This window comes from Oncorhynchus masou, chromosome 32, assembly GCF_036934945.1.
Source record: "Oncorhynchus masou masou isolate Uvic2021 chromosome 32, UVic_Omas_1.1, whole genome shotgun sequence".
NCBI lineage: Eukaryota > Metazoa > Chordata > Actinopteri > Salmoniformes > Salmonidae > Oncorhynchus > Oncorhynchus masou.
In genome coordinates this window covers 14,560,509-14,704,687 of record NC_088243.1, presented here as the reverse complement: position 1 = coordinate 14,704,687, position 144,179 = coordinate 14,560,509, and the positions used below count along the sequence as shown (strand labels likewise).

General features: G+C 42.4%; 2 protein-coding genes across 4 annotated transcripts in view; both read right to left on the bottom strand.

Annotated features, from left to right (window-relative positions):
- Nucleotides 1-35,601: 35,601 nt before the first annotated feature.
- On the bottom strand, nt 35,602-103,939 carry LOC135525623 (endoribonuclease Dicer-like). 2 transcript variants are annotated; one of them, XM_064953353.1, is made up of 35 exons: nt 103,794-103,939; nt 84,151-84,208; nt 83,943-84,010; nt 83,085-83,288; nt 82,641-82,803; nt 82,200-82,330; nt 81,635-81,769; nt 81,123-81,283; nt 80,642-80,810; nt 79,622-79,780; nt 75,327-75,640; nt 74,984-75,116; nt 74,649-74,770; nt 74,339-74,459; nt 73,913-74,067; nt 73,624-73,756; nt 73,229-73,304; nt 72,774-72,913; nt 70,458-70,637; nt 68,577-68,790; nt 67,758-67,911; nt 67,235-67,417; nt 66,379-66,484; nt 66,008-66,183; nt 62,603-64,007; nt 62,101-62,253; nt 61,591-61,743; nt 55,870-56,019; nt 53,619-53,869; nt 45,693-45,948; nt 45,112-45,364; nt 44,620-44,888; nt 42,656-42,818; nt 42,380-42,455; nt 35,602-41,568 (listed from the first exon to the last, which is right to left on the bottom strand). In XM_064953353.1, the coding sequence occupies exons 4-35, from the start codon at nt 83,196-83,198 to the stop codon at nt 41,403-41,405; spliced, it is 6,534 nt and encodes a 2,177-aa protein (XP_064809425.1). In that variant the 5' UTR covers nt 83,199-83,288; nt 83,943-84,010; nt 84,151-84,208; nt 103,794-103,939; the 3' UTR covers nt 35,602-41,402. The 2 variants fall into 2 exon arrangements, with proteins under 2 accessions (XP_064809425.1, XP_064809427.1); XM_064953355.1 differs by lacking the exons at nt 80,642-80,810; nt 81,123-81,283; nt 81,635-81,769; ... (4 more) ...; nt 84,151-84,208; nt 103,794-103,939 and adding an exon at nt 80,277-80,291.
- Nucleotides 103,940-112,412: 8,473 nt separating this feature from the next.
- The window catches only part of LOC135525622 (uncharacterized), a 64,431-nt gene continuing 32,664 nt past the window's right edge, over nt 112,413-144,179 (bottom strand). The window contains exons 2-13 of one of the 2 annotated variants that reach the window (XM_064953351.1): nt 139,780-139,841; nt 125,029-125,124; nt 124,770-124,853; nt 124,124-124,216; nt 123,796-123,989; nt 123,302-123,495; nt 122,940-123,019; nt 119,779-122,337; nt 118,797-118,999; nt 118,188-118,311; nt 118,018-118,076; nt 112,413-115,126 (exon numbers count right to left, since the gene is read on the bottom strand). In XM_064953351.1, the coding sequence (XP_064809423.1) occupies nt 114,985-115,126; nt 118,018-118,076; nt 118,188-118,311; nt 118,797-118,999; nt 119,779-122,337; nt 122,940-123,019; nt 123,302-123,495; nt 123,796-123,989; nt 124,124-124,216; nt 124,770-124,853; nt 125,029-125,124; nt 139,780-139,841 (3,890 nt within the window). In that variant the 3' untranslated portion in view covers nt 112,413-114,984. The remainder of the gene's footprint in view (nt 115,127-118,017; nt 118,077-118,187; nt 118,312-118,796; nt 119,000-119,778; nt 122,338-122,939; nt 123,020-123,301; nt 123,496-123,795; nt 123,990-124,123; nt 124,217-124,769; nt 124,854-125,028; nt 125,125-139,779; nt 139,842-144,179) is intronic. The other variant, XM_064953352.1, reaches the window with a different exon arrangement.

Here is a 144,179-nt window from a genome sequence, read left to right as displayed (position 1 = left end):
TTCTGATTGATTTGGAGGCTTTGCTTTCCAAACATCCTCTGTTGTGACAGTGCAGGACAAGCCTCATCCTAGACATGCAGACACTGTTACCCCTAAATGACATCTCCTAAGATGTCTTCAGCTGAGTTTTAGAGAGCACCGCACCCTTGACTTGAATATCAATCCAACAGCTATGGAACGCAGATCCACATTGCCCCTCTTCCTCCCTCCATCCGTCCGTCCATCCTTCCCCCTGCTGTTTGGTTGAAGGAATTATCTATAACCTGAGATGGGGAGATGACTTAAAATGAAAAAATGCTGGGGCCCCTACTCACTATATATTTACTCTGGTGTCGGGGCCCCCAACTCACTATATATTTACTCTGGTGCCGGGGCCCCCAACTCACCATATATTTACTCTGGTGCCGGGGCCCCCAACTCACCATATATTTACTCTGGTGCCGGTGCCCCCAACTCACTATATATTTACTCTGGTGTCGGGGCCCCAACTCACTATATATTTACTCTGGTGTCGGGGCCCCCAACTCACTATATATTTACTCTGGTGTCGGGGCCCCCAACTCACTATATATTTACTCTGGTGTCGGGGCCCCCAACTCACTTTTATATTTACTCTGGTGTCGGGGTCCCCAACTCACTATATATTTACTCTGGTGTCGGGGTCCCCACTCACAATATATTTACTCTGCATTTGCCCCTAATAGGGAAACAAACACACATATCGCTGCTTCTTATTTTAGGACAATTGTTACAACAGGGAGGAAATGGTGCTCGCTCGAAGCTCTCTAGACCCACGAGGAGGCTGGAGCGAGGCTCCTGGGTAAAGCTTGAATAACAAATGAGTGTTGCTGTAGATTTGGCTAATCATCCCGGCGGGGCCCTGCCTGCCTAGGCTGCAGCCCCCCGCACATTACTCGACTTATCGCAGAGCAGAGTCCGAGCACTTGAACTGCAGACCCCTGTCCCTAATTAACGACGGCCGCAAATGAAAAGCAGCTGGCTGTAATTACATAATTAAAGTGCCTTTGGGGGGAAAGAGGCATAATTTCTGCAGCCATCGCCATAAATCTTGTGCTGTCCAAACCTATACTTTAACATGAACTTTTCCCCAGCAGGTTAATGCATTACTCACAGAAAAAACAGTATCCCTTTGTGTTTTGGTTGGACCTGCTTAATAACAAAGAGTAGGTTGGGCAGGCGGGCGGCGGGCTGGAGAGGGAGCTCTCTTTACCCGTGAACGAATCAGAGGTTCTAACGCACGGTGCTCTGACACCTTCACTTAGCTCCATGTGTGAACTTTTTTTTCTTCTGTTTTTTAACACAACTCAGGTCTGCTGTTTGACTGGGTGCGCCATGTGCACCAGAGAAAAACTCACTTCTGATAATACTGAGTTGTCTGGATAAAGCATGTTCCAAAGCTGGAACATCAGCTTCATAAAACACACATTTTATTACAGTATGCTAAGAGGAATTGTAGACATTTTATATAAGAGTGGATAAATGGATAAAACATTTTAATGTTCATAATGTTCACAAATAATGATAACTACAGCAACCATGTGTTTATAAATGTGGATATCGACTATCACTTCAGCATGGTTTTGTTGCACAGTTGATGCCATGCAGGGCTAACGGGCCTGAAGGTTAAGGGTTCACTGACCACCACGGACAAGCTCACTCTCCGTGCCTGTCTCATTGCACTACAATCAGAGCCGGCTGCAGACAATGATTAGCCAGGGTGAAATTTAACATTTTGGTGCTATATCTATATCTATATCTATATCTATATATATATATCTATGCAACATTTTCCATCAGCAGGTTTCTACACCAATACACCACACACAACCATTAAGCAACACAACTGATAACCGATTACTGACTTTGAGCACTAATCATCATTGTTTGTGTTTAACACATCAAGTACAGTATATCAATCTTGACGAACAGAAAATAGATCCCTCCCTATTTAGTAGAGAAGGCTTGGTTTGACAATATCCAAATGTCATTAAACTTGAGTGTTTTGTAACAGATGTCTCTTTCCATGAATCGAACAGCAGTTGCGTAGTTTGAATGCTGGAATTACTGTATATTAGAGTGGAGCAGGTCAGCAGGTAGCCTACAGGAGACTATTGAAGGAGCCTAATCAGATTAAAACATTGCGACTAGATGTGTTTATGCTGCACATAAAAGGTAATACATTTTAAAACTTAAATGACAAATATTTAGGCTATATTGAAGCGTTAGGAGGTTCTAGGTCGAGGAATGGTCGCTCTGATCGGAAAGGAGGCAGAATGTGTTAAGCTTTCCTGAATAACTGGGCCTGCTGGGAGCACAGACCTATGTGGCTGCACTATATAGGACGACTTGGAAGAATGAGGATCAACAGACAGCGCATCAGTATCAGAAGCAAAACTACAGCCAGGCTGGCCTGCTACTGTGCCTTTCTGTAATCTGTCCAGAGTACACCCATAACAGCCTAGAGTAGAATTGTACTCAATTGTACTTACTTGAAAACGATAATGCAAATATTCATTGGATTGCTGTGCCGTAGGCTAATCTAGGTAGGATAATTGTATTGTCCCTAAAGGGGGGACAATACAAGGGGAGCTTTTTGAGCTGTGTCTTCACTGTTCTTTAATGTGTAATGACACACCTGGACTCTCATGAGTGTATGTATGATTGCTAGTTAACCTATTGCAGACCTGGACAAACATGCATAAGGGAAGCACCAAAACACCTCGATAGGGGAGGAGCCTGCAATCAGATATGGAAGACATATATACTGAACAAAAATACAAAACAATTTTAAAGATTTTACTGAGTTACACTTCATAGAAGAAAATCAGTCAATTTAAATAAATCCATTAGGCCTAATCTATTGGTTTCACATGACTTGGTAGGGGTGCAGCCATGGGCGGGGGCCTTGGAGGACATACAGTGCATTTGGAAAGTATTCAGACCCTTGACTTTTTCCACATTTTGTTACGTTACAGCCTTATTCTAAAGTGTATTAAAATGTTTTCCCCTCATCTACACACAATACCCCATAATGAAAAAAACAGTTTTTTTTAGAAATGTTAGCAAATGTATTAATAACAAAAAAATATGTAATTTACATAAGTATACAGATCCTTTACTCAGTACTTTGTTGATGCACCTTTGGCAGTGACTTCAGCCTCAAGTCTTCTTGGGTATGACACTACAATCTTGGCACACCTGTATTGGCACACCTGCACACCGATTTTCTCCCATTCTTCTCTGCAGATCCTCTCAAGCTCTGTCAAGTTGGATGGGGAGCATCGCTGCACAGCTATTTTCAAGTCTCTCCGGAGACGTTTGATCAGGTTCAAGTCCAGGCTCTGGCTGAGACACTCAAGGAATTTCAGAGACTTGTCCCGTAGCAACTCCTGCGTTGTCTTAGGCTCGTTGTCCTGTTGGAAGGTGAACCCTCGTCCCAGTCAGAGGTCCTGAGGGCTATGGAGCACATTTTCATCAAGGATCTCTCTGTACTTTGCTCTATTCGTCTTTACCTCTATCCTGACTAGTCTCCCAGTCCCTGCCGCTGAAAAACATCCCCACAGCATGATGCCGCCCCCACCATGCTTCACTATAGGGATGGTGCCAGGTTTACTCCAGACGGAACACTTGGCATTCAGAGCAAAAAGTTACATCTTGATTTCACCAGAGAAGAGAAACTTGTTTGACATGGTCTGAGAGTTCTTTGGGTGGTTTTGGCAAACTCCAAGCAGGCCTTTTATTGAGGAGTGGCTTCTGACGGGCCACTCTACCATAAGGTCCTGATTGGTGGAGTGCTACAGAGATGGTTGTCCTTCTGGAAGGTTCTCCCATCTCCACAGAGGAACTCTGGAGCTCTGTCAGAGTGACCGTCGGGTTCTTGTTCACCTCCCTGCAATTTAGAGTCTCATAGCAAAGGGTATGAATACTCATCTCAACAAGGTATTTTTGTTTTAAATTTGTATAAATAAAAAGATTGCGCATATTTTCAAAGCGCGCATTGGAATTCGGTAAGAAGGACCACACATCGTTGCATCCTCGACTTGCATGTTCTGTTAATATGAATTACCATAATCGAAATGGGATTTCCTTTATTGTGAGCACCGTTGGTGGACACCCTAATCAGGTTATGCACCCAATGCATATGGGTAATTAAAATGTCTAGTGCCACATTTTCCTAACAGAAACCCTAGTAGCTAGCTATGTTGTGCTAGCTAGCGAATATGCTAACGTTAGCTAGATAAACATGGTAGTATGACTGAAGAAAAGGACCAACATTTGTTATGAAATTGATACGACTGAAGAAAGTAAGGACCCAAAAATTAGCAAAAATAAAATAGAAACCTCTTTTTGCTTTGTCATTATGGGGTATTATATGTAGATTGATGACGACATTTATTTGTTAATCAATTTTAGAATAAGGCTGTAACGTTACAAAATGTGGAAAAGGGGAGGGGTCTGAATACATTCCTGATGCACTGTAAGTCCACCCACTGGACCAGCCAATCAGAATGAGTTTTTACCCACTAAAGGGCTTTATTACATACAGAAATACTCTTCAGCACCCACTCAGACAATTCCGCAGTTGAAGAAGCAGGATGTGGAGGTCTTGGGCTGGCGTGGTTACATATGGTCTGCGGTTGGAGGCCGGTTGGACGTACTGCCAAATTCTCTAAAAACAACATTGGAGGCAGCTTATGGTAGAGAAATGAAAATTCAATTCTCTGGCAACAGCTCTGGTGGACATTCCTGCATTCAGCATGTCAATTGCACACTCCCTCAAAACTTGAGACATCTGTGGCATTGTGTTGTGTGATAAAAACTGCACATTTTAAAGTGGCCTTTTATTGTACCCAACACAAGGTGCACCTGTGTAATCACCATGCTGTTTAATAAGCTTTTTGATATGTCACACCTGTCAGGTGGATAGATTATCTTGGCAAAGGAGAAATAAGGGATGTAAACAAATTTGTGCAGAACATTTTAGAGAAATAAACTTTTTGTGCATATGGTACATTTCGGGGATCGCACGAAACAACACTTTGCAAGTAGCATTTTGTTCAGTGTAGTTAATCCTGCAAAATGGCAAATATAAAATCAGGGAAAAAATGAATTACCCTCCCCAAAGCAAAACAAACTTGTTAGACAACTCTCCCGTATTTTGGACCATTTCTACGTTTTGGAGAAAAAAAGATTAAAAGTTCTACCTGATGCCATTATCAAAAGTTAAAACATTTTAAAAACAGTGATTTGAAAATTCACAAAGGCACTCGCACATCTGAGCTATTTTTTTTGCAGGTGCATGGTTACAGTTGAATAACATGAGAAAAACAGTGATTTTCAAATAATATGAGATTCATCATGACGTGGGAAGCCAAAATATCTTCCCTTGCGTTGGAAACTTGCTGCATGTTTTGAAGATCACTGCTTCTCCCTGTGATGTCATGAGAGAAGCATTTAAAGACCTTATCTTTTTAAAACAGATGATAGAAACGCTCTGTTTTCACATCCTGTGTATATACACACACAGGTTTGGTGCTGGAGATGATGAATAAGACACAGCCCCAACGCACAATATTTTGTCAGCCTGTGTCCTGAATGATTCATACTTATTTTTTCCAAAATTATTTTTGCGCCCCATATAATTTTATACAATGAGGGGCTACTATCTTGTAATGGACCCGTTACCATGAAAGCATTCATTTGTTTTCTGAACACTTAAAGGGTTAGAAAAGTCACTCCGCTCCCCATCAATCATTTGTCACTGAACAGAAGTGTTATATTATGGGCGTAATGAAAATATGCTCGACTTTAAATGGATCCAGTTGGACAGGCTCTGAATCCCTGCTTACTGTTTTCAGTGTTAAGACAATTACAAGTAGTCCTCTGGTACATGACTTGTCCAGTCAGACATGAAGGATATTATTAGCACCAAGCACAACAGTTATTATGCTAGTTCTCAGACGTATGTAATTGAAAAGGACAGTGTCATTTCAAAAAAGAAAAACTTCTGATTTATGGTGGTTCTTATTGCTTATGTTGTGATTAGCCAAGAAGTCTGAGAAGGTCCACAAATTAGACAATGCCTTTCCTCTTTTTTTTTACGAGTAAAGAAAAATCTGAAAATCTATCTGGACAATATGTTTAAGGAGCAGAGTGGATAACAAAACAAATGCGCAAATATTTCTGAACAATGGTATTCCATGCAGAAAAATAAATACAGCGGGGTGTGAAATGATTCACACCCTTTATAAAGATGAGCAAAAACTATTGTATATAAATGTAAACACTTTACACATTATGACATGGTCATAACCAGCAACCTGCTGACAAGTTGTCAGAACCTGTTATAATATGGTCATAACACTGCCATGACATATATTTAGACTTGTGAAATATAATTTAGTTATTTATTGACTGGTTACGACACCTACATCACAGTGTAAAACTGGGAAAAAAATATCCTGTTTTCAATATCGCAACCTTGTCATACATGTCGATTCAGACCATCCCAAACGTGCTCAATGGGTGACATGTCTAGTGAGTATGCAGGCCATGGAAGAAATGGGACATTTTCAGCTTCCAGGAATTGTGTGCAGATCCTTGCGACGGGGTTGTGAATTATCATGCTGAAACATGAGGTGATGGTGGCGGATAAATGGCACAACAATGGGCATCAGGATCTCGTCACGGTATCTGTGCATTCAAATTGCCATCATTAAAATGCAAGTTTGTTCATTGTCCATAGCTTACGCCTGCCCATACCATAACCCTGGCACTCTGTTCACAACGCTGACATCAGCAAACCCACGTCATACATGTGGTCTGCCATCTGCCCGGTACAGTTGAAACCAGGATTCATCCGTGAAGAGCACACATGCCAGTTAACATCGAAGGTGAGCATTTGCCCACGGAAGTTGGTTACAACGCCAAACTGCAGTCAGGTCAAGACCCTGGTGAGGACGATGAGCACACGGATGAGCTTCACGGAGACGGTTTCTGACAGTTTGTGCAGAAATTCTTTGGTTGTGCAAACCCACAGTTTCATCAGCTGTCCGGGTGGCTCGTCTCAGACTATGTGGAGGTCCTGGGCTGGCGTGCGTAAACGTGGTCTGCGGTTGTAAGGCCTGTTGGACACACTGCCAAATTCTCTAAAATGACGTTGGAGGAGGCTTATGGTAGAGAAATGAACATTCAACCATTCCTGCAGTTAGCATACCAATTGCATGCTCTCTCAAAACTGAAAGACATCTGTGTGTTGTGTGACATCTGTGTGTTGTGTGACAAAACTACACATTTTAGAGTGGCCTTTTATTGTCCCAGCACAAGGTGCACCTGTGTGGTGATCATAATGTTTACATTTGTACATGCAAGTCATTTACAGCCACATATCACAGGCATAGAAAATACATTTTTCCTCAACGTAGCTATCAGTAGAGTCAGAATTAGATGGCGGGGAGGTCAAGTGCAAGTGCTGGTTAATTATTCTATTTTTCGGGGGGGGGGGGGGTTGAGGTGAGGAGGAAGATTATTTACTATACTTTTTGAAGGTAGGGTTTCAGATGTGTTCGGGAAGATGGGCAGGGACTCTGCTGTCCTAGCATCAGGTTGTAGCTGGTTCCACCATTGAGGTGTCAGGACAGAAAAGAGCTTGGACTGGGCTGAGCGGGAGCTTTTCATGTAGGGGTGGGAGGGCCATGAGACTGGAGGTGGCAGAACGGAGTGCTCGGGTTGGGGTGTAGGGTTTGAGCATAGCCTGAAGGTAGGATGGGGCAGTTCCTCTTTATGCTCTGTAGGTAAGCACCATGGTCTTATAGTGGATATGAGCTTCGACTGGAAGCCAGTGGAGTGTGCGATGGAGCGGGGCGACATGAGAGAAAACCAGTCAGACTGCAGCTTTCTGGATAAGTTGTAGGGGTTTGATGGCAAAAGCGTGGAGCCCAGCCAACAGCGAGTTGCAGTAGTCCAGACGGCAGATGGCTTTAGCAGTCGATACAAAGGGAGAGAAGGTAGAGAGGAGTGAGTGAAAGGATGATAGGTCCTTCAGAAGTACATTTTTTCCTCCATTTTCACACAGCTGGTGGCCGGGAGGAAAGAGGACAGTGTGAGTCATAGGATGCAGAAAGGGAGGAGAGTAGGGTCAAAGAGACATAATCAGGAGGGAGAAGGATTTTGCAGAAAGGAGAGATGATAGGATAGAAGAGGAGAGTAGTGGGAGGGTTGGAGGAAAGGGAGACAGAAAATAAAAGTTACCAGAGACCTGGACAGGGGTTGCAGTTTAATCAGCTTCTTGATATGTCACATCTGTCAGGTGGATTGATTATATTATTGATATATTATATTATAAGGAGAAATGCTAAGTAACAGGGATTCAGTATAATTCCATTTTATATTATTTCTCTCTCTACTTACAATTTTAAGTTATTGCAAAAACTTGCTACATGGCTCCCTTTTTAGAGGATTGTGGGTAATGTTAAGCAGTTTGTTGTGCCAAGAGGTGTAATGGATCATGAACAGATATCAAAATAGTCAGGCAAATTTATGTTCAATGATGATACCATCCATTCCCACCATCACCCCTCTTAATGACAGAGGTAAATGCAGCACCATGCAATACTTGCAGTTTGTCTCCAGTTACTGCGGGTGGATTAAGCACTGTGCTCAACAAAGTGGGCTTAAATGGAAAATTATGAAATACATTACACAATGTCATGATACACTATTTTGCATTTAAAAAATATTTGTGATACATTAACTCATATTATCCGTAAATTCAAATAACTTATTCAAGTTTTATTTTTCTAAAAAACATAGGACATTACATCTGCTTAATAATATTGTGTGTACATTTGTTGCCTTCATTTTTTTAAAGTAGATTCAACACTTCCTTTTTTACAGTGCAGATTCGAAATGCTTGTCAGTTGACTTTGAGCCAATCAGTGAGCATGAACCCCCAAATGGAGAGCCAACAGGAGTGACAACTAAAAAGGAATAAAGAGAGAGCATTTTCTCCGTCAATCCACGGTTAAATGCCATGTGTCAGTCACACTTCATATATGCTATGATGGCAGCTAGCTAAGTGCACAGATGCAATGCACAGAACACTAAATAATTGCTCCAAGCTAGCCAACCACTGTAGCTAGTATTGACATTATAATTAAACCACAATGGATTAGTAGTGTTGGATGTCCTTAACTAGCTAGCAGGGTTTCCGTTAGCCGGCAATAGCCGGCAATTGGCCCATAACATTTTTTTAAAGACGATAAATACAATTGGCGCTGGCCATTTGTCAGAGAGAATAAGAAAAAAAATATCCCATTGCGAAATAATACTTTTTAGCCTATTCATTGATGGAAATACCAGTCGATGTAAATACATGACTGGTCAACGTTATCAGTCTATTAGTCAATTTGCATAATTTTATGGAATTAAATTAGCTCGTGTATATTTGTTAAGTATCTTATTTATCACACACATACAGATACAGGAGCTTTGAGCGGAAAACCTGTCAGACAGCCGCTTTGCAATGAGCTGGAGGCTGTAAGCATTTTGAAAACATATACTTAATTGTTTGAAACCTGAACGTTTTACTATATATGATGCATGTCTTATCTTGCTTCAAAGTAGCCGAGCCAAAATCAGACCATTGTCACGCCTGCTCCCGCTCTCCCTACCTGGCTCGCGAGGGTGCCAGGCTGCCCTGCATTATGCACTCCTGACACCATCATTACGCACACCTGCTTCCCTCGTCACGGGCATCAGCGATTCATTGCACTCACCTGGACTCAATCACTTGTCTTATTTCCTCCCCGATATATGTCTGTTCTCCAGCTCTGTTCTCGGCTTCAGCATTAATTGTCATGTGTCGTTGTATTACCCAGTTCTGACGCTGTTCCTGTCCTGTTCCATGTCTGTGTAAATTAAATGTTCACTCTCTGTACCTGCTTCTAATCTCCAGTGTCGGTTCTTACAAACATATCCTTGGGAGGTAATTATTTTATATGGACTTTCTTTCATTGTCCAGTAGCCAAAGGCACAATCCTAGTCATATTAGCAACCCATGTCCCAGAGTCTGTTTGGAATAGGCCATTTCTTTTAAAACAAGCTGACCAATAGAATAGGTAAACTTCTTAACAATGGGGGATAGTAAATTGACAAAATGTAGGGTCGTGGTTTTGTTGTTTGTTACTCGTCTTGTTGGCTGAGGAAAAGTAAATTGTTGGCAGTTATTCTAATATTTTCAAAGAGCGCATTGGAATTCGGTAAGAAGGACCACACATCGTTGCATCCTCGACTTGCATGTTCTGTTAATATGAATTACCATAATCGAAATGTGATTTCCTTCATTCTGAGCACCGTTGGTGGACGCCCTAATTAGGTTATGCACCCAATGCATATGGGTAAATTAAAATGTCTAGTGCCACATTTTCCTAACAGAAACCCTAGTAGCTAGCTAGCGAATATGCTAACGTTAGCTAGCGAGAAAAGTAAGGACCCACATTTGTATTGAAATTGATACAACTGGAGAAAAGGACCCACTTTTATGAAATTGATACGACTGAAGAAAAGGACCCACTTTTATGAAATTGATACGACTGAAGAAAAGTTGGCTACTTTTGAGGTGTGGTGTGGTGACTCCAGAATCATCCAAATCGCCATGTATTGATTTTTTTCTAATATTGAAAATGGCCCCATTAGCCATTTCTAAACACACAGATAAATAGGCTGAACATATTCAGAAGGAAAGTACATCTCTGGGAAAAGACGTGAGATAAACGGTGTGCAGTTCAGGGGACTATGAGAATCGTAGCTGTTCAAGGTTTTAACTCTGCTCTCATCTATGACCAAAACAAGGGCAAATGGTGGTCCAATTTTTTTGTAATTTAGGAGGCGCTCTTATCCAGAGCGACTTACATGAGCGATTAGGGTAAAGTGCCCCGGCAGATTTTACACCTAGTCGGTTAGGGGATTCGAGCCAGCGACCTTTCAGTTACTGTGCCCAGGAATAGAGTACCTTCTGGGACAACGTCACTGATTTCTTTTGGCTCTTCGTTGAACTGTTCTCTGTGTTTTCTTTCCCCTCATCAGTCATACCCACAATTCTAGGTGATGTTATTTCTATTGGAAGCAGTTCAAAAAGGTGGCTCAGTCAAGTACAATGCTATGAGGGGATCCTACATAACGGTATCCATGGTGGCAAGGGCCAAATGTGAAGCAGATTTCCACTTATTTATGTTACGTTACTTTGTGACTTTAAACAGCGCCAGCCCAATTACAAGCCCAGTGCACGTTCTCCCGTATGGAACGGTTCGGTGCTGCGCCTGAACGCCGCCCGCTCGGGTCTCTATCTCCTGGACTGACGGTGTATTGTAAATGTGTTTTCTCTGGTTAAGGTAGAGCTGTTTTTGTAACCACGCTTGTTGACACATCAGCGTGCTGCTATGCGGAGGACCTGATTGGGACCATGAGTGTTCCATCGACGGCGGTCGTTTCAGAGGCCTGAGAGACTTCAGGGAAGATGTTCTGAATTAGATTTGAATTACAACCACTAAATGCCCCTGTCACAGCTCGTTATGGTTGACACTGCCCATGTGCATTTAGCTGACTCGGGTCTTATAGGAAGGCCCACAGCTTAAACAAATTCCTACTCCAAAGGCATAGCCCCTGAAATTGTCACTGTGTAAAAGGGTAATAGAGGTATTTCTCAGCTCACAATCCTAATCCTCACACAGCTTTATCTTGGAAAACAGGCCCTACAATCCTGGTGGAACATATTTTTGATTTTGACAAAATAAAATCTGTTTTGATTTTAAAGGACAGTATTTTTATATATATTTTTTTAAACATTTGAATGTTCTTTTCCATTGAATACGAGACGGGTACTTTTCTTTTGATCTTAGTACACAAAAGAGGGGAAGAGGGAAATAACATGTCTTTAGTATAATCAAAAACATGTTAGTCGATTTAATGAAAACTACACACACAAGAAAACAAAACAAAATGGCCTTCATTTGACCGATATCAACAAAGTTAAACAATTATTTAAATTATAGATTAAATAATAACAAAAAACAGAACCATAATTTTGCCAGACTGGGACAACTTGTCCCCTTCATCTTCCTGTCCTGACATGACGAGAAACTACCTCGCTCTGTGACACGGAGCAACACACAACTCTCTCAAAGCGAAGATCTTTCAAGATGGAGCTAAATCAGTCTGCCTCGGCTCTACTCAGCATCTAGCTACAAATGTTTAATCTCCAGCTCCATGACAACTTAATTGACCCAGGGCTATACACTATGGGGGAAGAAGCAGGTATCCTAAACAGTCAAAGTCTCCCAGAAAAATGAAAGGTCAAAGAAATACATTAAAATTCTTGTGTGAAATGGGGAAAATAAACAATGTGCCTGAGCAGGGATCAACAATCCCAGAGCGGACTGCAGATTATCAGGCCTCTGGACAACAGAGACACAGTTTAGACCCGTTCTCGCTCTCATGTTCCCTCCATCGCTAGTGATAGCCCAGGTGTTAAAGGTTCCTCTTTGGCAAGAAGACATCTGCTCTCTCTCCCCCACCGCTTTTCTGTGTTGGAATGATGTGGGCGTACCCAAACAACAGAATGATGTGGGCGTACCCAAACAACAGAATGATGTGGGCGTACCCAAACAACAGAATGATGTGGGCGTACCCAAACAACAGAATGATGTGGGTGTACCCAAACAACAGAATGATGTGGGCGTACCCAAACAACAGAATGATGTGGGCGTACCCAAACAACAGAATGATGTGGGCGTACCCAAACAACAGAATGATGTGGGCGTACCCAAACAACAGAATGATGTGGGCGTACCCAAACAACAGAATGATGTGGGCGTACCCAAACAACAGAATGATGTGGGCGTACCCAAACAACAGAATGATGTGGGCGTACCCAAACAACAGAATGATGTGGGCGTACCCAAACAACAGAATGATGTGGGCGTACCCAAACAACAGAATGATGTGGGCGTACCCAAACAACAGAATGATGTGGGCGTACCCAAACAACAGAATGATGTGGGCGTACCAAAAAAACAGAATGATGTGGGCGTACCCAAACAACAGAATGATGTGGGCGTACCCAAACAACAGAATGATGTGGGCGTACCCAAACAACAGAATGATGTGGGCGTACCCAAACAACAGAATGATGTGGGCGTACCCAAAAAACAGAATGATGTGGGTGTACCCAAACAACAGAATGATGTGGGCGTACCCAAACAACAGAATGATGTGGGCGTACCCAAACAACAGAATGATGTGGGCGTACCCAAACAACAGAATGATGTGGGCGTACCAAAAAACAGAATGATGTGGGCGTACCCAAACAACAGAATGATGTGGGCGTACCCAAACAACAGAATGATGTGGGCGTACCCAAACAACAGAATGATGTGGGCGTACCCAAACAACAGAATGATGTGGGCGTACCCAAACAACAGAATGATGTGGGCGTACCCAAACAACAGAATGATGTGGGCGTACCCAAACAACAGAATGATGTGGGCGTACCCAAACAACAGAATGATGTGGGCGTACCCAAACAACAGAATGATGTGGGCGTACCCAAACAACAGAATGATGTGGGCGTACCCAAACAACAGAATGATGTGGGCGTACCCAAACAACAGAATGATGTGGGCGTACCCAAACAACAGAATGATGTGGGCGTACCCAAACAACAGAATGATGTGGGCGTACCTAAACAACAGAATGATGTGGGCGTACCCAAACAACAGAATGATGTGGGCGTACCCAAACAACAGAATGATGTGGGCGTACCCAAACAACAGAATGATGTGGGCGTACCCAAACAACAGAATGATGTGGGCGTACCCAAACAACAGAATGATGTGGGCGTACCCAAACAACAGAATGATGTGGGCGTACCCAAACAACAGAATGATGTGGGCGTACCCAAACAACAGAATGATGTGGGCGTACCCAAACAACAGAATGATGTGGGCGTACCCAAACAACAGAATGATGTGGGCGTACCCAAACAACAGAATGATGTGGGCGTACCCAAACAACAGAATGATGTGGGCGTACCCAAACAACAGAATGATGTGGGCGTACCCAAACAACAGAATGATGTGGGCGTACCCAAACAACAGAATGATGTGGGCGTACCCAAACAACAGAATGATGTGGGCGTACCCAAACAACAGAATGATGTGGGCGTACCCAAACAACAGAATGATGTGGGCGTACCCAAACAACAGAATGATGTGGGCGTACCCAAACAACAGAATGATGTGGGCGTACCCAAACAACAGAATGATGTGGGCGTACCCAAACAACAGAATGATGTGGGCGTACCCAAACAACAGAATGATGTGGGCGTACCCAAACAACAGAATGATGTGGGCGTACCCAAACAACAGAATGATGTGGGCGTACCCAAACAACAGAATGATGTGGGCGTACCCAAACAACAGAATGATGTGGGCGTACCCAAACAACAGAATGATGTGGGCGTATACCGGTCATTACAAATATTCATGTGCGTCAACCACTGATTGGCCTGCTCATCCTCCTCAGGAGGATGATATCCTCTATGAGGAAATAGGAAGCACTTTTGAAATGTCAGAGTTTGAGGAGGGTGGCTTTTGAAGGGTTCCCCCCCCCCCCCCTCCAATTTATGCTTTGGCCACAAATAAGATAATAGGATGTGTCAACATTATTTTTACAATGTTAACAGAATATGAACTTCTAAAAGTTTTCACTGGACAGTTACTTTAAAGTATGCCTTTTAAAGGGGGACTGCACTTCACTGGAAAGTTACTTTAAAGTATGCCTTTTAAAGGGGGACTGCACTTCACTGGACAGTTTCTTTAAAGTATGCCTTTTAAAGGGGGACTGCACTTCACTGGACAGTTACTTTAAAGTATGCCTTTTAAAGGGGGACTGCACTTCACTGGACAGTTACTTTAAAGTATGCCTTTTAAAGGGGGACTGCACTTCACTGGACAGTTTCTTTAAAGTATGCCTTTTAAAGGGGGACTGCACTTCACTGGACAGTTACTTTAAAGTATGCCTTTTAAAGGGGGACTGCACTTCACTGGACAGTTACTTTAAAGTATGCCTTTTAAAGGGGGACTGCACTTCACTGGACAGTTACTTTAAAGTATGCCTTTTAAAGGGGGACTGCACTTCACTGGACAGTTACTTTAAAGTATGCCTTTTAAAGGGGGACTGCACTTCACTGGACAGTTACTTTAAAGTATGCCTTTTAAAGGGGGACTGCACTTCCTGATTTGGCCATGACTGATGCGAAGAGAGAGTTGTCTTGGGGTTGTGGTTTGATGTGGGTGTTATGTTCGCTTATCGTACCCTGGCAGGTGCTGTTTTTCCCTCTTGAGTCACCATAGCAACAACATAGCCACTTCCTCAAAATAGTCACTTCCTTAAAGTCAGAATGAATCTAAGATAAATTAAGAAATCTGTAATATTTTTTTAGTTTTTTGGCTGCTCGCTCAGGACTGATTTCTGAGAACAATAATGTCTACATCAGCGGTACTCAACTCCTACGCTATGTGGTCCGGAGCCTGCTGGTTTTTTGTTCGACCTGATAATTAATTGCACACACCTGGGATCCCAGGCCTAAATCAGATTAGATGGGGACGATGAAAAAATGCAGGGAAACTGTCTTCAAGGTCCAGAGTTGAGTTTGAGTGGTCTATTATGTCATCATCTGCAAGCTGTCAAACTATCGTAAAACAAGCAGAAGTTAAACGCTGTTTATCAGTGCCCAAAATCATTCGCTAGCTAGCGGAGATCCAACTCTGTGTTTGTCAATGAAGCTAGCTAGCAGGCACATTGAGCAGCCAGGGCACAATTAGCTTATCAAGTCACTGGGTGGGACACAAGATGCCTGTGAAAGGGTTTTGGAATATTGACAAGTTGCAGTTGGGATACAAGTGTGCTCTGATTGCCACTTTTTTAGACAAAATGAGAATTGAGACAGATTTGAGTGATTGACAGCATCAAACACACCAGTAGGTTGTCACTCCATAAAGGGCTTAGGGCCAAGGGATTGCCGTAACAAATAAAATTTGTACAAAATTATTAGCGGACCGATATAGCCGCCTGCAGCGTTGGGAAAGTAGTGCACTGGGCCTTTACTACTCCTGTATTAGCGGACCGATACGGCTGGCAATGAAAAATTCGCAACACCTACAAACAAGTTCCACATGGCTATGGGCCAAGGGTTATTCAACATAACACTGGCAACATGTTGTCTTATCTAAACTAGTCTGAGGCGCTGCGTAATTGGCAGGTCTGTCTCACTGTCGGGAGGTTATGGATGCTGTGATTGGATACAGAATGCACAACTGATAGAACGCAATCAGCACTGCTGCTTCTCTCATGTTAGTGAGCACTGGGATCGTAATCCATACCCAACTTTCCAGTAAATCGTGACAAACTCACTCACAAATCAAAATTATCCTATTTACACTTTGTAGCACAATGTTTCTATCGATGCCACATAGGCCATTTAAAACCAGAGAAGTTGGTTCTAAGGAGCAGTTGACCTTTAAAGCATCTGTCCTACTGGGTCACCAGCTCAGAAACAGAGGAGTTCTATACACACTAAAGGAGAGCCAATGTTACTGTAGCCGAATTACCGGTTGGGAATAAGAACTGCAATAACATAATTATGTGCTTTCCTTGTTTGATTGGCGTTGCGTGGCAAGAATACGACTAAAATGTTCCTTATCATTGCCAATAGGACAGTAAAAGTGGGTATGAAATAGACAGTGTATATATGCAGTTTCATAATGCTTTATAAGAGATATTGGGTTTCCATAATTCAGTTTATTGTGTTTATAACAGCTCTCAAGAGTTCTGATGTAATTCAAGTCTAAAATACGGCTCCAGCAACACCTCTTTACTACCTCAGGTAACCCTCAGTTTAAACCTGCACCCCCTAAAACTAACCCTACCCCCGAACCCTGACCCAAAACCTTGTAACTATCTCAGGTAACCCTCCCTTTAACCTTCTCTAAACCTAAACTCCTCTAACCCTAAACTCCTCTAAACCCAAACCTCCACTAACCCAAACCTCCACTAACCCTAACCTCCACTAACCCTAACCTCCACTAACCCTAACCTCCACTAACCCTAACCTCCTCTAACCCTAACCTTCTCTAACCCTAAACTCCTCTAACCCTAAACTCCTCTAACCCTAAACTCCTCTAACCCAAACCTCCGCTAACCCTAAACTCTTCTAACCCTAAACCTAACACTAACCTTCTATAAATCTAACCTACTCTAACCCTAAACTCCTCTAACCCTAAACTCATCTAACCCAAACCTCCACTAACCCTAAACTCTTCTAAACCTAACACTAACCTTCTATAAATCTAACCTACTCTAACCCTAAACTCCTCTAACCCAAACCTCCACTAACCCTAAACTCTTCTAACCCTAAACCTAACACTAACCTTCTATAAATCTAACCTACTCTAACCCTAAACTCCTCTAACCCTAAACTCCTCTAACCCAAACCTCCACTAACCCTAAACTCTTCTAAACCTAACACTAACCTTCTATAAATCTAACCTACTCTAACCCTAAACTCCTCTAACCCAAACCTCCACTAACCCTAAACTCTTCTAACCCTAAACCTAACACTAACCTTCTATAAATCTAACCTACTCTAACCCTAAATTCCTCTAACCCAAACCTCCACTAACCCTAAACTCTTCTAACCTTCTATAAATCTGACCTACTCTAACCCTAAACTCCTCTAACCCTAAACTCCTCTAACCCAAACCTCCACTAACCCTAAACTCTTCTAAACCTAACACTAACCTTCTATAAATCTAACCTACTCTAACCCTAAACTCCTCTAACCCAAACCTCCACTAACCCTAACCTCTTCTAACCCTAACCTCCACTAACCCTAACCTCCACTAACCCTAACCTCCTCTAACCTAATCTCCTCTAACCCTAACCTCTTCTAACCCTAACCTCCTCTAACACTAAACTCCTCGAAAACCTAACACCAATCTCTGTCCATAACTTCCTCTAACACTAACCTCCTCTAACACTAACCTGCTCTCACTCTAACCTCCTCTCACCCCAACCTCTTCTAACCCTAACCTCCTCTAACCCTAACCTCCTCTAACCCTAACCTCCTCTAACCCTAACCTCCTCTAACACTAACCTCCTCTAACCCAATCTCCTCTAACCCTAACCTCTTCTATCCGTAACCTCCTCTAACCCTAACCTCCTCGAAAACCTAACACCAATCTCTGTCCATAACTTCCTCTAACACTAACCTCCTCTAACACTAACCTCCTCTCACCCTAACCTCCTCTAACACTAACCTCCTCTAACACTAACCTCCTCTAACACTAACCTCCTCTAACACTAACCTCCTCTAACACTAACCTCCTCTAACACTAACCTCCTCTAACACTAACCTCTTCTAACCCAAACTCCTCTAACACTAACCTCTTCTAACCTAATCTCCTCTAACCCTAACCTCCTCTAACCCTAACCTCCTCTATCCCTAACATTGTCTAACACTAACCTCCTCCATCCCTTAACCTCATCCAACCATTAACCTAATCTCCACAAAAACCTAACCTCCTCTAACACTAACCCCTTTAATCCTAGTCTCCTCTATCCCTACACCTTACCTCCTCTAACCCTAACCTCCATTTAGCCAAACCTCCTCTAACCCTAACCTGCCATAATCCTAAACTCTTCTAACCCAAACCTCCTTTAATACGAGCCTCCTCTTCACCTAAACCTAACCTCCTCTAACCCTAACCTCTTCTAACGAGAACCTCCTCTAACCCTTACCTCCTATAACACTAATCTCTAACCTTAATCTCCTCAAACTGTAATCCTTATCCCTAACCTCCTCTAAATCCAACCTCCTCTATCCGTATCATCCTTAAACCCTAACCTCCTCAAACCCTAACCTCCTCAAACCCTAATTTCCTCTAAACCTAACCTCCTCCTACCTTAACCTTCTCTAAACCTAACCTCCTCTAACCCTAACACTATACTCCTCTAACCATATCCTTCTCTGACCTTAATCTCCTCAAACTGTAACTCTATACCTAATCTCCTTTAAATCTAACCTCGTCTAACCCTAACCTCTTCAAGCCCCAACTTCGCCTAAACCTAACCTCCTCTAAGCTAAACCTCTGCTAAACCTAACATCCACTAACCCTAAACCTAACCTTCTCTAAACCTAACCTCCTCTAAACCTAACACTAACCTCCTCAGTTCATAACTTCCACTAACCATAATCTCCTCTAACCCTAACCTCCTACAACACTAACACTATACTCATCTAACCATAAACTTCTCTAACCCTAACCGTAATCTCCTCAAACTGTAATCTCTAACCCTAATCTCCTCTAAACCTAACCTCCTCTAACCCTAACCATTTCTAACCCTAAACTCCTCCAAACCTAACATCCTCTAGCCATAACCCTAACCTCCTTTATCCTAGCCTCCTCTATCCCAAAATCTAATATTCTCTATCCCCCTCTAATACTAACCTCTATCCCTAACCTCCTCTATCCATAACCCTGACCCCCTACAACCTTAATCTCCTTTAATACTAGCCTCCTCTATCCCTAAACCTCACCTCCTCTATCCTTAACCTCCTCTAACCCTGACCTCCCCTATCCCTAACCTCCTTTAATTATAATCTCCTCTGACCTTAACCTCCTCTAACCCTAACTTCATCAAACCATAATCCTAACCTCCTCTAAACCGAACCTCCTCTAAACCTATCCTCTTCTAAACCGAACCCTAAACTTCTCTAAACCTAACCTCCACTAAACCTATCCTCTTCTAAACCGAACCCTAACCTCCTCTAACCCTAACCTCCACTAAACCTAACCTCCACTAAACCTAACCTCCACTAAACCTAACCTCCACTAAACCGAACCCTAAACTTCTCTAAACCTAACCTCCTCTAACCCTAACCTCCACTAAACCTAACCTCTTCTAAACCGAACCCTAAACTTCTCTAAACCTAACCTCCTCTAACCCTAACCTCCACTAAACCTAACCTCTTCTAAACCGAACCCTAAACTTCTCTAAACCTAACCTCCTCTAACCCTTACCTCCTCTAAACCTAACCAGCTCTAACCCTAAACTCATCTAAACCTAACACTAACCTCCTCTGTCCATAACTTCAACTAACCACAATCTCCTCTAACCCTAACCTCCTATAACACTAACAATATACTCCTCTAACCATAACCTTCTCTAACCCTAATCTCCTCAAACTGTAATCTCCATCCCTAAACCTCTAACACTAACATCCTCTAACCCTACCTCCTTTAATTCTAACCTCTATCCCTAACCTCCTCTAACCCTAACCCTTTCTAACCATCATCTCTTCCAAACCTAATATCCTCTATCCGTAACCCTATCCTCATCTAACCCTAAACTCCTCTAACACTAACCTCCTCTAACCCTGAGACAACTACCTCAAATCAAATCAAATTTATTTGTCACATACACATGGTTAGCAGATGTTAATGCGAGTGTAGCGAAATGCTTGTGCTTCTAGTTCCGACAATGCAGTAATAACCAACGAGTAATCTAACTAACAATTCCAAAACTACTACCTTATACAGTGTAAAGGGATAAAGAATATGTACATAAAGATATATGAATGAGTGATGGTACAGAGCGGCATAGGCAAAATGCAGTAGATGGTATCGAGGACAGTATATACATATGAGATGAGTATGTAAACAAAGTGGCATAGTTTAAAGTGGCTAGTAATACATGTATTCCATAAAGATGCAGTAGATGATATAGAGTACAGTATATACGTATACATATGAGATGAATAATGTAGGGTATGTAAACATTATATTAAGTAGCATTGTTTAAAGTGGCTAGTGATATATTTTACATCAATTCCCATCAATTCCCATTATTAAAGTGGCTGGAGTTGAGTCAGTGTGTTGGCAGCAGCCACTCAATGTTAGTGGTTGCTGTTTAACAGTCTGATGGCCTTGAGATAGAAGCTGTTTTTCAGTCTCTCGGTCCCAGCTTTGATGCACCTGTACTGACCTCGCCTTCTGGATGATAGCGGGGAGAACAGGCAGTGGCTCGGGTGGTTGTTGTCCTTGATGATCTTTATGGCCTTTCTGTGACATCGGGTGGTGTAGGTGTCCTGGATGGCAGGTAGTTTGCCCCCGGTGATGCGTTGTGCAAACCTCACTACCCTCTGGAGAGCCTTATGGTTGTGGGCGGAGCAGTTGCCGTACCAGGCGGTGATACAGCCCGACAGGATGCTCTCGATTGTGCATCTGTAGAAGTTTGTGAGTGCTTTTGGTGACAAGCCAAATTTCTTCAGCCTCCTGAGGTTGAAGAGGCGCTGCTCACGATGCTGTCTGTGTGGGTGGACCAATTCAGTCTGTCTGTGATGTGTACGCCGAGGAACTTAAAACCTACTACCCTCTCCACTACTGTCCCATTGATGTGGATAGGGGGGTGCTCCCTCTGCTGTTTCCTGACGTCCACAATCATCTCCTTTGTTTTGTTGACGTTGAGTGTGAGGCTATTTTCCTGACACCACACTCCGAGAGTGACACCACATAAACCTCCCTCCATTTATAAGTATACATTAAATACAGCATGTGCAAATTAGATTACTCAGTAATATACACAGAGCGATGGCCTTGTTGGTTCCTCGCCAGCCCTGGTGAAACATGTTTAACAAAACAGTTACTGAATTTAATGCACAGCTGAATTATCAGGGGCAGCATTAGCCTGGGGTTGAGCCAGCCATTAATATCGCACAACTTCATTAAAACACCACAGAGGACAACACTGTACCATAACACACAGCACAATGGACGAGACAGTCCAAGTCAAAGAAGGTGTGTGTGTGAAACACATGGCTTAGTTAATACTCTTATTCTTTATTTGGGGAGCAGTAGGTTGTAGCGAGCCATGAGCTGGTCCCAAGAATCAGCCTATTCCCTATATTTTCACCTAATAGTGCACTATAATAAATAACTGGGTGCCATTTAGAGTGCAGATGTGGTAGTGGTGGTGTTCAGTATGGTTGTTATAGGGGGACCATTGAGTTTCAGGGCTGCAAAGCCATCCCATCTGAAAACACTTCATTAATGCCTCCCTGAGCCACGTCAGCCGTGCTTCCCCCATTCCCCCTATGGCCGCTCCAAACAGGCCTTAAACAGTTGAAGTCGTGGGCTGAGCCGAGAGGCCCCAGAGTCTAGTGGGGTGAGTGAATTTGCTGAAAGTAGGTCTGATTTGGCTTGTTTGTGCCTGATAATCAACTAGTGCACTCTCAGCTTACATTGTTGTTGGTGAGCAGCGGTCAGCCAAATGAGCTTTGATACAGTTTAGGAGTATTGTATCAACAACCAATTGGGAGTTTAGAGGGATTAACTGAAAAGGCCAAACGAGGCCTGCTGTTTTGAAAACTCAAACGTTGGTTTGAGCTCTGAGGATTGAAAAAACATATTATAGTTTGAGGGAAAATGCTTTAAATTGATATTATGTTTTTGTTGTTACAGTGTACAATATCCTTTTCAAATGAATGTTTGTAATAATGTATGTGTAAACTCGGAATAGTATCTTCTTTCATATTCAAATCCCTGCCACTGCAGGCACTTTTCAATCCCCCAAAAACTCTATAATTCTGATTATTGTACGAAACATTTCTGCTGGACTCATTCTTAGTTCTAGTAATTCTGAACTGCACTTTGATTCATCAAATTAGCAGAAATAATGGGACAAATTCCTACCCTGAGTGATGATCTAACCTGCATAGCAACAGTCAGAGACCTCACGCAAGTGCTGCACCCACCCACAGCAAATCAATCCAATATCCCAGTGTGTGCGGGCCAACATGGAGCACTCTACAGTAGGGAAAATGTAACTTTAATAATACTGTCATTTTATACATGGAAATATCTTTCTTTCAAATTATGCATATGTGGTGTTAGGCTCCCCCAGTGAGGGTACTTGAATGTGTATCTGTGTCTGGCTGGCACACAGACACTCCTAAATCTATCCCAGGTTGGGTCGCTCTACTCTCTCCCACAAAAATGCATGGTTGTTAAAGAGAAAAATACATAGACGAGAGGCTAGGATATCAGATTAACATCAAGTAGCACCAGATTCCCTGGTATTTTGTTATTATTGAGATTTTGGTATTAAATCACCGCTTCAAAGTAGCTAATTACACTAAGTCCTGATTTCATGGTCACAGCTGTGTTGCATTACCAATCACAACAACTATACTTAGACAGCGGTGGTTTTCTCCCTCTGCTTGCCAGGGAGGAGATGTTGTGGCTTATCACTGTGGTATCCATGTCACTGAAGCCCAGACTCCATCCCAAATGGTACCCTATTCCACACATAGCGCACTACTTTTCCTAAAGTAGTACCATATTTAGGGAATAGGGTGTAATTTGGAATACAGTCCAGAAACCCTGGGCAGAACCATCCAGACTAACTGATCACCATCCCAAATGATGGACTGCCAGCTCCAGTCAAAGTCAAATAAAACAGACAAGGCAGGGCCACCTTGTTTTGTTCCATCCCTGCATGGATTGGTTTCAGAACAGGAGGATGACAATTGAAAACTGCCTTCTGGCAATTGCTTTCTATACCTCTCGAGATATTCTGAATATTGTAGAGTTCCCAGGAGCGGTTGATCATACCTTCCCCTCACACCCAAGTACCCCTCCCCCTCTCAGATCCAATCACAATGACTTGGGCTTTATACTGCACCCTATACACTATTTTTGACCAGAGCACTGTGTAGGGAACAGGATGCCATTTGGGATGCATCCAAGATGTGTTATGAACCTCTCTTAACCACAGAGGCTTGATGTTAGCCATTAATGCTGATCCATTCCAGCGACAGTAAAGGACACAGGTTCGTCGTTCTGTGTGTGTGTATATTCTCTCAACACTGGACACTATGAGAGAGAAGGGATGGAGGACATGAAAAGATAACATCTTCAAGAAAATAAACTCCTTTCCATTCATTATTAATCTCAATTGGACTTCCTGGATTTAATAAAGGTTTAATTGTTCAGCTCTGTTCAGACCTTTGCATCTCTCTATAGACAATAGACAATCAGTCAGTTAGATTTTCTGGCATTGGATTTTCAACTGTGGGCTGTTCAGTGTCACAAATTATCAGACTACAAGCAATAAAAAGTCTGCACTGGTTTCAAACACCTTACAAACTATTCATGTACCCAAGTGTTAGGTGTAGCCTTGTCCTTGGATTTTCACAATTGAGCATACACAGTAAGATATGTCTGAAGGGAATGCAAGGTTCAAAACACACACACCACCACATATGCATGCAAATCTCCATCAGCCAAATGGATTTTATAATTTTGAACTGTGTTATTCACAAGCCAGTCAAATGAGAGAGACATGTCTGCGTACCTGAACACCCGTCATTACAGACTCGTCATCTGGGGACGAACTGTGGGGGCAATTTACGGTCCGCTCAACTCAGGCCATCTTAAAACAGTAACTGCAAATGTAAATAAGGCAACCAGGGGCAAAATGTGTTTATTTACTAAACGAAGGAAGGGAAGGGGGGAGCGAGGAGGGGGGGGGTGGCAGCGAGAGAAGGGAACAGGGCAGTGAGGAGGGGGGGAACAGGGCAGCGAGAGAAGGGAACAGGGCAGCGAGGAGGGGGGGGGACAGGGCAGCGAGGGAAGGGAACAGGGCAGCGAGGAGGGGGGGAACAGGGCAGCGAGGGAAGGGAACAGGGCAGCGAGGGAAGGGAAGAGGGGAGCGAGGGAAGGGAAGAGGGAAGAGGGGATGAATGAGGGAGAGATGTAAGGGGTATTGGTTGTCTTCAAACAAACCAACTGTGATACTAAACAAATCACCAGCAGCTGAGTCCTCACTAACAGACTACATTATCTCCTAAACACAGTCAGCAACCACATTCACTCATTTACTAACTACAGTAACGACAGCACTCTCATTTACTAGTCACAGTAACAACCTCATTCTCTCATTTACTAGTTACAGTAACAACCTCATTCTCTCATTTACTAGTTACAGTAACAACCTCATTCTCTCATTTACTAACTACAGTAACAACCTCATTCTCTCATTTACTGGCTACAGTAACAACCTCATTCTCTCATTTACTAGTTACAGTAACAACCTCATTCTCTCATTTACTAACTACAGTAACAACCTCATTCTCTCATTTACTGGCTACAGTAACAACCTCATTCTCTCATTTACTGGCTACAGTAACAACCTCATTCTCTCATTTACTAACTACAGTAACGACTGCATTCTCTCATTTACTAGTTACAGTAACAACCTCATTCTCTCATTTACTGGCTACAGTAACAACCTCATTCTCTCATTTACAGTAACAACCTCATTCTCTCATTTACTGGCTACAGTAACAACCTCATTCTCTCATTTACTAGTTACAGTAACAACCTCATTCTCTCATTTACTAGTTACAGTAACAACCTCATTCTCTCATTTACTGGCTACAGTAACAACCTCATTCTCTCATTTACTAGTTACAGTAACAACCTCATTCTCTCATTTACTGGCTACAGTAACAACCTCATTCTCTCATTTACTGGCTACAGTAACAACCTCATTCTCTCATTTACTGGCTACAGTAACAACCTCATTCTCTCATTTACTAGTTACAGTAACAACCTCATTCTCTCATTTACTAGTTACAGTAACAACCTCTCTCTCATTTACTAACTACAGTAACAACCCCATTCTCTCATTTACTGGTTACAGTAACAACCTCATTCTCTCATTTACTAGTTACAGTAACAACCTCATTCTCTCATTTACTAGTTACAGTAACAACCTCATTCTCTCATTTACTAGTTACAGTAACAACCTCTCTCTCATTTACTAACTACAGTAACAACCCCATTCTCTCATTTACTGGTTACAGTAACAACCTCATTCTCTCATTTACTAGTTACAGTAACAACCTCATTCTCTCATTTACTGGCTACAGTAACAACCTCATTCTCTCATTTACTAGTTACAGTAACAACCTCATTCTCTCATTTACTAGTTACAGTAACAAACTCATTCTCTCATTTACTAACTACAGTAACAACCTCATTCTCTCATTTACTGGCTACAGTAACAACCTCATTCTCTCATTTACTGGCTACAGTAACAACCTCATTCTCTCATTTACTAACTACAGTAACGACTGCATTCTCTCATTTACTAGTTACAGTAACAACCTCATTCTCTCATTTACTAGTTACAGTAACAACCTCATTCTCTCATTTACTGGCTACAGTAACAACCTCATTCTCTCATTTACAGTAACAACCTCATTCTCTCATTTACAGTAACAACCTCATTCTCTCATTTACTAGTTACAGTAACAACCTCATTCTCTCATTTACTAGTTACAGTAACAACCTCATTCTCTCATTTACTAGTTACAGTAACAACCTCATTCTCTCATTTACTGGCTACAGTAACAACCTCATTCTCTCATTTACAGTAACAACCTCATTCTCTCATTTACTAGTTACAGTAACAACCTCATTCTCTCATTTACTAGTTACAGTAACAACCTCATTCTCTCATTTACTAGTTACAGTAACAACCTCATTCTCTCATTTACTGGCTACAGTAACAACCTCATTCTCTCATTTACTGGCTACAGTAACAACCTCATTCTCTCATTTACTGGCTACAGTAACAACCTCATTCTCTCATTTACTAACTACAGTAACGACTGCATTCTCTCATTTACTAGTTACAGTAACAACCTCTCTCTCATTTACTAGTTACAGTAACAACCTCATTCTCTCATTTACTGGCTACAGTAACAACCTCATTCTCTCATTTACTGGCTACAGTAACAACCTCATTCTCTCATTTACTGGCTACAGTAACAACCTCATTCTCTCATTTACTAACTACAGTAACGACTGCATTCTCTCATTTACTAGTTACAGTAACAACCTCTCTCTCATTTACTAGTTACAGTAACAACCTCATTCTCTCATTTACTGGCTACAGTAACAACCTCATTCTCTCATTTACTAACTACAGTAACAACCTCATTCTCTCATTTACTAGCTACAGTAACAACCTCATTCTCTCATTTACTAGTTACAGTAACACTAATTAAGGCTTCGGTTACATAGTTTATTCTCATACCTCAGCGTTTTCTTTTCTTAGACGATTATTATTACTGTAGGTAAGTGCGTACAGTCGATTAGGGGATGGTTAACTCCAGTTCTCGGGGACGTGGTTAATTATCACACTATTTCCCCATCCCTTTAGCGAACACACCTGACTAAACAAATTGCATTCTAAACTGAAGGCCATGATCAGTTGATCACTTAGGTGTGTTAGCAGAGGCTGGGGCAAAAGTGTCACCGGACTTCCAGTGACCATCCCTGACGTAGACAGAAAGGAAGAGATGAAGCGAGAGGTTTTACTCAGCCCAAAATCTGTCCATGAAAAGAAGCCCACAAAGTGAGGAAGTTTTGGTAAAGCTCAATTAGACAGTCTGGAATTAGGTCATGTTTTTTTATTGGTCATTTGATCAAATAGAAGTTTGGTAATGGTTACTTTGTTCTGAATGCACTGATATGTGGATGAACGCGGCATTTCGGCAACTTAAAATGTTTTCATAAAAACATAGAGTTGTGCCTGTTGTCATAGAGATAAGAGGACTCATCATGGGTATAATCTGTTTTAGCATGGACATAGCCACTGAGGGCTTCCTCCATTTTAAAGTAGTCAACTGGGTAGAGATGTGTATGAGTTGGGAGCAAACAGCCAATGAAGAAGAACATTAACTACTTTAAAATGGAGATAGCCTCAATGGCACTGTCCATGCTGTCACATATATTAAGATGAGTCCTCTATCTATACTTGACACCTTGTAGAGTCCATGCCCCGACGAACTGGGGCTGTTCCGAGGGCAAAAGGAGAACCCTTTATTTCTAAGAGTGTAGAAGTCCCTCCCTTCCAGTCACAATCTAAAGCCACAATGACACCCAATCTTCAAACACATTGTCTGTGTTCCAAATGACACCCTAGTGCACTGTAAAATAGGGTGCCGTTTGGAACACAACCATTGAAATGAAGACAATTCTATTTGCTGGCTTCAAGATTTTCTACAGATTGTAACTCCCCCTCCCCCAAACATAGTACACACAGCTACCCCTGAACTGATTTGCCAACTAATGACATCTCATGGGCATCCTTTTAATTGAGGTTCTAACCAGTTATAAGAGCACAGTATGAAGCTGCTAAACACGCTGTTCTCCAATCCCGTGTATATCTTTACGTGTCACTCAACATGAGGTTGTCTAATGATAGATCATGCTGTTATTATAGGACAACAAACAGTGTGTGTTGTTGATTGTTATTGATCCAATCAGCCTATCAAACTAAACCAATCACAGAACAGATGGTGGGATGACAGTACTGTTGAGAGGCTGATCTCTGCCAGCCCCCTAGACCCAGGCACACACACACACACGCACGCACACACACAGAGAGAGAGAGAGAGAAACACACGTCTGGATGTGGTTAGCAGTGAGGAAGGCCAGACCTACCATAACTGAAGGGCCATCAGTAAGCCTCGGAATTAACAACCCATTGCTGGTATGTGCATTGTATTTGTCAGACTGCAATTTACTGTTTTCCTCCAAAGAGAGGGAAACAAAGACAGAAAAATGAGCAAGGCTGTCCTGTCTGTGTTTATTCGTATCTATTTAATGTATATGTGTACAGTGTGTATGTTGGAGCCGTTCTTGCATACAGTTGTCGCAGCACAACCTCAGCCTTTGACGAGGAGAGAAAAACAAGATGCCGGGGTCGGAAGGGCAAGTTGTGCAAGCGCGTGCTCGCTGAGTGACACAGTTCAGCACTAGCAAGGGGCCCGCGTTGCAGAGGTCAGAGCAAGGTTTTGGCAAAGGAGTGAGCGTAGAAACAATGCACGCCCGAACCCCCCCTAAATATTTATTCCTCATCTGTTTTTACAGCGTAAAGTATAAATGGGTCAGATGACGCGGTGTGAGCCTGCACATTGTCAACACAGGTAATAAGTCTCTATAACCCTCTCATTCCCACACACTGCCCTTTCAACAAATCACACTGCCCTTGGATAACACCACTGAGTAGACTGCAGCATAGAGACATAGCCTATCCCGAGTCTTAAATGACACCCATAGGGCTCTGGTCAAATGTAGGGCACTATATAGGGAATAGGGTGCAATTTGGGACAAACTCCTGACACAGAAAATAAACAACATATACACTCCAAAAGGACAAGTATGGATGTTAAATCCACGGCAGTATTTCAGACATTTTAAAAAGCTGTGCTCCAATTCCCCTTCCAATGAACCAGGACACCCAAACGTTCCTGACGAGTCTCCTCGCGCTCTTCATCAACAGAGGCATATTATTCGTTCCTTTCCTTTGCCTGATACCTCGTTCTACAGTACACACTCTTCAGGCTTATGCAGAGATCAGTGAGTGCATCTCAAATGGCACCCTATTCCCTATGGGCCCTAGTTAAAAGTAGTGCACTATATAGGGAATAGGGTGCAATTTGAGACTTATTCAGTACCTTGTGGCCTCTGCATCCAACCTCTGTTCCGAGGTTTAGGGCTGTAGTAAATAGTGTCAGCAGGCACCTCAGCTAGGCCTCACGGCCCAGGGAGGGTAGACTGTACAATATACAGGGTGCTAGTGACGAGCCTCAGGCCGGTGTGAGAGAGTGACGTCAGCACATCAAGCAGGCTGGAGGGAAGGAAAGGTAGAGGAGGGAGGACAGGATAAAGAGGGCCCTTTAAAAAGAGGGAATCTGGGATTGGTTCATACATTTTTAGCAGTTAGATGGCTTTGTTGTTTGAAAAAACAGATTGTCCCTTTAATCTGCTGTAAACGCAGAGCATCAAGGTTAGGTGAACGAGGTCTGGATTCTGTCCTGCATAATTGCATCATGCCTCAAATAGAAGACCCTCAATAGGGATAGACAAATGGTGGGCTTAGAAAAAAGTGCCTTCAGAAAGTATTCATACCCCTTGATTTATTCCACATCTTGTTTTGTTACAGCCTGAATTCAAAATTGTTTATCTACACACAATACCACATAATGACAAAGTGAAAAAAAAAATGTTGGCATTTTTGCAAATGTATTGAAAATGAAATACAGAAATCTGATTTACACAAGTATTCACACCCGAGTCAATACTTTGTAGAAGCACCTTTAGTGGGGATTCTAGCTGTGTCTACACCTCGATTGTACAATATTTGCACATTATTCTTTTTAAAATGATTCAAGCTCTATCAAGTTGATTGTTGATAATTGCTAGACAGACATTTACAAGTCTTGTCGTAGATTTTCAAGCCGATTTAAGTCAAAACTGTAGGCCTCTAAGGAACATTCAATGTCGTCTCGGTAAGCAACTCCAAAGTAAATTTGGCATTGTGTTTTAGGATATTGTCCTGCTGAAAGCTGAGTTAGTCTCCCAGTGTCTGTTAGAAAGCAGACAACCAGGTGTTTCTCTAGGATTTTGTCTGTGCCTATAGCTGTATTCTGTTTTTTTATCCCCCCAAAAAAGAACACTCTAGTCCTTGCCAATGACAAGCATACCCATAACATGATGCAGCCAACCCCGTACTTTAAAATGTTTTGAGTGGTACTCAGTGAAGTGATGGATTTGCCCTAAACATAATGCTTTGTATTCAGGACAAAAAGTAAATTACACATTTTTGCAGTATTGCTTAATTAACTGCCTTGTTGCAAATAAGATGCATGTTTTGGAATATTTTTTATTTTGTACAGGCTTCCTTCTTTTCACTCTGTCATTTAGGTTAGTATTGTGGCTTAACTACAATGTTGTTGATCCATCCTCTTTTTTTTCCTACCACAGCCATTCAACTCTGTAACTGTTTTAAAGTCACCATGGTGAAATCCCTGAGCACTTTCATTCCTCTCCGGCAACTGAGTTAGGTTGACGCCTGTATCTTTGTAGTGACTGGGTCTATTGACGCACTATCCAAAGCCTAATTAATAACTTCTCCATGCTCAAAGCGATATTGAGCGCCTTTAAAAAAAACACATCTACCAATCTGTGCCCTTCTTCGCGGGGCATTGAAAAACATCCCTGGACTTTGTGGTTGAATCTGTGCTTGAAATTCACTACTCGATTGAGGAACCTTGGAAATAATTGCATGTGTGGGGTGCAGAGATTGGGTAGTCATTCAAAAATTATGTTAACCACTATTACTCAACACGGAATGACTCCATGCAACTTATGTGATTTATTAAGCACATTTCTACTCCTTAACTTATTTAGGCTTGCCATAGCAAAATGGTTTAATATCGACAAGACATTTCAGCCTTTAATTTATTATTAATTTCTAATATTTTCTAAAAACAAAATTCCACTTTGACTTTATGGGGTATTGTGTGTAGATCAGTGACACTTACATTTTAAATTCAGGCTGTAACACAAAATGTGGAAAACGTCAAGGGGTGTGAATATTTTCTAAAGGCACTGCCTTGAAATGGGAGATCTGGCTCTTCAAGAGACATGTTCTTAAGACAACCCTTAAACATTTGATCTGATGTTACGTTAAGCAAAAAGTGCATTGTTGTGGAGCGAGAGAAAGTAACTCCAAAGCTATAACTGCTCAGTTAAAAATAATAAAAATACAATTCTGAGAGTAAACGTAAGATGTATATCTTGGATTAATACTGTGCAGGTGCAATAAAGTGTTTATCAAAATGTCTGGTGAGACGTCTGTACATGAGGTCATTTCTCTCCTCACCAAGCAGGAAAAACACTTTTTTTTCCTGAGCTTGGCAAGCAGGATCACATTGTAAGCACAAAAACTGAACACACAACCCCATAAAGAGGCCAGAGAAAGTATAAAAGTAAACAGAGACTCACTAGCCTGTTTATTAGGTACACCACCCCATTCACGAAAATGGATCGCTCCTACGGTGAGTCACATGACCGTGGCTTGCTACATAAAGCAGGGAGAGGCGTTCGATTGAGCGTTAGAATGGGCAAAACAAGTGACCTGAGCAACTTTGAGGGTGGTATGATCGTCGGTGACAGGCGCGCCAGATCTAGTATCTCAGAAACAGCCGCCATCCTGGGCTTTTTACACACAAGTGTCTAGGGTTTACCGATAATGACGCAACAAATAAAAAAAACATCCAGTTAGTGGCAGTCCTGTGGTTGAAAACTGCTTGTTGAAGGAGAATGACAAGAATGGTGCAAGCTAACAGGCGGGCTGCAGACAGACAGATAACAGTGCAGTGCAACAGTGGTGTGCAGAACGGGCAATTGCAGCAGACGACCACACCGGGTTCCACTCCTATCAGCTAAAAACAAGACGAGGCTCCAGTGGTCACCAACGGTCACCAACACTAGACAATTGAAGAGTGGAAAAACATTGCCTGGAACATGACAGTGAGATCAGTTGACTTGACCGGCCTGGTCAGTCCCCAGACCTCAACCCAATAGAGCATGTTTGAGATGAGATGGAACGGGCTGTTCACATGAATGTACCGCCATTCATTCTGCAACAACTGCATGATGCCATCGCGTCAGCATGAACCAACATCCCTGTGGAACGTTTCCGACACCTTATAGAAGGCCCTGAATAATGCAGGCTGTTCTGGAGGTAAAGGGGGGTCCGACCCAGTGCGAGATGGGTGTACTCAATGAACTGTCCTGTGAGTGTATAGTTAATAGCTACTTAATCTATTCCATAGGCCCTGATGTGATAAACTGGGGAAGGTGGGGGGTTTGGGAGCTGGCCTGACTGAAGCCTCACAGCATCCAGAAAGAGTAGACAGAACAGTTCCCAGAGCGGGGTTGTAGTACTGAGGTCAGCTGCGCACACTAACACACAAACACAGAGCAACACGCACACATACAGTCACCTGGAATGCATTTCAATTAACAGGTGCGCCTTGTTAAATGTTAATTTGTGGAATTTCTTTCCTTTTAATTTGTTTGAGCCAATCAGGTATACAGAAGATAGCCCAACTAAGTAAAAGACCAAGTTCAAATTATGGTAAAAACAGCTCAAATAAGCAAAGAGAAATGACAATCCATCCACTTTTGGATTAGGTGTGTGTTATTGTTTTTCTGCATTGTTGGAGCTAGAAACAAGCATTTCGCTGCACCTGTGATACCATCAACAAAACTGTGTACACGACCAATTAACTTATTTGATCTGAATCATGAAACTGACTTGACTTAAAGGGAAACGCCACAACTTTTTCATTAGTCCAGTGTTGATACAATCCACAAATATTTTGTATGTCAGCAGTCAACTTTTCAAAATATTGGACTTTCAAGAAGCAAAGTGTCACCGGAAACATGATGCAAAATACACAGGACAAAATACATCATGCAAAAAACAACAAACATTTAAAGCATCACAGAGGGAAACTCACTAATAACAACAACAAAACTAAATGAACGACCATACCATAACTTTATTGTAGATAAACTCAGCTACAATTATTACAAAAGAGAACCAAAACAAAAAATGAATATTAAAGGTAATTGTGATCCATAAGGTGCAGACCCCAAACCACTGCAGCATGATATTACAGCACGAGTGAGAAGTTTTTATTCTTTTCCATGTCCCTTAAAATTCCGCTGCAGGTTGTAATGGCCCATATTTCCCCATACTGAAATCAGTGCATCAACAAGTGTTCCACTCCATTCCGTTCCATTCTGCTGGTGTTCCGCTGTTTGGTGACAATGACATTCTCACAAGTTCATTCCAAAAAGTCCCTGCCGGTCCAGACTCTCCACCGGCGTCGCAACCCACCAGCAAGCAACTTGCTGCTATAAAGAGTGCATTTGATTTATTTCATTTAATGCACATTTTGTCATCCAAGAAGTTATATATATTTTTTTTTTTACAAAAAAACAACAACACTTTACTCCTTGTCCAATATACCAGCCCTTGTTAAAAATGGATAGGGTCTGGAAAATGTTAGTTTTTTTAGATTGAAATCATAATAGTACATTACGCAAAATAAAACATGTGGAGTAGGGGTACCTTTCTATTGGACATGCACTAAACCATGTGGATCTAGTCAAACATAATCTAGCTGGGGGGGGGGGGTAGTGGACTAAACATAATTCAAGTCATGCCTATCAGAGGACATGGTAGTTTATGGGTTACATTACAATTCAATATTCAAATAATTACATTTAAGGTATACACAACACATACATTTTAGCCCCTGATCTATTGTAGATATCTTTTACTACAGTGCTTTCATCAGATGGTATCCTGCTGTAGGCACATTGTATAATTCTCATCCATTGCCTCTTAAATACAATTGTAAAATACCAGCAAAGCCTAAACCACAAGTTATCCCTCCTCGTCAAACAACCATGATATATAACTTACACTTTTCATTTTTTCAACTCTTTCTCTGACATGAGGTAAAGTATGGCGCCCAAGTGCAATGCTCAATTGTGCTACATGTACAAAAAGAAAAAGAAAACAAAAAATGATTATCCGTTGCCAGTTTGCAATTGATTGAGGCCTATTTTATAACTACACTTCCATAAAACACCTTTACTAAGACTCAGGTTGGAGGCAATGCATCATGCTGCAACATTTAGCTTGAATTAGCACTTCTTAAGGGTGTAAATTCATCAGTGACAAAAAAAGCAGTGTGGTTGTGGCACCATATGAGTGATTTCACATTCTTGTTAAGTAATCTCCCCCACATGAAACATTGTGTGCGCACTTTGAAATTCCACATTTTGGGAACAAATTTTTATAAACTGAAAATATACACATAATAATAATTTAAAAAAGATATATAAAAAAAATATATAGAAGAATGTTACATTTGCTGTTGTAGTTCGGGGTCACACGACTGTTGCTTGAGAGCGTGAATCCAGATTGCACTCTATACGATGTCAAACTATATGATATAAAACAAAAACTGTCAGAATATCTACCACTGTAGTTTTAGTAAAAACCTCCCCCTTTAAGTCACACGTTGAGTGGAATGATGTTGTCAATAAAGTATACAGTTAGCAAGTATAGTATATTTTCACATATTTACATGGCTACACCAAAGTTCAGAAACCAAATGATGTATGGCACCAGGTTAATAGTAATGCATACATACACATACCTACTATGAACAAACAGTGCTTGGCTCGTTGCAGCTACTGTAGGCAAGTTTTCTGAACCTTCGAGACAATAGTTGCAGTATTCGCTTGATTAGGATACGATAAGTTGAAAGGCACCATTTTAGTTTGCGTTATTTGTCTGTCAAAGATATACGTCATCAAATAGATACAAGTAACTGAGGGAATGTTGTTTATCAGTGCAAATAATTACGATATATATAGATATATATATATATACCCATACACACACTATGTTCAAAAGTTTGGGGTTGTTTTTTAAAGAAAAGCACATTTTCTGTCCTTTCAAATAACATCAAATTGATCCAAAATACAGTGTAGACATTGTTAATGTTGTAAATGACTATTGTAGCTGGAAACATCAGATTTTTTATGGAATATCTACATCGGCGTACAGAGGCCTATTATCAGCAACCATCACTCCTGTGCTCCAATGGCATGTTGTGTTAGCTAATCCAAGTTAATAATTTTATGTTAGCACAGCTGAAAACTGTTGCGCTAATTAAAGAAGCAATAAAACTGGCCTTCCTTAGACTATTTGAGTATCTGGAGCATCAGCATTTGTGGGTTCAATTACAGGCTCAAAATGGCAGGAAACAAAGAACTTTCTGCTGAAACTCATCAAGCCATTCTTGTTCTGAGAAATGAAGGTTATTCCATGTGAGAAATTGCCAAGAAACTGAAGATCTCGTACAACACGGTGTACTACTCCCTTCACAGAACAGCGCAAACGGGCTCTAACCAGAATAGAAAGAGGAGTGGGAGGCCCCAGTGCACAACTGAGCAAGAGGACAAGTACATTAGTGTCTAGTTTGAGAAACAGATGCTTCATAAGTGCTCAACTGGCAGCTTCAGTAAATTGTACACGCAAAACACCAGTCTCAACGTCAACAGTGAAGAGGCGACTCTGGGATGCTGGCCTTCTCGGCAGAGTTGCAAAGAAAATGCCATATCTCAGACTGGCCAAAAAAATAAAAGATTAAGATGGGCAAAAGAGCACAGACATTGGACAGAGGAACTCTGCCTTGAAGGCCATCATCCCGGAGTCATCTCTATACTCAACTAGTCTAAAGAAGGCCAGGTTTATTGCTTCTTTAATCAGTACAACAGTTTTCAGCTATGCTAACATAATTGCAAAAGGGTTTTCTAATGATCAATTAGTATTTTAGAATGACAAACTTGGTTTAGCTAACACAAAGTGCCATTGGAACACAGGAGTGAAGGTTGCTGAAAATGAATCTCTGTATGCCTATGTAGATATTCCATTACAAATCTGCCATTTCCAGCTACAATAGTCATTTACAACATTAACTATGTCTACACTGTATTTCTGATCATTTTGATGTTATTTGAAAGGGCAAAAAAAAATATGATCCCATATTTTTGAACAGTAGTGTATATTAGATTGTTCTAAGTACAGATGTCACAGTAAAATGACTTAAGCATATATGTCACTGCCATAGATATTCATCAAATTGGTCTTGTCCAGAAAAAAAAGAAGTTTATTTGTACTGATATACAGTATATTTAAATAAGACAAGGGCCTGGCAATGAGCAGAGTGCAGTGTCTTCTGAGGTAGTTTACCTATGGTAGGATTTTATGAGTTGCCATGCTGACGGAAAGCCTCAGAGGCATACATGAGATGTACAGTTAAAGGTTAAAGTCGGAAGTTTACATGCACCTTAGCCAAATACATTTAAACTCAGTTTTTCACAATTCCTGACATTTAATCCTTGTAATTCCCTGTCTAAGGTCAGTTAGTATCACCACTTTATTTTAAGAATGTGAAATGTCAGAATAATAGTAGAGAGAATGATTCATGTCAGCTTTTATTTCTTTCATCACATTCTCAGTGGGTCAGAAGTTTACATTCACTCGATCAGTATTTGGTAGCATTGCCTTTAAAAGGTTTAACTTGGGTCAAATGTTTTGGGGTAGCCTTCCACAAGCTTCCCACAATAAGTTGGGTGAATTTTGGCCCATTCGTCCTGACAGAGATGGTGTAACTGAGTCAGGTTTGTAGGCCTCCTTGTTCACACATGCTTTTTCAGTTCTGCCCACAAATTTTCAATAGGATTGAGGTCAGGGCTTTGTGATGGCCACTCCAATACCTTGACTTTGTTGTCCTTTTTGCCACAACTTTGGAAGTATTCTTGGGGTCATTGTCCATTTGGAAGACCCATTTGCGACCAAGCTTTAACTTCCTGACTGATGTCTTGAGATGTTGCTTCAATATATCCACATAATTTTCCATCCTGATGCCATCCATTTTGTGAAGTGCACCAGTCCCTCCTGCAGAAAAGCACCCCCACAACATGATGATGCCACCCCCATGCTTCACGGTTGGGATGGTGTTCTTCGGCTTGCAAGCATCCCCTTTTTCCTCCAAATATAATGATGGTCATTATGGCCAAACAGTTCTATTTTGTTTCATCAGACCGGAGGACATTTCTCCAAAAAGCACAATCTTTGTCCCCATGTGCAGTTGCAAACCGTAGTCTGGCTTTTTTATGGCGGTTTTGGAGCAGTGGCTTCTTCCTTGCCGAGCGGCCTTTCAGGTTATGTCGATATAGGACTCGTTTTACTGTGGATATAGATACTTTTGTACCCGTTCCCTCCAGCATCTTCACAACATCCTTTGCTGTTGTTCTGGGATTGATTTGCACTTTTCGCACCAATGTACGTTAATCTCTAGGAGACAGAAAGCGTCTCCTTCCTGAGTGGTATGACGGCCGCGTGGTTCCATGGTGTTTATACTTGCGTACTATTGTTTGTACAGATGAACGTGGTACCTTGAGGCGTTTGGAAATTGATCCCAAGGACGAACCAGACATGTGGAGGTCTCCCAAAAAAATTCTGATGGTTTTGTTGATTTCTTTTGATTTTCCCATGATGCCAAGCAAAGAGGCACAGAATTTGAAGTTAGGCCTTGAAACACATCCACATGTACACCTCCAATTGACTCAAATTATGTCAATTAGCCTATCAGAAGCTTCTAAAGCCATGACATAATTTCTGGAATTTTCCAAGCTGTTTAAAGGCACAGTCAACTTAGTGTATGTAAACTTCTGACCCACTGGAATTGTGATACAGTGAATAATAAGTGAAATAATCTGTCTGTAAACAATTGTTGGAAAAATGACTTGTGTCATGCACAAAGTAGATGTCCTAACCGACAAGTCAAAACTATAGTTTGTTAACAAGAAATGTGTGGAGTGGTTGAAAAATGAGTTTTAATGACTCCAACCTAAGTGTATGTAAACTTCCGACTTCAACTGTATATCTATTAAATATAACACCATACAATCCTCTTCAAACCTCCTAATTCATTCATCAACTTTAGGAACCATTAATTATTTAATTCCGTTTCTTGCACAACACACTGTTTTAGGACAACACAGGTGTACAGGTTAAATAATGAAACATCTGTGAGGAATGCCATTTTCGAGTGAGAACGAATCTTAAGCCCCCCACAGACTGTACAAATCCAGCCGTTTTAAGCCACAATTTTGCTGTTCCAGACATTTTCACACCGCGGGCAAATTTGTAGGTTGTAAACGATTGTCGGACGGCTTGGCTCGTTCAGTATGACAGGTCTGCCGATTAAGTACCACTACGTGCTGACGGTCGTAGGCTCGGTGTAGAGTGGCTGGTGGTACGAGCTGATTCCGGTAACTGACCAATAGGAACACGGCACACAATAATACGATTATTGTGAATAGTCAGATTACTATAACAGTTCCATTTAGACATTGATATGCTGTGCAAGAAGAATGATTTCCCTAATATTCTTGTTTATATGACAAGGCTGAAATCGGGCTACCTGACGGGAATTTGATAAATGCACCAAATCGCCAATCAAAATAAACGTTCTACCACAGAGACCACGCTATTTTGGGGAAGCAGATTTGATTGAGTGGAAATATAAAGGTTGCTTGTTAAAACTATGCATACTTTCAGTTTTTACCCTGCTGTAGTTGACGTAGCTTCAAGTCAAATCGCAGAATGTGACGACAGAACTGAAGAAAATCTTACAATCTGACAAGGTTGATATCAAGATTTTAATTTGGTAACATCGCACAGTGTGACATGTGACAATCGTAAAAGGCTGAATCCGAAGTAGTCTTGCAAAGGCCTTCGACATACACTAAGACTGCGCTGGCCACACACGGTGAGAGATATAGAGTGCAATCGGTTTACTTCAACAAGCTACAGTACAGGAGGCCCCCTCCATCTGATCATGGCCAATTCATGTCTTCTTCCTTTGAAGAGGACTGATGCTCAACAGAGACTGAAGACATTCGTTTAGGCCCATGTATGTGCAGAATGAGAATACCCTCTGGATTTACCCCACCAAATCATCAAGCATTAAATCAATTGGGCAGGGAGAGAAGAAAAACAAAGAAAACACCGATGCAACTGAACCACTACAGCTTGAAGGCTGCTAGAACAGGACAACCAACCCAACTGACAGATTTCAAAAAGGTCAAAGAAAGAGGTATTATAGTTACAGTGCAAAAAGGATGAGAAATTCAAGCTTAATACAACACAAAACATAGCACCAAAAACAAATGCATGCAATCAACTGAGGTATTCAAGTGAAGAGGGCTTATTGATACTGTTGAGAGAAAATAAAAGACATTTAGTCTAAGAGGCTATGTAGTCACATAACGTGGACGCTATGTCACAATGTGTTTGAAGTAAATAATTAAACAAAAAGGCTGGTGTGCATATCCCTAGGAACTGACTTCACATGTGCAACCCTGTAGAGTCACAACTGTATTAGCTTTGGTAAAGTGAAGGGATGTGTGAACCACGATTCTGTTGAAAAAGAAGAACAACCTGTGTCCTAAAGACTGTACTCAAAAGGTGCTCTGAGTCTTACAAAATGACCAACAAAATAAAGATGATCAATCTTGGTATCAAAAGACATTACTTGAGACTAAAGTTGTCGACTTATGTCATAATAATAAACATTTAATATCTCTTTCCCTCTAGATATAGATAGATTTATAAATGTTTATATAAGCCATCCAGTTGCCATGGTTATTAATACATAAGCTACACGAACATGCATCCTCGAGTGCTGTTTAAAAACTATTTTTTAAATTTACAGTAAGCGGGAATGTTGAATTCCTATTCTTTTTTTCAGGATACGAGGGAGGCCTTAGTATGTAAGGCAAATAATATTTATATTTCATCATAAATGTATATATATATTTTTGTTACATATAGGATTTTGTTGTCCAATCCGACCACACAATTATGAACATAACAGACCCTAATGGAATAAGTGCAATAATGATTGAGGGCACGTCCCAAATGGCACCCTATTCCCTATATAGTCCACTACTTTTGACCAGGGCCATAGGATCCTATATAGGGGATAGGGTGCCATTTTAGACGCATCCTAAGAATAGCATCTCAAGACAGAGTTCAGACAGAGGTGGGCCACACTGGTCGTCTTCACTGGTGGTCTGGCCTCTGCTTGCCATTTCCTTAGCAATAGCATTTTAAAAACCGCTTTAAAACTGGCACTAGTGCACAGACTGAGGAGTATAGCGTTTTTAGATTTACACCTTTGATTTGAACTATGTACAAATCTAATACTACTCATAATACGCATACGCCTAACATCTCACTGACACAAAGCAAAGGTTAAACAAACAAAAAGTAAAAAAAAAAAAGTGAGAAATTAACAAAGCAACACCTGACCTTTTTTCTTCTTTTTAACACTTTGCTATACGTTAATAAAGCACTCTTGTGATTACACAAAGCAGAGAACAGAAGGAAAGGAAAGATTGTGTTTGCAAAAAATGTAAAATAAAATGTGAAATCCGTTACAACTAGATCAGCTCTCGTTGTGACTTCCCCATGTCTCCACAGAACGTTCCCTGGCTGCATTGGTTGTGCCATTGAGGGCTGAAGATACGGGACTAATGCTGCACTGTGTTGGTAGCTAGCATCAGTTGCTAGCACTGGTAGCTACTGGTTAGCGTCAGTATTTAGCATCAGTGGCGACTAGCTAACATCAGTAGCAAGCTAGCATCAGTGGCTACTGGCTAGCGACAGTTGTAGGTAGATAGCGTCAGTTGCTAGCATCAGTAGCTAGCATCAGTAGCTAGCTAGTTAGCGTGTGAAGCTCAGTTGTTTGGGACCTGAGGTTGGTTGGCTTTGAGGCTACGCAGGGCCCGGCGCGCGGCAGCAGACTTGGCAATCCGGTAGCTGCGGCCCACGCCTTTGAACTTGCCCTTGCCCACGACCTCCACTGTCACACGGACCTTCCCGTCGTACGTCCGCTCCGCAGGGCTGAGGAAGGGGGCATTGAATTACATACAGGACAATAAAGTGAAGTGGCATCCTAGCAACATGGTCAGGAAAGTTTCCATTCTAGAAAGTAATTAAATATTGTACAATGCATATAGATTCTATAATATGTGAATTATAGAATATATATGTGGTAGGGGGTGAGTTAATGGAAAAGAGAATATAATAATTGCAATCAAGTAAGTAAGCAAGCCAGCTAAAACGGTTAAAAAAATATACACAGTAACAGTCAAAAGTTTGGACACCTTGTCATTCAATGTTTTTTCTTTATTTTTTTTTAGACAGCACAGGAGCAGCTTCAGGACAAGTGTCTGAATGTCCTTGAGTGGCCCAGCCAGAGTCTGGACTTGAACCCAATCTAACATCTCTGGGGAGACATGAAAATAGCTGTGCAGCGATGCTCCCCATCCAACCTGACAGAGCCTGAGAGGATATGCAGAGAAGAATGGGAGAAACTCCCCAAATACAGGTGGGCAAGCTTGTAGCCTCATACTTAAGAAGACTCGAGGCTGTAATCGCTGACAAAAGGTGCTTCAACAAAGTACTGAGTAAAGGGTCAGAATACTTAAGTAAATATTTTACCTGTTTTTTTTATTTTGATCAATTTGCAAAAAAGTCTAAAAACCGGTTTTACATTGTCATTATGGGGTATTGTGTGTAGATTGATGAGGAAAATTAACAATTTAATCAATTTTAGACTAAGGCTGTTACGTAACAAAATGTGGAAAAAGCCAAGGGGCCTGAATCCTTCCCGAATGCACTGTATACACACACACAACAGAAATCCTCCTACCTGAACTTGGCTGTCTCAGGCTCCATCTCCAATAGCTCCCGCACCGGAGAGCGAGGGACATTAGCAGAGAATTTCTCTGCGGGGGAAAAGAAAAACGTTATAACATGAACCCTCATCTTTTTAACTCCTCAATATGATGATCACTGGGACAGACATATGAGAACATTAATAGTTAGTAAATCATTGAAACTAAAAGCCTCCCTGCATGATCTGCCAAACAATCAGAAAAGAGAAAATCAAAACGTGGAAGAAGTAGTTTCTCGCTCTCCTCCTTACCTATAAGTGGCCTCATCATTGGATAATACACTTGCCACACTGTCTCCAGTGACATTCTGCTATCCATGTAAATTGCTCCGGCTAGTGACTCAAATATGTCTCCCATTGCCTTGGGGACCTCAATATCCTCCTCTTTCGCCTCGTCTTCCTCTGAGCGCCGAAGCTGAAGGAAAGGGGGAATACAGATGCCGTAAAAGTCGGTTTTGTTAAGGTGGAAAAAAATATGTTCTCACGAGTGGATTGAATGTTGTTGTTTTTTTAGTCTGTGCTCTAGTACGGCCTCTTTCTAATAACTCGGACTGAACGAGGTCTCCCATGTGATATCATATTCATATCTACTAACAAATGTGCTAAGAAAAAAGTAGATGTTTGCTATAGAGTGAATTGAGCATTTTCCTTCGGAAAATGAATATCTGAGGATCATTTTTCGAGATATTCAATTGGTAGTTACAGTCCCCCGAAGAAGCCGCACTGCTTCTTGACACACTGCTCGCTTAACCTGGAAGCCAGCCAATGTGTCAGAGGAGAAACAGTGCAACTGGCGACCGTGTCAGTGTGCATGCGCCCGGCCCGCCACAGGAGTCGCTGGAGTGCGACGGGACAAGGACATCTCGGCCGGCCAAATCCTCCCCTATCCCGGACGACGCTGGGCCAATTGTGCACCGCCTCATGGGTCTCCCGGTCGTGACACAGCCCGGGATCTAAACCGGATCTGTAGTGACGCTTCTAGCACTGCAGCCTTAGACCGCTGCGCCACTTGGGAGGCCAAGTGTTAAATTCAAGTAATACAATTATTGAACTGTATTTAACGTCCAATGCAACTGTTTTTACCTCAATATTAAATTGTTTCTGGTTAACAATTAAGTACCTTACAGTGAATGTTTTAAAATAAAATGGTAGAAAATTAAACAAAACTTAGCTTCAAAGAGCAATTTCTCAAGAAAGGAGTGGCCTGAGTAAAAGGGGAATCTGAAAATTAGCTGTTATTGGCAGAGAGGTTTGGAACTATTTCTTATTGGTCTATTAACTAACTTACCACCGGGTGATGTCACCAGACAGGCCAAAACTCCATCTCACCAAAACACGCTGAAATTTCAGATGATCTTTTCAAACAGCTCTTACACTAAAAGGGCTTAATTGTCATTTTCAATTTCACAGTATTGTTCCAAACTCAGTGTGGAAATGTATATAAAACACAGGCAAATCACTTGTTTACTGCACTGTGCCTTTAAAGTTATTACTGTATTAAGTTTAATAGCAAATACAAAGTCAGCTGTACCCTCACACACACTGGAGACCCAGAGACTCCGCCGTCCAGTTGAGCTATTAAGGGGAAATATTTACACATTTTCCGAAATTAGTTTTTCTTCTTTAAAATGTTTTAATGTTATCCCTTTGGCATAAAACAAGCTCTGCTCAAACGAGATCCGATTCACTGCCAAGATAGGCACTTGAAAATAAATTAAATCCAACTGGATTTAATATAAATGTAATTTTATACTGAACATTCCAAAATCTAAATGTAAAACAGATTCATATGAACTGACAGCCTATGTTTTGGGACTTTTATGTTAGGGGCAGAAAAAACATGAGTACGTCCCACAAAACATGTTGAAATGTTAGTAATTATCAACAAGGCCAAAAGCTATCATTAGGTCTCTGCAAAGATTTCTTGGTAGAAATATACACTGGGGTATGCTGGGAAAATGTGGAACAATAGAACAAGAGTACAACAGATGTACACCCACAACAACAAACAAACAAACACCCCAGAACACACATAACTTTCGTTCCACATCCATAAAGTACAAGTAAATACACTACCACAACAAAACACCACACTTCTTCAACAAGGAAGCATCCCAAATGGCACCCTGTTCCCTACATAGTGCACCACTTACAGGGAGCCATTCAAGATGCAATCAAACTTTACAATTGCGGGGATGGGACCACCCTAAACCCACCTCAGAGTCCATGCCTTGCATTTCGTTCTTCTCCAGCTGGAATTGCACAAAGTCGTCGATGACATGAAACAGCTCGGGCGACACAGCCTTGAAGTACTTGTGGAAGTCATACTGGACGGCCAGGGAGGCGAAGATAGTGTTGTTGACCAACGCCGAGCGCAGGTCTGTGAGCACGCCAGGAGAGTGTTGGCGCGGGTCTTCATAAAGGTGCTTCGTTATGAGGTAGTCTAAAATTGCATCGCCAAGAAACTCTAGTCGCTGGTAACAATCTGGGAAAGAGAGAAAACGAGGGAGGGAGAATGGAGAGGAAGTATGAGGGAGAGGAAGTGTCAATCATTCTACAATGGAACAAAATTATATTAAAAGGCACACTACAGAACGTGCTGGAATTACTACAATATTTTAGAAACAATGCAATCTTATGCAATATGTGCATTCCTTCATTCGGATTCATCCATTTTGAAATAGATTCCGTAGGAAACTCATGCTTACCAGTAATGGTGTTGTAATGGTAGGAGGCGTGTGTGAAGGCTTGCAGCAGGTAGGCCTTGTTCTGGAAGGTGTAGCTGATCTTCCTCTCAAAGTTCTCAAAGCCAGAGATGAGGTGGTTGAGGGTGAGCTCGGCATCCGGGTGGTCAAATATGCAGCGGGGTGGGATCTTCAGCCAGCCATACTGGAGGTCAAGGTTCACAACCTCTATGACCCCGCCCTTCTCCTTCAGCCTCCTCCTCTCAACCGGTAACACCTGGTTCATGATAGTGATAGATTGTATTATTAAGTCATGCTTCATGTGATGGCTTAGGAATGTAACTTGTACATTTGATTTTCCCATAGGTCACATAATTGCTTTGGATAAAAGCATCTGTTATTTATAATAAACATTATCACAGGCATCAATTACCTTGAGGAACATTATAACTAGAGTGAACATTAACACAACAGTAGAGGTAGTTTAATATATTAGTCTACATTAACACAACAGTAGATTTAGTTTAATAGATTAGAGTCTACATTAACACAAGAGTAACAGCAGAGGTAGACGATAGAGAGAGGTGGCGTATCTATGGCCATACCTTGAGTCCCAGTGAGCAGAGGAACATCTGAGCAGCCCTCTCCCCACAGCTGGTGAGGTAGCAGCCCAGCAATGCCTCCACACAGTCAGCGATGCTCTTGTCAGCGATGCATTGTTCTGTGTGCAAGTCATAGGAGATAGACTGTTTCCCCAACTCCGCCCCACAGTTCTCCTCCGACGGGTTCCAGAAACCCACCACGAAATCATCCTCCTCCCCTGCCTTGCTAGGGTCCAGGTAACACATGGCATCCCACGAGCTGGAATAATTCACAATCATTTGATATGTCTACTTATTAATTAAGTGGTATGCCAAATCAGTCATTAATGCACTGTCCATACATTTAGGTAGAATATACAGTACCAGTCAAAAGTTTGAACACACCTAGTCATTCAAGGGTTTGTATTTATTTCTATTATTTTATACAGTGTAGAATAATTGTGAAAACACCAAAACTATGAAATAACACATATGGAATCATGTAGTAATCAAAAGTGTTAAACAAATATTCTTCAAAGTAGCCACCCCTGTGGAATTTCTTTCCTTCTTAATGTGTTTGAGCCAATCAGTTGTGTTATGACAAGGTAGGGGTGGGTATACAGAAGATAGCCCTATTTGGTAAAACACCAAGTCCATATTATGGCAAGAACAGCTCAAATAAGCAAAGAGAAACAACAGTCCATCATTACTTTAAGACATGAAGGTCAGTCAATCTGGAAAACTTGTGCAGTCTCAAAAAACATCAAGCGCTATGATCAAACTGGCTCTCATGAAGACCGCCACAGGAAAAGAAGACCCAGAGTTACCTCTGCTGCAGAGGAAAGGTTCATTAGAGTTACCAACCTCAGAAATTGCAGCCCAAATAAATGCTTCACAGAGTTCAAGTAACAGACACATCTCAACATCAACTGTTCAGAGGAGACTATGTGAATCAGGCCTTCATGGTCGAATTACTGCAAAGAAACCACTACTAAAGGACAGCAAAAATAAGATAAGACTTGCTTGGGCCAAGAAACACGAGCAATGGACATTAGACCGGTGGAAATCTGTCCTTTGTTCTGATGAGTCCAAATATGAGATTTTTCGTTCAAACCGTGTGTCTTTGTGAGGAGCAGAGTAGGTGAACGGATGATCTCCGCCTGTGTGGTTCCCACCGTGAAGCATGGAGGAGGGAGTGTAATGGTCTGTGATTTATTTAGAATTCAAGGCACACTTTACCAGCATGGCTACCACCGCATTCTGCAGGAATACACCATCCAATCTGGTTTGCGCTTAGTGGGGCTATCATTTGTTTTTCAACAGGACAATGACCCAACACACACCTCCAGGCTGTGTAAGGGCTATTTGACCAAGAAGGAGATGGATCAGATGACCTGGCCTCCACAATAACCTGACCTCAACCCAATTGAGATGGTTTGGGATGAGTTGGACCACAGAGTGAATAAAAAGCAGCCAAGAAGTGCTCAGCAAACATGGGAACTCCTTCAAGACTGTTGGAAAAGCATTCCTCATGAAACTGGTTGAGAGAATGCCAAGAGTGGCTACTTTGAAGAATCTCAAATATATTTGGATTTGTTTAACAGTTTTTTGGTTACTACATGATTCCATGTGTTAATTCATAGTTTTGATCTCTTCACAATTATTGTAAAATGTATAAAATAGTTCAAATAAAGAAAAAACATTATAGGTGTGTATCCAATGTATCCAAACTTGACTGGTACTGTATATTTTTACCTCTTTTTTATATATTGTATGACATATCATTTTATATATGATTCTGCATATGTACCAAGTTGTTCAAATAAACAATCGATTGTATTATAATAATTTGAGCCCTAAATGCTGATTGGCTGAAAGCCATGGTATATCAGACCGTATACCACGGCTAAAGACTGTATCCAGGCACTCTGCTTTGTGTCATGCTTAAGAACAAATAAAATAAACTGTATTAGTCACATGCGCCGAATACAACAGTTTTCACCTTACAGTGAAACGCTTATTTACGAGCCCATCACCAACAATGCAGTTTTAAAAAATATGGATAAGAACAAGAAATAAAAGTAACAAGTAATTAAAGAGCAGCAGTACAATAACAATAGCGAGACTATACACAGGGGGGTACTGGTACAGAGTCAACGTGCGGTGGCACAGGTTAGTTGAGGTAATATGTACATGTAGGTAGAGTTATTAAAGTGACAATGAATAGATTACAACAACAGAGAGTAGAAGTGGTGTAAAGTGGGGGGGGGGGCAATGCAAATAGTCTGGGTAGCCATTTGATTAGATGTTCAGGGGGATTATGGCTTGGGGGTAGAAGCTGTTTAGAAGCGTTTTGGACCTAGACTTGGTGGTCCGGTACCGCTTGCCATGCGGTAGCAAAGAGAACAGTCTATGACTAGGGTGGCTGGAGTCTTTGATCATTTTAGGGCCTTCCTCTGACACTGCCTGGTATAGAGGTCCTGGATGGCAGGAAGCTTGGCCCCAATGATGTACAGGGCCATTCACACTACCCTCTGTAGTGCCTTGCGGTCGGAGGCCGAGCAGTTGCCATACCAGGCAGGGATGCAACCAGTCAGGATGCTCTCGATGGTGCAGCTGTAGAAACTTTTGAGGATCTGAGGACCCATGCCGCATCTTTTCAGTCTCCTGAGGGGGAAAAGGTTTTGTCGTGCCCTCTTCACGATTGTCTTGGTGTGCTTGGACCATGTAAGATTGTTGGTGATGTGGACAAGGAACTTCAAGCTCTCAACCTGCTCTACTACAGCCCCGTCGATGAGAAATGTCAGTAAAGACACATGCCAGTCGGTCAGCGCATGCTCGCAGTACACATCCTGGAAACCATCTGGCCCTGCTGCCTTGTGAATGTTAACCTGTTTAAAGGTCTTACTCACATCAGCTGCGGAGAGCATGATCACACAGTCGTCCAGAACAGCTGGTGCACTCGTGCATGTTTCAGTGTTATTTGCCTCGAAGCGAGCATAAAAGTAGTTCAGCTCGTCTGCTAGGCTCGTCTCACTGGGCAGCTCTCGGCTGTGCTTCCCTTTGTAGTCTGTAATGGTTTGCAAGTCCAGTCTGTGCTAACAAAACAGTCCTGTAGCTTAGCATCTGCTTCATCTGACCACTTTTTTATTGATCTAGTCATGGGTGCTTCCTGCTTTCATTTTTGCTTCCAAGCAGGAATCAGGAGGATCGAATTATGGTCAGATTTGCCAAATGGAGGGCGAGGGAGATTTTTGTATGCGTCTCAGTGTGTGGAGTAAAGGTGGTCCAGAGTTTTTTCCCCCCGATGGTTGCACATTTAACATATTGATAGAAATTTGGTAAAACGGATTTAAGTTTCCATGCATTAAAGTCCCCAGCTACTAGGAGCACCACCTCTGGGTGAGCGTTTTCTTGTTTGCTTATGGGGGAATAAAGCTCGTTCAGTGCTGTCTTAGTGCCAGCATCAGTCTGTGGTGGTATGTAAACAGCTACGAAAAATACAGATGAAAACTCTCTAGGTAGATAGTGTGGTCTACAGCTTAGCCTACTCAATCACTTTTTATAGCTACTGTTTACAGGCCTCCTGGGCCATATACAGCATTCCTCATTGAGTTCCCTGAATTCTCATCGGACCTTGTAGTCGTAGCAGATAATATTCTAATCTTTGGTGACTTTAATATTCACTTGGAAAAGTCCACAGACCCACTCCAAAAGGCTTTCGGAGCCATCATCGACTCAGTGGGTTTTGTCCAACATGTCTCTGGACCCACTCACTGTCACAGTCATACTCTGGACCTAGTTTTGTCCCATGGAATAAATGTTGTGGATGTTAATGTTTTTCCTCATAATCCTGGACTATCGGACCACCATTTTATTACGTTTGCAATTGCAACAAATAATCTGCTCAGACCCCAACCAAGGAATATCAAAAGTTGTGCTATAAATTCACAGACAACAGAAATATTCCTTGATGTACTCCCAGACTCCCTCTGTCTACCCAAGGACGCCAAAGGACAAAAATCAGTTAACCACCTAACCGAGGAACTCAATTTAACCTTGTGCAATACACTAGATGCAGTTGCACCCCTAAAAACTAAAAGCATTTCTAGCTCCCTGGTACACAGAAAATACCCGAGCTCTGAATCAAGCTTCCAGAAAATTGGAACGGAATGGCGCCACACCAAACTGGAAGTCTTCCGACAAGCTTGGAAAGACAGTACCGGGCAGTATCAAATAGCCCTTACTGCTGCTCGATCATCCTATTTTTTCCAACTTAATTGAGGAAAATAAGAACAATCCGAAATTCCTTTTTGATACTGTTGCAAAGCTAACTAAAAAGCAGCATTCCCCAAGAGAGGATGGCTTTCACTTCAGCAGTAATAAATTCATAAACTTCTTTGAGGAAAAGATCATGATTATTAAAAAGCAAATTACGGACTCCTCTTTAAATCTGCGTATTCCTTCAAAGTTCAGTTGTCCTGAGTCTGCACAACTCTGACAGGACCTAGGATCAAGAGAGATGCTCAAGTGTTTTAGTACTATATCTCTTGACACAATGACGAAAATAATCATGGCCTCTAAACCTTCAAGCTGCATACTGGACCCTATTCCAACTACTGAAAGAGCTGCTTCCTGTGCTTGGCCCTCCACTGTCGAACATAATAAACGGCTCTCTATCCACCGGGTTTGTAAGTCGCTCTGGATAAGAGCGTCTGCCAAATGACTTAAATGTAAATGTGTACCAAACTCACTAAAAGTGGCAGTAATAAAGCCTCTCTTGAAAAAGCCAAACCTTGACCCAGAAAATATTTTTAAAAAACGAATTGGCCTATATCGAATCTTCTAATTCTCTCAAAAATTGTTGAAAAGGCTGTTGCGCAGCAACTCACTGCCTTCCTGAAGACAAACAATGTATACGAAATGCTTCAGTCTGGTTTTAGACCCCATCATAGCACTGAGACTGCACTTGTGAAGGTGGTAAATGACCTTTTAATGGCATCAGACCGAGGCTCTGCATCTGTCCTCGTGCTCCTAGACCTTAGTGCTGCTTTTGATACCATCGATCACCACATTCTTTTGGAGAGATTGGAAACCAAAATTGGTCTACACGGACAAGTTCTGGCCTGGTTTAGATCTTATCTGTCGGAAAGACATCAGTTTGTCTCTGTGAATGGTTTGTCGTCTGACAAATCAACTGTAAATGTTGGTGTTCCTCAAGGTTCCGTTTTAGGACCACTATTGTTTTCACTATATATTTTACCTCTTGGGGATGTCATTCGAAAACATAATGTTAACTTTCACTGCTATGCGGATGACACACAGCTGTACATTTCAATGAAACATGGTGAAGCCCCAAAATTGCCCTCGGTAGAAGCATGTGTTTCAGACATAAGTAAGTGGATGGTTGCAAACTTTCTACTTTTAAACTCAGACAAAACAGAGATGCCTGTTCTAGGTCCCAAGAAACAAAGAGATCTTCTGTTGAATCTGACAATTAATCTTAATGGTTGTACAGTCATCTCAAATAAAACTGTGAAGGACCTCAGCATAACTCTGGACCCATATCTCTCTTTTGAAGAACAGCTTTTTTCCATCTATGTAACATTTCAAAAATCAGAAACGTTCTGTCCAAAAATGATGCAGAAAGATTAATCCATGTTTTTGTCACTTCTAGGTTAGACTACTGCAATGCTCTACTTTCCGGCTACCCGGGTAAAGCACTAAATAAACTTGAGGTGGTGCTAAATATGGCTGCTAGAATCCTGACTAGAACCCAAAAATTTGATCATATTACTCCAGTGCTAGCCTCCCTACACTGGCTTCCTGTCAAGGCAAGGCTGATTTCAAGGTTTTACTGCTAACCTACAAAGCATTACATGGGCTTGCTCCTACCTATCTCTCTGATTTGGTCCTGCCGTACATACCTACACGTACGCTACGGTCACAAGACACAGGCCTCCTAATTGTCCCTAGAATTTCTAAGCAAACTGCTGGAGGCAGGGCTTTCTCCTATAGAGCTCAATTTTTATAGAATGGTCTGCCTACCCATGTGAGAGACGCAAACTCGGTCTCAACCTTTAAGTCTTTACTGAAGACTCATCTCTTCAGTGGGTCATATGATTGATTGTAGTCTGGCCCAGGAGTGTGAAGGTGAACGGAAAGTCTTTGGAGCAACGAACCGCCCTTGCTGTCTCTGCCTGGCCGGTTCCCCTCTTTCCACTGGGATTCTCTGCCTCTAACTCTATTACAGGGGCTGAGTCACTGGCTTACTCGGGCTCTTTCATACCGTCCCTAGGAGGGGTGTGTCACTTGAGTGGGTTGAGTCACTGATGTGATCTTCCTGTCTGGGTTGGCGCCTTCCCTTGGGTTGTGCCGTGGCGGAGATCTTTGTGGGCTATACTCGGCCTTGTCTCAGGATGGTAAGTTGGTGGTTGAAGATATCCATCTAGTGGTGTAGGGGCTGTACTTTGGCAAAGTGGGTGTGGTTATATCCTTCCTGTTTGGCCCTATCCGGGGGTGTCATCGGATGGGGCCACAGTGTCTCCTGACCCCTCCCGTCTCAGCCTCCAGTATTTATGCTGCAGTAGTTTGTGTCTGGGGTCTAGGGTCAGTTTGTTATATCTGGAGTACTTCTCCTGTCCTATCTGGTGTCCTGTGTGAATTTAAGTATGCTCTCTCTAATTCTCTCTCTCGGAGGACCATGCCTCAGGACTACCTGACATGATGACTCCTCACTGTCCCCAGTCCACCTGGCCGTGCTGTTGCTCCAGTTTCAACGGTTCTGCCTGTGATGATTATTATTATTATTGGACCATGCTGGTCATTTATGAACATTTGAACTTCTTGGCCATGTTCTGTTATAATCTCCACCCGGCACAGCCAGAAGAGGACTGGCCACCCCACATAGCCTGGTTCCTCTCTAGGTTTCTTCCTAGGTTTTGGCCTTTCTAGGGAGTTTTTCCTAGCCACCGTGCTTCTACACCTGCATTGCTTGTTGTTTGGGGTTTTAGGCTGGGTTTCTGTACAGCACTTTGAGATATCAGCTGATGTACGAAGAGCTATATAAATACATTTTATTTGATTTTGATCATGAGATACTCTACCTCAGGCGAGCAATATCTCGAGACTTCCTTAGATATCGTGCACCAGCTGTTATTTACAAAAATACATTGTCCGACGCCCCTTGTCTTACCAGACGCCGCTGTTCTATCCTGCCGGTACAGAGTATAACCAGCCAGCTGTATGTTGATAGTGTTGTCATTCAGGCACAACTCCGTGAAGCATAAGACATTACAGTTTTGAATGTCCCGTTGGTAGTTTAATCTTCCACATAGGTTATCGATTTTATTCTCCAAAGATTGCACGTTTGCTAGCAGAATGGAAGGAAGTGGGGGTTTATTCGATCGCCTACGAATTCTCATAAGGCAGCCTGCCCTCTGGCCCCTTTTTCTCCTCTTCACGTAAATCAAGGGGATCTGGGCCTGTTCCCGAGGAAGCAGTATATAATTTGCGTCGGGCTCGTCAGACTCATTAAAGGAAAAAAAGGAGTCTGCTAGTCTGTGGTGAGTAATCACAGTCCTGATGTCCAGTTATTTTCGGTCATAAGAGACGGTAGCGGTAACATTATGTACAAAATAAGTAAAAAATTAAGTTACAAACAACGCAAATAAACAAACAAAAAAAACTATCGGTTGGGGACACGTAGAACATCAGCCTTCTTCTCCGGCACCATTTTACTACTAAAACAGCCGTTAGCCATGGTATATTGGCTAAGGGCTGGTATGGCCTAGGTAGGCCGTCATTGTAATTAAGAATTTGTTCTTAACTGACTTGCCAAGTTAAATAAAAAAATACCACACCCCGTCGGGCCTTACTGCTCAAATATAGCGCTTTGCCTCCTCGGTGCTCAGGTAGATACAACTTCACATGGGATTGGGGGAAACTCACCTGTAGTCAAACTCATCTGCTGAGCCACTACCGCTAGGCTCTGAGGGGTAGTGGGGGGTGGGGACCGGGCCAGGTTTCTTGGGGGGTTTCCACTCCCCGTAGCTGGGCTCGGCTGCAGGGGAGGAGGACCGGGCGGAGGGGCTGGGACTTGGGCCAGGGGTGGCGGGGGCAGGGGGGAAGGTACCGAGGGAAATCTTCTTGCCGAAGGCACCGGAGCCAATGAGCATGTTGTCGATGAACTTGATGTGCTCCTGGTAGTAGGAATGAGTTAATCAATTAGTCGATCGAGGACATCCTTATCGATTAGAAATTAACACATTTAAATTACATTTTCCATAGCTGAAAATAAAAATGTGTTTAAATAAATTACATTGTGTTTTGATACAGCATTTCCCACTGTAATTGATAAGCAAGCATGTGTCTGGTATGCAGGCATTCATACCTCTTACTATATAGAGTAATTACATGGAAACTTGTATTGGTCTACACACCACATACAGTGCCTTCGGAAAGTATTCAGACCCCTGGACTTTTTCCACATTTTGTTATGTTACAGCCTTATTCTAAAATGGATTAAATTAAACAATTTCCTCAGCAATCTACACACAATACCCCATAATGGCCATGCAAAAACAGGGTGAGACATTTTTGCAAATTTATTAAAAACAAAAAACAAAGATACCTTATTTACACAAGTATTCATTCTCTTTATTATGAAATGCGAAATTGAGCTCAGGTATATCCTGTTTCCACTGATTATCCTTGAGATGTTTCTACAACTTGATTGGAGTCCACCTGCGGTAAATTCAAATGATTGGACATGATTTGGAAAGGCACACACCTGTCTATATAAGGTCTCACAGTTGACAGTGCATGTCAGAGCAAAAACCAAGCCATGAGATTGAAGGAATTGTCCGTAGAGCTCCGAGACAGGATCGTGTCGAGGGACAGATCTGGGTAAGGGTACCAAAAAATATCTGCAGCATTGAAGGTCCTCTTCCTAGAGCTGGCAGCCCGGCCAAACTGAGCATTCGAGGGAAAAGGGCCTTGAACCCGATGGTCACTCTGACAGAGCACTAGAGTTCCTCTGTGGAGATAGGAGAACCTTCCAGAAGTACAAACATCTCTGCAGCACTCCACCAATCAGGCCTTTATGATAGAGTGGCCAGGCGGAAGCCACTCCTCAGTAAAAGGCACATGACAGCCCGTTTGGAGTAAAAGGCAGCCAAAGTCTCGTGAGAAACAAGATTCTCTGGTCTGATGAAACCAAGATTGAACTCTTTGGCCTGAATGTCAAGAGTCACGTCTGGAGGAAACCTGGCAACATCCCTACGGTGAAGCATGGTGGTGGCAGCATCATGCTGCAAGGATGTATTTCAGCGGCAGGGCCTGGGAGACTAGTCAGGATCGAGGCAAAGATGAACGGAGCAAAGTACAGAGAGATCCTTGATGAAAACCTGCTCTAGAGCGCTCAGGACCTCAGACTGTGGCAAAGGTTCACCTTTCCAACAGGACAACGACACTAAGCACACGGGCTTCAACACAAGTCTCTGAATGTCCTTGAGTGGCCCAGCCAGAGCCCGGACTTGAACCCGATCTAACATGTTTGGAGAGACCTGAAAATAGCTCTGCAGCGACGCTTCTCATCCAACCTGACAAAGCTTGAGAGGATCTGCAGAGAAGAATGGGAGATCTCCACAAATACAGGTGTGCCAAACTTGTAGCGTCATTCATACCCAAGAAGACTCCAGGCTGTAATCGCTGCCAAAGGTTCTCAAACAAAGTACTGCGTAATGGGTCTGAATACTTATGTAAATGTGATATTTTAGGGGATTTTTTAAAATATAAATTAGCAGGGGAAAAAAAGTGTCATTATGGAGTATTGTGTGTAGTTTGATAGTGAAAAAAACGATTTTATCAATTTTAGCTGTAACCTAACAGAATGTGGAAAAAGTCAAGGTGTCTGAATAATCTATAGTATTTATTGAATATAAAACTCAAATCAAATCATATTTCCTCACATACACAGTGTGCTAGCTCCCTCAAAGCTGAACATCAATCAATATCAATATTAACAACAAGAGTCAACTTTCGATTAATCACCCCTAACAACCATCAACCAATCCCAAACGGCACCATATTCCCTATGTAGTGCACTACTTTTGACCAGCGCTCTACGAGCCCAGGTCTAAAGTAGTGCACTATATAGGATATAGTGTGCCATTTGTGGTCGTCTTGAACTCCTCCCTACCTGGTAGTACTCCAGGTCGTCCTCCACGTTGACCTCGTCTTTAGGCTCCTTCCACATCAGATCTTCATCCTCCTCCAGAACCTCCTCCCCTAGTTCCTCCACACACAACTCCTCTCCAGCACTACCGTTGGCCAGGAGCTCCTCTTTGGCCTGAGAGAGAGCAAGCGAGAGGGTGACGAGAGAAAGAAAGCCAAGGGAGAGGTTAGGAGGAAAGACAAAGAGGGAAAGGAGAAAAAGTGGATGGATTACTATGTGAATTGTTTTAATGTCTTTATTATCCAATGTCTCTTTAATCCAGTAGTGCCTCCAGGCCGGTAGTTGACTCCTGGAGCTGTGGTCAAATCCACAATAGGATTAATACAGATTATCGTCCCAAAGTTTTACTCTCAACGCAGCATTAGATTAGCTTTGGATGTGAGACGGTAGGCAGCCATATCCAACTCAATGACTTACAGACCTAATGTAATTCAATATCTGACAAGCTTCGTCCTGAATAGTACATTTATAAATCATTAATAACCCATGAAGTTTACCATGTGGGAAGTTCTCTATGCATATTCATTAAATGCTAATTGTCTGACATGTAACATAATAACAGTCAGACCATGATGCTGAAAATGGCCCTGAGCACACACCACTCACTCTCTTATGCACATATGCACACACTCACTCTCTGTTGCACACACCACTCACTCTCTTATGCACACACCACTCACTCTCTTATGCACAAATGCACACACTCACTCTCTGTTGCACACACCACTCACTCTCTTATGCACACACCACTCACTCTCTTATGCACATATGCACACACTCACTCTCTGTTGCACACACCACTCACTCTCTTATGCACACCAGTAATGTATACCAGTATTGTATAGGCCTACCAGTAATGTATAGGTCTAAAAGTATTTTATTATTATTATTTTAAATGTTACCCCTTTTTCTACCCAATTTCATGGTATCCAATTGTTTAGTAGCTACTATCTTGTCTCATCGCTACAACTCCCGTACGGGCTCGGGAGAGACGAAGGTTGAAAGTCATGCGTCCTCCGATACACAACCCAAGCAAGCCGCACTGCTTCTTAACACAGCGCGCATCCAACCCGGTAATGTATAGGTCTACCAGTTGATGTATGCCAGTAATGTATAGGTCTACCAGTTGATGTATACCAGTAATGTATACCAGTAATGTATAGATCTACCAGTAATGTATAGGTCTACCAGTTGATGTATACCAGTAATGTACAGTGGGGCAAAAAAGTATTTAGTCAGCCACCAATTGTGCAAGTTCTCCCACTTAAAAAGATGAGAAGCCTGTAATTTTAATCATAGGTACACTTCAACTATGACAGACAAAATGAGAAAAAAATAATCCAGAAAATCACATTGTAGGATTTTTAATGAATTTGTTTGCAAATTATGGTGGAAAATAAGTATTTGGTCAATAACAAAAGTTTATCTCAATACTTTGTTATATTGTTGGCAATGACAGAGGTTAAACGTTTTCAAAAATCTTCAAAAGGTTTTCACACACTGTTGCTGGTATTTTGGCCCATTCCTCCATGCAGATCTCCTCTAGAGCAGTGATGTTTATTGGCTGTTGCTGGGCAACACAGACTTTCAACTCCCTCCAAAGATTTTCTATGGGGTTGAGATCTGGAGACTGGCTCGGCCACTCCAGGACCTTGAAATGCTTCTTACGAAGCAGCCACTCCTTCGTTGCCCGGGCGGTGTGTTTGGGATCATTGTCATGTTGAAAGACCCAGCCACATTTCATCTTTAATGCCCCTGCTGATGGAAGGAGGTTTTCACTCAAAATCTCACGATACATGGCCAAATTCATTCTTTCCTTTACACGGATCAGTCGTCCTGGTCCCTTGGCAGAAAAACAGCCCCAAAGCATGATGCTTACACCCCCATGCTTCACAGTAGGTATGGTGTTCTTTGGATGCAACTCAGCATTCTTTGTCCTTGAAACACGACGAGTTGAGTTTTTACCAAAAAGTTATATTTTGGTTTCTTCTGACCATATGACATTCTCCCAATCTTCTTCTGGATCATCAAAATGCTCTCTAGACAACTTCAGACGGGCCTGGACATGTACTGGCCTAAGCAGGGGGACACGTCTGGCACTGCAGGATTTGAGTCCCTGGCGGCGTAGTGTGTTACTGATGGTAGGCTTTGTTACTTTGGTCACAGCTCTCTGCAGGTCATTCACTAGGTCCCACCGTGTGGTTCTGTTCTTGTGATCATTTTGCCCCACGGGGTGAGATCTTGCGTGGAGCCCCAGATCAAGGGAGATTATCAGTGGTCTTGTATGTCTTCCATCTCCTAATAATTGCTCCCACAGTTGATTTATTCAAACCAAGCTGCTTACCTATTTCAGATTCAGTCTTCCCAGCCTGGTGCAGGTTTACAATTTTGTTTCTGGTGGCCTTTGACAGCTCTTTGGTCTTAGCCATAGTGGAGTTTGAAGTGTGACTGTTTGAGGTTGTGGACAGGTGTATTTTATACTGATAACAAGTTCAAACAGGTGTCATTAATACAGGTAACGAGTGGAGGACAGAGGAGCCTCTTAAAGAAGAAGTTACAGGTCTGTGAGAGACAGGAATCTTGCTTGTTTGTAGGTGACCAAATACTTATTTTCCACCATAATTTGCAAATAAATTCATTAAAAATCCTACAATGTGATTTTCTGGATTTTTTTTCTCATTTTGTCTGTCATAGTTGAAGTGTACCTATGATGAAAATTACAGGCCTCTCATCTTTTTAAGTGGGAGAACTTGCACAATTGGTGGCTGACTAAATACCTTTTTGCCCCAATGTATACCAGAAACATTTCGCTACACTCGCATTAACATCTGCTAACCATGTGTATGTGACAAATACAATTTGATTTGATTTAACGTATAGGTCTACCAGTAATGTATAGGTCTACCAGTAGATGAATACCAGTAATGCATACCAGTAATGTATAGGCCTATCAGTAATGTATAGGTCTATCAGTAATGTATAGGTCTATCAGTTGATGTATACCAGTAATGTATAGGTCTACCAGTAATGAATACCAGTAATGTATAGGTCTATCAGTTGATGTATACCAGTAATGTATAGGTCTACCAGTAATGAATACCAGTAATGTATAGGTCTATCAGTTGATGTATACCAGTAATGTATAGGTCTACCAGTAATGTATAGGCCTATCAGTAATGTATAGGTCTATCAGTTGATGTATACCAGAAATGTATAGGTCTATCAGTAATGTATATCAGTAATGTATAGGTCTATCAGTAATGTATAGGTCTATCAGTTGATGTATACCAGTAATGTATAGGCCTATCAGTAATGTATAGGTCTACCAGTAATGTATAGGCCTATCAGTAATGTATAGGTCTATCAGTTGATGTATATCAGTAATGTATAGGTCTATCAGTAATGTATATCAGTAATGTATAGGCCTATCAGTAATGTATAGGTCTATCAGTAATGTATAGGTCTACCAGTGATGTATACCAGTAATGTATAGGCCTACCAGTAATGTATAGGTCTACCAGTGATGTATACCAGTAATGTATACCAGTAATGTATAGGTCTACCAGTAATGTATAGGCCTATCAGTAATGTATAGGTCTACCAGTGATGTATACCAGTAATGTATAGGCCTACCAGTAATGTATAGGCCTATCAGTAATGTATAGGTCTACCAGTGATGTATACCAGTAATGTATAGGCCTATCAGTAATGTATAGGTCTACCAGTGATGTATACCAGTAATGTATAGGCCTATCAGTAATGTATAGGTCTACCAGTGATGTATACCAGTAATGTATAGGTCTATCAGTAATGTATACCAGTAATGTATAGGTCTATCAGTAATGTATAGGTCTACCAGTGATGTATACCAGTAATGTATAGGTCTACCAGTAATGTAAAGGCCTATCAGTAATGTATAGGTCTACCAGTGATGTATACCAGTAATGTATAGGCCTACCAGTAATGTATACCAGTAATGTATAGGTCTACCAGTAATGTAAAGGCCTATCAGTAATGTATAGGTCTACCAGTGATGTATACCAGTAATGTATAGGCCTACCAGTAATGTATAGGCCTACCAGTAATGTATAGGTATACCAGTTGATGTATACCAGTAATGTATACCAGTAATGTATAGGTCTACCAGTAAAGTATAGGGCTACCAGTAATGTATAGGCCTACCAGTAATGTATACCAGTAAAGTATAGGTCTACCAGTAATGTATAGGTCTACCAGTAATGTATAGGCCTACCAGTTGATGTATACCAGTAAGACAGGTGGCCTCGTTTCATTGCCAAAAATAAAATTAAACCATCTAGTATTCAGCAAAATAACAACACAATGTCAAATACAGGTAGCCCAGACAAATAATTAACCTCCAATCACATTAACTGCTCCTGTCTCGCGGGAATTCCACAATGTGCGGGAGCATTGGTTGGCCGGCCCAATTGAGGTAGTATGTATATGAATGTATAGTTAAAGTGACTATGCATATACGATAAACAGAGAGTAGCAGCAGCGTAAAAATGCCCTTTGCAACCACATACCAATGTGAGAGTGGATTCTCGGCCCTCACTAGCATGAAATCTAAATACAGGCACAGACTGTGTGGAAAATTATTTAAGACTGAGACTCTCTCCAATACAACCCAACATTGCAGAGTTGTGTGTTTTTACCTCCAAGCCATTTACCCCCCCCAAACCCCTCTTTTACGCTGCTGCTACTCTCTGTTTATCATATTTGCATGGTCACTTTAACTATACATTCATGTACATACTACCTCAATTGGCCCGACCAACCAGTGCTCCCGCACATTGTCTAACCGGGCTATCTGCATAGTGTCCCACCACCCGCCAAACCCTCTTTACGCTACTGCTACTCTCTGTTTGTCATATATGCATAGTCACTTTAACCATATCTACATGTACATACTACCTCAATCAGCCTGACTAACCGGTGTCTGTATGGAGCCTCGCTACGTTTATATCCTCGCTACTGTATATAGCCTGTCTTTTTACTGTTGTTTTATTTCTTTACCTACCTATTATTCACCTAATACATTTTTTGCACTATTGGTTAGTAAGTAAGCATTTCACTGTTAGGTTTCAGCGCACGTGACAAATTAACTTTGATTTGATGCGCATCCTTTCCAGCTCACCCTTCTCATTAACCTGTGCTGAGTTATTCACAATTTTTGATGAACAAATGAAGTTTTATATGTAAAATGGCTAAATAAAGATCAAAATTATAGATTATTATAATATTATTATTTGTGCCCTGGTCCTATAAGAGCTCTTTGTCACTTCCCACGAGCCGGGTTGTGACAAAAACTCACACTCATTCTTATGTTTAATAAATGTATTGTATAGTGTGTATGTGGCAGGCCTACAATGATGGCAAAAAAAAAAACATTTGAGAGTGCGCTGACCCTGGTGCTAGAGGGGGAATGCAGCTGGAGGTTGAATGTTTGAAGGGGTACGGGACTATAAAACGTTTGGGAACCACTGCAATAAGGTATAGGCCTGCCCTCTAGTGGCCAAATCAGGAGAGGAGCAGAGAAGAATAGACAGTGAGTGATGAAACAGGCTAAGAAGGCTCATGTAAGACAAACTTCACAAGGCAAATGAACAAACACACACAAACATGAGCACGAGCACAAACACACACACACACTGCATCACGTACCTCATCCTCGTCCCATTTGTCTTCGCTGCTCTTGTCCTGGTTGACCACGTAGCCAGGAGGCAGCCAGTTGACCGGTGGGTCAAAGATGGACACCACCATCCTGCAAGGAAGACCTTTCTTCTTTCCCAGACGATACAGGTTACAGTTGCTCACCTGTTAAACACAAAATAACTATTCAATTCACACCATTCCACACATACATCATATGCAAACTTCCTAAGAATGCATTAGGTGAAATGTAGGCCTATGTGACAAAATGTACAGTAAAACAAAGAACCACAAACAAACTCTCATACGAATAGGCAAACAAAGCATTCCACTGACAAACATTCGACCCCGACCCCCGGGATGCGTACCAAATGGCACCCTATTCCCTATATAGTGCGCCACTTTTAACCAGAGCCCTAATGTTGGCCCTGATCAAAAGTAGTGCACTATAAAGGCTATAGGGTACAGTTTGGGACGTAAGCAAAAAGTCAGTCGTTCCCCTCGCCCCTCCCCTAGGCTCACCTTCTTGCTCCTCATGTAGGAGAGTCGTCCCTCGTGTGCATCGGGGTAGGTACAGAATAGGTAGGTGGTGATGGCGTGCTTCAGGAAGGAGTCTCCCAGCATCTCCAGACGCTCCAGGTTGAAGCCGTCACTGGCGTTGGACAGGGTCAGGGCCTTCAGAAACAAACAAAGATTCAGGTGATTGCTGGTCTTTTTTTCCATCACTTTTTGTTGAGGGCTTGAAGGTAGGAATCAAACAATAAAAACACATGTAAGTGATATTTTTAATTGCTGAACAGAGATTTAAGTAGAATAAACAAGAGGACAAGAGGGATGTGTTGATTCTAAATATTTGTGGTTTTTCTCCCCCACAACAGACAAGTAAGAATATGTCTAGTATGCATGTGAATATCTAAGTATATTTTGATAGAAAATCTGATATTTATTAGTTAAAACAATCAAAACTTCAATTAAATGACCCAAGTAACCATTAACTAACGCTGAAAAACTTGTTGAACCATACCTGAAGGATGAGCCCAGGGTTGGGCCCCAGGGTCTTGGAGCAGGGGCCAAGGGTATCCCCCACTACAGAGCTGCTGGTGGTGATCTCCTGGGTCTCTAGAGGCTCTGAGGGGTCAGGTAAAGGTGTTGTGGTGATGGGAGCTGTGCCGGCGGGACCCGTCATCGTTGCTGGGCTGCAGCAGTCTGAGGTAGCTTGATTCACGTGGTGTCCGTCGCCCTCACGGAGCTCTGAGGTCCTCCCTGGTCTACATTCATCACTAGGCTGGGGCTGGGGGGGTGGAAGCTGGGTCCCTGGCTGGGGCTGAGGGGGTGGAGGCTGGGTCCCTGGCTGGGGCTGAGGGGGTGAAAGCTGGGTCCCTGGCTGGGGCTGAGGGGGTGAAAGCTGGGTCCCTGGCTGGGGCTGAGGGGGTGGAGATTGGGTCCCTGGCTGGGGCTGGGGCTGAGGGGGTAGAGGCTGGGTCCCTGGCTGGGGCTGAGGGGGTAGAGACTGGGTCCCTGGCTGGGGCTGAGAAGGTGGAGGAGCTGGAGGATGGGTCCCGGGCTGAGGGGGTGGAGGCTGGGTACCTGGCTGGGGCTGAGGGGGTAGAGGCTGGGTCCCTGGCTGGGGCTGAGGGGGTAGAGGCTGGGTCCCTGGCTGGGGCTGAGGGGGTAGAGACTGGGTCCCTGGCTGGGGCTGAGAAGGTGGAGGAGCTGGAGGATGGGTCCCGGGCTGAGGGGGTGGAGGCTGGGTACCTGGCTGGGGCTGAGGGGGTTGAGGCTGGGTCCCTGGCTGGGGCTGAGGGGGTGGAGGAGGTGGAGACTGGGTCCCGGGCTGAGGGGGCGGAGGCTGGGTCCCTGCCTGGGGGTGAGGGGGTGGAGGCTGGGTCCCTGGCTTGGGCTGAGGGGGTGTTGGGGTTAGATTCTGGTTCTCGATGCTAAGAGAGGGCTGCACAGGAAGAACTGAGGTAGTGGTTTGTGTTGTTGATACTTCTTTTTCGTTCTCCAGTGGCAAACCAGAACCAGCCGGGAGACATTGGCAGTTGTCACGTCCGTCGTGAAGGTGTGAATGGTCGCCGTGGTCACCGTTGTCATTGGCAATGGGGGCAGTGCCATTAGCGAGGATGCTAGTGCAGGAGGCGGAGTCTGGCTGCTGGGGCTCCTCGTCCTCTTGTCTGTCATTTTCGGGGCGTTGGTGGATGTCGCACCCCTCAGGCCGAGAAGAGACATGACAGTCACTAAAGGGTTGCTGGGAAACAGCAGCAGCAAGTCCAGGGTCAGGGGCTACAGTCTGGCCCTGCTGTTTACAGTTATCGTCACCGCTGTCCTCTTCCTCCTCCTCCTCCTCCTCTTCCTCATCCTCATCACGCAGACAGATGAATGACTTGCTGTCGATGGACTTCTTCCATCCAAAGTCCAGGTTTGGATACCTATAAAGACCGATACCGTGTGAGATTTAGGGACATTATGTAGTGTTGGAGTGCTATTATCCAACAGCCAAACATCAAGTAGCAATTAGATTTAAAAGGATAGTTCTAGGGCTGTCCGACAAAAAAATATTTGTCAACTGAGAGTTGTCCTGTTATTTCGACCAAACGATTATTTTTCCATATTAGACAGACACCGCGTGTTTGAATAAAACCAACTACATATGCACTGAGCTTGTCTGATGCTTTAAGCATACAGCTTGATAAAAACATTAAGAGAAATTACTCAAAAAAGAGCCCGATGGTCATCCTGTGTTAAAACAAAATGACAGTGAGTGCCTGTGTGACTGGCGCGCGTTGTCTCGCACTCCTCCCTAACACAGAGAAAAGGCACCAGAGCACAGGGTGTGTTTATTGCGCTGTCCGTGCTGAAGCTGCAACAAAATTCAGCAATTTAGTTTCTTACTTGTTTCTGACTGAAAAGTTGTTAAAGAAATCCCTAATTTGTTTAGGAAAAACATTCCCTATTCCCTGAAACCTTACCCTCTTTACGTAAAAACATGTAAGCATCTATTGCGTGACCAATAAGGCCTGAGCTATAGCCGATCATAATCACATCAATAAATTGGTTATAACTAACTCCGAACATAGTAATGTCGACAGTAAAACTGATGTGGAGGATGTGAAAAAGACACTGGAAACGGGTGAATGTTTACTGGTTGCTCAGGAGGGAACGGAGAAGTCAGATGTGTGGAAGACATTGACTTCAAAAGCTCCCTTTGTTATTTAATTTTAAAACTAAAATGCTTGATTGCATTTCAAAGCATGAATGATTGATTGATAGATACAGTAGCCTATATATTGAATTATAGGCCTAAATCAGTTACGGTATTAAGACTAAACAGGATTCGCTCTTAGGTCTACAGCTCAATGGTGGTTATACAAGGAAACTATACTAAGACCACTAATGATAATGACATGACTTATTATTATAATGAGGATCATAATACTAATAATAATAACAATAAGGAGATAAAGAAGAGGAGGGTATAGGAGGGAGAGCTGTGTGTGTACTAGAGGTTGACCAATTATGATTTTTCAACGCCGATACCGATTATTGGAGGACCAAAAAAGCCGATACCGATTAATCGGACAATTTTTTTTATGTATTTGTAATAATAACAATTACAACAATACTGAAAGAACACATATTTTAACTTAGTATAATACATCAATAACATCAATTTAGCCTCAAATAAATAATGAAACATGTTCAATTTGATTTAAATAATGCAAAAACAAAGTGTTGGAGAAGAAAGTAAAAGTGCAATATGTGCCATAATTGTATGTAAACTTCCGACTTCAACTGTATATCTATTAAATATAACACCATACAATCATCTTCAAACCACCTAATTCATTCATCAACTTTGGGAACCATTAATTATTTAATTACATTTCTTGCACAACACACTGTTTTAGGACAACACAGGTGTACAGGTTAAATAATGAAACATCTGTGAGGAATGCCATTTTCAAGTGAGAAAATCTTAGAATCTAGAATCTTAAGCCCCCAACAACTGTAGCAACACAGGGAAAGGTGCCAATTCTACGGCACAATGAAGATTATGTTTCAGGACAGCGACCGAAAGCGCACTTGTTATAAAATATTAGATTATATTATTTAAAAATAATGAGCAATCATACACCATGTCAGTATCATATGTCTTAGAGTGATGGACTGTGCCATCTCTGTGTCCTCCACAATGGATCAGTCTACTGAGACAGGCACCAATGCCCCATGAACCCCAAAAATGTTTTGGTGACTGATCGACAACATCTGACCAGCCTATCAACCAAACAACCGACCAGTCGACTAAATGGAGTCAGCCCTAGATAGTTCATCCAAGTCCAGTCCGATTTATTTCACACGGTGAGCCGCCACACTTTATTTACACCAGAAAAAAAGGAGTGAAATCCAGGAAAATGGAGATGAGACGTACCTGAAGTCAGAGGGCAGGGTCTGGGCTCCTACTCCAGCGTCGCTGGCTGTCTGGGCCCTCAGCTCCTCGGCTGTGAGCAGGCAGTGAAGGCGATACAGGATACTGGGGAGACACACAGCCTTCCTCCACAGAGAGGCTGGGATGGGGTGGATGGCACACAGCTCTGGGACCAGGATCTGGAGGGGAGGAGAGTGAGGAGTTAGACAGACATTGGTTAAGTCCCAAATGAGACCCTTTTCCCCATACAGTGCACTGTTTGACCAGGGCCCTAGGAGTACAGGTGTTCTCCAACATATACTAATCTAGTTCATTTTCAGAGCTTCAGCCATAAACCGGTATAGAGCCATGGCTCTGTGTGTACACAAGATCACCTGTTTGTTCTGTAGACTCTCCCACTTGGCCTTCCTCTTCTCTGCACTGCTGAGGGGCAGGGCTTTCCCCTTCTGGTTCAGGTGACGAGGGGTTAACAGGTTCAGGCTACAGTGAGATGTCAGAGGTCAAACACTGGGTGAGTTTAACAGTAGCTCTCAGATACAGTAACCTGTATAGGTGTCAAGGAACAGACAAAGGGCTCCCCACACTAGCCACTAGTCAGAGGTCATCCTTATGATGGCAGAGTTGATTAAGATACATTTTCTTCTCCCTCCCTCTCGTCCTCTCCCCCTCTCTCTTGTCTCCCCCCTCCATCCTCGCTACCCCTCTCCCTCCCCCCGTTCTCTTGTCCTCTCTCCTGTCCTCTATTCCTCTCCCTCTTGTCCCCTCCCCCCAAACTCTTCCTCTCGTCCTCCCCCTCTTGTCCTCTCCCCTAAGTCCTCACCCGTTCTCTTGTCCTCTCCCCCCTCTCATCCTCTTCACCCCTCTATCTCTAGTCATCTCCCTCCCTTTCTTGTCTGCTCCCTCTCTCCCATCCTCCCTCCCTCTTCCTCTTGTCCTCTCCCTCTCGTGCTCTCCCTCGTGTCCTCCCCCTTTCTCTACAGTCCTCTCCCTCGCTCTCTCGTCCTCCCTCTCTCATCCTCTCTCTCTTTCTTGTTATCTCCCTCTCCCCCCTCTCATCCTCCCTCTGCCTCGTGTCCTCCCCCTCTCTCCCGTCCTCTCCCTCTCTCGTCCTCTCATCCAGGCTCTCTTGTCCTCTCCCTCCCATCTTCTTCCTCTCTCTCTCGTCCTCCCTTTCTCATCCACTCTCATCCTCTCTCTCTCGTCCTCCCTCTCTCTTTCTCGTCTTCTCACCGTGAGGAGGTATGGTCTACGTCCAGTAGTGGCTGGTTTACGTTGGACAGGTCCAGGTTGTACTTGGTTTTGTAGTACTCAGCAAACGTCTGGTACTCCGGTGACGGGAACCTGCTGAGAGGTGTGAGGTCTGTGTAAACGTCAGCCACGTAGAAACGGTGAGGCTGGTCAAAGTTACGATAGCTGAGAGAGAGCAAGAGAGACAGGGGTTAGAGAGACAGGGGTCAAGGTTTGGCATAATGCAACAGTGAAGATATACTTTAAATTCGCCACTCAAAACTTGCGAGATGTTTACATCCAAATCTGCACCATGCTAGTTTCAATTTTTGAAATAATCTTATTATCGTGTGGGTCATATGAAATGTATTGGATGTTGCATCAAAAAAGTGAAGATGTGTCCCAAATGGCATCCTATTCCCTATGGACCCTGGGCAAAAGAAGTGCACTATATAGGGAATAGGGTGTTATTTGGAACCTAAAACTCCATTGGCTCCTCCGTCAGAGAGGGTAGTGAGCAGCGTACCGTGGAATGATGACAGCGTCCTGGTAGTCTTCCAGTTTGAAGGTGAAGGGGTTCTGCTTGGTGTACTGGGTGGTAGGAATGCCAACACGAGCCTCGGACTTCTCTATGTCCTCCATGAATTTAAAATCCAAATCTAGAGTGTTGGAATCCTCAACTGAAAGAGGTGACAGTGTGTTATTGATCTTATATGACGAGGGATTCATTAGTTACGGCATGAAGGACTAAAGGACAAAACACGCCATGCCGACGGAACGTTAAGAACAGCGGGTAGCAGTACTATTGACTGACAACATGGGCTGACAATTTTGGTTAATTTACCAACAATTCTACATACGGAATCACCACCGCTGCAGTGTATTTTGTCCTTAAAAAACAGGGCCTACAGTATTATGTGTAACGTTGGGGTCTCACTGACCTACATTGGGAAGTAGAACGCAGTAGGCTGAACTAACTCACCAACATTGAGAGGTAGAATGCAGTAGGTTAACTAACTCACCAACATTGAGAGGTAGAACGCAGTAGGTTAACTAACTCACCAACATTGAGAGGTAGAACGCAGTAGGTTAACTAACTCACCAACATTGAGAGGTAGAATGCAGTAGGCTGAACTAACTCACCCAACAACATTAAGGTAGAATGCAGTAGGTTAACCAGCTCACCAACATTGAGAGGTAGAACGCAGTAGGTTAACTAACTTACCAACATTGAGAGGTGGAACGCAGTAGGTTAACCAACTCACCAACATTGAGAGGTAGAACGCAGTAGGTTAACTAACTCACCAACATTGAGAGGAAGAACGCAGTAGGTTAACTAACTCACCAACATTGAGAGGTAGAACGCAGTAGGCCGAGTCAGCTTGCGTGGGATTGAACTCTAAAGCAGGTTTCTCCAGGCGAAGGATGTGAGAGAAGATGTACTGGTGTAGTCTGGTGATCAGGTCCAGCTGGACAGCACTCAGAGTGAACCCAGCCTTCTGGAGCTCCATGGAGATGGTCACCTCACCAGACCGCGTGTACACAGGAAAGTGGGGGATCTGGGGAGAGGGAGGAGGACGGGGTTAGGTGTAGAGGTCGACAGATTAATCGGAATGGCCGATTAATTAGGGCCGATTTCAAGTGTTCATAACAATCGGAAATCAGTATTTTTGGCCGCCGATTTGCCAATTTAATATATATTTTTTAATATACCTTTATTTAACTAGGCAAGTCAGTTAAGAACACATTCTTATTTTCAATGACGGCCTAGGAATGGTGGGTTAACTGCCTCGTTCAGGGGCAGAAAGACAGATTTTCACCTTGTCAGCTCGGGGGATATAATCTTGCAACCTTACAGTTAACTAGTCCAGCGCAATAACGAGCTGCCTCTCTCTCGTTGCACTCCACAAGGAGATTACCTGTTACGAGATTGCAGCAAGCCAAGGTAGGTTGCTAGTTAGCATTAAACTTCTCTTGCAAAAAAACAGCAGCAAGCCAAGGTAGGTTGCTAGTTAGCATTAAACTTCTCTTGCAAAAAAACAATCAATCATAATCACTAGTTAACTATACATGGATGATATTACTAGATATTATCTAGCGTGTCCTGCGTTGCATATAATCTGACTGAGCATACAAGCATACAACTACCTAAGTATCTGACTGAGCGGTGGTCGGCAGAAGCAGGCGCGTAAACTTTCATTCAAACAGAACTTTTGTGCGTTTTGACAGCAGCTCTTTGTTGTGCATCAAGCATTGCGCTGTTTATGACTTCAAGCCTATCAACTCCCGAGATGAGGCTGGTGTAACCGAAGTGAAATGGCTAGCTAGTTAGCGCGCGCTAATAGCGTTTCAAATGTCACTCGCTCTGAGCCTTCTAGTAGTTGTTCCCCTTGCTCTGCATGGGTAACGCTGCTTCGATGGTGGCTGTTGCTGTTGTGTTGCTGGTTCGAGCCCAGGGAGGAGCGAGGAGAGGGACAGAAGCTATACTGTTACACTGGCAATACTAAAGTGCCTATAAGAACATCCAATAGTCAAAGGTTAATGAAATACAAATGGTATAGAGGGAAATAGTCCTAGAATTCCTATAATAACTACAACCTAAAACTTCTTACCTGGGAATATTGAAGACTCATGTTAAATGGAACCACCAGCTTTCATATGTTCTCATGTTCTGAGCAAGGAACTGAAACGTTAGCTTTCTTACATAGCACATATTGCACTTTTACTTTCTTCTCCAACACTTTGTTTTTGCATTATTTAAACCAATCTGGCCCTCAAACCATCCCGGTCATCTAATAATCCCCAGTTTACAATTGGCTCTTTCATCCCCCTCTTCTCCCCTGTAACTATTCCCCAGGTAGTTGCTGCAAATGAGAACGTGTTCTCAGTCAACTTACCTGGTAAAATAACGGATTACTATTACAAATAAAAAAATTGGCCGATTAATCGGTATCAGCTTTTTTGGTCCTCCAATAATTGGTATCGCCGTTGAACAATCATAATCGGTCGACCTCTAGTTAGGGAGTATCACAGTAAACTTAAATAAATGGGCATACTAACTGTGGAAAAGCAAGGCGGGCCCTACTGTCTAGCTGTTGCCTCCTAGAAAAAAAATATGTTCTCTATCAGTTTCAATAGAAATGGAATTGCTTGTTTGCATCCCTAAATATTTGATTTGTTTCCTGGCAGGTCCTCAATGGGAAACTGAAATAGGTGTGTTCCTTACCCGAGGTATAGGTTTGGCAGTCAGGATGCCGAAGCACCTGGTAGTGTCCTCTGGAGGGTAGAGCTTCCTGCGGCGGAAGTTGAGTTCGTCGGGCAGAGGGGTGGTGAGGACCATGCCAATCACATACAGGTAGTAAGACTGCTCCGGTACAGGGTAACTGTCCCGAAGACACTCTGGTATCTGGACAGGAGAGAGAGACAGAGGTCATCTAGCTGTTAGAGGCTCCAGAAGGAACAGTCAGATCTGACGGCCCATATGGCTCTGGTCAAAGTAGTCCATTGTTGTATCAAAGTAATAGGGTGCCATTAGGGAAGCATCCAGTGTAGAGATATCTCACAGCTTTAGGGAAGCATCCAGTGTAGAGATATCTAGCAGCTTTAGGGAAGCATACAGTGTAGAGACATCTCACAGCTTTAGGGAAGCATCCAGTGTAGAGATATCTCACAGCGTCAGGGTAGCATCCAGTGTAGAGACATCTCACAGCTTTAGGGACGCATCCAGTGTAGAGACATCTCACAGCTTTAGGGAAGCATCCAGTGTAGAGATATCTAACAGCTTTAGGGACGCATCCAGTGTAGAGACATCTCACAGCTTTAGGGAAGCATCCAGTGTAGAGATATCTCACAGCTTTAGGGACGCATCCAGTGTAGAGATATCTCACAGCTTTAGGGACGCATCCAGTGTAGAGACATCTCACAGCTTTAGGGAAGCATTCAGTGTAGAGATATCTCACAGCTTTAGGGAAGCATCCAGTGTAGAGATATCTCACAGCTTTAGGGAAGCATCCAGTGTAGAGATATCTCACAGCTTTAGGGAAGCATCCAGTGTAGAGATATCTCACAGCTTTAGGGAAGCATCCAGTGTAGAGACATCTCACAGCTTTAGGGAAGCATCCAGTGTAGAGATATCTCACAGCTTTAGGGAAGCATTCAGTGTAGAGATATCTCACAGCTTTAGGGAAGCATTCAGTGTAGAGATATCTCACAGCTTTAGGGACGCATCCAGTGTAGAGACATCTCACAGCTTTAGGGAAGCATTCAGTGTAGAGATATCTCACAGCTTTAGGGACGCATCCAGTGTAGAGATATCTCACAGCTTTAGGGAAGCATCCAGTGTAGAGACATCTCACAGCTTTAGGGAAGCATCCAGTGTAGAGATATCTCACAGCTTTAGGGACGCATCCAGTGTATAGACATCTCACAGCTTTGGGAAGCATCCAGTGTAGAGATATCTAACAGCTTTAGGGAAGCATCCAGTGTAGAGATATCTCACAGCTTTAGGGAAGCATCCAGTGTAGAGATATCTAACAGCTTTAGGGAAGCATCCAGTGTAGAGATATCTAACAGCTTTAGGGAAGCATCCAGTGTAGAGATATCTCACAGCGTCAGGGTAGCATTCAGTGTAGAGATATCTCACAACTTTAGGGAAGCATCCAGTGTAGAGATATCTCACAGCTTTAGGGTAGCATTCAGTGTGGTGACAACTCACAGCTTTAGGGTAGCATTCAGTTTGGTGACAACTCACAGCTTTAGGGTAGCATTCAGTGTGGTGACAACTCACAGCTTTAGGGTAGCATTCAGTGTGGTGACAACTCACAGCTTTAGGGTAGCATTCAGTGTGGTGACAACTCACAGCTTTGGGGTAGCATTCAGTGTGGTGACAACTCACAGCTTTAGGGTAGCATTCAGTGTGGTGACAACTCACAGCTTTAGGGTAGCATTCAGTGTGGTGACAACTCACAGCTTTAGGGTAGCATTCAGTGTGGTGACAACTCACAGCTTTAGGGTAGCATTCAGTGTGGTGACAACTCACAGCTTTAGGGTAGCATTCAGTGTGGTGACAACTCACAGCTTTAGGGTAGCATTCAGTGTGGTGACAACTCACAGCTTTAGGGTAGCATTCAGTGTGGTGACAACTCACAGCTTTAGGGTAGCATTCAGTGTGGTGACAACTCACAGCTTTAGGGTAGCATTCAGTGTGGTGACAACTCACAGCTTTAGGGTAGCATTCAGTGTGGTGACAACTCACAGCTTTAGGGTAGCATTCAGTGTGGTGACAACTCACAGCTTTAGGGTAGCATTCAGTGTGGTGACAACTCACAGCTTTAGGGTAGCATTCAGTGTGGTGACAACTCACAGCTTTAGGGTAGCATTCAGTGTGGTGACAACTCACAGCTTTAGGGTAGCATTCAGTGTGGTGACAACTCACAGCTTTAGGGTAGCATTCAGTGTGGTGACAACTCACAGCTTTAGGGTAGCATTCAGTGTGGTGACAACTCACAGCTTTAGGGTAGCATTCAGTGTGGTGACAACTCACAGCTTTAGGGTAGCACTGCCTCCTCTTGGTGGATCCTGGTCTACCTGGAACACTGGTCTCCTCCTCGTCATGGAGATCCAGCTCCTCCTCATACTTCACGGTCTCTTTCCCCACAGGCATCAAGTGGTCATCCAACTCACCTGGAGAAGAGAAAGGCAGAACCATTTAACTACCGTAGAAGTATAGCAAAAAAAGAATGCCCAAAAAGTTAAATATGTCACTGCATAGCAGTTAATACCAGGACCCCTTAATACTGAACCCCCCTCACACCCCAGCAAATTCAGTTACAATCCCACAAGCTTGAAGAGAGAGAGAGAGAGAGAGAGAGAGAGAGAGAGAGAGAGAGAGAGAGAGAGAGAGAGAGAGTGACAGAAAGAGAGAGATACAATCAGGGACTATCTGCAGAGAGTAGTGCATGATGAAGGATATTCTGACAAATAGTTTAATTTATTGACCTTTTTTGTGAAGATTTTCACAACAAAGTAGTGCCACTGCCTTCTCTGCCAGTCGTGCACAGTTCATGATTGGCCCCTGCAATGACAAAAAAAGTGTACATAGGTCTTAAAGACATCCATAAAACACACTGAATCTTGACATCTCAAATGGAAAAAGTGGATGCTACACATTGGCGGTGGATGAGGTGAATTTCACCCCCATGTAGCCTACTACAGCCATTTGTGCACCTGGAGGCACTGTATAAGTGTCCCAAAAGGCACCCTTTTCCCTACATAGTGCACTACTTTTGACCAGAGCTAGAATATATAGGCAATACGGCCATTTGTGAATCAGACCTACACATCAAATCAATCAGACCAACAAATCAAATCAATGAGGAAAGCCTGAGACTCACAGCGACGGGCACCCGTAGAGGGGAATTGATGGGCAAGTAGAGGGTTGACTGGTAGCGCCCATCCTTCAGCTCCTTGGTCTTACACTTAGGTGCCAGGTGGGTAAACGGGTCACTGGGCAGACGGGCACAGTATCTGGAGAGAGGGTCATTAGCACACCAGACCATCCACACCCAAATTAAAACAAAATCAAACATATTTTGTTCTCAGTCCTTGTTTCCAATGAGAACCATTTTAAAACTGTATATATCTTTCACAGACTCAAAGCAGGGCTGGCGGTTCTCTCTTTACCTGTTGATGTGTCCGATAGCCGTGTTGATGGTGACGCGGGGCCCTCCTTCCTCAGAGCGGAGCACGTAGGGAGGCAGGATGTTGTCATCATCCTGCACCGGTTCCACCTCAAAGTCACCGACCCCCGCTGCCTTGGAACACTTGTTTCTCAGGATCTGAAGACGTCAAGAGAAGACCTACAGTCATCAGTATTAGGGTTGTCACAATACGAGCAGAGAAACACCAAGGACCTCTCATATCATCCAAGGACGGGCCTTGTGGACAGACACACAAATCAATTAAAACAGGCAGATAGTTCCCTATACAGTACAGTGCACTACGCTATAGGGTGCCATTTGGGATGCATCCTTAAAGAAATCTCTGAGAATCCCTGTGTTCCTCAGACAGACACAATGGGGCCTTGAGGACAGGCTCTGAAAACCACACCTTCTCTATGGCCTTGTAGGTCTTCAGGTCTTCCTCGAAGGTCTTGGTCCTCTCACTTTCAGCCAGCATGATGTAGTTGGAGACAGGGGCTCTGGCTCGGCCTTTAGACTGAACGTAGGACCTACAGTCAAGTCAAAGTTTATTGAAAGTGTATTTACCAGGGGTCACAACACACTTTATATGCTTAAAAAAAGAGGAACAAAATGTAGAACGGGAACAATATCAACAATATTAAACACAACAAAAAGAGAAGCCAATAGTCCATTGAGCAAGAAGCAACAAGGTAGTGGATGGACAAGCAGTGCTGTACCTGTACTCAGTGGGCAGGTCAAACCTCACCACCAGGTTACACTTGGGAATATCTACCCCTTCCTCCACGATGCTGGTCGCTATGAGCAGGTTGGTCTCGTGGGCACGGAACTTACGCAGAACCTGAGAGATAATGAGGAAATATGGTTAGGTCTGAATGGAAGGAGGGGAGAGAGAGAGAGGCAGAAAGAGAGAGAGTCAGAGAGAGGCAGAGAGAGAGAGAGGCAGAGACAGAGAGAGGCAGCGAGAGAGGCAGAGACACACTAATGTAGGTGTAGGTCAATTTCAATGTAAACAGATGGGATAATGTCACAATCCAAGATGTTGTGTTCCCACCTCTTCCTGTTTCCTGAACTCCACCTCCATCTGCTTGTTGCGTGGCTGGTTCTTTCCGATGCTGTGTCCCGTGATGAAGTTACTGCTGATGTAGGCCAACTCCGGGTCCTGTTTCCCTGCTTCCTTTATTAGCCTGACACAGAGGGACAGTAATCATGGAAATGGTATTTAGACAACTGAAATCCTCCACCCAAAATATACTGCTAAATCACAAATTTAGATCAATACAATTCAATTCATTCTTCTAGTCTTTTAAGCAGTGAACAAGAAACAATCCAAGGAGCCAGTGTAGCAGAGGTATCACACAATTGAGCCAAATAGGCATTGAACACCAGATGCGTACCGGTTGAGGACGACGGCCGTGTAGCGCCTCTCAACGAAGATGATCCCACACAGGATGTTGGTGAACGGCGAGGGGAAGTTAGCCTCGGGTTTCTCCTTCACCTCCACCTCCTCATCCTCGTCTTCGTCTTCCGAGTCACTCCACGACACGTAGTTGTCCTCGTTGCGGTTGTTGTACCACTCCACACTCTCAAACTGTTGCCTCTCAAAGGGCTTGTACTCATGGAGGATCTCCAGGAGACGGATGACCTTCGGGGTCACAAACTTCAGGTCCAGAGAGGCCGGGGAGAAGAGTTCCTCACACAGGGCGTGGACCTAGGACACCAGGAAGAAATAACTTCATAATAAACCCTGTGGACCTAGGACACCAGGAAGAAATAACTTCATAATAAACCCTGTGGACCTAGGACACCAGGATGAAATAACTTCATAATAAACCCTGTGGACCTAGGACACCAGGAAGAAATAACTTCATAATAAACCCTGTGGACCTAGGACACCAGGAAGAAATAACTTCATAATAAACCCTGTGGACCTAGGACACCAGGAAGAAATAACTTCATAATAAACCCTGTGGACCTAGGACACCAGGAAGAAATAACTTCATAATAAACCCTGTGGACCTAGGACACCAGGAAGAAATAACTTCATAATAAACCCTGTGGACCTAGGACACCAGGAAGAAATAACTTCATAATAAACCCTGTGGACCTAGGTCACCAGGAAGAAATAACTTCATAATAAACCCTGTGGACCTAGGACACCAGGAAGAAATAACTTCATAATAAACCCGATGGACCTATCCTGTACCAAGAGGGGAAATTCACTTGCCCTTGTACACACACACACACACACACACACACACACACACACACACACACACACACACACACACACACACACACACACACACACACACAAAATACTAAAAGCAATCAATACCATGTATGTCACGTAGCCAAATCAAATCAAACTTTGTCACATGCGCCGCTATACAACAAGTGTCGACCTTACCGTGAAATGCTTCCTTACAAGCCCTTAACCAACAGTGCAGTTCAAGAAGTGTTATGAAAATATTTACTAAATAAACTAAAGTAAAAAATAATCAAAATAACGAGGCTTTATACAGGGGGTACCGGTACCGAGTCAGTGTGCGGGGGTATAGGTTAGTTGAGGTCATTTGTACATGTAGGTAGGGGTGAAGTGACTATGCATAGACAATAAACAGCGAGTAGCAGCAGTGTACAAAACAAATGGGGGGGGGGGGTCAATGTAATAGTCCGGTGGCCATTTGATTCATTGTTTAGATGTCTTATGGCTTGGGGGTAGAAGCTGTTAAGGAGCCTTTTGGTCTGAGACCTGGCACTCCAGAAAATAGTCTATGACTTGGGTGACTGGAGTCTGACAATTTTATGGGCTTTCCCCTGACACCGCCTGGTATATAGGTCCTGGATGGCAGGAAGCTTGACCCCAGTGATGTACTGGGTCGTACACACTACCCTCTGTAGCGCCTTATGGTCAGATGCCGAGCAGTTGCCATAACAGGCGTTGGTGGAGCTGGTCAGAATGCTCTCGATGGTGCAGCTGTAGAACTTTTTGAGGATCTGGGGACCCATGCCAAATATTTTCAGTTTCCAGAGGGGGAAAAGTTTTTGTTGTGCCCTCTTCACGACTGTCTTGGTGTGTTTGGACTAGAGGTCGACCGATTATGATTTTTCAACGCCGATAGCGATTATTGGAGGACCAAAAAAAGCCGATACCGATTAATTGGCAGTTTTTTTACATTTATTTGTAATAATGACAATTACAACAATACTGAATGAACACTTATTTTAACTTAATATAATACATCCATAAAATCAATTTAGCCTCAAATAAATAATGTTCAATTTGGTTTAAATAATGCAAAAAGTAAAAGTGCAAAAGTAAAAGTACAATATGTGCTATGTAAGAAAGCTAACGTTTAAGTTCCTTGCTCAGAACATATGAAAGCTAGTGGTTCCTTTTAACATGAGTCTTCAATATTCCCAGGTAAGAAGTTTTAGGCTGTAGTTATTGTAGGAATTATAGAACTATTTCTCTCTATACCATTTGTATTTCATTAACCTTTGACTATTGGATGTTCTTATAGGCACTTTAGTATTGCCAGTGTAACAGTATAGCTTCTGGCCCTCTCCTCGCGCCACCCTGGGCTCGAACCAGGAACACAACGACAACAGCCACCCTCGAAGCAGCGTTACCCATGCAGAGCAAGGGGAACAACCACTCCAAGTCTCAGAGCGAGTGACGTTTGAAATGCTATTAGCGCGCACCCCGCTAACTAGCTAGCCATTTCACATCGGTTACACCAGCCTAATCTCGGGAGTTGATAGGCTTGAAGTCATAAACAGCTCAATGCTTGATGCACAACAAAGAGCTGCTGGCAAAATGCACAAAAGTGCTGTTTGCATGAATGCTTACGAGCCTGCTGCTGCCTACCACCGCTCAGTCAGACTGCTCTATCAAATCATAGTTATAACATAATAACACACAGAAATACGAGCCTTAGGTCATTAATATGGTCGAATCCGGAAACTATCATCTCGAAAACAAGACGTTTATTCTTTCAGTGAAATACGGAACCGTTCCGTATTTTATCTAAGGGGTGGCATCCATTAGTCTAAATATTCCTGTTACATTGCACAACCTTCAATGTTATGTCATAATTACGTAAAATTCTGGCAAATTAGGCGGCCCAAACTGTTGCATATACACTGACTCTGCGCGCAATGAACGCAAGAGAAGTGACACAATTTCACCTGGTTAATTAATATTGCCTGCTAACCTGGATTTCTTTTAGCTAAATAGGCAGGTTTAAAATATATATACTTCTGTGTATTGATTTTAAGAAAGGCATTGATGTTCATGGTTAGGTACACATTGGAACAACGATACATACCGCATCAATTATATGCAACGCAGGACACGCTAGATAAACTAGTAATATCATCAACAATGTGTAGTTAACTAGTGATTATGATTGATTGATTGTTTTTTATAAAGATAAGTTTAACTTACCTTGGCTTACTGCATTCGCGTAACAGGCAGTCTCCCCGTGGAGTGCAATGAGAGGCAGGTGGTTAGAGCTTTGGACTTGTTAACTATAAGGTTGCAAGATTGAATCCCCCAAGCTAACAAGGTGATAATCTGTCGTTCTGCCCCTGAACAGGCAGTAAACCCACTGTTCCTAGGCCGTCATTGAAAATAAGAACGTGTTCTTAACTGACTTGCCTAGTTACATAAAGATTAAATAAAGGTGTCAAAAAAAAACGGCCAAATCGGTGTCCAGAAATACCGATTTCCAATTGTTATAGAAACTTGAAATCGGCCCTAATTAATCGCCCATTCCGATTAATCGGTCGACCTCTAGTTTGGACCATGATAGTTTGTTGGTGATGTGGACACCAAGGAACTTGAAACTCTCGATCAGCTCCACTACAGCCACGTCAATGTTAATGGGGGCATGTTCGGCCCGCCTTTTCCTGTAGTCCACGATCAACTCCTTTGTCTTGTTGTCCTGGCACCAGGCTGCCAGTTCTCTGACCTCCTCCCTATAGGCTGTCTCATTGTTGTCGGTGATCAAGCCTACCACTGCTGTGTCGTCAGCAAACTTAATGATGGTGTTGGAGTCGTGGGTGAACAGGGAGTACAGTAGGAGACTAAGTACACACCCCTGAGGGGCCCCAGTGTTGAGGATCAGCGTGGCGGATGTGTTGTTGCCTACTCTTACCACCCGGGGGCAGCCCGTCAGGAAGTCCAGGATCCAGTTGCAGAGGGAGGTGTTTAGTTCCAGGGTCCTTAGCTTAGTGATGGGCTTCATGGGCACTATGGTGTTGAACTCTGAGCTGTAGTCAATGAACGGCATTCTGACATAGGTTTTCCTTTTGTCCAGGTGGGAAAGGGCAGTGTGGAGTTCGATTGAGATTGCGTCATCTGTGGATCTGTTGGGGCAGTATGCGAATTGGAGTGGGTCTAGGGTATCTGGGAGGATGCTGTTGCTGTGGGCCATGGCCAGAATTTCAAAGCACTTCATGGTTACTAACGTGAGTGCTACGGGGTGGTAATAATTTAGGAAAGTTACCTTCGCTTCCTTGAGCACAGGGACTATGGTGGTCTGCTTCTAACATGTAGGTACAGCAATGGATGTCACGCAAGCGCTTTACAGAACTCAGCTTGGCCTACATAGTAAGACAGGAGACCAAACTCAACGGGAATCACACAAAGAACATACACAAGAGTAAGTCGTTACACACATACCTTCCTCAGGATGGTGTCGGTGAAGAGCAGGAACTTCCTGTTAATCTCTTCCTGTTCGTGTTTTATGTACTTCTGCAGCTCCCTCACCATGATGCCAGCCACCTTGTCGGCACACCACGGCCCCAGCACCAGCAGCACCGCCCGACAGTCACTCAGCACCTGGGGAAGGAGATCATTCAATGAGGATCTTTGAGAATGTTTTAATCCTAAAAAACGTATGTGTAGTAGCCTACATGTTGTTTGAGGTACAGTAGGCCAACATAGCTCCTGTAATAGGTCAAAGCTGTATGCCAGAAAACATTTGTAGTGCATGGGTGAAGTTAGGCCTTGTGGTGCTCATGTGAATTTCCCTTCTTTTTTAAGCTTCAGACCAGCCTCACTTTTCCCTTAAAACATACTTTTGCTATTCAATATTCTCTGGTGTAGATTAGGACTGTGCAGAAATTCTCATTAGCAGACCTCCTTGGATATGAAGGTGGGGTCAGACCTGCTTGGATATGAAGGTGGGGTCAGACCTGTTTAGATATGAAGGTGGGGTCAGACCTGTTTGGGTATGAAGGTGGGGTCAGACCTGTTTGGGTATGAAGGTGGGGTCAGACCTGTTTGGGTATGAAGGTGGGGTCAGACCTGTTTGGGTATGAAGGTGGGGTCAGACCTGTTTGGATATGAAGGTGGGGTCAGACCTGTTTGGATATGAAGGTGGGGGTCAGACCTGTTTGGATATGAAGGTGGGGTCAGACCTGTTTGGATATGAAGGTGGGGTCAGACCTGTTTGGATATGAAGGTGGGGTCAGACCTGTTTGGATATGAAGGTGGGGTCAGACCTGTTTGGATATGAAGGTGGGGTCAGACCTGTTTGGATATGAAGGTGGGGTCAGACCTGTTTGGATATGAAGGTGGGGTCAGACCTGTTTGGATATGAAGGTGGGGTCAGACCTGTTTGGATATTAAGGTGGGGTCAGACCTGTTTGGATATGAAGATGGGGTCAGACCTGTTTGGATATGAAGATGGGGTCAGACCTGTTTGGATATGAAGGTGGGGTCTCTGTCCTCTCGAGGCACAGGTATGTTGCAGTCGTTGAGGAAGTGGAGAGCCTCGTCCAGCTCGCTCAGTAGATGCTCTGAGAGGCCGCTCTTGTCCAGGTAGGGTCCACAGTCCAGTACCACCTCTCTGGGCTGGGAGGCATATCTGAGACACACACAACACAGTTAAATGTTCCATTTTCAATCATAATAAGTAAGGGCTCGATTCAATCGGTACCCAGAAGTTCAGTGCATTTTAAATCTAAAGGCAATGTTCCCCCGATAGCATTCATGGTAAACGCTGCATATGTCGGCTCAATAGGAAATTACCTTAAAATTTAAATTGCGCTATACAGCTGAACTTACACGATACGGATTGAATCGAGCCCTTAGATTATGTGCACAGGAGGTACCTGATCCCAGATCAGCAGTCCCACTGAGACGCTTTGTGAATACAGGCCATGATGTGTAGAATTACCTGTCAAGGACAACAAGGTCAGTAGCCGTCTCTGCATTGCTCCGCAGGATCCGCTCCAAGTTCTGGATCTTCTGTTCCAGTTCAGACGGGTCACATTTACCATTCAAAATTGATGCAGTGAGGCCCAGGATCCGAGGGCTGCACGGACAGCCCTCGCATAGCTGAAACAGGAGATAGACACAGCCCACACATTACTGAAACAGAGGAGAGATAGACGAAACAGAGATGAAGAGAAGGCAAGCACATCACTGGGAACAAAGAAATGGGAGACAGGAAGACTGAGCCAGCCTAAATCAAGGGAACTACAAAAACATTGACCAGCCTCCAATGGGGTCCAATAATGAAGGCTGACTGACCACACTTTCCTCATCTACAAAATGTGGAACAATATAATTAATCATCTCCAATCTCCACAAGGCCTTGGCTTTCTCCATACAGGGAAGGAAGAGTACGTACTTGGCTTTCAAGCGGCAGTTGAATGCATAGCTACGTAGAACAGATAGTAAATGTACCTTCATTATCTCCCGGTAGGGATGGTCCGTGATTGCCAGGTGACACTCATCAAACACCACCAGGTTGAGTTTCCATAGTGGCAGCACTCCACTCTTCAGCACATGCAGGAAGATATGGCACGTCATAACGAGCACCTAGAACAGAAACGATGGATAGAGTGAGTGGAGGATGGCATATTGCCTCGAAGAATAGATTATAGTTGTGAGACAGTATTCTGTGATGGACACAATTAATAATTTCTCCCCTTATAGACAAAACACTGAGGGTAATCAGTGTTCTTTTTCTAAATTGTTGAAATTGAGGGGAGAAAACTTTGTTAATGTTTTATTTTGTAGAATTACCATTGGTATTTATCATGAAAGAACTCTAACAATTGGTACTTTAATCTGGCAATTGTTTAGGATTATATGAAAATTGATGACAATTGGTACTTTAATCTGGCAATTGTTTAGGATTATATGAAAATTTATGACAATAGGTACTTTAATCTGGCAATTACTTAGAATTATATGAAAATTTATGACAATTGGTAATTTTCCAGAAAGTTGGTTCAATGAACGGCACCTGATTTTCAATCATTTCTTGGCTCCACTTTTCCCTGGACCATGATGAGGTCTTCTCCACACACATGTATTCTCCAACCTGGAGATCAGAGTGGGTCCTAACACTAGCTGCTTGCTGAATCACAGACGATGCTTTATTTACCATGGAACAGAATAGGGGAAAACAGAAGAATCATGGTCTCAATCATATTGATGTCCACTTATTAGAAGTTCACACGTATAAAAAGGCTGCATTGTGACTCTCCACCCTTCCCCTTAAAGTGTGCACTTCCACTCTGCCTGAAATGGATTTAACAATGGTGAAACTTCCTCCAACCAATGCTTACACCAATCTAATGCTTTTAAATTCATGACAGGGAGTGCACATGCACAGTTTGGGAAAAGTGTGAAGAAATGGGATGCACCAAATAGTACATTTATCTGCGTCTTTAAATGTAGCTACCTGCATTCACCAGGAAAACTGTCCTCTTCCCTTGTTCGACTAAATCTCCCCGGATTTGGTGGGAGAGCTCTTTAGTTAGGAGTACTGCAATAAAAGTCTTCCCTGAGCCAGTATTTAAGCAGACAATAGTATTGTGTTCAAGAGCTGCTTCAAGAAGTTCAACCTGGCAGGACAGATGAGGTCAGTCATTAGTTTCAAACGTTGTGCACTATAACTATACAAATAAATGCACTGGTGGTTACAAATGAATAAACTTGTGAAATAAAAGATAGATGCTGCACACTGACGAATGTTCGCAGTTTATTGAGCGAAAGATCAATGTTGATGAATGTACCAATGTCTATATACAACGCAATGTACCAATGTCTACATACAACGCAATGCACTCTCCTCAATGCACTCTCCTCTCTCAATTGTTAGCTGGACTACTTGCTCATTCCTCACCTGATATTTCCTAGGCGTGTAGATGTTGTCGTGGATGGCCTCCTGTTGCCACGGGAGACCAAAGAAAGGCCCCATGGGATTGGAGGCGGGGGTGACCAGCTGGAGTCCTGCCATGCTGCTTTTGGGGGATGCTGGGGGGTGCGGTCCTCCACTCTTCCACTTTATTTTTTATCTAATTTCATCATTCCTCTCCTCTAAAGCTTACTGGTTCAGAAATAAACGGACAGCATGCAGACATGATGTTACTAATAATACAAGAATTGCTAATATTATTGAATGACATGATCAATAATAAATAATTGAATCAATCTCCCCCTCTAAAGCTAACTGGTTCAGGAAGAAACAGACAGCATGCAGGCATGACGCTGCTAATTATGGGCAATTCCACAGTAACAGTGATGCAGACTAAGTGCAGATGAAAACTTTGGTAACAGAATGACGGTTGGTGCTGTTTGTGCTATCATTCTGTTAGCAAACTTTGCATCTGCACTGTTCTTCAAGTAAACGTGTTTTTGTAAAAATGTCAGTGTAAATTGTTAAAAGTGGTCTTTGTGCATAGAGTTGTATGGTTTGTTAAACTTTGAAATAAATGTTTTTTGTTTGACATACATCGTATAATGAAAAAGCTGAGTCTCAGCATCACTGTCACCATGGAATTGCCCTAATACAATAATTGCTAATATTATTGGATGACATGACCAATAATAAATCATTGAATATTTCTCCTCCTCTAAAGCTAACTTGTTCAGGAAGCAACCGACAGCATGATGTTACCAGTAATACAATAATTACTAATATTATTGACAAGACATGATCAATAATAAACATGATATTCACACAAGTGAAATGTATACTTACAGGTAGCGGCATATACTCTGTGATGGGCCAGGCAGGACTTCTTCTAGGCTTCATCTCAACTAGAGGAGCTGTACAGAGAAACACACAACACAACCCCCTTAACATTAAAACCATTGACAGACCTATTGCACAAAAGCAGATGAAACTGTTGTTTCCTAGATTAAGGCTAACTATCATATGTCAGGCTTATGGTAAAATGTATTTTTACCTCTATGCAGTTGACTGGCTGTAATGGCAGGGCTTGAGAAGCTGAAGATTTTTCCTTCCTAAAAAGAAGGGGAAAATACATGAGAGCACAGACATCTTGATGGGAGGAAATGGGAGAGTTCTGGTGTGGGCCTGAGGGGAGTGGAGGAGGGAGGGCGGTGGAATGGGAGGGTAATCTAAATTCTGGATGGCCACTAGCTTTTCAACACATTGTTGCCGCCCTAAAATCAAGACCCCACGTCTGCCCCGACTACCGCTGCTCAACACAGCTGCAACCAATACCAGCAGTCATTTCAGCTCAGCCAGCACAAGCCCTCATTTTTATTGAGTGATCACATTTGCTGCTGGTTATAAGGCGGTTGACTGCCTCTCACTGACTGCATCACAAATGGCACTCTATTCCATATAGAGTGCACTACTTTTGACCAGAGCCCCCATGGGCCCTGGTCAAAGGTAGTACACTACTTAGGGAATGGGATGGTGTGCCAGTCTCTCTAACGCCATACCGAGAGAGAACATACATGCATATATAAATAAAATACAAACCATTATATTAGGTTAATTTTGCACGCCCAATTTTTCAGTTTTTGATTTGTTAAAAAAGTTTGAAATATCCAATAAATGTTGTTCTACTTCATGATTGTGTCCCACTTGTTGTTGATTCTTCACAAAATAATACAGTTTTATATCTTTATGTTTGAAGCCTGAAATGTGGCAAAAGGTCGCAAAGTTCAAGGGGGCCGAATACTTTCGCAAGGCACTATATATATATATATATTTGCACTCATCTCAGTGAAAAAAGGTTAAGGTCATTTATGTTAATGCTTTCAATATGTTATTATTCCAGTCATACCGTTCTCATTCTCGGAATTGACACACTGTTCGCAGAGCCCACAAATTATGCTAAACTTGTGAGAAACAAGTTTTTGTTTATTTCAGTCCATTTCTGAGTTTTGTCTTTTTCAATTCAATTTAGTCATTGTCTTTTGTTTGGAGTGCTCCTGTCAATGTTGAGTAAGGACGCACACCTGATTACGCATAAGTACACTACCGGTCAAAAGTTTGAGAACACCGACTCATTCAAGGTTTTTCTTTATTTTTACTATTTTCTACATTGTAGAATATTGAAGACATCAAAACTATGAAATAACACATATGGAATCATTTAGTAACCAAAAAAATGTGTTAAACAAATCAAAATATATTTTATATTTGATATTCATCAAAGTAGCCACCTTGGATGACACCTTTGCATATAAAATGTGTCAATTTGGGTATTTGATAGTATTTTTGATTGGCTTAACGTACCACACCAATGGTACGTTAAGCTGTGGAGCTTCTCAAAGTAATGTTTTCTTCACCTCAAAAAGCAAGCAAACAAACAATGTTTTTATATCCGTTGAGAATGACAATAGTACCTCAATTTATTGGAGAAATCTTTCCAGCCCCCTCCCTTTCCATAACCACTCAGCGTGATCCAGTGGAAACGTAATAAACAGGCCTACCTGATTACTTCTTATCAGTGCTTGACTTGGGTGATGGTACTGTTTATATATAGGTGTAGGAGCTCCACAATACTTCTGTGCTAATATTCTATAAGAGGAACAGGAGCTCAAACAGTACAACATTTGAGATGCTCCACTCTGGTGAGCCCTTGCCAATGTCAAGCTCTGCTTCTAATCCCTTGCGCAAATAGCCTACAGCTGTGTCTGTCCTGAGCTCACTGGAGCAGGAAACTGAGGGCCCAGGATACTTTATACAATGATGGAAGTTTGCTAGTGCAAGCTTGAGGCTGACTGAAGTTGATCATTGATACAGCGTTTCTAGTTCCTTGCACACAGGCCATGTGTAGCCAATGTTATTTATAGGATTTTTTAAAGTAACTATCAGGATATTTTGTACAATGTTTTTATTTGTTGCCTTTTTGTAGGCTATTTTTACATATTTACTTTTTAGGTTTATCATTTTCAGTTAAGATTTGGAGAGAAATTTGATTACCACGTGACATTGATTTTGAGATAAGACATTATAAATTAAATGAAACTGTTCTACAAAAATGTGCATATGAAAACCAGAACTGGCACGCAGATCGGTAGAAATGTTAATATCAATTGGCATTCCACATGACAAACGTTGCCAACTCCCCGTATAGCCTATTTCCGGCCACTTCAGGAGAGTAATGGCAGAACCTGCGAAAGCCAGCAGGAGGAGAATGGTTGGGTCAGGGTACGTTATTTTTTCTTTCTTCTGGTTATCTAGATCTCTGGCTCCCTCGAGTCATGTGTGTTATTTCATCAAACAGTAAGCTGAAAGAACCAGGTATCCTGTGGCGTACTGCATCAGCGTTGAATAGCCACCGCGATATGCAACTTTTCAGGGAAGTCAGGAACCAATATACAGTCAGTTAGGAAAGCTAAGGCTAGCTTTTTCAAACAGAAATTTGAATCCTGCAGCACTAATTCCAAAACGTTTTGGGACACAAGTCCATGGAGAATAAGAGCACCTCCACCCGGCTGCCCACTGCACTGAGGCTAGGAAACACTGTCACCACCGATAAATCTACGATAATCGAGAATTTCAATAAGCATTTTTCTTACGGCCGGCCATGCTTTCCACCTGGCTACCCCTATCCAGGCCAACAGCGCTGCACCCCCGTAGCAACCTGCCGAAGCCCCCCCCTACATCACCCAAATCCAGATAGCTGATGTTCTGAAAGAGCTGCAAAATCTGGACCCCTACAAATCAGCTGGGCTAGACAATCTGGGCCTTCTCTTTCTAAAATTATCCACCGCAATTGTTGCAACCCCTATTACTAGCCTGTTCAACCTCTCTTTTGTATTGTCTGAGATCCCTAAAGATTGGAAAGCTGCCACAGTCATACGCCTAGACCCAAACTTTTACAGACCTATATCCATCCTGCCCTGCCTTTCTCTTTCGAAAGCCAAGTTAACAAAACAGATCACCGACCATGTCGAATCCCACCGTACGTTTTCCGCTATGCAATCTGGTTTCTGAGCTGGTCATGGGTGCACCTCAGCCACGCTCAAGGTCCTAAACGATATCATAACCGCCATCGGTAAAAGACAGTACTGTGCAGCGGTCGTCATCGGCCTGGCCAAGGCTTGCGACTTTGTCAATCACCTCATTCTTATCGGCAGACTCAACAGCCTTGTTTTCTCAAATGACTGCTTCACCTGGTTCACCAACTACTTCTCAGATAGAGTTCCTCTGGCAGTATCTATGGGGGTACCACAGTGTTCTATTCTCGGGCCGACTGTTTTCTCTTTATACATCAATTGTCGCTCTTGCTGCTGGTGATTCTCTTATTTTTATTTTTTTGAATTTGACCCCTTTTTCTCCCCAATTTCGTGGCATCCAATTGTTAGTAGCTACTATCTTGTCTCACCGCTACAACTCCCGTACGGGCTCAGGAGAGACGAAGGTTGAAAGTCATTTGTCCTCCGATACACAACCCAACCAAGCCACACTACTTCTTAACACAGTGCGCATCCAACCCGGAAGCCAGCTACACCAATGTGTCGGAGGAAACACCGTACACCTGGCAACCTTGGCTAGCGCGCACTGCACCCGGCCCGCCACAGGAGTCGCTGGTGCACGATGAGACAAGGATATCACTACTGCCCAAACCCTCCCTAATCCAGACGATGCTAGGCCAATTGTGCGTCGCCCCATGGACCTTCTGGTTGCGGCCGGTTACGACAGAGCCTGGGCGCGAACCCAGTCTCTGGTGGCACAGCTGGCGCTGCAGTACAGCGCCCTTAACCACTGCGCCACCCGGGAGGCCCGCTGCTGGTGATTCCCTGATTCACCTCTACGCAGACGACACCATTCTGTATACATCTGGCCCTTCTTTGGACACTGTGTTAAACCTACAAACGAGCTTCAATGCCATACAACACTCCTTCCGTGGCCTCCAGCTGCTCTTAAATGGAAGTAAAACTAAATACATGCTCTTCAACTGATCGCTGTGGCCAGCATCACTACTCTGGATGGTTCTGACTTAGAATATGTGAACAACTACAAATACAGTGGTTTCTCCTTTAAAAAGTTGTGAGCTTATGCCACGGGACTTGAGGTACCCAGCGTCACGGCTTCATTGCTCCAGAGCACCAGAAGGGGGAGTTAGAGCACTCATTATGCATTTGGGTCCCAAGGTTTTTATATGACCAATCATATCGAGTGATTCCAAAGACGAATTTCACACAGAGCCACCCCTCCCAGGGGGCTTTCTTCAGCATAGATGGCTGACAAAACATTACGGGGAGGCAAATGTAAGCAGTTATGCCGTTATAACGAGTCAAGCAAAAAATGTACAATTGAGAGGAATATGTTAGTTAATGTACTGTAGAGACAAACGATTGTGCATATTTTTTTGTCATGAAGTTAATTTACGAAAATCGCAAAGTTTTTTTTCTGTCATATCCAATACCAGGTGTTTTTATTTTTTATTTCACCTTTAATTAAGCAGGTAGGCTAGTTGAGAACCAGTTCTCATTTACAACTGCGACCTGGCCAAGATAAAGCAAAGCAGTTCGACACATACAACAGCACAGAGTTACACATGGAATAAACAAACATACAGTCAATAATACAGTAGAAAAAGTATATACACAGTGTGTGCAAATTAAGTAGGATAAGGGAGGTAAGGCAATAAATAGGCCATGGTGGCGAAGTAATTACAATATATCAATTAAACACGGGAATGGTAGTTGTGCAGAAGATGAACGTGCAAGTAGAGATACTGGGGTGCAAAGGAGCAAGATAAATAAATAAATACAGTATGGGGATGAGGTAGTAGGATGGGCTATTTACAAATGGGCTATGTACAGGAGCAGTGATATGTGAGCTGCTCTGACAGCTGGTGCTTAAAGCTGGTGAGGTAGATATGAGTCTCCAGCTTCAGTGATTTTTGCAGTTCGTTCCAGTCAGCAGAGAACTGGAAGGAAAGGCCGGCCAAAGGAAGAATTGGCTTTGGTAGTGACCATTGAGATGTACCTGCTGGTTCGCATGCTACGTGGGTGCTGCTATGGTGACCAGTGTATCAAACTCCATTCTGTGAATGGTGCTGTGTCTGCATGTATGTACTACAATTATACACTTCAACAGTGTTTACCACTCCTGCTCCTGGGACATCAATGATTACACATTGTAGCTATGCAATAGACTAGAAACACGACTGTGTAATTCATATATAGAGAATAAAAAAACAGTACATCCTGCCAGCACGCTCACAAGCATGCTGAATGACACATGGAAGAGAGCGAGGAATGAGATGGGAGTAACAATCCAGGCTATTTGCTCTGAGACCTGCATAATAATGTCATGAAACAAGCAGGGAGCAGGTTTCGAACCCTCAACATTCAAGCCCGAAGTCCAGCACGCTATCAACTGTGCCCAAAGGTATTAACTGGGTTTGGGGCCGATAGTGCTAAAAACACTATCTATTGGAATCTTTAACATGTGGAAAGGGGGGAAAGTATTATCATTTGTTATTCACAAGCATAGCAGGAGGGCTATTAGCTGAACAATAGACTATTCAACCTTTACTAAAGAATTGTCTAATAGCCGAGCAAGGTGTGAACCCCCCCAGCTTGTAACAAATAATTGGTGTCCATCTTTCCACAACTACCTACACACGGTTATTGTTATGAACAAACAAAATTTTTTTTATAGAAATATAGTTTGAATTCAGGCTGTATCACATCCGACCGTGATTTGGAGTGCCATAGGGCAGCGCACAATTGGCCCAGCGGGTTTGGCCGGGGTAGGCCTTCATTGGCCGGGGTAGGCTGGTGCTGGGGTAGGCTGGTGCTGAAAATATAGCTAGCTTGTTATGCAAGTGTTGCACATCAACAGATGGCGAAAACCTACACCAGTCGAGCAATTCATTTTAATTAGACTTTACAAACACCAAGTGTGCTTAATTAGAGTCTATTTCTTCGGAGCCTAGACCTATATAAAATAACTTCACTGGCTGAGGGAGGCTATGAGGCTTTATTAGGCCTACTTACAATTTGTCAAAAATGTAGCATCCTACATAAAACAATAATTTCAAGAAAATAAAAGCCTGTATATAGATTTTTTCTACTGTATTTTTGACTATGTCAGTTTATTCCATGTGTAACTCTGTGTTGTGGTATGTGTCAAACTGCTTCGCTTTATTCTTGGACAGGTCGCAGTTGTAAATGAGAACGTGTTCTCAACTAGCCTACCTGGTTAAATAAAGGTGAAATAATTAAATAAATATATTAAAAAGCGCACATTTGTAAATCCCAAACTCTAAAAGTAATTGGAAAGGTAGATACAAATTATGAGTGACACAAAGAATGTAAACAAAATGTGATTTTATTTACAGTAGTGATGGACAACCGGAGGCATTTTGAAAACAGGTTTGCAAACACTTGTTTTTCACAAATGTAGCAGGTGAGGCCCATCATGCTAATGTTTCCTATTAGCAGAACAAGACTTTTTGTATAACCCGGCTACTGTTGTGAAAATCCATCAACGTATGATGCTTAAGTACTCTAAAGTGTTACATTTCTAACAAACAGCAGTACAGTATTTATTCAGCAACATCTTTATGCTTTTGTTAATAAAATAAAATAAACAAGAAAAAGACATTCAAATGCGGATGTTTATATAAACTACATTTTAGTCGCACTTCCACCCAGCTCCAAAACCACAGGTAAAACCTTGCTGAGATTATCAATGTATTTGTTGCATTGTTGTATCGTCAATTTCTCAAGCCAAAAACATCTCGATGGCCTTGACCAGTTCATCTGTGCTTGTCGACTTGTCAGAGTTACGGATTAATGTTTTCAGTTGATGCCAAACAAGTTTGATCGGGTTTAAAAATCAGGAGACCTACATGTAGAGATGAAAAATATATTTTTTAGATATACTGTAGGCCTACCGAAGGTGTTGTAGGTCTTATTTAACCTTTATTTTACTACATAAAGGTCTACTTACTCTGCTGGCGTCCTGACCCAGTTTATGCCCTTATTTGCAATGCAAACCCAAGCGGCAGTGTGTTTTGGGTCATAGTCTGCATCTGGAGAAGAAATAAAGACAAGCCTAACAGCCAAAATTAGGTACAATAATAGAAATATACATGTAAATAGGCCTAAATGTAATTAAAAATGGCTATAATCCTACTTTGAAAGAAACGATGTGGCCCCAGAAACACCTCTCTGACACAGGGTCCAGCATATCTCCTAAGGATTTCTTCCTCAAAGAAAGAAAAATAAATCTTGAGCCATACCTGAAAAAGGAGGCAAGGTGAATTATTGTGGAACACTGTGAGCTGTAGCCTACAATATTTGATGTACCTTTTGCTTTGCAAATAGCCAAACTCACCATCAAAAGTCAAATATGGGCCTGGTCCCTGGCAAGAAATTGCCCCCCACACATGGAGTTTGAGCAGATGCTTGGGACTCGGCTTGTTTGATCTTCCTTTTTTTTGTAGCAATTTTGAGCAAATTGCTCAAGGGCCACGGTTGATTAGTCTGTGACGATGACATTATTGAACGTCTCGCCAGCTTTGATCCATGCCTGGGCCTGCAGAGCGCAAAGTTCTTTGTCAGATGAATCATTGGGTCGAAACTACAGGACAGTACAAAACAAGCGAACACACCTGGTTAATGTTCTGATAATTAAAAAAAGATATATATATAAAATTTCTTACTAAGCCTTTCTGTAAGTCCACCCAAGTTTCTTTAACTGTCTTCTGACTGTAATTAGAGCGATGTTGATGTCGTGCCGTGATGCCAGCAGATTACAGATGGCCTTTGCCGATCGCTCGTCATTTTCATTCATCAGTGAGTCGATGGCTTGAATAGTCTCACTGGAAATGAAATACAATGTGAAAATGTGCAGCCTACAGTAAAGATCAGCAGTCGATTTATTTAAGCATTATTTTTTATCATTATTAGGCCTACATTAAAATATGGTAGCCTACTGTACCTGTTAATTTTCCTGGACTTCAGAGTTCGGCGTAAAACAGGCATCCGATGATAGTGTTTGTGAATAGCACTGTCCGTGACCAAAATCCCCAAGTCTACCAGTATTTTTGAAATGTCTCCAGTAGATTTTCCGTTCCTGCTGAAAGCCCTGACAACAGAACTTGACCAACTGCTCACCAGGCACAGCAAGGGCCGCCCGGACCGTTATGCTGTTCTGCTATTCCAAGGATGTGTAATCGAAGAGAGTTACCTCGACTGGGCACAGAATACAAATGGATGGATCTCGAGGCAAATGTGGCTTACCAGTGAACCTCCGGGTGATCATCGTTAATACGGTGTCTCAGAAGTTTCCATCCATGACTGATGCAACCCGAAAAAGCATTAAAAGACAGTTAATGAGTACTTGAGGTCACCGAGAAAGTCTGGACATGGCCTGCTCTCCCTTATGTAAGGAATTAGGCATTTCCCATGTTTACTACAGTATGTACCGGAATTTCTGGACTATTAAGCGCACCTGAATATAAACCGCACGCACTGAATTTAAAAAAAATATGTATTTTGTACATAAATAAGCCGCACATGTCTATAAGCCGCAGGTGCCTACCGGTACATTGAAGCAAATTAACTTTACACAGCCTTTAAACGAAACACGGCTTGTAACAAAAATAAATAGGCTTTTAAACGAAACACGGCTTGTAACAAAAATAATTAAAATAGCAGTAAACAGTAGCCTACCAAGAAAGTCATTGGTCACTATCTTCCTCCTCCTGTGCAATGAAACCACTGAAGTCATCTCCTTTGGTGTTGGAGTGAAATAGCCTCAGAATTGCTTCATCCGATGTTGGATCGCTGCCCTCTTCAACACGCAGCAGTCCAGCCTTTTGAAACCCGTTGATGATAGTGGATTTTTTGACAATGCTCCACGCTGTCAGCAGCTCTATTTCCTTTTCCAACAGCCAGATCGATCGCCATCAACTTGAAAGCTGCATCATATGCATTTCTCTGTCTTTGCCATGATGAGGGGTGACAAAATGACTACCGTAATCAGAATGATGGGAAGTTTGAGCGCGCTCGATTTACGTCACATTATGTGACGGTGCTCAGTTTATTGGCGGCATGAATCTTGTGAAAGCGGAAAAAAATCCATAAATCAGCCGCGTCATTGTATAAACTGCGAGGTTCAAAGCGTGGGAAAAAAAGTAGCACCTTATAGTCCAGAAATTACGGTACTGTATTCTATGTTTATTTGTCAGACTGCACAGTAGCCTAAAAAAACAATGCAGCTGGCTTATATCTTCAAATTGCTTTACTATCCATATTTATTTTACCTTTATTTAACTAGGCAAGTCAGTTAAGAACAAATTCTTATTTTCAATGACGGCCTAGGAATAGTGGGTTAACTGCCTGTTCAGGGGCAGAACGACAGATTTGTACCTTGTCAGCTCGGGAGTTTGAACTTGCAACCTTCTGGTTACTAGTCCAACGCTCTAACCACTAGGCTACCCTGCCACCCCAATACAGTACAGTATTGTATTTCTTCATTAGCAACTATGCTTTCGTAAATAGAATAATGATAAAAATACTCTTTCAAATGCTGATGTTTATTTAGTTATGGATCCATAATGAATTACTTGTTCAAATATGCCATATTCCTGAGATGTGTGTTGACTGAATAGAAGCCTTTTTCTTGCTCACTCTAGGTTAAATGAAAACAAACTCTCCTAAATATCATTACCCTTTAACAAAGTGATTATTATAATAAATTAATTTTGAATTATATAAAAGACCCTTAGATAATGTCAGATATTCTCACAGATCCTAACGTAAGATATTAATATAGAGTCCTCCAATCCTCTAAATGTAATTATTGGCGGAGAGTGGACTTGGACTATTTTGTGTATGTCCATTGCATGTAATCCAAATAAAAATCCATTTAAATTTCATCTTATAATGCAACAAAATAGGAAAAACGCCAAGGGGGATGAATACTTTTGCAAGGCACTGTATACACTCCTTTCATGAAACTATCTTATCTCCTAGTTGAAACCTGGGCGTCCTACTTTACTCTTAACATTACTGTTCTTCACTTTCGTAAAAAAATATCTTTAAACTTTGCCATGATCGTCAGAATTTCCTAGATTGGGGGGAGAGTGGGGGGAATGGTTTGAAAGTTGCGCGCTCACTATTTGTAAAGGGAGACGGGGGGGATTGTTTGAAAGTTGCGCGCTCACTATTAGTAAGGGGAGACGGGGGGATTGTTTGAAAGTTGCGCACTCACTATTAGTAAGGGGAGACGGGGTGGGATTGTTTGAAAGTTGCGCGTTCATTATTAGTAAGGGGAGACGGGGGAGGAATGGTTTGAAAGTTGCGCGCTCACTATTAGTAAGGGGAGACGGGGGAATTGTTTTAAAGTTGCGCGTTCATTATTAGTAAGGGGAGACGGGGGGAGGAATGGTTTGAAAGTTGCGCGCTCACTATTAGTAAGGGGAGACGGGGGGAATTGTTTTAAAGTTGCGCGTTCATTATTAGTAAGGGGAGACGGGGGGGAGGAATGGTTTGAAAGTTGCGCGCTCACTATTAGTAAGGTGAGACGGGGGGATTGTTTGAAAGTTGCGCGCTCATTATTAGTAAGGGGAGACGGGGGAATTGTTTTAAAGTTGCGCGTTCATTATTAGTAAGGGGAGACGGGGGGAGGAATGGTTTGAAAGTTGCGCGCTCACTATTAGTAAGGGGAGACGGGGGGAATTGTTTTAAAGTTGCGCGTTCATTATTAGTAAGGGGACACGGGGGAGGAATGGTTTGAAAGTTGCGCGCTCACTATTAGTAAGGGGAGACGGTGGGAATTGTTTTAAAGTTGCGCGTTCATTATTAGTAAGGGGAGACGGGGGGAGGAATGGTTTGAAAGTTGCGCGCTCACTATTAGTAAGGGGGAGACAGGGGGGATTGTTTTAAAGTTGCGCGTTCATTATTAGTAAGGGGAGACGAGGGGAGGAATGGTTTGAAAGTTGCGCGCTCACTATTAGTAAGGGGAGACGGGGGGAATTGTTTTAAAGTTGCGCGTTCATTATTAGTAAGGGGAGACGGGGGGAGGAATGGTTTGAAAGTTGCGCGCTCACTATTAGTAAGGGGAGACAGGGTGGGGGGATTGTTTGAAAGTTGTGCGCTCACTATTAGTAAGGGGAGACGGGGGTGGAGGGGTTGTTCGAAAGTTACACGCTCACTATTAGTAAGGGGAGACAGGGTGGGGGGGTTGTTTGAAAGTTACACGCTCACTATTAGTAAGGGGAGACAGGGTGCGGGGGTTGTTTGAAAGTTACACGCTCACTATTAGTAAGGGGAGACAGGGTGGGGGGGTTGTTTGAAAGTTACACGCTCACTATTAGTAAGGGGAGACAGGGTGGGGGGGTTGTTTGAAAGTTACACGCTCACTATTAGTAAGGGGAGACGGGGGTGGAGGGGTTGTTTGAAAGTTACACGCTCACTATTAGTAAGGGGAGACGGGGGTGGAGGGGTTGTTCGAAAGTTACACGCTAACTATTAGTAAGGGGAGACGGGGTGGGGGGTTGTTCGAAAGTTACACGCTCACTATTAGTAAGGGGAGACGGGGGTGGGGGGTTGTTTGAAAGTTACACGCTAACTATTAGTAAGGGGAGACAGGGTGGGGGGTTGTTTGAAAGTTACACGCTCACTATTAGTAAGGGGAGACAGGGTGGGGTGGTTGTTTGAAAGTTACACGCTCACTATTAGTAAGGGGAGACGGGGGTGGAGGGGTTGTTTGAAAGTTACACGCTCACTATTAGTATATTAGTAAGGGGAGACGGGGGTGGGGGGGGGAGACGGGGTGTTTGAAAGTTACACGCTCACTATTGGTAAGGGGAGACGGGGGTGGGGGGGTTGTTTGAAAGTTACACGCTCACTATTAGTAAGGGGAGACGGGATTATAACAGTCTTTATATCTATTATAGACATGTTTGCTCAGTGGTGAACCGTGGCCTTCAGTGGGGGAATAAAATCTTCCAACAAGTTGTACCAAACTCAAAAATAACAAATATAAAGAGCTCGACATCAACGCTTGTCTGCTTGCCCGGGGGGGAAAAATGTAAATTCTCGGACAACAAAAATATAGATTTAAGTTGCCAGAATCCCAATATCAAACAATTAAGCTACTCCAATCCGAATTGAATCAGTGTCCTCCGGATGCAATATGTTGCACACTGTCCTCCCAATCTCTACAGAGCGTATGGAGAAGAATTATTGTAGGCCTGCATTGACAGGCACAAGCGGTCTTTCAATCATGCAGTTGCTAGACACGTTTTTGAGATCAAAGTCTCATTTGTTGATATTCATTGCTAGCTAGCGAGTTACTTGCACAGTTATAGCTCATTTTTGAGCAGCAATGAAAATCCTGGAAAAGTCATGGTGTGTGCATCACCTGCATGTACCAGTAGGCCGTTGCCGGTGGGGGAGAGAGAGAGGCAGCGAGAAAGAGAGAGACATTGCACAGTAGGTATAATAATGACATTCAAACTAACTAGATAGCCAATTCAAAACATAGTGTAGTTTGGCTGGTTCTCTCGCTAGTTAACTATTAGCATGTATTAATGTCATTGTCATGTCCCATGTCCTAAAATAACTTTCCACCGGTACTCGTGTAGAACTGGAAAACATCCAATGCAGTTGATACAGGTGCAGAGTTGATGAAACCAATGCTGCATACTCCGGATGTAAGACGCTCAAAATTGGCTAGGATTCTCCTCCATTCAATAGTTGCCATGACATTCTGACAAAGTTTTTTTTCGTGTTTTTTTTTTTAAGATCTTTTTTTTTAAGATTCCAGGAGAGCTACTGAGCATGCAGGGTAGCCAACCATCCTTCAGGAGAGCTACTGAGCATGCAGGGTAGCCAACCATCCTCCAGGAGATTCCAGGAGAGCTACTGGGCATGCAGGGTAGCCAACCATCCTCCAGGAGATTCCAGGAGGGTTTGATCAAAAGCCTGAACACCCAGTAGCGCTCCAGATAGAGGGTTGACTGACCACATGTTTTATACAGTATCCTATCAGTGCAATATTTTACTTTGTAGAGGTTTAAGTGCCTTGCTTAAGGCCACAAAGGCAAAAGATACTGTATAACACATGGGATCAGACAGCAGCAGACATCCTTTGTCAATACCAATGATAATAATTTATGTTGTTTTGTGAAGTGATTTCTTGCATCACACAACACCATTTTCAGTCTCCTTTTTGCCTTGTCAGTCCTTTATGTCTGAAGGACAAGTGGCAAAAACATGTCAAGCCCTGACACAGCATAACTTAAATGCACTCAAATGAAACAAACAGGCCTGAGACTGAGACGAGCTTCAGGCTCAATAGCACATCAATTGCACTCACACAGATAACGCTACCAACTGTAATACCAGCGCACTCTATATTGGAGACTGCACATTTTGTAAAACACATAGGGCTGATAGAAAGACAGCCATCACACACAGCATGATGTTAAAGGATAAGCAGCCCATTCACTCAGACATAAAAGGCCAGCAGGTCCCAATCATAAGAACACAAAAACACAACCATTAGGCTAAGCATTTCCCAATCGAAATGTACAACTATTACTTCCCATTGCAACAAAAAAAACTATCACATTAATTTAAACTTTAGGTGATCTAAACCAACATAAGTTATTTTGGAAGAGATAGCTAACAGTAAGCGAGCTGCAATAAAAAATAAAAAAAGCAGTCCTACTCACCAGATGATGATCACTTGAAGCTAACAAACTGGCAACAACATCTAACACCTGCTGCAGCTGGAGCAAACTAGACTACAACAAAAGCTAGCTAGCAAAACCGTGGTAAAACTCCTGCTCGCTATTGCGCAGTGACCTGTTGGCCTTCGAGAAGAGAAGTTTCTATACGTTTTGGTAAAAACATTCCCACAAATGACAAATCGAAATGTGATTGGTTGATTCCACTGTCATACAGTTGAATGGCAATTGCCTTATATCTATGCCTACTTGCCCTCAGCATGCATTTTTTTCTAAATGTCTAAAGAAATCCATATGTTCTTCTGACATATGACCACAGAAGTACTGGACATTTTGAACTCTTATTATGATAGCAATTTGACAAAATTACAATCACGGTCTTGAATTGGACTCGCATTTTTCTGGTCTTGGTCATGACTCTTGGTCTCGAACCCACCGCCTCCCCTCCGGTCTTGGCCTTGACTGACTCAATTCGTTCTGGTCTTGAATTGGTCTCGCTTTAGGTTTAGGTGGTCTCACTTTAGGTGGTCTCAAACACAACACTGCAGTTACATTTCGGGATATTATTTTTGACTATCGTAACATTTTGACAATATATGAAAATTATTTTTGCGCTAGTTGGCAGTACACTGCACCAAAACTCCAGTATTGAGCCTTGATAGCCTTTTCTCCATCTTTTTAAATGGGTTAGATTTTTTACTTTAATCACGAGTAAATTCATGAAGTGTATTATGTTTTCTTACAGTTTTGAACCAAACTTGACAATTGTCCAATGGTGTGACTGTCTGAGGTAAAGGTATGGAACTTCGAACTTAAGTAAATTCATGAAAAAATGAACAACACTTCCCTTTACCTATGCTTTTAGTTAATACACAGAAGTTTATTTCAAAAAACGATAGTCCAAGTCTATTCATGACATTTCCAAATAGTTTTGATTGATTACATTTTGTCCCTAAAGCAAAGTCCACTTGGTGGGACAATTATGGGATTAGATAACGACCCAGCATTTGGACACCATTGCGCTGGGGAGGGTTCTCTTGCAATGAGGAAGTACAGAAGACATGGCTGGAGCACATGGCCTGAACAGATTGTATCTGAAACATGTACCAAAATATTGCACTTTTCTGCCATTGCCATAAAAGGTGTCAGTTTCTTAGTTCTTTGGTGTGATGCTTTTTGAATGTATATATGAAAACAATATTTGTTGACAATTAAAGTATAAAAAGCAACAAAAACGTGGTGAAATCATACTGAAGGCCTACTGTTAACAATAAGGCTCAAACTGGACCATACAGCCTGAGATTTCTAACAGTGACAGCTTTATTTCCCTTGGTGTGACATTAAGACCGTGTCACACCAGAGGATATACAAAACACCTGTCTGATTCTCGCCTGTCTGAGTGGACTGATCCAACGTGGAGGCCGTGGGGATGACACTGTCCATCACCCTAAATCATGTGTTTCTGAAATTGTATATGGTTATATTACATAACACTGGTGCAACACTAATAAAAAATAATATTATAACAAACGTGCTTTCTCCCGCATTGGATAGCGGTCACTGTCCGAGGTTCTGAAACACATGAGTGCGCTGTTGAATTGACGCCTTTGCCTAGACCATGTTGCCATGTGCATAATAACAAAGTTAACCAGCGTATTGTTGAGAACAATGCGGCGGAGATAGCAGCAGAATAAGGAGACCTTGTCTTATTGTCTAAGAAAATTGAGGAGAGAAAACCCCAACTTAAGTCTAATCAATAGCCTAACTGTTAAATGTATCTGGCTTTAGAAATCAACCATATATATATATATAAATAGTTGAAGTCTGAAGTTTACATACACTTAGGTTGGAGTCATTAACACTTGTTTTTCAACCATTCCACAAATGTCTTGTTAACAAACTATAGTTTTGGCAAGTCGGTTAGGACATCTACTTTGTGCATGACACAAGTAATTTTCCCAACAATTGTTTACAAACAGATTATTTCACTTATAATTCACTGTATCACAATTCCAGTGGGTCAGAAGTTTACATACACTAAGTTGACTGTGCCTTTAAACAGCATGGAAAATTCCAGAAAATTATGTCATGGCTTTAGAAGCTTCTGATAGGCTAATTGACATCATTTGAGTCAATTGGAGGTGTACCTGTGGATGTCTTTCAAGGCCTACCTTCAAACTCATTGCCTCTTTGCTTGACATCAGGTGAAAATCAAAATAAATCAGCCAAGACCTCAGAAAAAAAGTAGACCTCCACAAGTCTGGTTCATCCTTGGGAGCAATTTTCAAACACCTGAAGGTACCACACCGCAAGTGTAAACCCCATGGGACCACGCAGCAATCATACCACTCAGGAAGGAGATCTGTTCTGTCTCCTAGAAATGAGCGTACATTGGTGTGAAAAGTGCAAATCAATTACAGAACAACAGCAAAGGACCTTGTGAAGATGGAGGAAACAGGTACAAATGTATCTATATCAGGGTACAACAAGTCCTATATCAACATAACCTGAAAGGCCGCTCAGCAAGGAAGAAGCCACTGCTCCAAAACTGCCATAAAAAAAGCCAGGTTACGGTTTGCAACTGCACATGGGGACCAAGACTGTGCTTTTTGTAGAAATATCCTCTGGTCTGATGAAACAAAAATAGAACTGTTTGGCTATAATGACCATCGTTATGTTTGGAGGAAAAAGGGGGAGGCTTGCAAGCCGAAGAACACCATCTCAACCGTGAAGCACGGGGGTGGCAGCGCCTTGCTGCAGGAGGGACTTGTGCACTTCACAAAATAGATGACATCATGAGAAGGAAAATTATGTTGCTAAATTGAAGCAACATCTCAAGACATCAGTCAGGAAGTTAAAGCTTCGTCACAAATGGGTCTTCCAAATGGACAATGACCCCAAGCATACTTCCAAAGTAGTGGAAAAATGGCTTAAGGACAACAAAGTCGAGGTATTGGAGTGGCCATCACAAAGCCCTGACCTCAATCCCATAGAAGAAATGTGTGGGCAGAACTGAAAAAAACGTGTGCGAGCAAGGAGGCCTGACTCAGTTACACCAGCCCTGTCAGGAGGAATGGGCCACAATACACCCAACTTATTGTGGGAAGGCTACCCAACACGTTTGACCCAAGTTAAACGATTTAAAGGCAATGTTACCAAATACTGATTGAGTGTATGTAAACTTCTGACCCACTGGGAATAAGATGAAAGAAATAAAAGCTTTAATAAATCACTCTACTATTATTCTGACATTTCACATTCTTAAAATAAAGTGGTGATCCTAACTGACCTAAGACAGGGAATTTTTACACAGACATAAGACAGATCCCGCTTCTGTGGCCTGTTTGAGTGTGTGTTTAATAGCTTACTGATTCCGTGTAATTTAAAAATATATAATATATATATAAATTATATTTATAATAATAAACCTTTTTATTGATCTACTTATTATTACATAAATTATTTTGTTCATTATAATAGTACGTCATTATCATTAATCGGAGGGGGTTGTCAACGTATAGCAGCCTAGTATAATCACCATTGAGCTGTAGGCCTAAGAGTGCATCCTGTTTAGTCTTAATACCGTAACTTTGGCCTATATTTCAATACTTATATAGGCTACTGTATCAATCATTCGTTTATGTAATCACACAGCCCAATAGTCATTTGAAATGCAATCAAGCATTATGTTTTAAAATAAAGCGAGTCTTGAATAATTAGCTTACACAATAAATAAACCGTTCCATTATGTAATTCCATTCACAAATGAATGTGACTGTTTTTAGTCTTTGTTGTAATAAAGGCTTAACAAAAAAAACATTACAACAGACTCTGGTACACTTATAATTGATTTGATGTTGTTTACATTGTCCCAAACGGTCATAAAAATTATATTGTAATCTAACAGCACCTGTTTCGATTGGTCGAAAGAATAGAAGACCTGATTTTTTCTTCTTCTCGGGGCCAGCCCTAAATTTGAATGAGTACACTTCAAATGATTTAATGAGGATCCATTACTGTGATGTTTAGAACTGATGTTTAGAAGCATTTTTACAGTAGTCAGAAACTTCTGAAAGTGTCATTAATTATTGTTAAGCATGGGGCAGGTAACATAATACACAAGTATGATAATTGTTTTTTAATCGAGGTTTAGTTTAATGCCAGTGAATCTTAGCCATAATGTATTTGTGAGACACTTGGTTATCATCATTATTATCCAATGAAAATGTTTTTCATTTTAAATGCAAGAATATAATTAATGATATAAAAGACATAACTAAATTATGTGTAAAAAAATAATTATCTAGTCTATTTGGGAATCATTAAAACTTGATATTAACAATTGCTGTGTCACACCAGAGGCCAAATTCAAGGCTCTAATATATGAAATGGTTCATTAAATTTGAGATAAATTCTAAATTGAAGGTGGCCATGTAACATTTTGAATTGTTTAGACAGTTTGTGACTAAATGTAGTTTGTTGTGTTTTCACTTTAATTTTAGAGGAGATTATTTTTTCACTTTTGTTTTGGCCATATGGCAACTACCAACATGTGGTATTGGTACCCTGGGAAAGCTCATCCCTACCCAATGGGGCCTGGTCAAAAGTTGTACACTACATAGCAGGGAATAAAGTGCCATTCGGGATGAAAAAAATAAAAATACATCAAAATAATGTATTAATGCTTACTCTGCCGAAACTCACATTTGGGGTTAGTGACAGAGAGAACAGTTTGGTGTGAAGAAACATTTGCTAAGCACATGTGGGGAAATGGTGACGTGACAACCCCCTCAACTTCAAAACCCGCTTTCACATTCGGGAACATGGGCTAATATTGAAACTGAGCAGGGGTGGGTGGGTATAGGCCTGTGATATATAAAATTGACTTTAAAAAACAAGTCAAATTCACATGAGCAACTGAACTCGTTGATCAGACAGTGAAACCAAATATACTGGTAACTAGCTCTGTGGTGAAACGACTTGATTTGGTGTTACTCAATGCCACAACCCCAGCTCGTCATACTGTGGCAATATGACTGGGGACATTTTTATCAATGAATGAGCCATCATAACCAGTCCACTGATTTTCCAAAAGTTAACTGATCAACATAAGTGTACATAGCACATAGTTAGCTACATTTATGCACAATTAACTAGCAACTGACGCCTTTCGTTTAGAATCATCAACCAACACATTCCAAACTACCACTAGAAATTAGGGAAATAATTTGGAAAAACACTAGCGAACAAGCTATTCTAAATTAGGCCTCAAGGCGACCTTGGCCTTTCATTGAAAGGAAATAGCTAACTGGCGAGTGAATGATAACAAAACTGTCTGTTGCGGTAGCATTTAGCAAGCTAGCTAAGCACAGGTGGCTACTGGCTAACTATCTAGCTACAACAAGCTGGTGGCAAACAACCACGTCCACGAGAACACGTGTATACATTGGGAAATGTCTAAATACATGACAAATCATACAATATGTTTATTATTTGATCGTTTGATAACTAGTAAAGGAGTTGATAGCTGATGCAATAGCGTCAGTCAAACAAAACGTCAAAATCCCACGCGTGCAGCTAGCTAACTTTGCTACCGAACTTGACACAGGCTAGCGAAGTAGATAGTAACTGGCTGATTGACTAGATATAATCAATATAGATACAGTACAGATAAGATATAAGATATACAATTGTTTTGTCTGACACGTCTAATGGAGATGGCTACATGCAAAGTTGCAATAATCATGTGGAAACAAAGTTAGCCATGCTAACTAGCTAGTTTGCTAACATTATTGACTAGCTTAGCTTGCTAGTTAACATAGTTGGATGTGACAAGGCATGCACATAGCCACCAGTAAGGAATAGCATGCATTCATGGTGTTTCGGTTAAACTTCCTCACCTATAAAATATTTTTATTGGGCCGTCTTGATAGGAAATGGTCCTGTTATTTCGTCTGATACCCCTTTCCACCATTCCCTCCTGCTGCTGCTGTCAGGAACTAATCCACCACGGTCAAGACTTCCTTCCACCTGGGCCTTCGAAATGCAACACTTTTGCGTAAAGTAGCTAGCTACGTAAAAAAATGTATTTTTCATAACCTGGATGACATGCGAGTGGTGGTCGAGAATACAAATCCCCTCAAAACCAAAAAGTAACTACGCAAATAAAACGAACCCCCACTCCCAACATTGGCCCCTCATGTTAAAGTAAGTAAATGTCAAATTCTGATTTGTGCATAACAAAGAAACAGGGAAAATAGCTATAACATTGACTGAAACTGTAAGAGCTGTCCAACTTTATTCGTGTTATTTTGTTTTCACAACTTTGTAGGCTGCTTGAAACAAATGTTTTTAAGCAAAAGGGCAACAGCAGTGTTCCACCTAGGGACATTTGGAGATTCAGTGTTTAATAGTCACATATACAGGATTGCAGGGTACAGTGAAAATCATTCAGGACTAAGTGAAATAAAAAAATCATGAAAATAGTAATAAAAAATAGCAATAGAAATAGCACTAATAACATTATAACTGTATCAGTGGTTTGACAAGATGAGATGTGTGACCATCAAGGCCTGAAGAGGAACTGGCTTGTTATTTCTTAAACAATTTAAATATTATATCCATCAACTGAGTATCACATAAATCCAAACTTGTTTTTGCATGTTTTTTTATATGCCAGTCCCTGAAATAGGTAGTGTAACAGGGTAAATGTGCATCTATTAAATGAATTATATTATTTATGGTAGCCATGTGGTTGTACAATATGAGCTGATTAGTCCATTTTAATTAATAGGTTTCGCTCTGGATAATGCACCACACATCTACCTGTTTTCACTGGTTAATTTTCCAGCCAGGAGATGGAGAGACAGGACAGAGCACCTGCTGTCTCCATAGTCCCACACCAATAGCAGTGTGCATTCACAGTTATCAAGTCTGTGTTGTGTTAAGTTGTTGATTGGAGACAGGAGTGCAACGTTGGTATTAGAAGTATTATTTTTTTCCGGACAAACACTCCAAACAGCCTACCTGCCGCTCGGATGTGTCCACATGATCCTAAACCACACCATTGCCTCGTTTTGCATCACATTCCAAGTATAAAACTGACAAACATCTCATTTCAGAATGTGGGGTGTCCTCCCACCCACCCAAAGTGAAAGTTGCACCACTGATTGTAGGTATCCTGAGTACAACCACAGCCTCCTGTGTGGTCCACCTCTCAAAAGCAGAAGTTCCAATGCACATTTAATACATTTTCATTGAGTGGTGTGATTGATAAATCTGGTCTTGTCCCATTACTCTGCATACTGCGACTGTCTTATTGAAACTAACTCACAATAATTACCATTTAGTAACTGATCTTACCTGATTAATATGCTCATTGTTATTTTGCCATTTACTGTGTATCACAGGAGGCAGGTGACATCTTATTGGGGAAGACGGGCTTGTGATAATGGGTGGAGCAGAATGGTATCAAATATATCAAACATACGGTTTCCATGCATTTGCAATTCCAGTCGCTCCAGCCATTATAAGCTGTCCTCCCCTCAAAAGCCTCCACTGCTGTTTATGTATCTGTATGCACACTGCATGTTAAAGGTGACTGTTGCCGATGGCCCCTAATCGAGCTCTGAACAAACCAGTGAGTTCTGAGACGAATGGTGTCTGGGAGGACTGGAAAACCCAACATGGCAAACAGTATGCCAAGGTAACTCTGACCCTTACATGTCCTGATAAGAAAAAAGTTATAATAATCTCCACCCAGCACAGCCAGAGGAAGACTGACCACCCCTCATAGCCTGGTTCCTCTCTAGGTTTTGGCCTTTCTAGGGAGTTTGTCCTAGCAACTGTGCTTCTACACCTGCATTGCTTGCTGTTTGGGGTTTTAGGCTGGGTTTCTGTACAGCACTTTGAGATATCAGCTGATGTACGAAGGGCTATAGAAATAAATGTGATGTCGAGCACCAGGCAGTAGACGTGACAAGACCATGGTGCTTGCCTACGGAGCTGTGAGGGGAACGGCACCGCAGTACCTCCAGGCTCTGATCAGGCCCTACACCCAAGCAAGGGCACTGCGTTCATCCACCTCTGGCCTGCTCGCCTCCCTACCATTGAGGAAGTACAGTTCCCGCTCAGCCCAGTCAAAACTGTTCGCTGCTCTGGCCCCCCAATGGTGGAACAAACGCCCTCACGACGCCAGGACAGCGGAGTCAATCACCACCTTCCGGAGACACCTGAAACCCCACCTCTTCAAGGAATACCTAGGATAGGATAAGTAATCCTTCTCACCCCCCCCTTAATGATTTAGATGCACTATTGTAAAGTGGCTGTTCCACTGGATGTCAGAAGGTGAATTCACCAATTTGTAAGTCGCTCTGGATAAGAGCGTCTGCTAAATGACTTAAATGTAATGTAATGTAAATGTGACACCTATATAAGGCATTACTTTTGAGTAGAATCCTATGAGTTCTGGTCAAACATTGTGCACTAAATGGGGAATATGGTGCCATTTGGGACATAACCTAGTAGTACAGTTCATACTTTATGGTCCAGTAGAGAGAGAGAGCCGCAGCAGGATGGTCTGGGAGTACGACATGAGTTCCGTCGACCAACACAACCTGGAGGAAAGCAGGGTCAAGCACACCTACACCCTGAGAATAATCCATCTTGAAGACATGGTACGTCCTGTAACCATGGTTATGGCAACTTATTTCCTTTGTTGTACTCTACGGTTGACCGGAGCCTTAGTCAAAAGTAGGGCACTACGTAGGAAATAGGATACCATTTACAGTACCAGTTAAGTTAACAGCTACTCATTCCAGGGTTTCTTTATTGTACAATATTGAAGACAAAGCTATAAAATCACATATGGAATCATGTAGTAAGTGTACCACAAATCAATATTTGAGATTCTTCAAAATTCCCACTTTTTACCTTGACATGCTCTCAACCAGCTTCATGAGGTAGTCACCTGGAATGCATTTCAATTAACAGGTGTGCCTTGTCAGGTGAGCCACAAATTATCCGTTTGAGCCAATCAGTTATGACAAGGTAGGGGTGGTAGAGAAAATAGCCCTATTTGGTAAAAGACCAAGTCCATAATATTGCAAGAAACACTCAAATAAGGAAAGAGAAAATGGCAGTCCATTAACTTAAGACATGAAGGTCAGTCAATTCAGAAAATTAAGAACTTTGAAAGTTTCTTCAAGTGCAGTCACAGAAACCAAGTGTTATGATGTAACTGGCTCTCATGAGGTGCTCCACAAGAAAGGAAGACCCAGAGTTACCTCTGCAGAGGATCAATTTGAGGTTGGTAACTAATTTCAGTACAAATAAATGCTTCAGAGTACTACTTACCCATTCTTACTACCTGGTGCGCCAACCAAAGTACAGGGGGTGAACCGCCCAGGTCTAACCTAGTGTGCATAGACAGAATACATACTACAGGTATCTTGCCTAAACACTCAAGGTGCCTTCCCCCCTGGGAACAAAAACAGAATAACTACTAACATAAAGTGAACAATTTCAATAATCAAAAACAGTCCTTCTGAAATAAACATACCTCTGCAGGACCAGCTACAAAATACTTTACAACACACAAAGAAGCTCTCTCCTAACAAAGGAACACTGGCTTTTCAAGCTGCAGAAGGAGTAGGTAATTGCAGACAGCTGTAGCCCCTGACGAGAGGGTGGGGTCAAAGCTCCAATCTGCATTGGGACCGACCAATCGGCTGTTTAGAATCCAAGAAGCCATTTCCTGAAATACACACATACAAACCCAAAACATCACAGAAATTTGGGAACGTAACATCAAATAACACATCTCACATCTCAACATCAACTGTTCAGAGGAGACTGCGTGAATCCGGCCCTCATGGTCAAATTGCTGCAAAATAACACTACTAAAGTACACCAATAAGAAGAAAAGAGTTGCTTGGGCCAAGAAACACAACAAATTGACATTAGACCAGTGAAAATCTGTCCATTGGTCTGATGAGATTTTTAGTTCCAACTGCCGCGTCTTTGTGAGATGCAGAGTGGGTGAACGGATGATCTCCACATGTGTGGTTCCCACCGTGAAGCATGGAGGAGGACGTGTGATGGTGTGGGGGGGCCTTGCTGGTGACATTGTCTGTGATTTAGTTAGAATTCAAGGCACACTTGGCTACCACAGCATTTTGCAGTGATACTAAAATCCAATCTGATTTGCACTTAGTGGGACTATCATTTGTTTTTCAACAGGATAATGGTCAAACACACCTCCAGGCTGTGTAAGGGCTATTTGACCAAGAAGGAGAGTGATGGAGTGCTGCATCAGATGACCTGGCCTCCACAATCACCTGACCTCAACCCAATTGAGATGGTTTGGAATGAGTTGGACCTCAGAATTAAGGAAAAGCATCCAAAAAGTGCTAAGCATTTTTGGGATCTCCTTCAAGACTGTTGGGGAAGCATTCCAGGTGAAGCTGGTTGAGAGAATGCCAAGAGCGTGCAAAGCTGTCATCAAGGCAAAGGGTGGCTACTTTGAAGACTTTTTTGGTTACTGCATGATTTCATAGTTTTGATGTCTTCATTATTAGAAAATAGTAAAAATAAAGAAAAACCCTTGAATGAGTAGGTGTGTCCAAACTTTTGACTGGTACTGTATGTACCTTGGTTGTTACACTGTAAGTACTGCATTGATTACCATGTAAATTCTCAGATATTACATGTATCAGTGCCCCAATATAGAGTGGGACTTATTTGAATTTATTACATAATTGTAGGCTATATTACAAACAGGCTCCTGCAAAAAAAAGCATTGAAAAAATGTGTGATTGGATAATTTCATAGTTATTATTTGATAGTACTTTGTTTTCTCTCCCACACATTTAGACACACAGAGAGTACAATGCCATGCTGCCTGTTGTGGCTGAGAATCAGCGCGGCTTTGAGGAGATCCCCCTCTGAGTGGAACGCGACTGCCAAAGTCACATCATCATGAGACTGGCGTACACACAGATATGTGACAAACATGAAGAACTTGGTTAGAAGAACACATATTTTCTTCATCTCATCTTCACAGACTCACAATACTCCCTTTATATATCTTATAAGGGTAACCTTCCAAGACTCCATCCCCTTCATTTGCTCTAGCTTTAAAGATGAGAGGGAATTGAAGATTGACACATCCACTATGTGGTCATACACTGTGTGTGCCTTTGGGTGTTGGGTATGGCAGACGCAACATGGACCACTGGATTGTGAAGAACAGGTCAGTCACCAAAATGTCATAAAACATTTAATGCAAATTATATACAAGTTTTGTCACGTTGTACGGGTGAAGTTTTTTGTCATGACATTAGTATCAGAGACAGGTATAGCATGATGGAAACGTTATGTTAAATTTGTGTTTTATTTTTTTACAAGAAATTCCATGAAGTAAAATCAGTGACAAGCAAATACTATTCAGCTGATTATCGGGTAGCTTCATTGTGTTGTAATTGAAGTCTGTTTTGTTATCTCCTCATTGCTAGAGGGTACAACCAGTGTGGAATCGCAGGTCGTTCCATCTGCCCTCTCATGTGAAAAACTTTCCTCCTCAGAATTGGTGTCAATCCCATTTCTATTCCAAACAGTTAAATAAAGGCAAGGTTATAAACCATAAAAATACAATTACATGTCTGAAAAAATTGGAAATGAAACCGGCACCAACTGGTAAGGTGTTCATTACTAAAAACTATTCAACTTGTTGCATATTGACAACTTCAAAGATAGCCTACCATTGCTAATTCCTGTGGTGTTGTCACGCCCTGGCCTTAGTTATCTTTGTTTTCTGTATTATTTTGGTTAGCTCAGGGTGTGACATGGGGGATTTATGTGTTTGGCCTGGTCTACGGGTTTTGTATGTTTATGGGGCTGTTTCCTTTCTAGGTAGTTTTGTATGTCTATGGTTGCCTAGATTGGTTCTCAATTAGAGGCAGCTGTCTGTCGTTGTCTCTGATTGGGAACCATATTTAGGCAGCCATGTTCTTTGGGTATTTTGTGGGTGATTGTCTTCTGTCTTTGTATCATTGCACAATATAGGACTAGTTTGGTTTTCACATTTGTTTTTTTATTTTGTAGTGTTCTCGGTTATCATCTATATTAAAGATGTTGAACACTAACCACGCTGCATTTTGGTCCTCCTCTCTTTCAGCGGAAGAAAACCGTTACAGGTGTTGCCGATAATGGAAGGTTGTCAACAATACGACTTAGACAAAAATGGACAAAGCATTTGATTGAAACTTTGATTATTCTAATATACTTTATAATTTAGAAAATATGTCCCCCTTTCACTAAGCTTGTGACCAGTAGACCACCCTGTTTTTTTCTCTTGTGACTGTGGATTGACAATAATTCATCTGTTTAGTTTGAGAGAGTTCATTTTGACTATGCCACCATCCACTGGACACAATGTGTTAGTCTGTCATCAGAGACATTGAATTCCTTGCATTATTCTTATTTCAGTAAAGCATAATTTAAAGACTATTGTGTGGACCCCAGGAAGAGTAGCTGTGGCTTTCATAACAGCTAATGGGGATCCTAATAAAATACCACATTTGTCACTCCTGTCCTGTCTACCTTTCTGATGCCTCAATATGCAATACAAAAAGATGTAATCAGCAAACAAGTGTCAGTGAGGTCCAAAAGTAAAGTATTTATACATTAACTAATGTTTTGTTGATTTGGTTCTGTACTAAACTATCATACCCCCTCCCTGCCTCAAAAACCCCCGCTAACCTCCCATGTTATTAGTAATGGTGAGAGGTTAGCATGTCTTGCAGGTATGATTCTTTGTGCATCTAACTTTCTCACTCACGATTCTTTCAGGATTATCCGTAATCATGGTAGCATCCACATTAATGTAGAAATATTCAGAAATACACTGAATATACAAAACATTTAAACCGGAAGCTTTTTTTCCCGACTTTCGCCTAAAATGACATACCCAAATCTAACTGCCTGTAGATCAGGACCTGAAGCAAGGATATATATATAGGACCAAACACTAAACTTTTGACTACTTTAGTACACATATAAGTGAAATTGTCCAAATACTTCTGGTTCCCTAAAATGAACGGACTATATAAGCCAAAACAACAACAAATGTGTCACTGTGAAATTACTTTTGGACCTCACTGTACATGTACACCAAAAATGTAGGCTTAGGGAAATGCATTCTGTTCGTGTCAAGTCATCTGATTATGCTGTCCTCTAGATGGCAGAATACACAAGGTTACTGAGGCCAGGGGCCGTATGTATTAAGCATCTGAGTAGGAGTACTGATCTGGGATCAGTTCACCCCTGTCCATGTAATCCTATTCATTGTCACCTAAAAGGCTAAAGTGATCATAAATCAGCAGTCCCACTATGAGACGTGATACACACGGACCCAGATCATTTCTTGCAACCGATGGCAATTTATGTTATTACATTTCCATGAACCGAATATTATTGACACCTCATCCTAGATTTACTCTGATTATATTGAATTACAAAAAGGACTTATCTGACAGCACGCCATAAGCTACAATGAAATGCTGTGAGCTGTGACTTCTACTCATGCGTTACGCATTAAAAACGTCTTGATCAAATAAATCACACAACAGACAAAAGAGCAAGACGTCCTTTATTGCACTTGACAGACGTTTTTGAGCACACTGGGTTCCGATACAAAAGTACGACGCCCTCTCTGAGGCCTTCCCAGGTCACTTCATTCACAAGGAAGTATGTATTGTGTCCCTTGATCATGCAGACCTCCACACATCCCATCTAGATCTCACTAAGACATGCAATGTCTGTATAGGCAACCTATTTAATCAAAATGCACATATAAGGCTGTTAAAATGCCCTTTTGTACAGGACGTCTATGTATCATGTGGCTTTTACACATAGCCTACACACACGTTATAAATTCACCCTTCTGTTGGTGAAAGTGTTCCTACACACTCACACAACTACACTGACACCAACGCACGCACGCATGCACACACACACACACGGACACCGCACACACACTCACACATATTGACACCGCACACACACTCACACATACACACACTTTCACTCTTTGCATACATTGCTGCTACTCTGTTTATTATCTATCCTGATTGCCTTGTCACTTTTACCCTTACCTACATGTGCATAATTACCTCGTGTCCCTGCATATTGAATCGGTACCGGTAGTCCTTGTTTATAGTCTCGTTATTATTATTTTATTGTGTTACTATTTCCTTTTTTTATTTAGCACATTTTTTTGTACTTTTTAACTGTATTGTTGGGAAAGGGATCGTAAATAAGCATTGCATGGTATAGTCTACACCTGTTGTATTCGGTGCATGTGACAAATGCAATCTTATTTCATAGGAATTCTGTACTCGTTGGAGGAAATATTTTAAGGATTCAGGTGGCTGAAAAACAAAAGCAGATTTAAATAAAATGTTTATCATGGTACATTACTTAATTACAGAGATTGCTAAAAAACATTTCTCAAGAAACAATTCATCATAAACCATTCTCTTTTTATTAAAATGACTTTTACAAGCTCAAGCACAGCTGAATCAATCACAGCAGTTTAATAAACAACCCACAGGCATACAAACATAACTATTTAACGGAATTAATCATTAAACTTAAAAAATTCCTTAATATACTGTACTTCCAACGTATCCTTAGACATGACAAAGATTGATATGCTTCAGCATTCTTAAAATCCTTAAAATATAAGACCAACATATTATTAGTAAACCACTATTGTCACTTCTTAACTAGTTCCTCTGTGTGTTAACTTATAGTGGTGAGTTGACTATTTTATATTCAGCATTCCAAACACTGTATCTTTGGCAATTCACACACTGTGTTTCAAAAAGTTCAACTGACACACTCCCCGCCTCACAACTGACACACTCCCCGCCTCACAACTGGCACACTCCCAGCCTCACAACTGGCACACTCCCCGCCTCACAACTGACACACTCCCCGCCTCACAACTGACACACTCCCCGCCTCACAACTGGCACACTCCTCACCTCACAACTGACACACTCCACGCCTCACAACTGGCACACTCCCCACTTCACAACTGACACACTCCCCGCCTCACAACTGGCACACTCCCCACCTCACAACTGACACACCCCCCACCTCACAACTGACACACCCCACGCCTCACAACTGACACCCTCCAAGCCTCTCAACTGACACCCTCCAAGCCTCTCAACTGACACCCTCCAAGCCTCTCAACTGACACCCTCCAAGCCTCACAACTGACACCCTCCAAGCCTCACAACTGACACCCTCTCAAGCCTCTGCAGAATCCACTGAGAGATTCTTGTAAGACAAGTAGTACCTTCTAGAGGTTCATCGCCCAATGAAATGTGTGCTTTATCTCAAATGTGTAAATACAGTGAGCTCCAAAAGTATTGGGACAGTGACATTTTTTGTTGTTGTTTTGGCTCTGCAGTCCAGCACTTTGGATTTGAAATTATACAATGACTATGAGGTTAAGGTGCAGACTGTCCGCTTTAATTTGAGCATTTTTATCCATACTGGGTGAACCGTTTAGAAATTACAGCACTTTTTTTTTTTTTACATAGTACCCCCATTTTAGGGGACCAAAAGTATTGGGACAAATTTACTTATACGTGTATTAAAGTAGTCAAAAGTTTAGTATTTGGTCCCATATTCCTAGCACACAGTGATTACATCAAGCATTTTCTGTTTGTTTTGGTTTTGTTTCAGATTACTTTGCACCCAACAGAAATAGATGGTAAATAATGTGTTGTGTCATTTGGAGTACACTTCTACATTAATGTGGATGCTACCATGATTACAGATAGTCCTGAATTAATTGTGAATAATGATGAGTGAGAAAGTTACAGACGCACAAATATCATACCCCCCCCCCCCAGAAAATGCTAACCTACCTTGCTATTGTAATGGTGGGAGGTTAGCATGTCTTGGAGGAATGATAGAAAATGCTAACCTACCTTGGTATTGTAATGGTGAGAGGTTAGCATGTCTTGGAGGAATGATAGAAAATGCTAATCTACCTTGCTATTGTAATGGTGAGAGGTTAGCATGTCTTGGAGGTATGATAGAAAATGCTAACCTACCTTGCTATTGTAATGGTGAGAGGTTAGCATGTCTTGGAGGTATGATAGAAAATGCTAACCTACCTTGCTATTGTAATGGTGAGAGGTTAGCATGTCTTGGAGGAATGATAGAAAATGCTAACCTACCTTGCTATTGTAATGTTGAGAGGTTAGCATGTCTTGGAGGTATGATAGAAAATGCTAACCTACCTTGCTATCGTAATGGTGAGAGGTTAGCATGTCTTGGAGGAATGATAGAAAATGCTAATCTACCTTGCTATTGTAATGGTGAGAGGTTAGCATGTCTTGGAGGTGTGATAGAAAATGCTAATCTACCTTGCTATTGTAATGGTAAGAGGTTAGCATGTCTTGGTTGTGATATTTGTGCGTCTGTGAAATACCACACATTTTCTTACTTTTTCTTATCAAACGGTGTGTAAATTCTAAAATGACAGAAAGGGATTAATCTGAAACGTGTTTTTCCACAACATTTACATAAATGGGCCCACTGCAAAGCTTCATAAACTGTATTCAAACTCTTTGCAGAAAACAAAACATTTAAAATAATGTGTTCTCTACACCTACAGACTCTTACAAGACTTCTCTCTTTGTACATCAATAAACTCAGAGAAACATACAGAGTTATAGCTTTGTCTTTACAATGTAAAAATATCAGTTCAAGCCACATTAAAAGCCAAAGAGCAGAATCTTTAAAAACCTTTAAATGATTCTGGAATTTAAAAAAAGGCTTAATTTGCTGTCGATATGAAATGTGTTGAAAGGAAAAGGGTAAGGGGCCGATATTAATGAGGGACAATGTTGACTGGAGAAGAGAGCAAAGTGTGTGTGTGTGTGCATGCCTGTGAGAATGAGTGAGTGTGTGTATGCATGCCTGTGAGAATGTGTGTGTACGTGCTTGTGTATGTGTCGTGTGTGTGACATGTACATGACGTGTGTATCTGTCTGTGTGTGTGTGTGTTCATTTGCCCAGGTTGAGCAGAAGGCGTGGCAGATCTCTGTAGTGGATCTGTGGCAGCACCAACAGACAGTAGAGGACCAGCCACAGCAGCAGGAGAACGTAGTACTCTGTCAATGACGTTGGAATCTGTATCTTCTTCCAGCTACACACACACACACGCGCACACACACACACACACACACACACACACACACACACACACACACACACACACACACACACACAGAACAGGGTTTAGCAGAAGGTCAACAGAACTAAGACTTGAGAGTTTATCTCTTTATGTCAACATCAACAGCAGAGCTACTATTCATGGTAGTAAAAGGGGTCAGAGGTTAAATAAAAAAGGGTTTAGAATATAAAAAGCTGCTCGGCTTCTTTAATGATACCAAAACAAAAGCCCATGATGGATTTCATTTATCCAGCCCGTAGAACAGCTGTCCGTAACATTTTCCTTGAAGTGTTGCTCATGTTACCCAGCTGTCTGATATTAACAATATACATTTGTCCGGATGTTTTGATATTACTAGGACAAACTATGGGCCCTAGTTATAAACTACATAGCTATAACTAGGACCAGGTGGTTTCTATAATCAGGTCACATTTAAAGGAAAAACTCCTGGCTCCTCCTAATAACTACTAACATAACACCTTTGTTCCTGAGCACCAGATACCAGATACCTCTCTAGCTGAATCTTAAATGGAACCCTGTTCCCTATGCTGAGCCCTATGGGCCTTGGTCAAAAGTAGAGCACTACAAAAGGAATAGGGTGCCATTTGGGACGCAGGCTAATCTGTCTGGCATCTCCCTCCCCAGAGGGCTGTAGATTATTTCATGATTTAAACGTTTCACACTATTAAAACAGGAGGGATGATATCAGTCGAATATCACAGTGTTTCACACCTTTTTTTGTGCAGTGTGACCACTCCAAAGGAGTGTTAGGGCAGTGTGAACACTCCAAAGGAGTGTTAGGGCAGTGTGAACACTCCAAAGGAGTGTTAGGGCAGTGTGAACACTCCAAAGGAGTGTTAGGGCAGTGTGAACACAAAGTTCCCCAGGTTCCCTTGTTAATATTCCTGCACCACACACTAGACAACTGCAACACCGTTTCCCCTGTCATAAACTCTCACACTAGACAACTGCAACACCGTTTCCCCTGTCATAAACTCTCACACTAGACAAATGCAACACCGTTTCCCCTGGCATAAACCCTCACACTAGACAACTGCAACACCGTTTCCCGTGTCATAAACTCTCACACTAGACTACTGAAACACTGTTTCCCCTGTCATAAACCCTCACACTAGACTACTGAAACACTGTTTCCCCTGTCATAAACCCTCACACTGGACAACTGCAACACCGTTTCCCCTGTCATAAACCCTCACACTAGACAACTGCAACACCGTTTCCCCTGTCATAAACCCTCACACTGGACAACTGACATAAACCCTTACACTAGACTTCTGCAACACCGTTTCCCCTGCCATAAACCCTCACACTAGACTACTGAAACACTGTTTCCCCTGTCATAAACCCTCACACTAGACAACTGCAACACCGTTTCCCCTGTCATAAACCCTCACACTAGACTACTGAAACACCGTTTCCCCTGTCATAAACCCTCACACTAGACTACTGAAACACCGTTTCCCCTGTCATAAACCCTCACACTGGACAACTGCAACACTGTTTCCCCTGTCATAAACCCTCACACTGGACAACTGTCATAAACCCTCACACTAGACTTCTGCAACACCGTTTCCCCTGTCATAAACCCTCACACTGGACAACTGCAACACCGTTTCCCCTGTCATAAACCCTCACACTGGACAACTGTCATAAACCCTCACACTAGACTTCTGCAACACCGTTTCCCCTGCCATAAACCCTCACACTAGACTACTGAAACACCGTTTCCCCTGTCATAAACCCTCACACTGGACAACTGCAACACCGTTTCCCCTGTCATAAACCCTCACACTGGACAACTGTCATAAACCCTCACACTAGACTTCTGCAACACCGTTTCCCCTGTCATAAACCCTGACACTAGACTACTGCAACACCATTTCCATTGGTGCCACAAAACAGAAAAGATGATGTGCAGAATAAAATGTGTGCTGTTTTTTTTTAAATATTGATTAGCGATTGTCAAGGATGCACTGAAATTCCTAAATATGTGTGGAGTTTTTAGTTCAGATTATTTGTTTGCAATAAGTGATCTACAGGCTGAGAGCACTTCAGAAGCTGTTTATTTTATTTGGGTTTGAATAGTGTGAGAAGACAATATATCTGGTGAGAACCACAACATCTATTCTAGCTCTTAAAAAGACGATTTTTATACTCTTCAGTCCTCGGAAGTCCCGTTCTGTGAGCTTGTGTGGCTTTACACTTTGCGGCTGAGCCGTTGTTGCTCTTAGACGTTTCCACGTCAAAATAACAGCCCTTACAGTTGACTGGGGCAGCTGGTGTGGCTGAAATAGCCAAATTCACTCATTTGAAGGGGTGTCCACATAATTGTGTATATATAGTGTATATCTAGCTGTCTGATAACACATTCTGATGGAATGGCTTGTCCTGCACATGGTAAAAATCCAGAGTGCACAGAGTGAATGTTGGGAAAAGATCTTGTTTCCTTTCTATACATAGCAATGTGATTGCAAAGAGGACTCGGGTCACAAAATAGGTGAAGTGAACTAGCAAAAGAGTTGAGTCCTCAGGGGCAGTGTGAATACAAAGAGAACTGAGTTCTCTCACTTTTTTTACCCCAGAGTTCACTTTAAAGAGGACTGAGATCAGTTATTTTAAAGAGGACTATATTTGAAACCGCCCTCAGACTCCTGTGATGCCTCAACACTCACACAATAGGGTTGTCATGGCAACAACGAGATGACGAGCCACACCCCACCCAGTGACAAAAGAGGAAGAGGGCAACGGTTCGTGCAACAAACCGCTGTTTTGCAGTGAAGAGCCTGTAACTGCCATGCACCACCCAGCCCTTCAGGGCTAGAGACCTACTGACTTATTCATACCTGGTGTCAGACTTGGTACAGTGAGTTCGGCTGGATGCCAAACTTTTCTGATTGTCGTTCTATGGGACAGAGGGTTGAGTATTACATTCCATAACACATGAGTAACGATGATAAAATAACAGGTAACTCATCGAATGGTAAAATAATTATACAGGTAACAATGCTATTACCTTACAAAATATCTGAGATGTTTTGCCACAAACCTCCTTGGAGCCATTGTTCTTCCTCTTGTGGAGAGGAGTAAAACACATAGAACACTGATCATCTAGGGTTCCATCACTGTCAGCGTTCCTTCTGTTCAGAAAGAGAGCGAGCGAGAGAGAGTGACAGAGAGTTTATTCTATGTTTATGTTTCTGCTAGATTAAAAATGTATGAACGCTCTCATTCAGAACAAAGACAACATCATGTTTCTACAGCTATTGTTTGCGCAACGACATGCAGTAAGTAACATACAGTACATTTCCCTCATTAAAGCCAAGAGGAAAAAGACCCTTGAGTGTAATTATAAAACATTTCAGAATCAGTCATTGCTTGAATTGCTTGGAGCCTCTACTTCTATGATCAGCCAGAGTACTTTTAAGGCAATTTGCTCTAACAGTCATGTCCTTCACTGCTGTAATTTTGTTGAGTTTCTCAGGCTGTGCCCCAAATGAAACCTACTGTATTTTTATCATAGTGCACTAGTTTTGTGCAGAGCCTTGGTCAAAAGTAGTACACTATAAGAGGGAGTAGGGTGCCGTTTGGGACGAAGGCTCTTCTGACGGTCTGACGCTCCTACCTCACGGTCTCGTTGCTTTCTCTGGCAGCAGCAGCAGCAGAGCCAGGCCTCTCCTTGTCAGTCATGGTGAGATCACTGCTCTCAGCAGGCCCACGGTGGGTCTCCACCTCCACCACAGCACCGTCTCCCGCCGTCTGCTCACCCAGCATGGAGCACCGTTCCTGGGGGTCTGATCCACCAGAGCCCCCTCTCACCTCAATCTCCTGGTAATGTGGATGGTGTTGGGATAAAGGAGACTTGTAGAGGAGAGTAGCATAAACATATCACTAATTCTCTAACACCTAACTACTCTATAAGTCGTTAACTCATTGATCACGTTCTAATGATTGATTCACTGGCCCAAGCGTACAAAATGACTGATACATATATGAGCTTGGTATGCAGATGGTGTGATCTAGATTCAGAAGGTATACCACGGAGCAGTGCTCTCTAAATACACCATCTATCTTCCTCTGCTCCTCTGGCCTATCAATCATTCATGGTGGTTGACATCTGGGTCAGAACACACAGCAACAAACACCACATACATTATCAAACTCCCAGAAAAACTAGATGACATGGTAATAACAATAATAAGTGTAGACACAGGTATGCATCCCAAATAGCATCCAGTTCCCTCTATAGTGGACTACTTTTGACCCTGGCCCCATACGTCATAATCTCTCTGCGTCTCAGATGGAAGTAGTTCACCATATATGGAATCTGAGACAGACAGTGACCTGACCTACTGTGTATGTGAGAAATGTCACAGCGTTTTGATGTGGTCTGGTATTGCTTGGATCACCATGTACATACACAAGGTCAGGTCACTGCACAAAGACGCACGCACGCACACACACACACACACACACACACACACACACACACACACACACACACACACACACACACACACACACACACACACACACACACACACACACACACACACACACACACACACACACAGATCTGTCCTTGCCTTCCATAAAAACTGGATTACCTTATCCTGCTCCTGTGTGGTTGACACCTCGCAGAGTTCCTCTTGATACAGCGTGTTGTGTGTGTGTGAGTCTGTGTGTATTTGTGTGTGTGTCTCTGGCAGTGGCTCTGGTTCTGAGGACGGTGCTGGTTTTAGAGCTGCCACACTGAAGGTTGAGGGCCAGGTCTCTACTGACTTGCTGAAGGAGGAGGACCACGGCGAGGTCTCCACGTCATTCTCTGTTTCCTCTACAGGGCCACAATCATCTGTATCTGGGTAGAACAGATCCATTGGCTCCAGAGTGTCGCTCACTGTCATTGGCTCCTCAAGGGCAGATCTAGAACTCTCGCCAGCATCACTGTCTGTATAGAACAAGTCCATTGGTTCACTTTCAGACTCCAAAGCACTTCTCCTCTCAGTGTCTGTATAGGTCATATTCACAGGCTTGGTTTCACTCTGTTCTGTGTCGGCCATTTTGTCCCCTGTCTCTTCAACAGCAGAGGCCTCTGTCTCACTATGACCGCCATCAGTATGATCCCCTGTGTCCTTCTCTAGGTCTCTCTCCTCCTGGCTATGCAGTACAGCCTGGCTCTGGGTGTTTGTGTCAAAGAGAGGAGACTGAGGAACCAGCCCAGTGAGGACCGCTCCAGGGTTAGGCTCCACAAAAGCCTCGATCACCTGGGAGATGGGGACGTCATAGTGGGGGTAGTACACCATGTCAAGGGGTATAATGGAAACTGGCGTGCACTGATGGGGGACCTCCACTACGGTCTCTGTGTTGTCTGTGGTCCCAGACCCATCCACCCAGTCATGTTCCTTTTCTGCGACTCTCTTCTCCTCAGTAGCTACGACATTCACGTCAGCATCTCCAACACAAGAGGCTCTCTCACACTTTCCAGTCCTCTCAACCATGCAACCTCCAGGGTGCCCACACATGTCTTCATCCCCAGCCTCCGCTTCTATCTCTGGGCTCAGGATCCCTTCCTTACCGGCCTCTGTTAGGAGGGTGGAACTCTGCCCACCATCTGTGCAGGCAGGAGTTGTCCCAGTATGGCTCTGCTCCACCGGGTCCAGACATTGTTCTGAGGTTCCCCCCAGTATGGTCCGACTCTGGTCCATTTCCATATACGGTTGTGGATGCGTTGACTCTGTGACATCATCAACCCGTGTCGTAGTGTTCTCCTGTGACTCTACGTGGCTATTCTGAACATCTGTTATCTTCTCTTGTGTTTCAGACTCTTGTGTGACCTGCTTGTGCCTTTCCTCTGACCCCTCCAGGGACCGCTCCCCGTCGCTGTCCCTCTCTGACAGAGAAGTAGTCTGTCTGTGTTCCGTCTCCACTCTGTCAGTCACATCACTTTGACCCTCTGCTTTATCAGAACGTTCCTTAGCTAACTCTTCCTCAGGGTTTCCAGCCTTCCTGGAATCTCTAGATGGTTCTGCCGTTTCCTTCTTGGCACATTCTGATGTCCTGTCTGTTGTCTCCGGGACAGTGTCCCGTTGATTGGGCTCTTCATGCAGGTCGGGGGTCTCCTGATGTGTGATGTCAGAGCTCTGCTTTGATTGGCTGATTTTCTCATCTTGTGGAGAACACACAGCTCCTCCTCTCTCACCCTCACACACACTCTCACCCTCACACACACTCTCACCCTCACACACACTCTCCCCCTTCTGGTCAGAGTCAGTTTCCTGAGGCTCGTCAGAGAGCTCTAAAGATGGCCACCCCTGCTCCTTGTTAACGCTGTTACTCTGACCTGTACTTGACCTGTACTTGTTAATTCCTTCTCTTTGATCAGGCTCCTGCTTGGCTGCCTTGTCCTCACTCAGGTCCAGAATGTAGTTATACTCCTCCTCCTCTCTCTCTCCCCCGTCCTCCTCTTTGTCCCCCCCGTCCTCCTCTCTCTCCCCCCCGTCCTCCTCTTTCTTTGGGCGTGTTCTGGATCTGTCCTGTGTGCTCACCAACGAGTTTAGAGAGTAGTTTGCCTCGTCAACAAACATCTCCCCATCCTGGGTTTTCCCTGTCAGCCCCATAACCGAGGGCAACGGTTCCTCCAGGTCAGGCGTGACCCCGTGGGGGGTAGAGGGAGGGATGCTCATGTCCCAGGATAGCCCGCTGTCGCATAGCGACCCATCGCTACGGCTCTCCACGAACCTGTCTGGAGTCACTGCCTCGTTTGGATGGCCCTCCCAGCAGGAGTCTGGTGAACCGATGACAGAGTCACTGATTGGTGAGTCGCAAGACAAAGAGCTGATGACCGAGTCGACGAAGGAGGGCTGCGGGGAGCTGGAGGTGGAGACAGTGAAGACAGGGCTGGGGGTGGACCCAACCGACGAGCCCTCGTTGACCCAGGAGCGCTCCACTACGACCGGGGAAGTGAGAGACTTGAGATCCTCAGAGACGGAGGAGATTAAGATTTTGGGCGGAGGCTGGACCCAGTCTCTCCGGACCATGTAGGGCCTCTCTCTGTCCCGGCTCCGGTGGACGCCGGTCCTCAGGTCGTGGGAGGAGTCGTTGACACGACAGCTGAGTCTGCCCGACGACACACTCCTCTGTATCACATCAGATGCATTTTCCTGGGGCTGAGAGAGAGAGAGAGAGAGAGAGAGAGAGAGAGAGAGAGAGAGAGAGAGAGAGAGAGAGAGAGAGAGAGAGAGAAAGAGAGAGAGACAGAGAGTGAGAGAGACAGAGAGAGAGAGAGAGAGAGTGTGAGAGAGACAGAGAGAGAGAGAGAGAGAGTGAGAGAGAGAGAGATAGAGACAGAGAGCGAGAAAGAGAGGGAGAGAGAGAGAGAGAGAGAGAGAGAGAGAGAGAGAGAGAGAGAGAGAGAGAGAGAGAGAAAGAGAGAGAGACAGAGAGTGAGAGAGACAGAGAGAGAGAGAGAGAGTGTGAGAGAGACAGAGAGAGAGAGAGAGAGAGAGAGAGAGAGTGAGGGAGAGAGAGAGATAGAGACAGAGAGCGAGAAAGAGAGGGAGAGAGAGAGAGAGTGAGAGAGAGATAGAGACAGAGAGCGAGAAAGAGAGAGAGAGAGAGAGAGAGAGAGAGAGAGAGAGAGAGAGAGAGAGAGAGAGAGAGAGAGAGAGAGAGAGAGAGAGAGTCACCTATGGTTTGTTCATACTACATATCCCGATATGGTGCACTACTTTTGGCCAGACCCCTATGCACTCTATTCAGCCTCTCTCACCTCCATCCCAGGAAAGTGCTCGAGGAACTGGGACACATAGGTCATGATGGACTGCTCGTCTGGTGGGTTGATGGTCACGTCTATGCAAATATTAAAGTGAGAATTATAACAGAAGGACAACAGACTAGTGGAAAATGTACACTGCTTGTCCAGCATAATTGTAGCCCGGATCCAGATCTGCTTGTACTGTCTTGTCAACTGATATCTATGACCACTGTCATGTCAAACAGTTTGGCATGACAACAGCCATAGGAGTTGGCTGTACAGCACAAACTGATCTGAGACCAGGCTAGTATATTTGCCCCTTGTGGGAATGAATAAAGTCTTATTTAATTTAACTTAGTTGGAATTGAATAGTTTACCCTCTGGATCCAGTAGTCTGGGTATGCCCAGGCTGTAGTGGGCTGTCCTGAAGGCCTCCTCTAGGTTCTCCCTGGCTGTCCTCAGCAGAGCTCTCCTCATGTCCACCAGGCTGGGGTCTATAGACTTAATGACAGCCAGGAAGGCCAGCCCACTGGTCCAGCTCTTCCCAAAGTCCTGCACCGCCACACCGTACCTGACAGACAGACAGACAGACAGACAGACAGACAGACAGACAGACAGACAGACAGACAGAAAGACAGACAGACAGACAGACAGACAGACAGGACTCTAGCAAGTCAGCAACAACTGACAACACTTAAACACAATGTCTGGAAAAACTGCATTGCAATCAAACTTTCAAACTTGTGTGTATGTATATTACTGTATTTACTGTTGCCTGTACTGGATTTTCAGGCTAATCAAATAAACTATCCAATTAGTGAGATCATCTCTTATGAATTTGATATATGATTGCTGTCCAATCACCACTCACTTCCGGGTTCGTCTCTGGACCCACTGCAGGAGTGTCTTGATGGGCTTCCCATGATCCCTCATGGCGATGGAGCGCGGTCTCTCGAAGGAGGGCGTGCTGGAGTGGGAGGTGTCGGAGTCTGAGCTGGTGGGGAGCGAGGAGAGGCTAGAGGACGAGGGGAACTGACTCTTAATGTTCCCTGTCAGCTCCTTGATCTGAGAGACAGAGGAGGAGGAGGCCCTTATTTCATGATTTGAATATCTTCTAGAGAGGGCGAGAGAGAGAGCAGTGGAAAGACAGAGGTAAGAAGAGCAAGAGAAAGAGAAGGAAAGAGAGAGAGAGAGTTTACCTGGAAAAACAGGATGATATTCCAGATGAGTCCAAGAACGATGGAAGAGTTGCCATCGGCAACATCTGCAGCATCAATACTGACCAGCTTCACCTGTGCAGGTAAACACACCCAGGTAAACAATCCAACCAATCAACAGGAGGTTTAGACAGTTGTGGTATGCTAGTCAGTCCTTTCGGGATTTCGCAATTTTGCGATTGCACATTTTTGGGGAAAATCAACAATTCCTGCATATTATGAGAGGGCCTACAAATAAGACCTATCACCGCACTGTTTCTGCATAAAACAGTAAAATCATCACAATATTATCGTATAAAATTAACCCATCACCGTCTAAACCTTTTTACTCGTCAGCGCATTTTCGCGAGAAATTGGACAAAACCATTTCATATTGCCATGCAAAATGTCAGAATTGCCGCAGCAATATCAAGCATTATTATCCACAAAATATCACAAAAAATCCCTACGAAATTCTGGTGAGACTGGCTAGTGCTTTAAGCAAGATTTCAAAAATTGTCTTGTGATATTCATAGCTGATTGGCTGTGATATTCATAGGTGATTGGCTGTGATATTCATAGGTGATTGGCTGCGATATTCATAGGTGATTGGCTGTGATATTCATAGGTTATTGGCTGTGATACTCACATTTCTCTCCTCCAGGAAGGTAAGGACCTTAGCGATGTTGTTCAGTCTGAAGATACGATGTGAGGACTGCTTCCATCCATGAAGCTGGTGGAGGACATCAACCATACAATGATCAACAGGTGTGTTGTTAGTTAGCTACGGATAAGTGCCCATAGGTAATAGGGTGCAATTTGGAATGCATACACATGAATCAACAAACCACCACTAACATCTGAATACACTGTGGATGGTGTAATATTGTTTAAAAGGGAAATCTCACCAGCTTGCATCCAGACAGTTCCTCCAGCAGGGCCATGAGTATCCTTCCATCCTGGATATCTCTGAACAGGTCATTCACCTCCATCGGGGGAGTGCACTGAGGAGAGGAGAGGAGAGTTCATCTTTCAACAGCCTCCATGATGTAAAAATGTCAACACTTTTCAGTCTTCCTTTGATGATGCTCAACAGCTAAAGTGAGTTTGTCTGATGTATAATGTATGATGTTTGATGTCTGATGACTGATGACTGATGTCTGATGTATAATGTATGATGTTTGATGTCTGATGACTGATGACTGATGTATGATGTTTGATGTCTGATGACTGATGACTGATGTCTGATGACTGATGACTGATGTCTGATGACTGATGACTGATGTCTGATGTCTGATGACTGATGACTGATGTCTGATGTCTGATGTCTGATGTATGATGTATGATGTCTGATGACTGATGTTTGATGTCTGATGACTGATGACTGATGTCTGATGTATGATGACTGATGACTGATGTCTGATGTATGATGACTGATGACTGATGTCTGATGTATGATGACTGATGTCTGATGACTGATGTCTGATGTATGATGTCTGATGTCTGATATATGATGTATGATGTCTGATGTCTGATGTATGATGACTGATGACTGATGTCTGATGACTGATGTTTGATGACTGATGTCTGATGACTGATGACTGATGACTGATGTCTGATGACTGATGTCTGATGTCTGATGTCTGATATATGATGTATGATGTCTGATGACTGATGTCTGATGTTTGATGTCTGATGACTGATGACTGATGTCTGATGTATGATGACTGATGACTGATGTATGATGTATGATGACTGATGTTTGATGACTGATGTCTGATGTCTGATGTATGATGTATGATGACTGATGTCTGATGACTGATGTCTGATGTATGATGTATGATGTATGATGACTGATGTCTGATGTCTGATGTAAGATGTATGATGACTGATTTCTGATGACTGATGTCTGATGACTGATGTCTGATGTTTGATGACTGATGTCTGATGACTGATGTCTGATGACTGATGTCTGATGACTGATGTTTGATGACTGATGTCTGATGTATGATGACTGATGTTTGATGACTGATGTCTGATGACTGATGTCTGATGTATGATGACTGATGACTGATGACTGATGTCTGATGACTGATGTCTGATGTATGATGTATGATGTATGATGACTGATGTTTGATGACTGATGTATGATGTATGATGTCTGATGTATGATGTATGATGTATGATGACTGATGTTTGATGACTGATGTCTGATGTCTGATGTATGATGTATGATGACTGATGTCTGATGTATGATGTATGATGTATGATGACTGATGACTGATGTCTGATGTATGATGTATGATGTATGATGACTGATGTTTGATGACTGAGGTCTGATGTCTGATGTATGATGTATGATGACTGATGCCTGATGACTGATGTCTGATGTCTGATGTATGATGTATGATGTATGATGACTGATGTCTGATGTCTGATGTATGATGACTGATGACTGATGTCTGATGTCTGATGTCTGATGTATGATGACTGATGTCTGATGTCTGATGTATGATGTATGATGACTGATGACTGATGTATGATGTATGATGACTGATGTATGATGACTGATGTCTGATGTCTGATGACTGATGTCTGATGACCGATGTCTGATGTCTGATGTATGATGTCTGATGACTGATGTCTGATGTCTGATGTATGATGTATGATGTATGATGACTGATGTCTGATGACTGATGTCTGATGTATGATGACTGATGTCTGATGTCTGATGTATGATGTATGATGACTGATGTCTGATGACTGATGTCTGATGACTGATGTCTGATGTTTGATGACTGATGTCTGATGTCTGACGTATGATGTCTGATGTCTGATGTATGATGACTGATGTTTGATGTCTGATGTCTGATGTATGATGTATGATGACTGATGTCTGATGACTGATGTCTGATGACTGATGTCTGATGACTGATGTTTGATGACTGATGTCTGATGACTGATGTCTGGTGTATGATGTCTGATGACTGATGTCTGATGTATGATGTTTGATGACTGATGTTTGATGACTGATGTCTGATGTATGATGACTGATGTTTGATGACTGATGTCTGATGACTGATGTCTGATGTATGATGACTGATGTCTGATGACTGATGTCTGATGTATGATGTATGATGTATGATGACTGATGTTTGATGACTGATGTCTGATGTCTGATGTCTGATGTATGATGTATGATGACTGATGTCTGATGTCTGATGTCTGATGACTGATGTCTGATGTATGATGTATGATGACTGATGTCTGATGTCTGATGTATGATGACTGATGACTGATGTCTGATGTCTGATGTCTGATGTCTGATGTATGATGACTGATGTCTGATGTCTGATGTATGATGTATGATGACTGATGACTGATGTATGATGTATGATGACTGATGTATGATGACTGATGTCTGATGACTGATGTCTGATGACTGATGTCTGATGACCGATGTCTGATGTCTGATGTATGATGTCTGATGACTGATGTCTGATGTCTGATGTATGATGTATGATGTATGATGACTGATGTCTGATGACTGATGTCTGATGTATGATGACTGATGTCTGATGTCTGATGTATGATGTATGATGTTTGATGACTGATGTCTGATGTATGATGACTGATGTTTGATGACTGATGTCTGATGACTGATGTCTGATGTATGATGACTGATGACTGATGTCTGATGACTGATGTCTGATGTATGATGTATGATGTATGATGACTGATGTTTGATGACTGATGTCTGATGTCTGATGTATGATGTATGATGACTGATGTCTGATGTCTGATGTATGATGTCTGATGACTGATGTCTGATGTATGATGTATGATGACTGATGTCTGATGTCTGATGTATGATGACTGATGACTGATGTCTGATGTCTGATGTCTGATGTCTGATGTATGATGACTGATGTCTGATGTATGATGTATGATGACTGATGACTGATGTATGATGTATGATGACTGATGTATGATGACTGATGTCTGATGACTGATGTCTGATGACTGATGTCTGATGACCGATGTCTGATGTCTGATGTATGATGTCTGATGACTGATGTCTGATGTCTGATGTATGATGTATGATGTATGATGACTGATGTCTGATGACTGATGTCTGATGTATGATGACTGATGTCTGATGTCTGATGTATGATGTATGATGACTGATGTCTGATGACTGATGTCTGATGACTGATGTCTGATGTTTGATGACTGATGTCTGATGTCTGGCGTATGATGTCTGATGTCTGATGTATGATGACTGATGTTTGATGTCTGATGTCTGATGTCTGATGTATGATGTATGATGACTGATGTCTGATGACTGATGTCTGATGACTGATGTCTGATGACTGATGTTTGATGACTGATGTCTGATGACTGATGTCTGGTGTATGATGTCTGATGACTGATGTCTGATGTATGATGTATGATGACTGATGTTTGATGACTGATGTCTGATGTATGATGACTGATGTTTGATGACTGATGTCTGATGACTGATGTCTGATGTATGATGACTGATGACTGATGTCTGATGACTGATGTCTGATGTATGATGTATGATGTATGATGACTGATGTTTGATGACTGATGTCTGATGTCTGATGTATGATGTATGATGACTGATGTCTGATGTATGATGTCTGATGACTGATGACTGATGTATGATGTATGATGACTGATGTCTGATGTCTGATGTATGATGTATGATGACTGATTTCTGATGACTGATGTCTGATGACTGATGTCTGATGTTTGATGACTGATGTCTGATGACTGATGTCTGATGACTGATGTCTGATGACTGATGTTTGATGACTGATGTCTGATGTCTGATGTATGATGACTGATGTTTGATGACTGATGTCTGATGACTGATGTCTGATGTATGATGACTGATGACTGATGTCTGATGACTGATGTCTGATGTATGATGTATGATGACTGATGTTTGATGACTGATGTATGATGTATGATGTCTGATGTATGATGTATGATGTATGATGACTGATGTTTGATGACTGATGTCTGATGTCTGATGTATGATGACTGATGTCTGATGTATGATGTATGATGTATGATGACTGATGACTGATGTCTGATGTCTGATGTATGATGTATGATGTATGATGACTGATGTTTGATGACTGAGGTCTGATGTCTGATGTATGATGTATGATGACTGATGCCTGATGACTGATGTCTGATGTCTGATGTATGATGTATGATGTATGATGACTGATGTCTGATGTCTGATGTATGATGACTGATGACTGATGTCTGATGTCTGATGTCTGATGTCTGATGTATGATGTATGATGACTGATGTCTGATGTCTGATGTATGATGTATGATGACTGATGACTGATGTATGATGTATGATGACTGATGTATGATGACTGATGTCTGATGACTGATGTCTGATGACTGATGTCTGATGACCGATGTCTGATGTCTGATGTATGATGTCTGATGACTGATGTCTGATGTCTGATGTATGATGTATGATGTATGATGACTGATGTCTGATGACTGATGTCTGATGACTGATGTCTGATGTATGATGACTGATGTCTGATGTCTGATGTATGATGTATGATGACTGATGTCTGATGACTGATGTCTGATGACTGATGTCTGATGTTTGATGACTGATGTCTGATGTCTGACGTATGATGTCTGATGTATGATGACTGATGTTTGATGTCTGATGTCTGATGTCTGATGTATGATGTATGATGACTGATGTCTGATGACTGATGTCTGATGACTGATGTCTGATGACTGATGTTTGATGACTGATGTCTGATGACTGATGTCTGGTGTATGATGTCTGATGACTGATGTCTGATGTATGATGTATGATGACTGATGTTTGATGACTGATGTCTGATGTATGATGACTGATGTTTGATGACTGATGTCTGATGACTGATGTCTGATGTATGATGACTGATGACTGATGTCTGATGACTGATGTCTGATGTATGATGTATGATGTATGATGACTGATGTTTGATGACTGATGTCTGATGTCTGATGTATGATGTATGATGACTGATGTCTGATGTCTGATGTCTGATGACTGATGTCTGATGTATGATGTATGATGACTGATGTCTGATGTCTGATGTATGATGACTGATGACTGATGTCTGATGTCTGATGTCTGATGTATGATGACTGATGTCTGATGTCTGATGTATGATGTATGATGACTGATGACTGATGTATGATGACTGATGTATGATGACTGATGTCTGATGACTGATGTCTGATGACTGATGTCTGATGACCGATGTCTGATGTCTGATGTATGATGTCTGATGACTGATGTCTGATGTCTGATGTATGATGTATGATGTATGATGACTGATGTCTGATGACTGATGTCTGATGTATGATGACTGATGTCTGATGTCTGATGTATGATGTATGATGTTTGATGACTGATGTCTGATGTATGATGACTGATGTTTGATGACTGATGTCTGATGACTGATGTCTGATGTATGATGACTGATGTCTGATGACTGATGTCTGATGTATGATGTATGATGACTGATGTTTGATGACTGATGTCTGATGTCTGATGTATGATGTATGATGACTGATGTCTGATGTCTGATGTATGATGTCTGATGACTGATGTCTGATGTATGATGTATGATGACTGATGTCTGATGTCTGATGTATGATGACTGATGACTGATGTCTGATGTATGATGTATGATGTATGATGACTGATGTTTGATGACTGATGTCTGATGTCTGATGTATGATGTATGATGACTGATGTCTGATGTCTGATGTATGATGTCTGATGACTGATGTCTGATGTATGATGTATGATGACTGATGTCTGATGTCTGATGTATGATGACTGATGACTGATGTCTGATGTCTGATGTCTGATGTCTGATGTATGATGACTGATGTCTGATGTATGATGTATGATGACTGATGACTGATGTATGATGTATGATGACTGATGTATGATGACTGATGTCTGATGACTGATGTCTGATGACTGATGTCTGATGACCGATGTCTGATGTCTGATGTATGATGTCTGATGACTGATGTCTGATGTCTGATGTATGATGTATGATGTATGATGACTGATGTCTGATGACTGATGTCTGATGTATGATGACTGATGTCTGATGTCTGATGTATGATGTATGATGACTGATGTCTGATGACTGATGTCTGATGACTGATGTCTGATGTTTGATGACTGATGTCTGATGTCTGGCGTATGATGTCTGATGTCTGATGTATGATGACTGATGTTTGATGTCTGATGTCTGATGTCTGATGTATGATGTATGATGACTGATGTCTGATGACTGATGTCTGATGACTGATGTCTGATGACTGATGTTTGATGACTGATGTCTGATGACTGATGTCTGGTGTATGATGTCTGATGACTGATGTCTGATGTATGATGTATGATGACTGATGTTTGATGACTGATGTCTGATGTATGATGACTGATGTTTGATGACTGATGTCTGATGACTGATGTCTGATGTATGATGACTGATGACTGATGTCTGATGACTGATGTCTGATGTATGATGTATGATGTATGATGACTGATGTTTGATGACTGATGTCTGATGTCTGATGTATGATGTATGATGACTGATGTCTGATGTCTGATGTATGATGTCTGATGACTGATGACTGATGTATGATGTATGATGACTGATGTCTGATGTCTGATGTATGATGTATGATGACTGATTTCTGATGACTGATGTCTGATGACTGATGTCTGATGTTTGATGACTGATGTCTGATGACTGATGTCTGATGACTGATGTCTGATGACTGATGTTTGATGACTGATGTCTGATGTCTGATGTATGATGACTGATGTTTGATGACTGATGTCTGATGACTGATGTCTGATGTATGATGACTGATGACTGATGTCTGATGACTGATGTCTGATGTATGATGTATGATGACTGATGTTTGATGACTGATGTATGATGTATGATGTCTGATGTATGATGTATGATGTATGATGACTGATGTTTGATGACTGATGTCTGATGTCTGATGTATGATGACTGATGTCTGATGTATGATGTATGATGTATGATGACTGATGACTGATGTCTGATGTCTGATGTATGATGTATGATGTATGATGACTGATGTTTGATGACTGAGGTCTGATGTCTGATGTATGATGTATGATGACTGATGCCTGATGACTGATGTCTGATGTCTGATGTATGATGTATGATGTATGATGACTGATGTCTGATGTATGATGACTGATGACTGATGTCTGATGTCTGATGTCTGATGTCTGATGTATGATGTATGATGACTGATGTCTGATGTCTGATGTATGATGTATGATGACTGATGACTGATGTATGATGTATGATGACTGATGTATGATGACTGATGTCTGATGACTGATGTCTGATGACTGATGTCTGATGACCGATGTCTGATGTCTGATGTATGATGTCTGATGACTGATGTCTGATGTCTGATGTATGATGTATGATGTATGATGACTGATGTCTGATGACTGATGTCTGATGACTGATGTCTGATGTATGATGACTGATGTCTGATGTCTGATGTATGATGTATGATGACTGATGTCTGATGACTGATGTCTGATGACTGATGTCTGATGTTTGATGACTGATGTCTGATGTCTGACGTATGATGTCTGATGTATGATGACTGATGTTTGATGTCTGATGTCTGATGTCTGATGTATGATGTATGATGACTGATGTCTGATGACTGATGTCTGATGACTGATGTCTGATGACTGATGTTTGATGACTGATGTCTGATGACTGATGTCTGGTGTATGATGTCTGATGACTGATGTCTGATGTATGATGTATGATGACTGATGTTTGATGACTGATGTCTGATGTATGATGACTGATGTTTGATGACTGATGTCTGATGACTGATGTCTGATGTATGATGACTGATGACTGATGTCTGATGACTGATGTCTGATGTATGATGTATGATGTATGATGACTGATGTTTGATGACTGATGTCTGATGTCTGATGTATGATGTATGATGACTGATGTCTGATGTCTGATGTCTGATGACTGATGTCTGATGTATGATGTATGATGACTGATGTCTGATGTCTGATGTATGATGACTGATGACTGATGTCTGATGTCTGATGTATGATGACTGATGTCTGATGTCTGATGTATGATGTATGATGACTGATGACTGATGTATGATGACTGATGTATGATGACTGATGTCTGATGACTGATGTCTGATGACTGATGTCTGATGACCGATGTCTGATGTCTGATGTATGATGTCTGATGACTGATGTCTGATGTCTGATGTATGATGTATGATGTATGATGACTGATGTCTGATGACTGATGTCTGATGTATGATGACTGATGTCTGATGTCTGATGTATGATGTATGATGTTTGATGACTGATGTCTGATGTATGATGACTGATGTTTGATGACTGATGTCTGATGACTGATGTCTGATGTATGATGACTGATGTCTGATGACTGATGTCTGATGTATGATGTATGATGACTGATGTTTGATGACTGATGTCTGATGTCTGATGTATGATGTATGATGACTGATGTCTGATGTCTGATGTATGATGTCTGATGACTGATGTCTGATGTATGATGTATGATGACTGATGTCTGATGTCTGATGTATGATGACTGATGACTGATGTCTGATGTCTGATGTCTGATGTCTGATGTATGATGACTGATGTCTGATGTCTGATGTATGATGTATGATGACTGATGACTGATGTATGATGTATGATGACTGATGTATGATGACTGATGTCTGATGACTGATGTCTGATGACTGATGTCTGATGACCGATGTCTGATGTCTGATGTATGATGTCTGATGACTGATGTCTGATGTCTGATGTATGATGTATGATGTATGATGACTGATGTCTGATGACTGATGTCTGATGTATGATGACTGATGTCTGATGTCTGATGTATGATGTATGATGACTGATGTCTGATGACTGATGTCTGATGACTGATGTCTGATGTTTGATGACTGATGTCTGATGTCTGACGTATGATGTCTGATGTCTGATGTATGATGACTGATGTTTGATGTCTGATGTCTGATGTCTGATGTATGATGTATGATGACTGATGTCTGATGACTGATGTCTGATGACTGATGTCTGATGACTGATGTTTGATGACTGATGTCTGATGACTGATGTCTGGTGTATGATGTCTGATGACTGATGTCTGATGTATGATGTATGATGACTGATGTTTGATGACTGATGTCTGATGTATGATGACTGATGTTTGATGACTGATGTCTGATGACTGATGTCTGATGTATGATGACTGATGACTGATGTCTGATGACTGATGTCTGATGTATGATGTATGATGTATGATGACTGATGTTTGATGACTGATGTCTGATGTCTGATGTATGATGTATGATGACTGATGTCTGATGTATGATGTCTGATGACTGATGACTGATGTATGATGTATGATGACTGATGTCTGATGTCTGATGTATGATGTATGATGACTGATTTCTGATGACTGATGTCTGATGACTGATGTCTGATGTTTGATGACTGATGTCTGATGACTGATGTCTGATGACTGATGTCTGATGACTGATGTTTGATGACTGATGTCTGATGTCTGATGTATGATGACTGATGTTTGATGACTGATGTCTGATGACTGATGTCTGATGTATGATGACTGATGACTGATGTCTGATGACTGATGTCTGATGTATGATGTATGATGACTGATGTTTGATGACTGATGTATGATGTATGATGTCTGATGTATGATGTATGATGTATGATGACTGATGTTTGATGACTGATGTCTGATGTCTGATGTATGATGACTGATGTCTGATGTATGATGTATGATGTATGATGACTGATGACTGATGTCTGATGTCTGATGTATGATGTATGATGTATGATGACTGATGTTTGATGACTGAGGTCTGATGTCTGATGTATGATGTATGATGACTGATGCCTGATGACTGATGTCTGATGTCTGATGTATGATGTATGATGTATGATGACTGATGTCTGATGTCTGATGTATGATGACTGATGACTGATGTCTGATGTCTGATGTCTGATGTCTGATGTATGATGTATGATGACTGATGACTGATGTATGATGTATGATGACTGATGTATGATGACTGATGTCTGATGACTGATGTCTGATGACTGATGTCTGATGACCGATGTCTGATGTCTGATGTATGATGTCTGATGACTGATGTCTGATGTCTGATGTATGATGTATGATGTATGATGACTGATGTCTGATGACTGATGTCTGATGACTGATGTCTGATGTATGATGACTGATGTCTGATGTATGATGTATGATGACTGATGTCTGATGACTGATGTCTGATGACTGATGTCTGATGTTTGATGACTGATGTCTGATGTCTGACGTATGATGTCTGATGTATGATGACTGATGTTTGATGTCTGATGTCTGATGTCTGATGTATGATGTATGATGACTGATGTCTGATGACTGATGTCTGATGACTGATGTCTGATGACTGATGTTTGATGACTGATGTCTGATGACTGATGTCTGGTGTATGATGTCTGATGACTGATGTCTGATGTATGATGTATGATGACTGATGTTTGATGACTGATGTCTGATGTATGATGACTGATGTTTGATGACTGATGTCTGATGACTGATGTCTGATGTATGATGACTGATGACTGATGTCTGATGACTGATGTATGATGTATGATGACTGATGTTTGATGACTGATGTCTGATGACTGATGTCTGATGTCTGATGTATGATGTATGATGACTGATGTCTGATGTATGATGTCTGATGACTGATGACTGATGTATGATGACTGATGTCTGATGTCTGATGTATGATGTATGATGACTGATGTTTGATGACTGATGTCTGATGTCTGATGTATGATGACTGATGTCTGATGTATGATGTATGATGACTGATGACTGATGTATGATGTATGATGACTGATGTATGATGTATGATGTATGATGACTGATGTTTGATGACTGATGTCTGATGTCTGATGTATGATGTCTGATGTATGATGACTGATGTCTGATGACTGATGTCTGATGTCTGATGTATGATGTATGATGACTGATGTCTGATGTCTGATGTATGATGTATGATGACTGATGTCTGATGACTGATGTCTGATGTATGATGTATGATGACTGATGTCTGATGACTGATGTATGATGTATGATGACTGATGTCTGATGTATGATGACTGATGACTGATGTCTGATGTTTGATGACTGATGTCTGATGTATGATGACTGATGTCTGATGTCTGATGTATGATGTATGATGACTGATGTCTGATGACTGATGTCTGATGACTGATGACTGATGTTTGATGACTGATGTCTGATGTATGATGTATGATGACTGATGTCTGATGTCTGATGTATGATGACTGATGTCTGATGACTGATGTCTGATGACTGATGTCTGATGACTGATGTCTGACGTATGATGTCTGATGTCTGATGTATGATGACTGATGTCCAATGTATGATGTATGATGTATGATGACTGATGTCTGATGACTGATGTATGATGACTGATGTCTGATGACTGATGTCTGATGTATGATGTATGATGACTGATGTATGACGACTGATGTATGATGACTGATGTCTGATGTCTGATGACTGATGTCTGATGTCTGATGTATGATGTATGATGTATGATGACTGATGTCTGATGTCTGATGTATGATGTATGATGTATGATGACTGATGTCTGATGTCTGATGTATGATGTCTGATGACTGATGTATGATGACTGATGTCTGATGACTGATGTCTGATGACTGATGTCTGATGTCTGATGTATGATGTATGATGACTGATGTATGACGACTGATGTATGATGACTGATGTCTGATGTCTGATGACTGATGTCTGATGTCTGATGTATGATGTATGATGTATGATGACTGATGTCTGATGTCTGATGTATGATGTATGATGTATGATGACTGATGTCTGATGTCTGATGTATGATGTCTGATGACTGATGTATGATGACTGATGTCTGATGACTGATGTCTGATGTCTGATGTCTGATGTATGATGTATGATGACTGATGTCTGATGACTGATGTCTGATGTATGATGTATGATGTATGATGACTGATGTCTGATGTCTGATGTATGATGTATGATGACTGATGTCTGATGACTGATGTCTGATGTATGATGTATGATGACTGATGTCTGATGACTGATGTCTGCGGCACCCTATTCCCTTTATAGTACCCTACTTTTGACCAGAGCCCTATGGACCCTATATAAGGAAAAGGTTGCCATTTTGAGATGCAGCCACAGTACCACCTGTACAGCATTAGGGGGAAGTAAATCCACTCTATTACAGACAGATAGCATCTACACGTTCTATCAGATTAGCATTTACTGACTAATTCATTTGTTATGTTGTCTATCTATCATTTATACAACAGAGGGAGAGGCAACAACTATTTGTTTGTGTGAGGGATAGACTCAAAGTGTTGTCAGAGAGAAGGCAGTAAAATACAAATGAGGTGCTTCTGACACCTTAAATAACCCTAGGTTCAGGAATTAGTCTGTGTACTCCAGTTTGTGGTGAGATATACAGTGCCTTGCGAAAGTATTCGGCCCCCTTGAACTTTGCGACCTTTTGCCACATTTCAGGCTTCAAACATAAAGATATAAAACTGTATTTTTTTGTGAAGAATCAACAACAAGTGGGACACAATCATGAAGTGGAACGACATTTATTGGATATTTCAAACTTTTTTAACAAATCAAAAACTGAAAAATTGGGCGTGCAAAATTATTCAGCCCCCTTAAGTTAATACTTTGTAGCGCCACCTTTTGCTGCGATTACAGCTGTAAGTCGCTTGGGGTATGTCTCTATCAGTTTTGCACATCGAGAGACTGCCATTTTTTCCCATTCCTCCTTGCAAAACAGCTCGAGCTCAGTGAGGTTGGATGGAGAGCATTTGTGAACAGCAGTTTTCAGTTCTTTCCACAGATTCTCGATTGGATTCAGGTCTGGACTTTGACTTGGCCATTCTAACACTTGGATATGTTTATTTTTGAACCATTCCATTGTAGATTTTGCTTCATGTTTTGGATCATTGTCTTGTTGGAAGACAAATCTCCGTCCCAGTCTCAGGTCTTTTGCAGACTCCATCAGGATTCTTCCAGAATGGTCCTGTATTTGGCTCCATCCATCCATCCCATCAATTTTAACCATCTTTCCTGTTCCTGCTGAAGAAAAGCAGGCCCAAACCATGATGCTGCCACCACCATGTTTGACAGTGGGGATGGTGTGGTCAGGGTGATGCGCTGTGTTGCTTTTATGCCAAACATAACGTTTTGCATTGTTGCCAAAAAGTTCAATTTTGGTTTCATCTGACCAGAGCACCTTCTTCCACATGTTTGGTGTGTCTCCCAGGTGGCTTGTGGCAAACTTTAAACAACACTTTTTATGGATATCTTTAAGAAATGGCTTTCTTCTTGCCACTCTTCCATAAAGGCCAGATTTGTGCAATATATGACTGATTGTTGTCCTATGGACAGAGTCTCCCACCTCATCTGTAGATCTCTGCAGTTCATCCAGAGTGATCATGGGCCTCTTGGCTGCATCTCTGATCAGTCTTCTCCTTGTATGAGCTGAAAGTTTAGAGGGACGGCCAGGTCTTGGTAGATTTGCAGTGGTCTGATACTCCTTCCATTTCAATATTATCGCTTGCACAGTGCTCCTTGAGATGTTTAAAGCTTGGGAAATCTTTTTGTATCCAAATCCGGCTTTAAACTTCTTCACAACAGTATCTCGGACCTGCCTGGTGTGTTCCTTGTTCTTCATGATGCTCTCTGCGCTTTTAACGGACCTCTGAGACTATCACAGTGCAGGTGCATTTATACGGAGACTTGATTACACACAGGTGGATTGTATTTATCATCATTAGTCATTTAGGTCAACATTGGATCATTCAGAGATCCTCACTGAACTTCTGGAGAGAGTTTGCTGCACTGAAAGTAAAGGGGCTGAATAATTTTGCACGCCCAATTTTTCAGTTTTTGATTTGTTAAAAAAGTTTGAAATATCCAATAAATGTCGTTCCACTTCATGATTGTGTCCCACTTGTTGTTGATTCTTCACAAAAAAATACAGTTTTATATCTTTATGTTTGAAGCCTGAAATGTGGCAAAAGGTCGCAAAGTTCAAGGGGGCCGAATACTTTCGCAAGGCACTGTACTTAATTATAGGGATTTTGTTGTTGTTGAAAGAGAAATCCCTAAAATTAAGTTTATCTCACCACAAACTGGAGTATGCAGACTATTTCCTTAATTAACCTAGGGTTATTTTACATGTAGCAGGGTTGGGGTCAATTCCATTTCAATTCAGTCAATTCAGGAAGTTAACCCGAAATTCCAATTCCAATTATTTCTCACAAAGAAGCATTGTAGGAAATTTCCGTTTCAATTGAAATGCAATTGATCCAAATCCTGATCTGTAGACTGACTTACCTTCTCCAAATGCAGATTCATCCATCGTGTGAAGGTCCTCTTCTGAACGACCTCTCTTTCAACTGAAATAGAAAAACAACAGAAACGCAGAGGAAGAAGTGAACATGGTGTCTGTGGATTAAAGATGGGAATAAAGAGAAGAGACTTGCAGCATCAATACTGACGACTCATGTAAGACAACAGCCTCTACTGCTAGACTACACTGCGTCCCAAATGGCACCCTATTCCCTTTATCGTGCACTACTTTTGACTGGGACCTGGTCCCAGATCTGTCCGTGCTCCTGCCTACTCCACTGCCATTGTCAAGCCAAACACAACTCCGTAAGGAGTTATAGAGAGCAGAAACAGACTGACCCAGGCTAGAATAATGTGCTATATCAACAAACCAAAAATTGCCAGCAGCCAATGAAATCATCCTTTTTCATTCCCAAAATACCATTTATGACAACCTCATTTTCCCTGGCCAGCCACCAGGCAATTCTCACATGGAGTGATCTCTTCCTTCTTCTGGTGTGAGTTTGTTGTAAAAATAGGCATTTGTTCACACAAGTAAGAGCTCTTTCACGACTTCACTGCATTGAGCCAAACATAAGCAGCTGACCCAGAGTACTGCTGGTCCTAATCTCCAAACAAAGTTTCATCTGGATTTTAGACACGGTTCCTTCTGCTGCTATCACTGGACCCTGAGTAGGCCTCACTCTAAGCCTCTGCTCCCCCCCACACACTCTCTCTACTCTCTCTCACTCTCTGTCACAGCTGAGTGCTCCAAGCTGTCGCCAAGCCCCAGACCAGCCAGGCTCTTTGTGTCTTTAAGGTTGCTGGCTGGTTTGCGGCCGGTTGTTGGCTGGTTTCCGTCTGGTTGCTGGCACTGGGAGAGGTGGAACGCTGGGAAATGGCCCCTTCATTATAGAGACATGCACTATACACACACACACACACACACACACACACACACACACACACACACACACACACACACACACACACACACACACACACACACACACACACACACACACACACACACACACACACACACACACACACACACACACACACATAGACACACTCAGTGACACAACACACACACTTTCAGACAGAGACATGCAGGAACAGAGAGAAGGGGAGACACACACACACAGTCACACACACACACAGTCACACTGCAGTAAATGCAGGCTCCTGCTCTTGCTCTGGGAAAGAGAATCGGTCGCAGGCAGGAGGAAAGAACCCCCAGGAGATTACATAAGAAAGCTTAGTAATTAACACTGAGCTCTTCATGTATTTCTGTTTGTAGAGTCACACTAAGCGTATAAGACTATTAATCATCATAAACTGATGTTTACATTCTATCAGACTGTTTTATTATATTGTATCCTCTTTGCTCATAGCCTAAGAACATGATGAGCTCATAGCCTAAGAACATGATGAGCTCATAGCCTAAGAACATGATGAGCTCATAGCCTAAGAACATGATGAGCTCATAGCCTAAGAACATGATGAGCTCATAGCCTAAGAACATGATGAGCTCATAGCCTAAGAACATGTCGAGCTCATAGCCTAAGAACATGATGAGCTCATAGCCTAAGAACATAATGAGCTCATAGCCTAAGAACATGTTGAGCTCATAGATAAAGTGCTGTGTAATTGATACTTGTTCAGCTGCTTGTGTGACACTGTGATACACTGTTATTCACAGTAATACACAGTACATTATGTACACCTCCTCTCTGATGAGGGCAGTGATTTGTGTCAATTAGCCACTGTGAGAAAACACCCATGTCATGACAGGCTAGTGAAATAAAACATTTAATAACCATGGCCATCCATAACTCACTGTTGATCTAATTTTCCAGGTACATGATCCAAAACACTGCTCCGCTCTAGGAATAACATACTCTGGGCCAAAAAGGAAGGCCCTCTGCAGAGAGCCTTATTGTAGTGTTTATGTTTGGCGGTATTATGAAATATTATGTCACGCTGCTTCTGGACCCACTCGAATACCTCAGTTAGAGTGTGTGTGTGTGTGTGTGTGTGTGTGTGTGTGTGTGTGTGTGTGTGTGTGTGTGTGTGTGTGTGTGTGTGTGTCTGTGTGTGTGTGTGTGTGTGCGTGCGTGCGTGCGTGCGTGTGTGTGTGCGTGCGTGTGTGTGCGTGCATGCGTGCATGCGTGCGTGTGTGGCTGTGAATGTGTATCATTGTACGCTGGTGGTGATTTAAAGGATGTGTGACTGTGCACCTAGATCTTCTAACTAGGCCATTCGTTTATTGTTCCGTCCAAAAAACTAAGTGGGCAACATCAGTCTGATTCCAGGGAATGACACCTAACGTTTTGGCAACCAGAGATACATGGAAAAGAAGGATCCAGCCTCTTTTCCTCTCTCTCACAGTCTCTCACGCTGTCTCTCTCACGGTATCTCACGGTCTTCCTCCCTCGTGCTCTTTCTCACGGTATCTCACGGTCTACCTCTCTCACTGTCTCTCACGGTATCCCACGGTCTTCCTCTCTCGTGCTCTCTCTCATGGTATCTCACGGTCTACCTCTCTCACTGTCTCTCACGATCTCTCACGGTCTCTCTCTCTCTATCTCTCTCTCTCTCTCTCTCTCTGTGTCACAGCGATATGTCTAACTCAGATCCCTACTGATTCCTACTGTCTTTACAATAGCCCCCATTCTAGTATGGGAAGGGGTCATACTCTCTTTACAACAGTCCCCAATCTAGTATGGGAAGGGGGAGGGGTCATACTATCTTTACAACAGTCCCCATTCTAGTATGGGAAGGGGGAAGGGGTCATACTCTCTTTACAACAGTCCCCATTCTAGTATGGGAAGGGGGAAGGGGTCATACTCTCTTCACAACAGTCCCCATTCTAGTATGGGAAGGGGTCATACTGTCTTCACAACAGTCCCCGTTCTAGTATGGGAGGGGGTCATACTGTCTTTACAACAGTCCCCATTCTAGTATGGGAAGGGGGAAGGGGTCATACTCTCTTTACAACAGTCCCCATTCTAGTATGGGAAGGGGGAAGGGGTCATACTCTCTTTACAACAGTCCCCATTCTAGTATGGGAAGGGGTCATACTCTCTTTACAACAGTCCCCATTCTAGTATGGGAAGGAGGAGGGGGTCATACTCTCTTTACAACAGTCCCCATTCTAGTATGGGAAGGGGTCATACTGTCTTCACAACAGTCCCCATTCTAGTATGGGAAGGGGGAGGGGGGTCATACTGTCTTTACAACAGTCCCCATTCTAGTATGGGAAGGGGGAGGGGGGTCATACTGTCTTTACAACAGTCCCCAATCTAGTATGGGAAGGGGGAGGGGGTCATACTGTCTTTACAACAGTCCCCATTCTAGTATGGGAAGGGGTCATACTCTCTTTACAACAGTCCCCATTCTAGTATGGGAAGGGGGAGGGGGTCATACTGTCTTTACAACAGTCCCCATTCTAGTATGGGAAGGGGGAGGGGGTCATACTGTCTTCACAACAGTCCCCATTCTAGTATGGGAAGGGGGAGGGGGTTCATACTGTCTTTACAACAGTCCCCATTCTAGTATGGGAAGGGGGAGGGGGTCATACTGTCTTTACAACAGTCCCCATTCTAGTATGGGAAGGGGGAGGGGGTCATACTGTCTTTACAACAGTCCCCATTCTAGTATGGGAAGGGGGAGGGGGGTCATACTGTCTTTACAACAGTCCCCATTCTAGTATGGGAAGGGGGAGGGGGTCATACTGTCTTTACAACAGTCCCCATTCTAGTATGGGAAGGGGTCATACTCTCTTTACAACAGTCCCCATTCTAGTATGGGAAGGGGGAGGGGGTCATACTGTCTTTACAACAGTCCCCATTCTAGTATGGGAAGGGGGAGGGGGGTCATACTCTCTTTACAACAGTCCCCATTCTAGTATGGGAATGGGAAGGGGGTCATACTGTCTGTGTGATAAGATACTAGCTCTGAAACACCCTGACCTTAATCCAAAGACAGGCACTAGTTTAGTTCAGTGCTGTTCTGGTTTTCCCTTTCTCCTTCTCAGATGGTCAGATCACAGTGAATACATACTCTATTGTCACAGATCCCCCGGTACTGCTGCTCATTCTGTTCACCAGTTCCGGAGGTCGACGTCACCGGCCTTCTTGGCTTCACTGAACTGGATTCATTATCATCAACCCCGGACTGTCTTGTCTGATTACACACACCTGGTTCCCATTTCCCCTGATTAGTATGTTATAAACTCAGCAAAAAAAAGAAACATCCTCTCACTATCAACTGCATTTATTTTCAGCAAACTTTACATGTGTAAATATTTGTATGAACATAACAAGATTCAACAACTGAGACATAAACTGAACAAGTTCCGCACACATGTGACTAACAGAAATGGAATAATGTGTCCCTGA

Excerpts from the sequence above, each read along its gene's own strand:
- LOC135525623 (XM_064953353.1), bottom strand. The coding sequence starts at position 83,198 with ATGGCAGGACTCCAGCTGGTCACCCCCGCCTCCAATCCCATGGGGCCT. Across the intron at positions 81,284-81,634 it reads CCTACCGGGAGATAATGAAG|CTATGCGAGGGCTGTCCGTG; the intron begins GTACATTTACTA and ends CTCCTGTTTCAG. Across the intron at positions 53,870-55,869 it reads ACGACCTGGAGTACTACCAG|GAGCACATCAAGTTCATCGA; the intron begins GTAGGGAGGAGT and ends TCCTACTACCAG.